The sequence below is a fragment of the Vicugna pacos genome, chromosome 13 (genome assembly GCF_048564905.1).
Source record: "Vicugna pacos chromosome 13, VicPac4, whole genome shotgun sequence".
NCBI classification, from domain to species: Eukaryota; Metazoa; Chordata; class Mammalia; order Artiodactyla; family Camelidae; genus Vicugna; species Vicugna pacos.
In genome coordinates, this window is record NC_132999.1 from 41826601 (window position 1) to 41949580 (window position 122980).

Below are 122980 nucleotides of genomic sequence, written 5' to 3' on the forward strand. Positions count from 1 at the left end.
TCAGGGTAAACACAGAAGACCAAACCTGTTATCCACACCCCTTGACCTCTGCCCCACCACTATGGAAGCCAAAGTCCTTGCTTATGACACCAGAATGAAAAAATCTGGTTCTCCTAGGGTGTCCAAGGTACAGAATATAAAGCAAAACCACTGGAATGCTAGCCAGCACAGGGGTGGCTGAGGCCCCTCCAAGAACTACTGAGAATGGGGTGTAGAGGATGGGGCTGATTAACACTCTGGGCCCAGCCTCCAGACATTTTTGTCTTCGATGTTCCCTGAAGCTGCTATGGGAGACATCCACCCTACCCCCAACACACACACACACTCAAGGTGACAATGATCAGAGCCCATAATACATCTGCCACTTCATTTATTTTATTTGCAGGAGGAGTCGAAACAAATTTTAAGGGTATTTTCATTTTTTTCCCCCTAAACATGAATCATTCAAGTAAAACCAACTTAACTATAGAAATGTAGCAAAGTAAGGGGAAAGTAGCACAACAACCCAAGAGGCAAAGGTTAGGGGGGAAGAGGTGGGTGCAGTCCGCATATAACATATGCATAAATGCCATATGATTCACCTGCTCAGGACCGCCTCCCCAGAAGGCAAGCACAAGGACCCATTTTAAGAGGGTGTTTTCCCCCCCAAACATCTGAGAATGTTTCAACTTAAAGCTTAAGGTTAAAAAAAAAGGAAAAAAAAAAACAAACCCCCACAAACCACCCAGCCATAACCACCTTCCTTAATCGATCATAGGAGTTTCTTTTCATTTTTATAAAAAGATTAATAAAAAATATTGAAAAAATTATTTTCTCATCTTATATTTGTAAAGATAATAGAAGTCAGAAGTTTCTTAGAAAACAGACCAGAAACTGCCATCCAGTTTCCACCCCTGTTGCTGAGAGGATCAGCAGGACTAGAAAGTTTGGGATACTGGAGCTGCTGGTAGAGAAGGGGGTGCCCAGCCCAGAAGAAATCAGAAAATACTCTGGGGGGGAGGGGGACCACACATGGGGTGTGGTTAGGAGTAACACCACGTGATACATGGCTGCGCAGAAAAGGGGACACAAGGTGGTCAGAAAAGCCTTGAACTCCTCCTCGACATACAAAACCGATTTTTACAAAGATCCAAGCAGTTTGGTCCCAAACTGAGGTGAACACTTCAATGTTTATTCACATGCTTTGTTTTCTCTTTTAAGAATCAAAGTTGCTCAAATTAAATCTTTCTGCTAATATTACTATATATGCCTAAAAAAAAAAAAGAAGGGCTTTTAAAATCAGGGTAAGGGAAAAGAGATTGAAAATCATCAAGTTAGTCCACTTAGCTCCAAATGAAATGAAATGAAGAATAAAACTGTTGGTTTCTAACAGGGAACAAACCAAAATCCAAGAATCGCTCTGCCCTCCCTACCCCAGCCCCCACCCCACACACCAACAACAAAAGAGAAACACACAGCTAAAGCCCAATGTGGTGTGTTCTGATCAAGAGCTGGGCCTGACCCCAGGCCCCACGGCCAGTGGCCTCTGTCCAGTGGGACACAGCGCCAGGGACGCTTTCGGCTGTAGTAGGATTTTGCATGGCTGGTGGGGTGCAGGGGTGGGATTTTCAGAATCTTCTTGAGGCTCCTCTAGCTCCTCACCAGCCATCTTCCCAGCACCTCTCTCCCTTGGTAGGGGCTCCCGTCAAGAGTGCCCGCTACTCAGTTGTGGGCTGTAAATTGTCCTTCTCTTCTCGGTTCTCTGTCCCACTCTCGTCGTCTTCAATCTCCCCTTCCTCCCCACTGAACTTGTCGTGGGCCCATTTGGGGCTGGTGCTGGATTTCCGAAACATGAACCGGCCCCGGCCCCGGGGAAAGGCTCCTCGGCCGCGGCCCCGGCTCACCCACTTCTCATTGCCTTCGCCTTCTCGGTCATCGTGCTGAGGGGAAGAAAACTGCCATCAATGCCAGGGTGCACAAACAAGAGCAGCTAGAACCCTCTCCTTGGCACCCACCCAAATATGACTTTCTCAGATGAACCTATGCCCTTCTCCTCCTCCCAGTCCCTGACCAAAAATACTGATTCAGATCTGAGAACAGTCAGCTGGGTTCCTTGAATTCTAAGTTGCTTAGGCATTATGATGATGATAAAATCTTCACGGAGCACTCAAAGACCTTTTCTTGCATTATCTCATGTAATCCTCACATCTACCCTATCATTATCACCCTCCACTATGCGGATGAGGAAACAGCCTGAGGAACTTTAACTCCGTATTATTTAGTACACCACCTTTCAAAGGGCGAGTTTGAGAATGTCAATCACCCCAAAACATGAAACTATGTCTGATCTGGGTTGTCAGGCAGCTAACAAAGGAAGCAACACAGAATAAACAGCTGGGACTCCGGCTCTCCCCAACCCTCCCCACCTCAGCCAAGAACAGGCAGTGAGACCAAGGACAAATGATGTGCTCATGGTCACAGGCCAGTTAGTGGCAAAGGCAGGACCAGAACCCAGCCTCCTATCTTGTCATCTCCCCTCTTTAGTTTTACACAAGGAGGCAATGTGGCAGAAAAAGAACAGCCCGCAACTCAAACAATCCCTGCTCTGATGATCTCATGAGAGAGAAGGAGGGATCCTATGAGTGAATGAGAAAGCATTTTCAAAGTCACTGTTACCTCATCATACTCAAGGCTTCAAAGAGTCTAAACCATCCACCCACATAAGTAGTGCCTTAGGCTCCTAAGGAGTTGGCTCAGCTAAGAGCCAGCTGCTTCTTCACTAGCCTAAATGAATCAGGCTGGCAATGCTCCTTCAGGTGGCAGACAGGGGCAAGGGAAAGGGCTTTGTACGGCCTTTCCCCTGCCAGTACCTACGCAGCCCAAGGCCAGTACCTATGCTAGGCCCAGCCAACATTTCTCCTGGAAATGGCCTCAGGTTCAAGGGTCCTCTAGGAATCTCAAAGTAGCTCCCCGCAACCCTAGAAAAGCGAAGTTGGCTATGCACAGTGATTTTTTTAGAACACTTTTTTATTGAGTTATAGCCATTTTATAATGTTGTGTATATATATAATGTATAATGCACAGTGATTTACACAACAACCTGTTTCCATGCCAATCGTTCTCATGGGTGATGAGAGACTCAGCAATTTTACCTTGGTTATAACACTCAGTTACATCTGCTTGGATCTGAACAAGCTGTTGACCTAACAAGGCCAAGAGAGTTCACTCACTGGACAGGTAATTCAGTGCAGAAGAGCCCTACCCTAGGAGAGGGAGAGAGGCCCAGAAGGGGCCTGGTATCTGACAATGACCAACAGCTTGGAAGAGAGAAGCCCCAGTGGCATTTCATTTTGAAGACAGATCCCCAGTTTTCAGAAAGAGATCCTGAGCTGTCTTTCCTGTCAATCTTGTGCTGCAGAGCAACAGTGATTGCGGCCTCAGGGGAACATTATGGCTCTATCCCTTGGGTAAAGGCTAGAGGGAGGCTGAGGTTAGGGAGGGTGAGCAGTAAAATAATTTCAGACTAAAAAGGTAAGAGTAATCTTCCCTGCTTACCCTGGGATCCATAAAAATCTTAAGAGAACTCTTTCAAGGTCAGGACTGCCTCTCTAGAGAACACTAACCTTGCCAGCACTATACTATCCCACAAGTACACATGTACCCAGTGCAATGCCTGCACACACATTTAATCAGTTTTGGAGAGACCAGTTAAGGCCTGGGTATCAGTTACTGTGTGTGCCAAAGGCCCTCTGGCCCTCCCTGGCTATTCCCAGACACATACCAGGTAATACTTCTTGCTTTTGGGCGTGTACTCGGGATCCCACTCCTCCTCCCTGTTTCTCTTCTGAAAATCATTGCTGCTGCTGCTGTTGTTGTTACCAGAGTAGCTGCCTCTGCCCCAGCCTCTCCCTCTGGCTCGGAACTGCTGCGGCAATAAATGAGGGGAAAGGAACAAAGGAACCGTGTAAGGAATGGAGGAAAACAACTCCCCGTCTTCATTCAAACATCTTTTTGGCACGAAACAGACAGCTGTCCTCCAGTCAACATACTGGTCAACTGGTTTCCAGCCATTCCCTTTCTGTTCATTTCAAGTCTATAGACTAGACAGAGGCCAACATGGTGCAAGGACCTCCCTACACACAGCAGGAGTCAAGGTAAGTGGGGAAGTTCAGACCAGAAGCCCTAAATGGCTTTCTGGCTAAGTGACTACGAATGGGGGTGGGCAATAAAAACTAAAAATGGAAAGCCCAGGGAATGGGAATCCAGATTCTAGGATCTCTAGGCTGGATTATGGGCATCAAAGGCAACAGAACTAGTATTCTGATAAGCACGTAATTAGAATTGGTGCGAGTATGGGGCTTAGAGAAAGGGAAAAGGGGCGGGGTCTTACAAAAGTCCCTCGAGCTCTGCCTCCTCTCTCACTTGGACCCACAAAGTCTTTGGTCCCCAGTCTTGATTTGTCAAAGCCTGTGGTACTCTCCTCTCTCTCCTCTGTCTCTTCAGTGTACTCTTCCGCTTTGTAGGAGTGGGATGACTGGGAGGAAGATGATGATGACCTGGACCGGTCTCGTGCTCTCCGGTGCTTCCTATAAAACAACAGAAGAGCCATGGAAATCGATAAGCCTCTAAGGTACAGCCCTCAGCTAGGGGCTCATGGATAAGAAGCACAGGGCAATTAGGAATGTGTCTGTGACGAAGACACTGAAGACAAGTAACCTGAAAAGCAACTCATCCCCAACACACCCACTCAGGGAACCTGAAGAGCTTCCTCCCAATTCTGTCAGTCATGTTCAGGACACATCTGTGCCTGAACCTGTGATGAACATGGGACATACACAGGGGGAAGAACAAAACACAGTCCATGGCCCCTGGTAGCTCAGTGTAATATACACGCATGGATTAGAAAGGCAGAAGGAAACTAACACCGCATTACTAGCCACAGCATATCTGGTACTGGGAAAGGCTTTATATATTGCCACCTGTTTCCGCTTTATATTAGCTTTCTTTCTTATAAGAACACGTCCTCCATGCAGTCGCTCTAAAGATTTAAAAAAAGGTGCCTAAACACTTTACACTGACATAGCAGGCATGCAGTAAATGGCAATTATGATTATTCAGTATTATTTTCCCCATTTTTTAGCTAAGAAGTTCAGGTGACACAAGAGTTGAGGAGACCTGGATTCAAACCTAGCTCTGACTAATTAATTATATCACTACTTTACAAACCACATTCCCTGAGCTCAAACAGGTTGTGTCATTAAGCACAGGATGTGGGGAAACTCTTCCCAGTTATTTCCCTTCCTTCCCTTCATCTGGAGGAAATTACAGACTAGGGCAAATTAGACTAACACAAGAAGTCACCGTCTACGTACTAGAGGTCTAGGCCAGCCCTGCCACGTGCTGGTAGAGGAGGGTACCAGCTGCCTCTACGGTGGCAAAAAGGCCAGGCTCCCAGGAGCAGAGGAGGACTTACAGGGAGAAGCCAGCCAGGTGTCAGTAATCTTTCATTACCCTCCTCCATTATGAAAAGCATCTTGCTTCCCTCTCCGGGAACTCCCAAACATCTGAGAAGACCTAAATATTTGAATCCTACTGGCTCTTTCTAGCATTTACTCATAAAGAGGGGATACTGCAACAGAACTTCTTGTAACTCAAATGTCTGACTCCTAGAAATCAGTGCTACTTCAAGAGATTTTCAAAATTATGAATCCAAAAGGCCACAGATCTGAGTCCCAACACTGCCTTTTACTAGTTACGTGACCTTGGGCGAGCCATTCTTATGACAGTTCTTGTAAACTCAAGGGTGATAAACAATGAGAATAGTGACACACTATCATTTTTCTTCCTGCCCAAATCACAAAATACTAGGGTTGCAAGAGATTTGTTCAAGGTCACACAGCAAGTCAGAGGTAGAGGCTTATGTCCCAGGGAAAGGAACTGGGTGGGATCAGTAATTCTAGCCCAGTCCTGAAATGCTTGAGGGGTTCTGCTCCCTTTCTACCAGTGGCAGCACTGAAGACTACTGTACCCTCATTTCCATTCCCTATTGAGGATGATCAGATCCTTTATCTGTGGGCAGCCCTGAAAGCTGCTAGGGCTTGTAATGCATAAGTAACAGAGCAGAGGGGGAGACAAAGTGGAACAGAAGATCTGAGTCTGGATGTCAGCTGATACTGTGTGATCTTAGACAAATCATTCTGAGCTTACTTCTTTATCTTTCAAAGTGGGCAAAATGGGTAGCCAGCCTACTGTCTAACTTATCTCAAAGGGCTGTTATCAGAAAATGGATATGGAAGTGCCTGCCAGCTGAAGTTCAGAAACAGCATAAGTTGTGTTGCTTCTTATAGGAAGGTGTGGGGCTTCAACTCTGCTACCTTTAATGAGATATGACTGAAAAATCATGGAACATTCAAAAACATAAAATAGAAACAACAGGATTGACATAAATGCTGTCCTATAAGTTCAACAATGCTACCTTTGTTTCAAGAATATTTGGAACACCTCTCTTGGAAGTGTCTGTGAAACTAGTTTGAAAGGCATTTAAGATCAACAATCTTGTCCTATTTAGTTCCACCCTGTTTCTTTGACCAGTGTTATTATTACCCTAACAACTTTGAGCCATTTCTAAAACATAACCTTCTCGAGATTTGTGATGAGAAAGAGTATGTCAAAGAACATGTCTAAAACAAAAGCAAAAGGAATTCCCACATGATTCTCCACAATGCCCCTATAACCAAATTAACTGTTGATCTCCCAGGAGGCCTTCTCTGGACAAGGATCATAGCCACTTTCATGCAAAAGTTCTGTTTTCAAACCAGGGATCTTACTTGACAGTTAGAAGAAACTGCGTAAGTTGCTATCGTTCCTAACCTCGCGTTCTCCGGCTTGGAGGGTCTGTTCTACAGCCCAGTGGGGGCAGACAAAAGAATCCACTCAGGAGTCTGAATGAGGTAACAGACAGGGCTTACGTACTTCTGCTTCTTTGATCCTTTATGGGTTTTCTCTGTTTTCTCAGCTGACCTTTCCCGCGAGTGGCTTGAGTCTCGGGAATCCACTGATTCTCTTGATTTACCTCGTTTAAGATCTCTCTCCTTATGTTTTTTACGACGTTCAATATCAAGGCGGAGATCAACAGGATCATCTTTGTATTTTCCTTCACTCTGCCAAAGGAGAAATCAAAATTAAGGTTTTTGGGATTCAAGGCTACCAACTCAACCACCCACAAACTGTGGATCTATTCCAGTGGAGTGGTGCAGAGAAAGCCCTGGGAATGTGAGGCACCTCACCGGTGCTTGGGAGGAGTACAGGCTGTTCCACAGATGTCACTTCCTAAGGATCCCTACAGAGCTCGAATCAGTTCTCTAAAATGATGATGATGATAGTCTTCTGCAAATACCTCCCCCTCCACACACATATGTTGATCTTGCTCTGCTTTTTCTTTCCGTGGCCCAGTAATGACTCTGGCTAGCCACATGTGAGAAGCCCAAAATCAGCTCTGGAGGGTGTTGGTTAGGCTGGCTCGGTCTTAGTCACCACTGAGAGTAGAAACACTATTATCTTTCCCCCACCTACACCGTGGCAGCCACCTGGGCCTATCCTCTACTTGGAATTATCTCTGAGTACTGAGTCCAAAGACAGACAATGGAAGACTTAAGCAGCCTTCCAAAATGTTTAGTTATACTGAGAAATTTCTCAAGAGAGATTATCGAAATAATGGAGAATTCATAAAGTGGCAATACCAGATCAAAGTTTATGAAAGAAAGAGAGGGAGAGAGAAAGAGGAAAGAAGGAAAGAGAAGAGAAGAAAAAAGAAAATCTTTTTTGCTAACTTCCTAGGAAGTTTAACCTATCAGGGTATGTATACTGCAGACACAGCAGGAGGTCAGCAACGGCAGTGGTAGCGGCCTTTCACCCTAAACTATCATGCCAAGGGCTTTCAACAGCTCTTAGGAAACTCAGTAAAAGCAGAGATACAAGGTGGTTTCAGGGACATTACACACTAAGACTTGTCTCATGGAAGTAAAAGCTCCCTAAAAAGAGGAAGGAAGGAGCAAGCAGTTCATTCTGTATTAACATTTTACTTACACAAACAACTAAGCTTTCTGTTGAAGTAAAATTTAACTTTAACTAAACCAGAGTAAGCAGGTTTATCACTTGGTTTGTTTTGAGAGGGCATGGGGCCTCTGTACCCTCCAAAGACAAAAAGAAAAAAAAAAACAGCCTCAGCTCCCTTAGTGCACACAGCACTTCTAACGAGCAGACTCTGCGAGGCAGAGAGGACAGGATCTCTTCTGATGCTTCAAAACCTGGTGTTTCACATGGTTAGTGCCAAGCTCGTGGGTACTGGGAGGAAAAGGAAAGGGGGAAGGGAGAGAAGAGAGATTGTGCAAGAATGCCTCTCATCACATTCAACAACAAGACAAATTTGTTTGGAAAACTTGAAAATCAATATTTTTTAGAAAAGGTTTCAGCAGCATCGTAAGAGCCATCTCTAATTTTGAATTTCAACTGTATATGGGAATGATGGTCAATAAATACTAAGATTTTTAAAAACCCAAATCTAGTACTTCATAGTAAAAGACTGTATACAAGCTTTAACCTCTTAACAACAGTGTTTACGTGCACATCATTACAAATGCAGCTGGGCTATCAAAACAATGTTTAGCTTTAAAGTAACAGTAACTGACAGATGATAGATATGGTACAATGTTAGAAAAAAATCTGGACGAGCTGCTTAAAACAGTCTATTAAGTTAAGATATAAATATTTCACTCTCCTCTGACATGCATGTCTTTTGAAATCATGGTTGGAAATAGCGCATGTATATAGTTGATTTGATAATACTTACAAGCAGAAAAATATCACAAAAAGTTTCTTCTCTCATCATGGGCACTTGTTCCAAAACTCCTCTCTTTTTTTTCTCAAGCTCACCTCAATAGACTTTGGGGTCATTTACCATATTCTAACCACTTCACAAAGGTTGTTGATACATTTAATAAAAATTAACCCTTTGTAGTTCATTTTTAGAATTATGCCCATCCTTAAAAGAAAAACACAAACTTAAGTAGAGAGTAATTTAAACAAACACATTTCTGTCAAGTTCATGCCCAACGCACTCATTTTGTTGGAATTACTGATCAAAGCAACAGTTCACCTTGTAGCCAGGTTCCCGGGGACTTTTCATTTCATCATGAGCCAAACCATGTTTTCTGAATGTACTGGGGGAAATGTCTATCCTCCTAAAATTAAGAACACACAAATTGTTCAACATTCCATAGTGTGAATACAGCACTGGTAGTTCCTAAGTTGAGTAATGGACTTGCAGGCATTCCTTTTTATTATGTTTCATAACTTACTTACATATACTTGTATTGTTTGCTTATATACTCATACTGTCCCATAAGAGTACGCACACACAGAAGCCCAACTTCCCAAACTCAAACAGAGGAAATTTCTTATTCCCGCCCAGTACTGTTACAGCCAGGAAGACAAACTCAGCTACAGCCATTCCTATAATCTCAAATTCACATCACATTATATACTGTCTATGTATATGCCCTGCTACCTTCAAAAAGCAGCTTTCATCTTGGAAATTAAAATGGCCCATTATTCACCCATGAGATGAGGTCTTGGTGAGGAACAACTGCCTGGCACACATCCCAAAAGACCCTAAATCCCAGACTGTTACACAAACATGGTCCTCCTACCTACTGCAACAGGTTCAAGAGTTGACTGTTAAATAATCAAAGACAAGGCCAACTCTGTTTCTAGATAAAAATCCCTATTTGCTGAATAGAGTCCCACAACTGAAACCTGCTGGGCTTTTAAACCCTTTGACATAATCCTACAAGCTCTGCCACCTCCTCCCCGCCCTGCTGCAAATTCTTCCAAAGGAAGAACTGATAAATGAAATACACAGGCTGTTTGAAGAAACAACATTTACTCTACCATAAAAAGCTCATAGTGACCTCAGGTTACCATTTGCCAGCTCCCAAGAATACAAAGGTTCATTTATATCAAAAGGGCTGCTTTCCTCAGGCCCCAAGTAAGAAACTTAATGGTCATTAAAGTATGCCTTTTCCACTTACAACTACAAACCACCAAGAGTCTGGAGGGCATTACACTAAATTCTGTTGCTAATGTTCCTAACAAGTGGCAAAACCAAGTTTATTATATGATGAGCAGTCTTCTATGATCACCTCTAGTGTAAAACTGAGGTCCTCACCTGTGTATCTCTGGGCTTTTCTTGTTTTTAGCTGCCTCCTGCTCAGTTCCTCTCTTTAGGTATTTAGTAAAGCGTTCATGCAATGTCATTCCCGAGGACCCAAAGTGATGCTCTGTGGGGAGTCAAAAACAAAACAAGTCAGGTTATCAAAGGCAGAACCAACATTCAACTCCTCTGCACCGACCTGCAGCCACAGAGATACAACTAGAGTCATCAAATCCATATGACAAACATACTAGGAAGAGGAAGGAAAAATGGCTGGTTCAGACACATTCCACAGTTGAGCACTGGATTTCCACTATAGGACATGGATACAAAGAGAGGAAATTGGAGCTTGCTATCCCTTGAATCAGAGCACCAACTCCTGGCCTGAGTTCCAATTTCAGATGGAACTGTAACTGGCCCAAACCTAGCTTCTACATCACATGCCCCAGTCCACCCACCTCCATTTGCCTGGGATATGGCAGAAAAATGTGGGGAAGAAATCCATACCACAAGATCTACAGAACACCTCCAGAGTGTGCCTTCTACCTACTAAACACCTTCTACCTACTAAACAGGAAAAGACAGAGGTGCTAGAAAAGCTCCTTTCCATACCTCCTTTTTCAAGCATTTTAAATCTTCGCATGAAGGACTTAACCTATTCTCGTGATCACAGGTTACCACTAGCATTTCATAATGTTCAGCTCTCTAATTAAAAAATAGAAACACCTCCCTGGAAGAAATTTCCTTCAAACCAGTCCCCAGCTTTAAAGGCTGTATCGATGAGATAAAGGTCCCCAAAGACTCTCTCATTCACCCACTTACCTTTCTGCTTATTAAAGCAGCAGCCAAACATGCGGAAAGGGGGCCTGAGCAGGCTGGGCCTGGACTCACCTTTAACATGGTGAACAATGGTCACGATGTGCTGGGCAAACAGTTCTGAGGGGCTCCGCTGAGACTGAGCCGACTGTATGTGTTGGAAAATGGATCGAAATTCCTGTTCCTTTTTGTTGCTATGAACTAGATCCCGACAAAGCTTGCGCTCCTGAGCCAGTAAGCCACTGGGTCTGAAAAAAAAACATGGGAAGGCCCAATGCAACAAGATATACAGAAAGTCAGAACATTTAAATCCTAAAAATGCAAAGCTTGCTTTAAAAGAGTTTTAAATTTATCCAGAGTTCCTTTTTTCCCTTCCTACCAAAATTCTAAGTAACCCCAATGCACCACAGCTATGAAGAAAGGCACCCAAACCCTATCTCTTCCTTTCCCCCAACTCAGAATCTTTTATAGGAACAAATGGGCAAGAAGCAGCATTAAACCTCAGTCACTTTCCTTTGGAGGGTGTTACACATGACAGATGGGAAGACATTTTAAAAGATCAACTAACTTGGCCAGCCAGGGCCACAGTGAAGTGACAATGAAGCAGGAGTGGCAGACTTCCAACTGGCTGTACAGTTTTTACAGTTTTATACCAGGTGAGAAGCACTCTTTCCTGAAGTTCTTCTTTCCTGAAGTGCTCATGCCCCCAGTCCCAACTTTAAAACTGTCATATTATTTGATGGAGGCCTGTTAGTAACAGACACTGCGACTTAGCTAAGAATGGAGAAACGGATCCTGCATGGATCCAAAAGTAAGCACTTGAAGAGAAAACAGGACGTGTGTGTGTGTGTGTGTGTGTGTGTGTGTGTGTGTGTGGTGTGTGGTGTGTGTTGGGGGTGATGAATAGAGGGCAAGAGAGAAGCAGAGGGTGTGTGTGTGTGTGTGTGTGTGTGTGTGTGTGTGTGTGTGTGTGGTGTGTGTGGTGTGTGTGGTGTGTGTTGGGGGTGATGAATAGAGGGCAAGAGAGAAGCAGAGGGGATCCGGTACCAAGAAAGCCAGTCACTAAAGCCTAAAAAGACACTTCACCACCACTGTGATACTGCCCCCAACACATAATCGCTCAGTGACACACACACTTCTCCATTGATAACACTGATAACAGCAAGGGAAGTACAGGAGGGGCCTGTTCTAGTTCCAGAATGACTTCAGGGAGAGAGAGGTTAGGAGACAACACTTTAGATACTAATACCTGAGGGTCAAGACAGACTACATCTCACCTTGCAAGGTCCTCATCAAAAGAGTCCATCCGGACATTGACCTGGGCCTCTCGAGTAATGGAAAAGGAGGACTTTCCTGTGGAAAAGTCTCCTTTGGCTCCTAGCTTCTCTCGGCTCTCAGAAGTCTTTCTCGGTGGAGGCGATGAGCTTTTCTCCTGGACTGCTTTGTAAGCAGTCACTCGGAAATTTTTTTCAGGCACAAATCCTCTGTGGCCACTTTCCGTTCTCTTGGGCCCTCGATCCTCCTTTTTGGATCTCTCTGAGAAAGACTCCTCATCCAACTCCTCTGTTTTTCTCTGCTTTTCTTTCCCTGGAGGTGCGTACACCAGGCCCTCCCATTTGCCTGACTTCTCCTCCTCCTGGTTTTTGTTTGCACCTGCTATGACTTTCGACATAAATTTTGGTTCATCATCAAACTCAGATTCCTTCCTTCCCTTAGCCTTGTCTTTATCTTGATCATCCATCTCCTCCTTATGGAAGTCAGCCATCTTCTTCTCAAAGTCATCTCGGAGCTTATACCTTTTGGGAGACTGGCTCCCCCGAAAAGGCTTCTCAGTATCAGTTTTGGGAGCAAACGGATCAGATTTCATTTTTGTATCACCCAAGCCCGTATCAGAGAAGCTCCCTTTCTCTTTCATTTTCTCTTTATCAGTATTTGTTTGTTTCTGTTCCTTATCTTTTCCATTCTCAGTCTTCTGCTCATCCAGATATCTAGTTACGAAAAAACACAAGGGAGACACACAAGAGTCTTAAGCAACCTGGTCTAAAACAGAATAGCAACATATGGTCTTAGGTTTTTGATTCTTTAACAAGCATGTCTTCTGGATTCCAGTGTTACCAAAGGAGTTTCTACCTGGTTACTTCCTACTGATTTCTGAAAAATTGCTCTTCACAGATCTATGAACTTGGCATTTAAGAGAAAAATACATGGTCCGTGGAGTTGTGTATTACAAAAACAATCAAAAGGAAAATAGCAAAGGGAATTTTTAGGATACTAAAAAACAAAAACCTACTTACCTGTAAGTGGTCTAGGAAAAAAAAAATTAAGGTCTTATCCAACCTTCACTCAGTCACTTAAAATCTGCTTTCAGCAAAGTTAACATAGAATGTTCAACCTTGGACTGTTTTGCTTTTATACACTCACATTTGGAAATGTAAGTCTCAAAAGAGACTTCAAATTTGCTTCAAGTCACCTAGAAGATCTAAATATGAAATATACTGCAAACACAAATAAAAACAAAATACATGTTAATTGAGGGGAGAGGGCAAAAATCATCCTACTCATTCTTATGGAAAAGCAGATCTCATGCCTAAGTGTTCTAATTAGATTCGCAATCCTGGCAAGGAACAACATTTGTATTTTAAAGTAGACTTATGGAAGGCTGAAAGTACAGATTCTGAATGTCTCATTTGTACCATTAATGGAGAAAGTCTAATCAAGTTATAGTTGCATTAATACAGCAAAGTAGAATCAAAGGACAGCAGGGCATCAAAGAACACGCTAACAGGAGAAAAGGAAAAAAAATGGGCGGGGAAACACCTGCTCCTTAAGTCCCTCTTGACAACCTAGTCCCAATGCAGTTTCCCTGTTATATCTCTCTGCCATCCCAATCTATTCAACCACACAAAGATTCAGGTTCCAACTCACCATGTCCCCCAGAGTAGAAAGACAGAAGCACTGTTATGTCCTCTCCTAACATGTAGCCTGGTTGGCTTCTACTAGGACATACACCCACCTTGTGATTTTAAAACAAGGTCTTCCTGGACTAATCTTTGGACTTTCCCATTCTGCCCAGTCTCAACTGGAGGGTGTGAGGGTGCAGCTCTTCACCATGATGGGCTGATGCAGATCGATCACAATAGATGGTGGGTCCTAGAGGGTCTAACAGCTCCAATAGTCATTCATTTTGGTAAGACTACATTTCTTTGATAGCGGACCCACAAATCTCTACTGTTCTCTGGCTTACGCTGGCAGACTCCAAGGCAAATTTTAAATGTGAAAACATCACTGCAGAGTAGTCTAAAGAAACTTCATGCTGCAATACAAATTCAGGAAGGTAGCAAAGCCAGAGTTAAGCTAAAGGTTTCCTTGGGTGATGCTTTAAAGTTCGTTAAATGAAAAGTTTAGGAAATGGGGAATTACCTTATTACCATTGATGAGAGCTCTAAGGTCACATTACAACTGAACTGCCAGCTGGTAAGATAAAAACACAACAAGACAGGGGAAACAAGATACTTGCCTCTTTGTATAGGCTGCTCCTCCTGGAGCAGCACCCTCCTCTTTCTGAGATGAGCCGTATGTGGAGCCAGTGGATGGTGGACTCTTACCCACGGGGCTCTTTTTGGATGGACTCAAGGACCCCGAGCTGTGGTCGTACTGACCTTGGTGTGTCCCAGCCTGGTACCCAGCACCACTCTGCAGAGTTGAGCCCATCTGGGATGTGCTGGAAAGCGGAGGGCTAGGTTTTGGCACAGGGCTAGGACGGGGTGACCGTCGCCTCACCACCACAGACTGAAGGGGGCTTTTGAGAGCAGGGCTTCGCTCCCGGGGACTCAGCTCGGAAACTGCTGAGGACCGTGATGCAGAACCAGCACTGTATGTGGTGGCATCTGGCCATGGCTTTGAGCTCTCGGAAGCTTTTGTGTCTTGAGAGGTGCCTCCAGAGAACGCCTGCTCCTTGGCCTCATCTCCCTGGTTATCCCCAGCAGCCTGAGACGGCCGGCTATCCTTGGAAGAGGACTTTTTCTCCTTTGCAGACTTGCGCTTAGAAGATTCAACTCGGCTGTGGTTGGAGGAAGAACGAGAGGATGACGAGCGCCTTGACCTATCAGAGGAAGACTTATCGGAGTTTCTAGAATGGCTCCTGGACCTTGGTGAAGGGGACCTTCTCTTTGGGGACCGGGACCGGGAACGGCCGCGACGAGGACTGTATGCTTGACGGTAATTCTGCCAATTCGAGCGGTAGTTTCCATAGCCGCCTCGGTTATACTGGCCCCAAGGATAAAAGCCTCTGTTGCGCCCACGGAAATAATAGGGCCTTCTATAGCCTCTGTTGTGACCTCGGAAATCCCGATTCTGATATACTCTTGGATGATTTCTCTCTCTGTTATGAGCTGGAGAATATGATCTGGAGCGAGACCTAGAACTGAAAGGGGGATGGAGGAGGGAAGAAATGTTTGAATTTCTTTAATTATTTTATTATTATTTTTTAATGAAGGTATTGGGGATTGAACCCATGACCTCATGCATGCTAAGCATGCACTCTACCACTGAGGTACACCCTCCTTCCGAGATGTTTGAAATTTTGACACAAGCATTTTTATTCAAGAAAAACCCACCAACAAAGAGGTAAATCCCTGCTTTTAAGTATCATTTGTTTTCAAACAAAGGGTACAAATACTTAATCCTACTCTAATGGCCGCATTAAGTACAAAAATACAGACAAGAATCACTTTAAGAATGAGACACTGAAATTGCTTCATTAATATTGTAGCACATTCTAAATGGAGATGTATTTCTATAGTGACTGAAAGGATATCAAAACGTTCTTAATGTAGTTCTAAACAAACACCACTTTAATAATAAAGCATGCTAACTGCTTAGTTTCACAGGCTCAGGGGATTGTATAGGTAGGTCCCTAGGCCACTGGAAGGAAGGAAGAACCGCAGGCTGTGATACCCAGACAGGTAACTACTCAGGTCCTCTGGCCCCTACATTGCTATAACACTTTACTCCCCAACCTATCCACCTCTTTCTGTGTGGGCAGGGCTAATTTCTTAGATTTCACTAAGACCTGGGTTTATAAAGAACAGTTACAACAGGGCTAAACCAAAGAACACTTAAAAAGGGACTTAAAGAAGGCATCTGTTTAAAGTTGAAAAGAATTTTAACCAAAATTATATTAGCAAAGTGTACATTTTTTTTTTAAACTCTGAATCTGGAAATGGTCTCCCTATTTATATATTTTTAGAAGGTCAAGTTTCTGTGGCTGAACTACAAGACCTTACCAGGTGCCACAAGAGGGCACCATCTGACCATAAGACATCCAAGCATACAATAGGGTAGCAAAGACAAACTACAAAAAAAAAACCCCACACTTACACATCATTCAGGTCAATCTAAACCCTACGGTTGTATTCTTCATTTAACAATACAGAACTCTAATTTAGCAAAGGTACATTTCCACAACTTTGGAGATTCGACAGTACCTAACTCTGTAAAAATTACACGCTCACAAATGCCAGGCTTGTCAATAACAGGGACCTCTGTTTCCATTAAAAAGCCAAAAACTGTGTTTGTTGGTATAAAAATCCACTGGCATTCTTCAATACCACCTGACCTGTTAATTATGATATAGAGCATTAACATTAATCACTACTCTTAAGTAGTCAGCTAGGAGTATGTACAATTACTAGAAAACTCCAAAAGTATTTCTTTTATATATAGAAATAAAAACCCTTCTCATACCAGACCTGACTGGAAAGAGATGCCCACCTGTTAGTTTTATAAATAACTCCATTTAGCAGAAATGACAGGTTTTAACAACTAAATAAAATGTTATTTTAAAAAAAAACTTAATCTAAAGAAAATAAAGTGGGACTGGTCTTCCACTCCATACGACCCACGGTGCTCAGTTCTTTATCTACCCCAAGAACAAGAGGAACTGGCAAAGATGCATCATACTGCTGGCTGTTAATGGTTGCTTTAAGTACAATTAAAACAAACTTACCTTTTATACTTTTCATTCGAAAACAGTAACAATATAAGAAAAGAAGGAGAGGCAGATGCAGGCTATAAAACTGAGTATGACCCAATTAAATGGCTATACTTGAGAGAGGTGATGCACCACCAGCACTAAGGAGGGTTTAATTCATGTTCCCATCCTCAGAGGCTACTGCTGCTTCTGTCACCAATTACTAGTGAGGGCCCTGCGGCATACTGCATCCAAAACCAGCAGTCACTGCACAGATGCAGGAACATGAGTCTCTGCAGATTGCAAATGAGGTTATTTATGAGAAGTCACTTAAAAGGATACAGTCTGTGAAATACAAGGAAACAATCAATGTTCTCCAGTTCTGTAGAACTCAGCAGTTAAGTTAATTTAAAGGTATGGTTTCTCAAACTCTCTGGATAGTATACTTTCCTTGTAGGAGAAGGAAAACAAAAGAAAAAAATTATGAAACAGATAAGCCAGAAATAAAAACTAAATAGCCAGTGGCAAATTTATCTGTTTCTAAAAGACAGAGAAGTCAGACCAGAATCAAGTGTAAAAACATGTTTTCTAGTGGAGATTATCCTCCAAAATAACAATCTTCTAGGTATAGGAAAGACAGCACATAAAGTGGCTCTAAACCTACCCCAGCACATATTGCCTGCCTAAGACGTTTGCCCCTCATTTGCCAAGTTGATGACCATGCCCAATGATTTGTAGAACATAGGAGAAGCGATCTGTCCACAACTCTAGTTATCACAAATACTTGAGTTGGTTAATATTTTTCAATCTGGTTTATGTCAGTTCAATTTTCTCTCTGTTTCGATTGTACAGCCTCTTGTTTTGAACCAATTTAATTTCCATTTGCTAGATTAAGTTTTAAAAGGTTATCTTTAGAACCCTCTTCTTTTGGGAGGAGATAGGGGTGAGAAGATGGGGTGGAATTTTACTTACAAAGACTGACACAACTGGGCAACAACTAGACTCTATTTAGCACAGGGCTTGAACAAAGCCTGGTATAAAAATGTGTGCCCAAGAAACATGTGAGAGAAAATAAAGCTAGGACTCGTTACCCTGAAGATGTAATGTTATCTTAAACAAAAAAACAAACTTGTACTTCTTTTGAGGGAGAGACTCAAAGTTTGTAACTTCCTGTCCTACATTACATGGGAGTCATCAATAGTCATGCACACCTACTTTCTGTTCAATCTCTGCTCTGAAATTAATTTTCAGACAGGCTTCTCCAAGATTCCATTTAAGAATTAACTTGTTTTTGTTGGGGGGTAAAGGGGAATCCTACCAACCATTTGTTTATAAACTCTTAAAAAACCATCAACTAGTCCTGAGGTTTATTTTAAATTTCATAATGAATTCATTTAAGAGAAGGATTCAAGATACTCATCTGAAATAACCAGGAGGGGTTCCAAGTGGCAAAACTGAGAAATTGTGTCCTTGCCTACTGCAACTCTGACAAAAAGAATGAAACTGTGCAAAGAGTCCCCCTTTGGTATTTAAATACATCAATATTTCTCTAATGCACATACAGAAACTTACATTAACTAAAAGGTTCTTATCTACTCACAAAAGAAAAAGTTAAATGAAAAACTGAACTCACAACACATCAAAAGAGGAAAAGACGCTGAAGGTTTGGTACCCTGTTCCAAGACATAACTGAAAAAGGGAAATAATCCAACCAAAGGTGTAGAAACTGAATTAAAGAATATTGACAATAAATTGAAAAGAATTATTTGCATATTTAGTAATGTCTACAATAGTGATTTTCAGGTAGCCTAAGATGTGTTTTTACTTAACAGATGCAGCTTGTTAGTAACTTGCAAATTGGATGTACACAAATGATTCCTGGTAAGTTTATTTTATTGTTATTTATTATTAAGATTATTTTAGTGGGGTAAGGCTTCTTTTCCTGGCAGTGTTGATCATACTATTAGTCCTCTTAATTTCTCTGCTGATGATGCAAATAAACTTTGGTCCAAGCCTCCAAAAAATACTTCACTGAAAAATAATCAGGTGTAGAAATTTGAAGCAAGCAGCTTAAGTAAAAATTAAATCCCTTTCTTCCAAAGTGGATGAAAAATAGTATATGTTCTGGCAGAAGAGAAAAGGAATTAGGCAAACAGCATGGCAGTCAAAACTGATTTGGATTTGTAGCAGTTGAAAAGACCTGGAATATTCCTACAGCTAACACCCCACCCTCTACTTGACACCCACAGAGTCTAACAAAAGATCTGTAAAGACCCATATTGACAGATCAATGATCTCAATATATAATCACACCTCCTTACCTCAGCCTGCGCTTCCTGGAACGAGAGACAGATCGACTTCGGGACCGAGACTTCGAAAATGAACGAGAACGAGATCTTGATGCAGATCTTGATCGAGAAGAGCGAGATCCAGACTTCGATTTGTTTGTTTTTGACATCTCTGAAGAGACAGTCACTTTTCAATTACTAATGTAAGAAAACAGATTTAAACAAGTAAGTTATTAGTCCCTTCGCAAACTTATTTGGACACTTAGAAACAAACAAAAAAAATGAAATGACTGCTCTAAAAAAAAAAAAACTCTTTGCCCATTTATCAGGGGGCGGGGGGGTGGGCTTCTCAGCAGTACAATTCCAAACACACCAACAGCAGCAAATGGAAAACCTGACCTGTACCTCTTAACTGGGGTACACCATTAAACACTGACAAAAATGAGGGGAGCAATGGATAATCTGGTACACACAGTCTTTTCTCAATAAATAGACAAGTTTTGCAAACTAAGTTTGGATAATCTGGTACACACAGTCTTTTCTCAATAAACAGACAAGTTTTGCAAACTAAGTTAGCTGTTCATCAAAGTACTGATATGACCTGAGACAGGTTTCTCAGTTCTAATACAAGAAACTCTACACAATGATATCCTGGTTATAGAGTACATGGTACCTCTGACCATTTCCCTACTCCCTGGACCCTCAAGCCATGAAGTATATATCCTTCATATTTCCAAAGAAAAGATTTAAAATGTAAGAGAATATTCTCAAATATTCTGACGCTGCAACAGTATGTACTACATCCTATAAAATACAAGATATTAATCATAAACACAGGACCACAGTAATTTAAAAAGAGAAGAACCATCATTAGCTTCGACTCAACCGTCTTCCCATGAAAAAACAAAACTGTCTTCTTCCTTTTTTTCAAAGATCACAAAGCTAGTTAACAGCTAAAACAGACCCAAACTCCACGGCTTATTCTATCACACCCTGCTGCCTGACAGCTTCACAAAAAATTCTTTTAAGTGATGTTGCTACTGGCTTGTGAAGGGAAAATAATAATCAACGAACATTTTACCATCCCCTACCTCTCAGACTTTCTTGTTCTTCAGATCTCAATTCAAAAGCTATCTCCTCCAGGGCCAGGTTCGCCTTGACCACCCAAACAAAAGTAGCCACCCAATCAAAAGTAGCCACCCAGTCATTCTCTAAGGTCTAGTCCAGTATCTTGTTTTCTTCTTCAGAACACTCAACTTAGCACTCGAAACTATCTCTTTACTTTTTTATTTTTCCATCTTAACCCAGGTAGAATGTAAGCTCTCCACCAGCAGAAATCTCTTCTTTCTTATTTACTGCTATATCCTCAATGACCAGAACAGCAAATGCTTAAACGATGTTTTTATTAACTTACCCTCAAGGTGGGTATTATTATACCCCCTTTTACAGATGTGGATACTGAGACATAAAGAAGGTAACTAACAGGCCGAAGGGCACACAGCTTTAAGTGGCAGGGCTGAGATTTGAATCCAGGTGACCTGGCTCCAAACCAGTGTTCTTAACTACCATTATATACAGCCTTGCCAGAGCAGATCTGGCACACAGAAGGTACACAGATTTGTGCGATGAATGAATGAATGCAAGTCTCCACTCCTACTGAGTTTAGGATTTAGTAAAGAAGTAAGACAGAAACAGACTGGAAGGTGGTATTTGTTTCTAATTATTATACTCAAGTTTTAGGTTTGAATTTTAATTTTGGAAAGGCAGAGAAGTCCAGGAAGCTGCTATAGTTCCAGCTCATAGGGGAAATAACCATAATCTCAGAGATATAACTTAGAGGACTGAGAAACTGCTAGGAAGCCAGAGACAGACGGTAACAAGTAAGAGACTGCTAAATGAAGATACTGAAGACCTATAATCTAGATCCTGCCAAAAGGACCAAACTGTTGCACACTCTAGCAAGGTCAAAGACGTTTCAGTTTGGAGCCGACTTTTGGCAGTAGTATCACTGTACAAAGCCAGGGTAGAGGAATAAGTTATTTGGGGATAGGAGGCAGAGATGTAAATAAGCAATTTACTGAAACTGAATATTGAAAATACATTTTGTTTTTCTGGTTGGCCTTCAGCGTATTTTGGGATTCTCTGGGCTCATTCTTGCTGAATGGCTTTTTTCTGTTACAAGTCTAGGACTACCTCTGTCTGCCTAGCAACTACTCTGTCCAATCTTCAATTTTAGCTTGGGCCAGAAATAAAAATCCTTTTAGGTCACTTACACAACAGGTGGAAAATATCAGATTTTTAAAGAAAAAAAAGGATAAGTTAGTTGAAAAGGAGATACTCATTTCAACTCCCAGAAATTGGAAAATTAAGAAGCTGATTTTCATTAAAAAACACAAAAAGTTGTCATCTAATTATAGACGCAGCCAAACAACACTTCTACATACACTATACTAGAATTGACAAGTATACTTAAGAGTCACAATACTGTGACATCACTGCCACTCCTGGGACTTCTTTAATATGAACTGAAATTAATTTTTAAAGTATCACTTCACTGTTAGAATCAAGAAGAGTAACTGTGGATGATACAAAACCACAGCTGGCAATAAATCAGTGAATATCTTAACTCATTCAAGGGGACTCTAGAGAGTGGATAAACAATGGTAAACTAAAGTCGACTTGGTCCTTGCCTTCATGGAGCTTATAATCTAGAAGTGGAGACAAATAAGCAAGCAAGTAGGAGGGTATAGCTCAGTGGTAGACTGCATGTTTAACATGCATGACGTCCTGGGTTCAATCCCTAGTACCTCTATTTCAAAAAAAAAAAGTGGAAAAAAATAAGCAAGCAAGCAAAAATCTAATTACAAATTCTGGTAGGTACTAAGAAAGCAAAGAACACATAATGTTGGCAAACTTATGCAGTGTGTAGTGACTTAATTAGACAGAATGGTTAAGAGGTTGCATTTAAGCTATCACCTGAAGACTATGAAAGAGCAAGTCAGACAAAACGGGAAAAGGTCCAAAAGACCATGAAGTACCTTTTCTCTATATACATACATAGATACAAAACACATGCATTTTAGTAGAAGGTAGAGACAATCATAACTAAAGCTATCTGATCAAATTACCAAAATTCATTCAAAACAACTCTCAGTTCTATTATGAAGACCTTTAAACTTCATTGTGATTACACACAGCTTTTCCCATTTCCAACATTTCTTTTGTGTAGATGCTCTAAAAATAAAGGGAAGTGAGAAAGAACAAATATCACTTTGGAAATCAACTGAGCACCTTTTACATATTATGAGTACCTAAACTTCGGTTTCTGTTCAAATTAAAATTTCCTCCAAAGGAAGTCTGTTTCTTCAGCAATGCCGATTCTTCCTGGACATGCTGTTTCATTTAGAATAAGGTAGCCATGGCCCTACACCACCAAAGAATCCAGCTATTGAACAAGCAGTAATCAATACTTACCATCTATTATGTGCTTGGCATGTTAGGAGACAGTAATGTAGAACCTAGTTCCTAAACTCCTACTTAAGGGCCTGGTATGATCCGCGTATCTTGAACTTTCCAACATTCTTCAGATGATGGGGTTTCATATTCAACATAATTACCCTGTTTGCCACTGAATCAATTCGTTTGTCCGCCTTCACTGGGATACTCAGAACTAAATGTAATTCTCCAAATTTGGCCTAACATAAAGCTTATTTAGACACTATTAATGCATCCTAAGATTTCTGTTTCTGGCAGCCACACCACGTGTTGATTCAGAGTGAGATTAGTCACTAGGCCCTCAAAAGTCCTTTTTCATAAAACCTTCAGCTCAAGATGTCCTCCTCCTCCATCTATAACTACTGCTGTTTTATCCCCCTCACCCTTTTATTTAAAACCCAAGGGTAGAATTTCAAACAGCCTTTTGAAATCATTTCAGGTACAATTCTGTCACTTGAAGCAAGGGTTTATTTTCAAACTTGTGCAGAGCCACTGAGAGGAGTTTCCAGACCCACTACCCTTTTCAAAGCCTTAGCCTTCTCCACCAAACCACTTGTCTAATTACCAAGCAGATCGATGGCCCATGGAAGAACACAGCTCTTGGAAGAACAGATTCACTTTACTTAAAACAAAGGTCTTAAGATACATAATTACATGGTTTTTATACCACTAAAAATACAGACCTCATTTTTTACCTCCAAGAAAAAAAGAATAATATTGGTAACGAGGGCCAAAGCAAGCTTCTTGAAATTAAAGACTCTAAAGAAAGGAAAGAATTAAATTACTCCTTTCCCCTTCTCACTCCGGATTGTTAAGTTTCTTCTTAGTGTCCCTAGTCAGTATGCCAGCCTTGTGTTCGGCACATGGTAGATGTCTGCTGAATTCACCAGAAGGAACATTTTAGGGGTATTAAATACTGTTTGTCCCACATTTGGAACCCTGTGGGGACAGGTTATATTTGACAGAAGACTGCGTTCCTAAAACTAAGTCGCACCAAATACAGCCTCTCACTAGGCTGCCCTGGGGTTTCACCCTTGGCAGCCCTAATTGGTCAAGCTACATATAAACCATGCAGCTATCCTTCAATCCATAAATACTAGGCTCATACTCAAAAAGATCTTCTCAGAAAAGACTTAACTGTTTATCCTCTTTGAAAGAGGATTTACTACTAATCAAGTAAATAATAACGTAAGGCAAGTATACTATAACCCAAAAACAAAACAGAAGGACAGACCAACAGCCTTCCTAATATGTAAAACCAGTTCAAAACTAAGTCCTTTAAAACTCTCTGAACCCATGTCAGGGCACAGAAATTCAACTGGGCCAGGGAACTAATAATGCCTGTGGTGAACAGTCTGATCTCTGGATATCTATACCAAACTGTTTTGAATGACTCCACTGCTGTAATTTAATGTCTGCACAGGGCTTTGCTGGGCAAACCACTTTTTTTCCTTTTATCATTTCCATTAGTATCAAACTATCTCACAGGATATTCAATTTATTCAGGAATCTCATGTACCTTAAAGAGCATATTCACAGCTTTCCTTATGAGTTTAAATTCTCACTTCAATGTCAACATTACAACCAATTTAATACTAAAGTACTAGATATTCTGATAAACATCAACCTCTTTTTCTCCCACCAGGTACTTCCCTTGCAGCAATTATGCATATAGAATTGCCTTTATCTTATTTTCGTATGTTATTAGATTTTATTAACATCATGAAACTTTCATTACTAATTCTGACTACAAGGACTAATGACTTAATTCAAAGAAGCAGATGTGTTACAAAAAAAAGACATTTGTTTTAATCTGTTTAATTTGGGTTAGAGGACCCAAATAAGATCTAAGCCTACAGAATTTCAGGACAGGATCAATAAACAGTACCCTCTGAAAGAAAACAATGGGTAAGAACAATTGCCTATGGAACTTTCCCCATGAAATAACCTTCCGAAAAGAAATGCAAAAATCTTAGCATAAAACTTAGAATCCTTTTAGGTTAAGTCCCTAATTTAAGATGTAAATTCCATAAGGCACACTGACATAGTGAAATGTATAACATCCACGACATGAGTTAACAAACACACAAGTTTTAGTAATGAATGAATACTGACGGGGGAAACTGAAGCATGAGAATTTTTATCTTCTTGTAGTTCAGAGAAAGAGAAAGCTATGATTTAATGACCCACAACAACTATCTAAAGAAAAACATCCACCTAGAAGTAGGTGGGCCACAGAGTTCAAACCTCAAAGTTAACGTATAGTCTACAGGCCAGTAAAATTTTTTTGCCCTGCTCTGGCTGAGACAGGCTGGGGTTGGGGGTGTGACATTTGTATCTAGCAATACAAAAGGTTTTCAGGATATTCGTGTTAACAATGCGTAAAAGAATTTTACATTGGGACTATCCTGAAAGACCAGGACTCATCATTTCCTCAACTACCTTGACTTAATGGACACTATTTAAGAATGCCTAGCTCCTCTTGTCCTATACTTAGAATATGTTCATCAAATACCCTTCTAACTTGAAGTTTGGTTTCTGCATGAGCCTGTCTACCAGAAAAGACTACTCTAGGCAAATACTGGCTTTCCTAATAGATATATATCCAGTGGAAATTGACTCCCTGGCACTTTATTAATAACACCTGCACCAAATAAGGAACTATGAACCTTCAGCATTTTCTCACTTTATACACACAAACCTCATAAAGCACTACGTTCTATACCTGTTTTACAGAAGAGGAAATCAGGATTTATGCAGTTAGGTAACCTGACCCCCAAGGTTCCACTGCTAGTTAAGTCTAGAATTCAAACATTCATCTTCTCAATATTATGCCAGTGATTCACCATTACTGTATGGGCTACCCCCATGTAACACCCCATCCCTCAGTCTCTTGTGAGTCTGATCAGCTTAAAAAGATCAATCTCTGAAAAAAATTTGGTTTGTAAACCAGCAAAACTAAAATGCTCAACGAAAGCAGCCAACAATTCTCTTCCCTCACCCCCATCTTTAACTCATAATGTATGCAAAAAATGGAAACAAGCTCTGCCTGAAACCTGTCTCAGAACTTTCAGTGCAAAAAGAAGCCCCCTGCCAAAGACAGCAGGAATGTTTCTGCTGTGGGTGATTTTAGAGCCTAAACTAGGAAAGCTACGGCCAGCTGTAGAGAACAAAGAACTTCATGTAATATGAGACTAATAACAAAAAGATGAACAGAACAACCAAAGATTGAAAAAAAAAACTGGTCCATGCTTGGAAAGGTATCTCCCAGAGGGGCAGCTCAAACACCAGCTTCCTTCTGGGGGATTCTCTAACTATAGTCTCTGCTTTTCAGCGCAGCTTAACCAGAACAGGGCAGAAAATTACACAGTGAAAAATTAAATAGGCAGTAAGACTGGTTTCCATCCTTTGCTACTAAGTGCTGGAAATAACAAAAAGCAAAATCTGCTTTTTCTCTACAAGTGGCAATCACCCCCCGAGCTGCAGCAATCAATTTCTAGAAACCATATTTGAGGAGGACAGCTTTATCTCTAGAGGCTGGGATCACCTGGTTGTTTTGGTAAGCTGACAAACAATAGTTCTGTAAATATGTCAGGTGCTTAACAAAAAAAAAAAAAAAAGCCTTGATAAAAGTTGGAATGCTGCTGCATTTTATTTACCTTCAAAACTAGAGCTAACAGTGCTAGGAGATCCCAACTGAAATTACAAATTAAGAAAATGAGTGACTCTGCCGCCCCAATCATGATCTATTTCTTTTTTATTTAATTTTTTTTTTGGTTCTGGCTTGCTTTTTTTTTTTAAACATTTTTTTTATTGAGTTATAGTCACTTTACAATGTTGTGTCAAATTCCAGTGTACAGTACAATTTTTCAGTTGTACATGAACATATATATTCATTGTCATTTTTTTTCTCTGTGAGCTACCGCAAGATCTTGTATATATTTCCCTGTGCTATACAGTATAATCTTGTTTATCTATTCTACGTATGCCTGTCAGTATCTACGAATTTTGAACTCCCAGTCTGTCCCTTCCCACCCCATCTACTTCTTTTTTAAAAAGCAACCCTGAGATACAGTTCACATACCATACAATTCACCTATTTAAAGCATGTAAATTCAATGGTTTCTAGTATATTCAGAGTTGTGCAACCATCACAATTTTAGAGCATTTTCATCACTCCAAAGACACCCCCAGAACAAGAAAATCCATGCCCATTAGGAATCACTCCCCATTTTCCCCTATCCTCCGCCCCACCCCAATCCTAGACAACCACATACCCACTTCCTCTACGGATTTGCCTATGCTGGATACTTCACATACATGGAAGCATACAATATGCCAGGTTTTGTGTCTGGCTTCTTTCACTTAACATAGTGTTTTCAAGGTTCACCCACGGTGTAGCATTTTCTCAGGTTCTTTCTCTCTCTCTTCTCTTTCTGGGACCCCTAGAACAGTCTTTTCAACAAATAGTACTAGGACATCTGGATATTCCCATACCAAAGAATGAAGCTCAACTCTTACCTCCCACCATAACACAAAAATTAGATCTGAATGGATCACAGACCTAAATGTAAGGGTTAAAACTGTAAAATCCCTAGAAGAAAACCTGGGAGTGAATCTTCGTGACCTTGGGTAGACCCTTAGATGTGACACCAAAAGCACAAGGAACAAAAGAAAAAATTAGGTAAATTGGACTGCATTAAAAAACAAACCAAATCCCTTATTCTTCAAAGGCCAGCATCAAGAAAATGAAAGGACAGTCTATAAAATGGGAGAAACTTTTTACAAAGTATGTATCTAATAAGGGACCTGTATCCATATTTTATAAAGAAGTCTTAACAACTCAATAAAAGAGACAATAATTAAACTTATAAAAAAGACAGACAAAAAAAAATAAGTGTTGGAGATGTAATGAAATTGGAACCCTCATACCCTGCTGGTGGGAATGTAAAATGATGTAACTGCTTTGGAATATAGTCTGGCGGTATCTCACAAAATTAATCATAGAGTTACCATGTGACTGAGCAGTACCATTTCTAGGTATGTGCCCAAGAGAAGTAAGATTATCTCCACACAAAAACGTGTACACAACTGTTTATAGCAACATTATGCACAGCAGCCAAAAGGTGGAAACAACCCTTATGTCCATCAACTAATTAATGAATAAATAAAATGAAATATATCCATACAATAGATATATATTGTTGTTTATCTCCTTCCACCTTAAAGTATGATGATACCTGTAGGTTTTTCAGATGTCTATTATAAGACTGAAGTTTCCTTCCATTCCCAGTTTGTTGAATATTTTTGTTATAGAAGTGTGTCGGATTCTTTTTCCAAGTGTTTTTACTATATCTATTAAGATGATTAAGTGGCTTTGGTCCTTTCTTCTACTGTATTAATTGAGTTTCAACTGCTATACCTAACACTTGCTTTTAAAATAGTTTTAAAATTAGTTTCCCCTGTTTATGGATCTCTAACATAAGCTGAATAGAATGGGAAAAGTCCCACGGAAGCCTGTATTCCCTGTCCTCTGCCCAGCCCCTAAGGCTGTTGCCTCTGCTCTGCCAAGACAGCACACTTTTCCAGATCAAACAGCACTACATTTAGTAACTGTTAGATAACACAAGACTGCTAACCAAGTAAGTTTAACAATTCAGGATACCAAACCCAGGAGGTTACAAAATTAACTGGTCAGAGATCAGTTCTGATTTGTTCTCCATTTTATGCACAGCGCTTAACCAAGTAGTGATTTGGTATTTGCTAAATGAACAGGCTCTTTCAAACTCCCTCTTCATTCTCCATTCACTACATCACACAAGCAGGAATAATAAAAGATCAGTCCATCAAGTATTAACAACACAGTCCAAGAACAAAATTAAGTATATATCACAATCCTAATCACTATGGCTGACTGAACCAGAAGCTGAGCTCACTCTTATCCCTTCTCTATCTTGCTCAAAGGGCACAGAAGGCCAAACTGATGTCAATGTTAGGGAGATACACTTTATTTAGCAGTGCCAGGTTAGAGTGATTCTCCAATAGCCAGCAAGTCCAGTCAAGACAACCCTGCTCTCAACAGTCACTAAAAGCAAGAGGTAGAAAATTCTTGGTGAACAAGACACAAAATGACTGAAAAAAAAAAAAAAGATCCAAAAATTAGCCAAGAAAGAAATGCACCATTCACAAAGGGTTGCAGACAAAGCAGGGGGCCTGACAGTGTGCTCTGTGTGCCTCTGGATAGTTAGGGGCAGGAAAGCAGAGCTCAGGTGAAGTATTAAACATGTTTACTATTTTATGCTTTCCTCTGGAGATTACCCTCTCCTGAGCAAAAGAGGGAGGGAAAAAGGAAAACAGAATCAAGAGCAGCTGTGGGTATCTCTAGGGTAATATTTTGCCAAAGCTTCAAAACCCTTCCCCACCTCACATCCCCAAAGAAGTCAAATCAGAGACCCGTTCCTGACATTTAATCTGGTGTTAAGCAGCTCTCTTAAATTATTAAATAAATCAGTATATATAATACTAATTTCAATTCTGAGTTCAATTCAAAATTAATAGAGGCTTTGTGCACCCTTCTAAAAGGAAAGGAGGGTCCTTTGGGGAGAATGGCAATTTTTTTGTTTAAACAATTTAAAAATATAATAAAAGGCTTGCCCTTGCCTAATATTATAAAATCAAAATTACTCTGGAGCACAGTACTAAAATACTTAAAACTTTAATTAATGAAGTCTATGGAATTCGGCAGAATTTGTTTTTAAAAAGTAGTATGAAGATATAGATGTACATATAACATATGCATATAAGCACATGCAGCAAACTAGTAACAGCGGTTCCCTCTGTGGAAGATATAAGTAGGAAGAGGGCAGGAGAAGGGAAAGACAAAACAGGGCAGACAGGATAAGAGCACATGCTTCTCACTTTACATATACATTTTTTTAGCCAGTTGAGTTTACATATGACTTCTCCTTGCTAGTCTTTAAAAAAAAATTGGTGACACTCAAGAGTTAGTGGTGTTGATTCTTTTATCTTTAATGTGGAATCAAACATCGACCTACTTTCCTGGGATATTTTAAAAAATCTAGACTAGTAATTTTCACATCTCCCTAAATAAATAAAACTGAACTTTGATTATTCGAAGTCCATTTTGGGAAAACTTACTACAATGGAGTTGTTTTCCTCTTTTATGACTCTTAAAGGTTAAGAAAGGCCAGCCTTAGAGCCAATTGGAGTCTATTTTTTTTAATGTTTTTATTATGTAAGCGTTGATTCAAACATACACAAAAGTAGAAACGAATAGTGTAAGGAACCCAAGTGTATCCTTCATCCAGCTTAAAAAATTATCAGCTCTTTGCAGGTGGGCTCAATTCATGCTCAAAATCCTAAGTTTGGGTGGACATAGCCAGTCTCTGCAGCTATTTTCACATACCTTTTCCCTAAAAAAAATAATTAGAAAATCCTTACATTAAAAATCCAAACATGCAATGAAGGGACCCAAAAGGCTGACCTCTACATGCTTCACCATGTGTGCCGGCAAGTAAGTCTAAAAGGAGAATCATTTATCAGCAAATAATGACTCCTGATTTCAGTTCAGACACATTTAAATTAAATTTCAAAGTGCAACCTTAAACTATCTCCTAATTACAGGACATAAGGAGCTCAAAATATCATTCTCATTGTGGGCTATTTCATCAACTTGCTTTTAGAAGTGTGAATACTTCACAACAGCTGAGAAATTATTATGAGAGGGGAGAAAAATACACATTAATAAACTACATTTTTGGATTAGCAAGCCATAAAAAGCTAACGCTTCTAACTCTACAGAGTCCAAAATCCACCGTAAAAATTTTGAGCTAACTAGAATTGTTTATTTGGCACCTAGGGAAATTTCTGACACTGTAATGTATTTTTATCCTAGATTTACTATCAGCTTCTCTGAATATAACCCTTTCATTAATGAAAGCATATATTTTAGTTTACTTATGCTAACAATGGACCTGTTTATAAAACAAATTCTCCACTGTTCTTCCTAATAGGCACTGTCAGGCTGGAAAGAATTCAAAGGAGAAACTAGCTGCGTGAACTCCACAGAAACAATTCAACACAGGGACTTCTACACCTCTATGTTCAGGAACTGGAGGGTTAAGGGACAGTCAGTAAAGCCCACACCCTCAGAGAAACAGTATCTGGCCCAGGGTTCTTGTGCCAGGGTAACTGCAGAAACAAAAGGCTCAACTCTGTGTACTGTTCTCACTATATTAAAAGAAACTAACTCATGTTAGTTATCCATGGATAATTTTTTTAAGTAAGCATTAAGAGGCTTCCCTCAGGATAAACTCTGAAGTATAAAAGTACATCAATTAAGGAATGGCAAGCTTGACATAGAAGTACACATGGCTTAGTTAAAACAATAAAAGTTTTCCCCCAGGTCAAGGATGCTGCCAATAAGGGAAGTACTGGCAAGGTGGACAAACCAGCTCCTATTCACAAAGATTCGATTCCAAGTCCTCCAAAAGTCAGTCTCTGTCCTTCCTTTTCCAGCCCTAATTTCTTCGGACAGCAAACAGGAGCACAGCATTATTTATCTCTTAGAAAATTCATACTAAACCACACAGCAAAAACAGGGAAAAAAAGGCCGTGATGACTTTCTGCCATCACTTCAAATTGAGGAAAATGAGTAATTCCTTTCTAACTCTACTGCTACTTACTTTGGATGCTTCCAGCGCCCAAACGAAAAACAGACCTGTTCTGACAGAGTTCTTTTCCAAAAGCCACCAGATCCCTGTATTCTGTGGGTGGGTGTGGGGACTGTGGGGACTTGTCTAACCAGCAAGGAGCCTGTCCTACCTCAGAGAGAAAGTCTTCTTGACTTTCCTCCTTTCAAGCCCAAGCACCAGCCATCAACTAATAAACAACAGATTTTGTTCTAGCCTTCTGTTTGGTTACTGCAAACTGTTTTCTTCCCTCTCTTCCAACCCAAAATACCAGGACCCCTGGGGGAGGGCAGAACTGATCTTTTTCACTGCCGCTAGTGAGCAATGAAAAGCTGAAAACACACACACACACAGCAAGTGTTCAGCCAACTTAAAATGAGAGAAATTTACCAAAACTAAACTAATGCTCCTAATAAATGCAAAACCGCTTATTTGAAGCAGGTGTTTTTAACTTCTCTGTGCCAATTTTTTTCATCAATAAAGTAAGCTTTGGAACAGCTCTACCACTGACAAAAAACTTAATAGTTTGCATAAACTGAGCAGGACATCCTCATTCTTACTTCACAGCCATGTCCTAAAAATGGAATTAACTGGTGAGGGTTAAACTTTTTGCTTTTAAAAAAAAATCATCCCTCCACTCCCATTCCATCAACTCTGAAATTTACTGTAGAAGAAATCATTTAAGAATTTACATCATATTCTACAGCTTTATAAAAACTAGCCCATCTACCTGAAAGTAGCTGACCAGGGACTTAGCCACTTACCTTCTGGCTGTACTTTAACTATGACTTGCTTAGGGTAATCCACCTACACCAAACTCAGGCAGCACCAACCTCACTTGGGAAAGATGAGTTTCCAGAGGGAGTCAGGGCTCTGCTACAGAATCCTATCAGGGTGAGGGAAACTGCTGCTAGCTTCTTTCCATCACACAGCCAGCAAGAGGTCACATTTCCTTCCTGCTCTTGAGTGAGTGAATTCGTTTCTCTGTCCTAGTAATGTGGCAAACTATCTCTTCCATTTTTCACTTTTTAAAGGAACAAGACCACGTTACTTCTCAGTAACTCGGAAAGGTAGGAAAAATACAGTGAGATAGGTGTCTTCTATGTGGCACAGAAGATCACATGCCACTAATTATTTTAGGCCTGATTTCCAAGCCTAAGGAATAAGAGTTTCATGTATCTTTTTATTTGTTATTGTTGTTGTTTTTTTAACACTAGAGAAAATACTGAATAATTTAAGATCATAATGACAAACCTTTGCTGGGAAACCCCATTATTCATTCTTTCAAACTGCTGTTTCTCCCCCAATCAAAAATTAAAACATATGAAAATCTTAAGACAGCTGGGATAAATGCAATATTCACAGAAAGCAACACAATTTAATCAATCAATGCTTGAAAATTCTAAAAGATATACATAAGTAATGAATTCAGGGCTCAAATCACCAGTATGAAAAAAAACGAGGTAAAATAAAACATGCAAAGAAATTTACACACCAATTTCTTCTATTATTAAGTACGCCTCCTAGAAAAAATAACAAGTATGTAAGTGGTGAATTCAACTTTATCTACTGGCCCTCTGCGTTTTAAGTATATGGTTTATCTAATAATGTCATAGCAAAAGGAAGTGACTTGTAGTAAGAGCAGTTCTGGGGGACTTTAGATGTCAGTTTATGCATTTATTAAATGTGCATAATACTGGACATACAACTTAACTTCTAAGGTTTCAGGATAAGGTTAGTAGGTTGGGATTTACGAACAAATAGGACATCGCACCAAGTGGTGGCTCCTGGAAAGGTAAATACACAATCGTTTCACAATTTTTAAAATAGCTTTGTTTTCTCATTGAAGCGGGCTTCACAATCTCTGTACTTTATAGTTACTTTGGCAAGATTAGTGAGAGTATAATCTCTAAAAATACCATGGTCCAAAAAGTACCAAGAACATTTTTCTGTTCATTCTATCAGAATTTACTGAACAGGGGAAGGGTATAACTCAGTGGTACAGCACATGCCTAGGACACACAAGGTCCAGGGTTCAATTCCCAGCACCTCCATTAAAATAAATAAACCAATAAACAAATAAATATCTAATTGCCTCCCCCCTCAAAAAAATTAAAAATAAAATAAATTTTAAAAAAAATTTACTGAACACTTACTCCGTGCCATGCACTGTGTTGGATGCAGAGAACAAGAAAGTCCTATTATAATTATAGGTAGAAAATACCTTTTCAGGCTCATAATGTGACTGGAAGTTTTCTTTTGCTGTGCCAAAGTCAGAAGGGAGGTCACTAGTTGTGAGATCTTTTCTGAGTCATATCCCCTCTTTAAACTGAAGTTTTCTTGTATGTTAAAACAGGGCTTACACTTTAGTTAACAATAGTATATCAATATTGGTTCATTAATTGTGACAAACATACCATAATAATGTATGATGCTAATAATAGAAGAAAATGGATATAGAGAACATGAGGACTGTCATGGGTTAAATTTAAAGTGGGTCTCCCTGACCCTAAAATTTATATGTTGAAGTCCTAACAACAAGTACCTCAGAATGTGACCGCATCAGACACAGAATCTTAAGAGATATGACTGGTGTCCTTATAAAAGGGGGCAATCTGGACCTAGAAATATGTGGAAAGCAGACAATATGAAGAAACACAGGGAGAAAATGGCCATCTACAAGCCGACAGGAGAGGCCTGGAAGAGATCCTTCCCTCACAAGGTCTCAGAAGGAATCAATCCTGCCAACACCCTGATTTCTGAACTTCTAGCCTCCAGACCTGTGGGACAATAAATTACTGTTGTTTAAGCCACCCAGTTTGTGGTACTTTCTTACAGCAGCCCTACCAAACCAATACAGGAATCCTGTACCACTCTTGCAATTTTCTGTATCTTACACTATTCTCAAACAAAAAATTAAAAATAAAAAGGGACAGTAGTTATGGTGTCCACATCACAGTTATGAGGACCAAAGTAAACAGAAATTGGGAAATTCCTGCTCAATGGAAAGGGAATGCATAAATTCCCAACATGTAGTAAGCAACCAAACTAGACTAGAATCCAGTTTCATTCACTGTTTTCCGTAATATAATGTTACTTCAAGATGGGCATACAAATGTAGGTATAAGTAAGGGAATATGCCGAAGCAAATTATCAACCTAGAATGCCTTGTCCCAAATGAACAGAACCCTAGAGTGTCACTTAATAATACTGGGCTGGGTTCTGCAGTGAGTAGTGGCTTTGGCAACAAAAAAGAACTAGGTTCAAACCTTGGCTCCTCCACCCATTAGCTGGACAAGATGCTTAATCTCTCAATCTTCCAAACATGACCTACCTCACAAGACTGCTACGCGAATTAAATAAGTGTACGTAAACTGCCTGGCATTCAGGAAGTTGAGTTCACACCTTAAGCTATGTTTAGCTACAACCCTAGAGCGGTGAAAGGGTGATATTTAGGAACTTCTCTGAGAACAAATAGATTTCACCACTAATTTTATTTTCCTGCTTTTAGTACATAATCAGGTATCTTCCTACCAGAACAATAAAGTGTTTTATAACTTTATTGGCAAAATTGTCATGTGTTGCACTGAAGAGATACCCGGAAGCAAGAAAAGGTCAAATTCTAAGGTCATGACCTATGGAGAATACATCCCTTTGTTGCTGTATGGTAGCAGGGAAAATCAACACCAAGCTGAGGGGCCATTCATTTAGAACTTGTTTATCCCAGTCTCCCCAGTGTAGGCAACTTGTGGTATCTTCTGAAAATTTGCTCAATGGGTGTCTCTTAGACTCAGGATCATCTATGGAATTAACCCTTCATTATTAGTGAAACAGAATGAACAGCACAGTCAGCAACTTAAACAATCTTTGATTCACTCTGGAGGTTCGTCTCCTATAACCCTAGGGGAAAGTAACAGCAATTTTAGTTCCTGTTTTATATGTGTTACCACTGGTGAATTCATCCTTCTCATTTTTCAGAGGCACTCTCAGTTTTTCTAACTTAATAAAGACATTATAGGCTATGTTAACTAATGGCCTCCTTCCAGCTCTCACTATGATAAACCATTTTAAAAACTAAGTTAAACAGCCACATGACACTTAACATATTTAAATGAAATTATTATTACTAAGACCTTGGGCTGAACCAATGATACATATTGCAGTCACCTACAGAATTTTTTTTTTAAAGTCCATCTATCAAGATTCTTACTCAGGAAACCTGGAAAGGAATTCAGAACCAGTGGTTTGCAAACGTTCTTTACAGATCCCAAGGACTAGGACTGTGGTCGCTCTCCACCAAGTAATCATCCTACCATTGATACACAGATAGCCACTGTTTACATTAAGTTCTACATGAAGCTTGTTTACAACTCTCTTAGGAGATAAGTTGTTTGACATCTTTTATACATTATTAGTCTTTTTAGGATCAAATCATCTTCCCCAAACACGTCTATCACACAGAGGTTTAAAAGGGTAAAGATATGTGTTTATTTCCTTATGTGTTCATCCATCACTGCTTTGAATTGTTTGGAATGTGTCAGGGTATCAGTCAATAACTAAATCATATCATCATATCCATTCCTTCAGAAGTATGAGCCCTTAGAACTGCACTGTCCCATACACATGTGGCTACCATATACTTGAAATGTGCCTGGTCTGAACCAGAATGAACTGTATAAAACACAGGATTTCAAAGACTTAGTACAAAACCCAGAATGTAAAATAGTTCACTATTTTTTGTATTAATTACATGTTGAAATGAGAATGTGTTGGATACAGTATTTAAAATGTACCATTAATAGCCAAGGGAACCATATTCAGTACCTTGTAGTAAATTATGGTGAAAAATGTGAAAATGAATATATGTATGTTCCTATATGGACTGAAGTATTGTGCTGTACAGCAGAAATTGACACACTGTGAATGAGAATTATACATCAATAAAAAATATATATAAATTAAAATAAAAAATAAAATGTATCATTAAAATTAATTTCATCTGCTTCTTTTTATTTTCTTAATGTGGCTGCTAGAACATTTGAAATTACATGTGGCTCACAACGGAGTTCTTTTGGATAGACTTGTCATCAAGGACAAGATTATAAAAATTGTCTTCAAATGCTCAAATTGTGAACCAGATCCAATATTAGTCACTTTTAAATTCATCATTTATGTTTGCAATTTCTAGTCTTCATCTACTAAGACTTTACTATTGAGCTAACTACCTGATGTCTTTCCATTTATACCTGTACTTCACCAGATAAGCTAAAGAAGGAAGAGATGTCTTAAATAAACACACAACTCCACAAAAGAAACCAAAAATAATTTCAAGATTTGCTATCATTCTGGATCTTACCAGTCACCTGAGTCTACAAAAGAAATCAAGACCCCAACCTGCTGCTTCCATTTAAAGTAAATTAATTAAGGCACTATTCAGAGCTATTTAAATTTAGAGACCACTCAACTACCCCAGTCCCAGGTAGATCCAAACGCTCAACCAGAACTTAGTTTAGATACATGTGATCAGTGCCAACTCCCCTCTCTGGGTTTAAGGAACAGTATATTAAATACATATAGGAATAGGTCTAATTATTTCCTAGAACATCTTGTATTTTTTTTTAAAAAAGAAAATTGAATTCATCAGATTTATATATGAAAGCTCTCGCTTGCCATAACTTCAAGATTCTAAGTGATCTGGCCCCTGCCTACTTCTCCAACATCAACTCAAACCACTCTCTCCCCAATCACTCCACTCTACTGGAGCCACAAAGGCCTTCTTTCTATTCCTTGAACATTTACAGTCTCAGTATTTGCAACACTTGCCATTCTCTCTACATGAACACTTTTCTGCAGTCTCAAATATGGCTGGCTCTTTAAGCATCCTTCAGATCTCAGCCTGTTACTTAACTGGAAAATGTGTTCCTAAGCATCCTATCTAGTGACACCTCACTATTATCTTGTAGTCCTATTTCTTTCCAAGCATTTAGGAAAATCTGAAATTATCTTATCTGCCTTTCCAAACTAGAACGTAAGCTCCTCAAGAACTGGAGTCCTCTCTGTCTTGCTCACTGCTGGTACCCCCAGCACAGAGAACAGGCAAAGTGACAAGCCCTGAAATGTCTACCGACTGAATCAAAAAAATCAAAAGCAGCTTTAAAACACAAAGAATCTTTGAGATGAAAATTCAGTATGCTTATTTTTAAAAACACGGAACTGGCTTCCTACGTACGTATCTTTCTAGTCTTTATTTTCTAGTTTCCAGTATTTAAAGGTCTCTTGAAGAACTGCCAAAGTTCCATATGGAGACAACCAAGAAGTATGGAAGTATCAATTGTATTTTGTTTGCTGAGTCTGGAGAGAGAAGAATGGCCTGCATTACTAAGTATTTAAGGATGGAAAAAAAGGCAAAGATAATAAAAAGACTGAGTATTAGTACAAGATTAGACAGATATATGGAACAAAACACAAAGTTTAGAAATATACCCTATTAATACAGTCTCATGAAGGCAACTTTTCAAAACACTAGAAAAAAGAGTTGGGGAAAAAGAAAAAAAGCTGGGACAACTGATTAATGACAAAATAAAAAAGCAAACCACTAAAAAAGAAAATACTAGTGTCTACTTCGTAGGCCTATCTAAGCCTATTTAAAAGATTACCATTAACTTTCTCAAAGATAAAAGACATTATATCTGTCATGTATGGACAGGAATGTAGTAATAATAATAAAAAATTATAGCCAGGCACTTCTCTAAATGCTTTACATATATTAATTCATTTAACTTACAATACTGTTATGGGTTAGATACTATTTATTACCCCTATTTTACATATGAGGAAACTATACACAATCTTAAACACCATGCTATTTCATCTCTGCTTCATTCAGAGAAAAAAAGGATCTCTTGAAAATTAAAAATACAAGAACACATATGCATCAATTCCACTTCTGAGTATTTATCCAAAAGAACTGAAATCAGGATCTCAAAGAAATGTTAGCATTCCCATGTTCACCACAGCATTATCACAATAGCCAAGATGTGGGAAAAACCTAAATGTCCATCAATAGGTGAATGGATAAAGAAAATGTGATATATGCACACAATGGAATACTATTCAGCCTTTAAAAAGAATTCTTGCATATGTGACAATATAGATGAACCTTGAAGACATTATACTAAGTGATATAAGCCAGTCACTGAAGATAAAAACTACATAATTCCACTTATATGAAGTACCTAAAATAGACAAATTCATAAATTCAAAGAGTAGAACAGTCATGGGGCTGGAGAAGGGGAAAATGGGCAGTTACTGATCAATATGTATAAAGTTTCAGTTAAGAAAGATGAGTAAGCTTTAGAGATCTGTTGTACAACACTATCTATAGTCAAAATAAGGTACTGTATACTTAAAAATTTGCTAAGAGGGTAGATTTCATCTTAGGTGTTCTTACCACAATAAAATAAAATTTAAAAAATAAATCTTATCCTGTCAGCCAATAAAAAAGTCTTCATCAGAGGTAAGGAGAAAGCTGTCTGTAATTTATTGTAAATGGAATCCCTGACCCACATGATAAAATTTAAAGAACCAACCTTTGCCAGTTTCTCCTGACAGCTGTAGAAGGCAAAAGCTTCTGTAAATGTATGATGGACATAATGATATTCTTATAGGGAGTGAGGTTGTTTAGAGTTGTATGAAGGAGTTAGACTGACTAAACAAAAATCTTGCTAACATGAAAAAATACATATATAAATAAAATATATGAACACAAGTGGGGAAGAAAATACAGCAAAGGTTAAAAAACATAGCCAAGGAAATCTCCCAAAAAGTAGAACAAAAGCAGAGACGGAAACAGCAGAAAAAGATAAAATTAGAGCATCAGTCCAAAAAATCCAACATCCAAACAGTATTAATTCCAGAAAAAGAACAGAGAAAATAAAGGGGAGAAAAATCGACACAATTCTAGAAAATTTCCCTGAACCGAGGGACATTAATTTCAGTCTACTGGATAAAAACAACTACCAAGAACATCATTATGAAATTTCAGAACACTGGGAAAAAGAGGAGCAGCATCTTCAAAATTCTAAAGGAAAATGATTTACAAACTAGAATTCTGTACCCAGCCAAACTAACAATAAATATGAGTGCAATATAAAGGCATTTTCAGACAGGCACATCCAAAAAAAATCCACCTCTTGTATACCCTTTCCTCAGGAAGCTAACAGAGAAAAGTGCTCCACCAAAGTAAGATTAAATCAAAAGGGAAAAGGCTATGGGAAAAGATTAACAGGATCCAATACAACAGAGGCAGAAAAAATCATTAGGATGAGGTGTTGGAATACACATATGACAGCTGGGCAGCTGCCTAGAGCAGATGTCCAGAATAAAACAGATTTACAAATATCCCTAAGAAAATAAAATTTATAATGTAACTAAAATTCTTAAAGTACTGAGGAAGATTTACACTTCTAGGTAAGTTTAGAAAGAAAATACTTATAAGAACACAGAAACTAAACAAAACAGATCAGAAAAAAAGGTTATTATTAACAAGAGACAATGAGCAGTCAGGCAAAAAAAGGAAAATTAACCATAGCATGCAACATGATCTGGCTGTGAATAAGCTATACATAACCATAATATTAACAATGAATACTGCACTAACCAAAATTACACTACATGTAACCAGAGTGACAATAAATGTGGGTATGTGAGGTGGTGAGACTTCTACAAGAATCAACCACTAATCCAAGGTGAGAAGATGGCAACAACCAAAAACTGAAAAATCTGTTAAGTAACAAAGTAAGTTTATTAGAGATAATGACAAAATAAACAGTAAAGAGTTGGAAATTACTGCTTCTGGGGACTAGGAAGCAGGCAGGCAGGAGGGGCTGTTTTTCATAAAAAGCCCCATGGAGCTGATGGCCTGATATGTCTATGTATAGGGTTTCTGTACATACATTAATAAAAAGGAAAACAAAAAAGGGTATAAGTAAATATATAAAATGCTTTTTAAGATTAAGAGAAGAAAATGTACTATGGTGGGAAATCAACTGCATGTATAAACTTATTCATATTCATCACATAGTTATCTAAGACAGGGAAAAATGAGAAAAGCCTACACGTTTACCAAAAAGAAACTAGTTAAGTAAATTATATGGCACATTCAGTGTTGAAATGCCATTAGTCATTTAAAACTGCAAACAGAAAAAAAACTTGACAAGAACCAGGTGACAAAAAAAGCACAATTCCAATTCTAATTAAACACACACACACATACTCAAGTAACATAATCATGAAAAGAGTCTGTTCACCAAAATATTAACAATGATTATATATGTCAAGTTTATGGCTGATTTTTTTCAGTATTCCAAGTGAATAAAGTTGTGTTACTAAAAAACTCAAAAGTTAGTTAAAATCAAAAAGTAACTGTTGATTCTATAACTTCAGATTGAATCAGAGAGGAGAGCAAAACTACTTTATCATCTTGTTTCAGTTGGTTAAACTGAAAAATAAACATTGCTTAATGAGAACCCAGAACTTCCTTCCATTAAAGGATCTTCTGGATAAACAACTCTTAACATAAGACAGGTGAGTGAAGTTATAGCAAGTGAAGTTATTATTAGTTCCTTTTATCACCATGCATTTACCTTATTTGAACAATGATTCGACGTGAACCAGATCCCAAAGAGACACTACCTCAAAGAACACTGGCAGTGCTGCTAGCTTCTCCAATTTACAAAGTCAGGGTACAATTCTGGAATGAGAAGAAATAAGCAGTGATAAAACAGATATCCAAATCTTGTAGATTCCATCTTGAAATATAGATGCTTGAAACCTATAAGCAGAAACTCTCCGTTAGTCCTCAACTTCACTTCAAGTGGACACAGGGTTCTCTCTCAAAGTACACCGGCCTGAGGGTCTCTGCCCGCCTGTAAGGCTGCAGCATGGAAGGCTAAAACCTTCCTCTTGGAGCATGACACTTCCACTGGCAGGATTTCAGGGGCTATAGTTTGCATTATGCAAGACTAATTTGCAAACTCCATAATTCAACCTGGAGAAGTACTTCAGAAGAATTAAGTGCTTGAAACAAAATCAATAACAACAATTAATTAAAGTATGCTTAACTAAATTTAACAAATAATTTCAAGTTAAAGTACCCCCACCTTAATCCCTCAAAGCACCAAAAACCCTTCGGATCCAGTTGTTTAAATATTCCCAGATTTAAACATTACTAACATGGTCATATATCAAAGCTATGTCGTATTATCCAAAACAAATATGAAAACTAACTTGCAAGATCAGCAAGCTCAGTATGTAGTTAATGTCCCCGCTCCTAGCTTATTAGTTTTATCTTTCATTAATAATACTGTAAAGTACCCAAGATTCAAATAATCTGAAAATGCCGTCTTGACATTAATCTTTTCTTTTCTGACTCAGCATTCACTTAATCAAGAACACCCCACCTTAGCTGTCACTGAAATTTGTGGTTTACGCACAGCTGAATCCTTGCCTATTTCGCCAGGAAAGAAAGGATCCCATCTCCTTAAGCTTAGTACATATGGAGCCCTCAGCCAAGAAAGCCTCCTCCCCTCTCACCAAACTCCTACTCATTCTTATGAGGGTCTCCTTTCCCAGCAAGCTGTCCCGGGCTCACCCAGGCCGAGTTAGGTACTGCTTCTCTGTTATCCTAGACATGTCTCTCCTTTCACTCATCTCACTGTGTCTGTTAATATGTCAACTCACCGCACGGGGCTGCAAACTCTATATACCTAACACTGTTAGGTGTTTGCTGAGTAAACTGAATACCCACGCAATAAACTCCTGACCTTTACCAAAGGTAATCAGATAATTAACATTGCAAAGAGGAAACAAAAACCTACTTTTAAACCTAATAGGATGACTTTCATCCAGATGAAATTAGTACTCAATTTATCAATTTAATGACAGTGTTGACATGTATTTACTTAGCTGATAGACAGCAAAAATATAGCACTTCCAAAAAAATTCTTTCAAAACATTTTTGCATACTTCTTGCAGGTTATTCTCAGAATTCATCCTAGATTATATGAGCCAAAACTTCTTTCCCTATTTCTAACTGCAGAGGCACAGGGGCGCACATCAGTCAGCTTAAGGGAAATCCTGATGACTGCTACAAGACTGGAAACTGCTTACTCTACAACGCACTAACTAAAGAAAAGAACTATTTCAATACATCCATCCTTAAAATTCTGATCACTTAATACACACCCACACACCCCTTTTATTTTCACTACCCCACCATTTTCCTTCCTATTAATTACCCTCTTTCTCAGACACTGGCAAGAATTTTATCATTCCACAAACCTTCAATTTTCCATTGCTGCAATGGGTGGAGAAAGCAAACCTGAGGCTCTGGCCCTTAGTTATTCTATGACAGTAAGGAGACACCTGAAGTCCTAAGTCAACCCTGCCACTACAGTTTTTATGCACCCTCAAACTTGCCCTGCCTGTGCCATCTGGACAGTGAGAAGAAACTTAACAGCCTCATTCTCCTGAACCTCCCTTTGACAGATACCAGTGTATTAGCAAGGACATTGCCGACAATATACCTTTTCTCCTTCCGCACAATTTCCCCTCTAACTGTCCACTTATTCAACAAAAAAAAATATTAAGTACCTACTACATTGCCAGGCACTATTCTAGCAATGAAGACTCATTCTTAAGGGCAGATGGAGGGGCACACAGGGAATAAGAGTTACTATTTCATGCAAAGTGGTCAAGGCAGGTAGAAGACTTGAAGAGTAAGCTGTGCCTTATGTGAAGGCAAAGTGGACCAGAGAGGAAAAAGTGAGTGCAAAGACACTGTGGAGGGAACATGCTTGGCATACCTGAGCAAGAGAGAAAAACTGAGTGGCTGCAATGCAAACAGTTGCCAGGAAGCAGTTGGAAGATCAGGTCACAGACATGGGGGAATGGAAAGGGCCTTCTTGCAAGCTGTCGTAAGGACTTTGGTTTCCCTAGAGGGAATGTAGGCAGCTACGCAGTGTTTTCAGCATAGTAGTAATGACCAGAATTATGTTTTGAAATGCCTATTTTGGCTGCTGGGTGTAGAATAGACTTTAACAGGGCAAGAGCAGAAGAAATTGTATTATCCAGGTAAAGGACAGCAGTGGCTTAGACCAGAATGTAGCTTAGAATGCTCCCACATTTCACACATCACTACACCTTAAGTAACAACACAGTTCCAAAATCCAAACAAAGAGTGGGTCATAGCATTTTTACCTTCTATAGTTAAAGAAGACTTCAAGTTTTTTTCTTATCTCATCTCAGGCGCCCCTGGCAATCATTTGTTGAGAGATTTAGAGCGTGAGGAAGGACAAGGATGACCTTGCCTGCTCCTATGAACCTGAGGCCAAAGACAGTCCTTTAAACCACCAGGCACAAATTGTTTCTATATTACTTAAGAACTAATGTGCTCTAGTTTTAAAAGCAAGTTGATACCAATAAAAGTGAAAAAAAGAGGACAGTGTCTTCTATTCACGTTAATCCAAAGTATCCAATAAATGATAAAATTTAAGATTGAGTCATTCCTCATTAAAAAAAATACTAGAAATTGTTAAAATTATGACAGCTGGACAAATAAACCTTTATAGTATTTTCCTGCAGAAAACTGCAATATCTTGCTCCAAGTAGCTTCCCTGGTATCAGCAGGAACAAAGATTGAATCCAAAACTGGTCAAATTACTATGAATGGCTTTGGAGAGAAAGGCAGATATTTCCAAATGTGTCGTGTATACAGGGCCTCCTACACTGGCTGGGGGTGGGGGTGAGCAAATAATGGCACAATGGCCAAATCTAGCCCAACCTATTTTTCTATCACCTATGAGCTAAGAACAGTTTCTACACTTTTTAACAGTAGAAAAATATCCAGTGCTTCATAACATATGACAATTCTATGAAATTCCAATTTCAGTAACCATGAACAGTTTTACTGGAACACAGCCATGTTCATTCAGATAAACTGCTTCCACCCTAAAACTGCACAGCTGAGTAGCTGCAAAAGTGACTGCAAGCAGTGGTCTCATCACTTTGCACTGCAACAAATTATGGTGAACCACTTATAACTCAAGCATTTCATTACTTTTTTAAAATAACCAGCACATATCCATTATGTCAAAACAAGATGAGAAAATGGACTCTGAATGTTACCATTTAAGGCACAGTGTGGAGTGTGGATGATTCTTTTATCCGATTAGATGGCAATGGCACTGTGTTTATTATGAAATGGCACCACAGCTGTGCCATGAATACAATGTGTCGACATAACCAAACTAAGCACTCATCACAATATTCCCAACTCACAGGAAACCAACTGTCAGAAAAATTAAAAAATTTAAAACAAAGTATTGCATAGCATAAGCAGCAAAACCATTTATTAACAGTGAGTTAATTAAATCATGTTTGACTGCGGCAGCCTAAGAAATGTGTCTGGAGAATATGAACTTGTTTAAGACTTTTAGCCTCTTTTGAGTGAAAAGCCAAGGACAATGCAACAATGTAAGTAGTCAATTAAAAAATAAGGCAGGTGGAACAAAAAGGTGCTGACCTAAGTAACTTCGGATATGAGTGAAACAGAGCATAAAAAAAAAAAAAGGAATTGTACATAACCACCCGTATTTGTTAAAGTTGTTCTAGTTGTAAAGTTGTTAAAGGGTATAGGTTAACAATTCTGAAACCACTACATTACATGTATACTGGAACTAGTAAGTAAATGGATGGAAGATGGTGAGAACCAAGTTTCTCACTTGTTAAGAGTAAGAGATTACAGACAAAAAAGAGGGAAAGGAAAAATGATCAATGAGGTACTGGATTAGAGTTGGAGTTATCAGTATGAATTCATGTTTAGCTTAACATAGATACAACTGGATATATATAGAAATATCAAATATTTAGAGATATTTCTATAGGTATATGGTATATATTAGTATACAGATATACTTCTGTTTTGTCAGCTGAGAAGACCTAGGAGCAATAACCCTCCAGTAGCAATGAGCACACCTAGCACCCAGATTTGATTTCTAATACCATTCTCCAATAAAAGAAAAGAGGGCTCCTTGGAGAAATAGCTGAATCTAGGGCTGGAGCAGGGACTAAACTGGATGAGCTTGGAAATATCTTATAGTGACAGAAAGTGAGGAAGTGCTAAACAAACAAAACCACTACACACAATAAAGGGGGTATCTCAAAAGGATACTCCTCCTGTCCAACTGAAAGAGCTCTCAATGGTAAAAAATCAGAAAAATTAAAACAAAATACAGTACTGGATTATAAATCAAAGTATAAAAATCCATGAGTCCATACTGATAAAAATAAATGACTGAATACTTACATGGGTAAGAGACCAATCTCCCATGCAGAAGAATTACAAGAAAATTATGTATATACTCCACCGTCAAGGAGGTAGAATATAACTCTCCACTCCTTAAGCGGAGGTGAGTGTGCCTAGCGATTTTCTTCCAAAGAGAACATTATGGTGGGGAGGGGAGGCATAATTTACATTGGAGAAACCTAGCTAGGTGGTCAAGGTTAACAAGAAGTCATACTGATAGCATGTACTCCTTGATATCATGTCATGAAAATGGCACACTTTATCTGTGTGGTCTTTCCCCTAAAATCCAGAACACAAGTCTAATCATGAGAAAAATATTAGACAAATCCCAACTGAGGGACATTCTACTTCTAACCAGTACTCCTCAACTGTCAAGGTTACCCAAAGAAGAAAAGTCTGAGAAACTGTCACAGCCAAGAGAAGCCTAAGGAGACATGACAACTTAATGTATATCCTAGATGGGATCCTGGAACAGAAGAATGACATCAGGTAAAAACTAACAAAATCTGAATAAAGCATGGATTTTAGTTAATAAGAATGTACCAATATTGGTTCATAAGTTGTGACCAATGTACCATACTAATGTAAGCTATTAACAGGAGAAATGGGTATGGAGTGTATATATGGAAACCCTCTGTACTATTTTCCCAAACTGTCTGTAAATCTGAAACTGTTCAAAAAACATTTGTCTAAAAAAAAGGCAAATGATTGTGGGTGGTGTTCTATGGCTCTTGATTCAAAAGATATTACTGATTCTGCTCAGTTGTTTACTGGGGAAGTCAATGCTGAGTTTGAAGCGACTGAACACTATGAACAGTCTGTGTGGAAAACCACCGGGAGGATCTTTTCAAAAAAGTTGAGAACATAAATTCAATACAACATGAACTTGAATCCACTAAGATGTGTCACAAATTATGGTAGTAAAAATACATGTGGAGAAGGGCTTAGCCATACACATTTACAAAACTTGTGAAAATGTGAAGTATTTAAAGCATATGGTTTAACCACTGTACTGTTCAACACCAGGTACTCTAAAAAAATTTTTAAATCTATCACCTTATTGTTAAGAGTGACCTTTATCTGCTCTCAACCCACTTTTGTAGACTTAACCATCATCAGTTCTATGCATTTTTGTCAGAAACAGGTGAATACTTACTTGCCCTACCAAACAGCAGTTAAATGGCTTAGCAGCAGTAAAATTTTATTGCGATTTTTTTTCTAGCTCAACGCTGAATTTAAAAACTTTCTAAACAAGAACAATCATTCTTAAACACTATTACTGAATATTAAATGGCTTTGGAAATTAGCTTTTGCTGCACACTTGATAATGTTTCTTAACAAATCCACTTGAAAATTAACAAGACAAAACAACCCTTCAATGGGAAACATACCACAGCAAATTAATTTGAACAAACATTGTCTGAATCGCAAGTAATGTTACTTCTTTCATTTCCTGTACTGGAAAAGGTAAAACACGGAATGAGATCTCCATTCCTACATAAATTTGAAGCAATCATATTTTCTTAGCTCAAACTACAATTTCAGCGTATTTCCTCAATGCAAGCACAAAGGAAATCTCCAAATTTCAAAATTCATCTTAACTGCAACTGAGGAGCTTCCACCTAATCTCCAGTTGGAAATAATTCATCTGCAGTGTTAACAGCAGGCTAAAAAGCAAATATCAAGAAAAGAATCTAGCAGAATTCTACAAATGCCTTCCAGGTGATGAATATGCTCAAGATAGATCATATGCTCATGGGTTAATATTAGCATTTGGCAGGACCTATCTGTGCAAAAAGATACTTTCAAAGATGACATATGTAAAATCTCACTACAGATTTCATCATTAACAGATGAACATTTGCCATAAATTGTAGGTTAACTTTGGACCCCAATAAGTGAAGTGTTATCCCCAAAAGAATTCCATTCTTCTAACAGACCTGTGTTACAGTAATTTTATTCAATTATTATGTATTTGAATTCTGCCAATAAAATGTTTTTCTCTCTTATTAAAGTACTACAATTCTGAAGTATCATCCAGACCTTTACAGAAAAAGCTTGCTAACTCGGATTCCACATTATTTGCCTAACAAAAGCATTTAGTGCAAACAGCCAAACAAGAATAAACCCTTAAGGAGTAGTAACTCTCAAAACTGTAGTCTCAAATGGTGGAAAATGTCATTTTTTAATACTTAAGCCCAGCCACTTAAAGTAAGGCAAATAAAATTAGTAATCAATCATTCCAAAGCTATGAGCAAAGAACTAACCCAATAAACAGTAAAAGAGCATGTGCTCTAAAGCCAGACTGCCTAAGTTTGATTGATTCCCACTCCATCAACTAATTTTGAGACTTGAGCTAAATTACTTAATTGAATCTCACTATCTCTGCTTCCTTATCTGTAAAACTGGTTCCTACTACAAAGATTTATGAAAGTTGAATAAATTAATTTACAAAGTTATTGAAACAGTGCTTAGCACACAGTAAGTACTCCATAGTAAGTATTATTAATCAGGCCAATGTCAAAATGACAGAGCTAAAAGACTTCAACTAGCTGGTATGGGTAACCATGTGCTCATTAAACAGCCACCTTCCCTCTCTTCATAATTCAGAATTTGGATTGACGGCAGACTCAGAATATGACACCACGTCTTCAAAATCTCTTTTAAAAAGCAGAACACTCTAGGCAACAAACCCAAACTTAAACTTGATTCCAGGCTGAATGAGTCTGCCCCCAAATGACACCATTATTCTGTGCCCCGGGTTCTCAATTTACGAGAGAGAGGGGGGATCAACAGGCCATCTGTGCACTTGACAGTCTACCTAGACAGGTGGTTTTTAAAATCTTGCTCTCAGGCTACGCAGAGATGCATCAGGACAAAACAGTAACGTTTTCATCTGAATCCTCTGGCCCATCCAGCATATAAGACTGTCAGGAAATTAAAAGCTACTTTTCCAAATTTTACAACTCAACAAAAATAAAACATAAAAAAAAAGAAAGAAAAAAGCTGCTTTTCTAGAATTTATCTTTTTACCACATTACAAAACTTTTATAAGCTATCACCATTTCCTTACAACTTAAGTCTCTATTTCCTTGAAAACTACTAGTCAAGCAATATTACTAGACTATTTTGCTCCTTGAGGGCAAGTACCAGATCAAATTCCTTTTTGTATCCCCAGTGTCTAGGTACATATTTATTGAATGGCAAACAAATGAATGAATATTAGCTATACAGTGTTTTTTTTAAACTATGGTAAAATATACATAATACAAAATTTACCGTTTTAACCATTTTTAAGCATACAGTTCAATTCAGTGGTGTTTAGCACATTCACATTGTTATACAACTATCACCACCATCAATCTCCAGAACTTTACCATCTTCCAAAACTCAAACTGTGTACCCATTAATAGTAACACCCCACCACCAGAACCACCATTCTACTTTATCTCTGAATTTCACTACTCTAGGAACCTCATACAGGACTCATACAGTATTTGTCCTTTTATATCTATCTAACTTATGTCATCTAGCATAATGCCTTCAAGGTTCATCCATATTACAGCACACAGACACAGTTTTGTAAAAGGATAAAGCATGTACAGAATCATAGAACTTGAGATATTAACTTAAACTTTTACCTGCCTGAGCAAACTAAAACATTTAATTCTTCTTTTTACCTAGTTTTTCCAGTTTAGTAATAATATGCACAGTAAAACTTTGTACAAGAGTATATAATGAAAAGGTCTCCTCCCTGATGTCTACCCTCCCTATCCTCAACTTCTAGTTCCTCTCTCTGGTTTAATTTTTCACTTTGGAACACAACTGCCAAACACGTTACCTTGCCTTAAGTATGTCCAATGAGTAAGATACTCAGTTGGCCTATTAGAACCAGCAAGTCCTCTGTTCTAAAAATACTACTAACATAAAGATCCAAAACAATGAACATAAAATGTCTCACAAGTATTTCACTGAGTTAACATTACAGCACCCAATGGATAATAGCTTTGCTAGGCAGCATACCGAGGAGAGTGCAGGCTCTGGCGTCACATAAAGACTAATGCAAACATTTTGACTCTTTTAAGCCTCGGTTTCCTGATCTATAAAATAGGGACAACACTATCTTATTAGCTACTGTAATGATCAAATGAGAAAAACAACTAAATCATAATACAGTGCCCAGTAATATAGCAAGCACTCAAATAATAGTAAAATTGTTTATTTCCTTCAATGGGCACTGTGAAAAGCACAAAGATGAATCAGAAAATCTGTGCCCTTCCAGGTGGTTATAATACAAAAGGCAGTTTATCTCTGCTCAATGTTATCATTATTCTGCCGAGAACGTGGTATTAATGTAACTTCCAGCCTATACTTAACAACTTTTATGACTATTTCTAAATCTCACTGAAATAGTTATTTGTAAAAAAAAAAAAAAAAAAGCTGTGATGTGAGTACTAAGAGAATAAAGAGAAAGTTCATTATTAGACCTCATACAGGGCATACCGCCCTGAAACAGTCTACAGCTGGCTTTAATCAAAGAGCGGAGTCTTGTGATTAAAAGACAGTGATCTACTTCAATCTAGATGCAAAAACTGACCCAGGAGAATCTCAGGATTCTGGACAAACCTCACTAGAGTCAGTCACAGTGCATTAAGGACTGGAAGCACTCCTAGAAATCATTACCTAGAACAACCCTAGTTATAGGGAAATAGCCCAGAGAAAGGAAGGGATTTGCCCAAGGTGAGGTAAACTAGAGCTACAGGCCCTTGGCTCTCAGTGTGCCCCAGTTCTTTCCACATCATCATGCTACCTTTTACCTGATAAAGAACTTTAAGTCACAAACTTCATCCAGTCTGCTCTGATTTCTCACTTTTCTTCCCAGTTACTAATAGAAAAAATTTTTAATATGTCTTATGAAATGTCTTAGAAAACATTCCTAAAGAATCCTATATTATTTGGCTAAAATGTACTCTACTGGAAGCTACAGGGGATGCTGAATAAGAATAAATCTAATTCATTAAAGGCCTATTGGAAAGGCAATTTCAGTTAACAACAAAAAATTAGAGCTGGAAAAGTGAATGGTGCAGAGTATATCTTCCACAACTGTTCAGTTTTACTAAAAAATTTATACAAATCGGTAATTTGATTAACAAACCATTTAACAAAGAGCATCAGACCAGGTTAACCAACTTCTAGATAAATCACATTTGCTTTCATCTGTAAATAAGCAACAGGAAAGAGACTGAATTTGATGCCAGAATAATGTTACAAATACTTAGTGACAGGTTATTATGGCATCAAATTCAGATATGATTATGTCACGCTGGAGAATCTACTAAAGCACATTCATCTTTGGAGATTTTTTTCTTTTTAAATTACAGATTGAAAGAAAAATAGATCTGACACAAACATCAAAACTACTTCCCTGAGTACTGCCAAATTAAACTTATTTTCAAACAAACTTTCTATTAGAAATAATCTTATCAACAATCTTGGAAATCTCGCCAAAATGTCCATATATATTCTGGTTCTGCTAATTCTAGAAATAAATTTGCAACTGCTTTGGAACTGATTTTAACCCAATATCAATTTACAAACACCATTAGGGAAAGACAAGCCTTCTCTTTCCACAAAATACCAAACATCAAGACCACCCAGACACACCTAAGCAGAGGGTTCCTCACAAAACGCATCTTATTTCCAAAGCATTTATAAGCAACGTTAACAGCTCATCAGAATCAGCCCTATATTCACAAGTTTAACCAAGAAAATAGATTGCTATAAACACCAGTATAACTATGAACCTTACTAAGAGAACTATATGTCCTCTAAGTGATTCTTGTAAATCAAGTTTTCCGTCCGAAAAGACTTAATTCAGCTGTTTAATTCATGCCATCCCTGATTTAACAATCCTGCTATTTCCTGGAAATCTAGGTTTAGATTACATCGACATTTTTCCAATTTCTCATACATAAAGTTAAGAAAGTTTTAAGCCTAGCAAAAAGGAATTAAGACTACTACACAAAGTATAAAGGTCACTATACAAAGCCCCAAAACAAGTCAGGACTTGAGACTCAGAATATTAATGAATATTAAAACCAATCATGGAAAAAGTAAAATCAGACTCCTACCTCACAACAGACAAAAATTAACTCCAAGTGGACTAAAAAACACATAAGCATATAAATAAACATTAAGTGTGAAAAACTTTAAAATGCTTTTAAGAAAAGTTTAAGAAGAAAATACAGGATAGTATCTAGGAATTCAGGGTAGAGGATTTGAAATAAGATACTTTAAGTATAAACCATAAAGGTAAAGACTGATAAACCCTACAGAAATCCTACCGGATCAGTAGAAAATATACACAAGAATATTCCTGGAAACACACTGAGTATAAAAAGGAAAATGGATAAACAAAAGGTGGTACATCCACACGATAAATACTATACAACAGTGAAAATGAAGAACACATGCCATGAATGAATCCCAGAAACATAAGGCTGAGCAGATAAAGAAGTTACAAAATAAATCGGTATCAATTTACATGAAGCTTTAAAAACACATAAAAACAATACTATACGTTGCTTAGGAAAGCACACATTTTTAATAGAAGTCTAGAAAAATGCATAGGTATCATAAACACCAAGTCAGAAGAGAGGTTGGGGGAGAAGGGGAAAAAAATCCTTCAAGGCTTAGCTATGGTGGTAGAGCTTTATTTCTTAAATTTATTAAACTGATCTCTTAAATACATGGGTACTAGTGGTATTATTCTCTGTACTTTTTGCAAGTCTATAGATTACACACTTTAAAAGCATGAAAAAGAAAATGTTTGAACACTGTGGTTGTGCTAACTTTAGACTTCCTTTCCCAGTCCTCCATAGGAAAAAAGATTAATATAATTCTCTGTAAGTGACAGAAGAAGAGTACAAGCATTCTCACTTACCTCACAAGCTTCTTAGCCACACACATTTAGATTTTTGCAAGCAACTTCCAAAGATTGAAATAGGACTCATCAAGCAATGCTCTTAAGGTCAAATCAAAGAAAATAACTCCACACTGAAGGATAAGCATACAAAGGTATAAATGGAATATATGCAGAGTGGTTAAGAGTAAAAATTTTGCAAATAGATGAGCAACCTGGATTAGAAACCTGACTCCACTACTGCGCAGGCTTGAACAAGGTGTACAATCCTACTAAGTTTCTCATCTCAAGAAAATAGATGCACTGATCTTATAAAATCATCACAGGATTAAATAATTAACATGTAAAGCACATAGCACATATTCTAAAAGGGCAGTTTGAAAAACAAAAACAAGAAAGTTGGAAGAGAGAGGATAACACGGGATAGACTCAACAATGAGCATTTTATTTTCCAAAATTGTTTCGGTAGTGAATCAAGATTTATTTATTTTACACTTCATTAAGGCTTTTTCCCTCAGTAACATGCTTACATAACACCAAACAACAAATTAAATCCTTAAAGATATTTCTGTTTACAGAATCACCTTCAAAAAAACTAAGCTGATACACAAATATCTGTACAATGCAAAGCAGAGATCAGGCTAAATCCCTAGGATTTTGTTTAACTGCACATTAGGTCCAATTCAGGTGCTGACTATTCAGGGAGAAAAAAAAATGCTATATAACCTGTATCAAGAAACACAGTTAAGAAAAAGTAAGTTGTGAATATTTTCTACAGGAAACTAGAATATTCAAGACTTACTATATGAAAAGCTGAGTTTTGTACACATAATGCATCAAAAAAGTGTATCCATGACTTACAATTTAGATATGAACAATGGTTTCCTACACACCAGAAGGAGTAAAGGCAGAAGGATGAATAATACAGAAAGCAAAGCCTGTATCCCTAAAGCTTTGCAGTGATATTTAATACCTAAAAAGGAAACTAAAGATTCTCTCCTCAGAAAGTACCTCCTATTTCTTGTTGGCAGCTCAAGATTAGTTGCCAGAATAAGATCAGGTGAGAAGGGCAGGTCAAAATTCCAGATGGAATAGCACACTGTTATATTATACATGTAATGTAAGTTACAGCTTATGTACACTTTTGATCAACACATAAGATCTTAGTTTCCTACCAACCACAGCAACAATTCAGTTGGCAATTTCAAAATTTCAATAGTCTATCTTTCACTTACATTCATTGCTCATGTATGAAAATACCTCAATACATTAATGGTCAGAGCAGGTACCTGGTTTTGTTAGGAAACTATACTTTGGGATAACCATGTTAAAATTTTTTTCTTTAAGCTTCCTTCTCTCAAAGAGAAGATGCTTCATAAATAAAAAGAAATGATCACAAAAATGACAAAGCATTTGAAGTAGTTAAATGACACTCTAAGTATCATTCTTTCAATAAATTTCAGATCCATTGCTTCTGAACCAAGAGTTCAACAACAATTTGTTGCAGACTGTTCACTGCAACAGCTAAACTCAAATGGAGTTCAAAACAATTACCTTTGAGAATTTCTAGTGTGCTCAACTAACACTTGTTCACTCAAATGTCAAAACAGCACTAGATTAGAGATCTTTAGTTCCACCTGTGCCTAAACTCCTATGAGACATCACTGTATCCTATTCAAACCATTTAATAACCATCTAGCCATAAAAGAAATTATAGTAGGTGACTATGTTAAACTGCCTAAGATACTGAACTATATTGTTTATGTATTCTTTTGGGGGGTTTTTTGTTTATGTATTCTTTATACTAGTGTCAAAATATGTATACTGTAATTTTCTGGAAAGAAGGTAGGAAAATGGTGTATTTTCATTTTAAAGATGGAAAGATATAAAAGGCTAGGAATACATTACCAATTTTGAAATGCATCTTCTGTCATTCTGTTTCCATCAAAATGAATCAAAAAGCCTCTGTGTTTGTGTCAGCTGGTGGATTCAAGTCCATTATTCCCGAAGAGAAAGTGCAAACATTGTAAATTGACTATACTTCAATTAAAAAAAAAAGTTAATTTAACATTGGATCTAATAAACATGACAATGACAAAATGAAGATGTTTTGTAAGTGAGGACTCTCTGAATTTACTGGTCAATCTATTCTCTAGACCCTTATTCTGAGCAATGTGGCTAAGAGTGGAGGTTTAGAGAGTCAGACCTAGGTTCAAATCCTATCTCATCCTAAATTAACCTCTCGTGCCTCAACTCCATCATTTGTAAAACAAGAAACTCTTCACTTACCTTGTAAAGTATATGATTAAGTGAGATAATGCATGCAAGGTGCTTAAAAAAGCATTTATTTGGGGGGGCAAAACTCCACCTATAAAAGTGCATCTTTAATATTCAGGTTAACCTCCCACCCAGGTTTGCTCAAGACAGTTTACAATTGTTGCCCCAGTGGATTAACAGCATCCCCTCTCTCAATAGTGTCCTGGTTCAAAAACATAAATTATATGGTCACAATATTAACTGGACAAAAATAAATCTAACTTAAGCATCATTAAGTCAAAGGAAAGTGAACTATTTCAGCTAAGAACTGGCACCCAAAACCTCTCTTCCTATCCAAGCAAATATAAATTAAAGAAATGATGGTCACGTTTCAGTGTGTAAATTTACTTCCCTCTCCTCTCCCAAAAAGGAAATCATAAGCTAATGATCATCATATCACTATTATATCACAGCCAGCGCTAGTGATACACATGTTGAAGTGTTTAAATGTGAAATGTACTGATATCTGCAACTTACTTTAAAATACCTCAAAATAAATAAGAAAATGGGCAAAGGACCTGAATAAACATTTCCCTAAAGAAGATATACAAATGGTCCATAAGCACATGAAAAGATGCTCAAGATGCTCAACATCACCAATCAACAGGGAAATACTAACCAAAGCTACCTCACACCCATTAGAATGGCTAGTACTTAAAAGGAAGGAAGGAAGGAAGAAATGTTGGTGAGGATATGGAAAAATTGGAACCCTCTGTGCACTGTAGCTGGGAATATAAATGGTGCAGCCACTGTGGAAAACAGCAGAGTATAGCAGTTTCTCAAAAAATTAAACAGAATTACCACATGATCCAGCAATTCCACTTCTGAGTATAACACCCAAAAGGACTGAAAGCAAGGTCTTTCTTTTTTTTGATTGGGGGAGGTAATCGGGTTGGTTTGTTTGTTTATTAATGGCAGTACTAGGGATGGAACCTAGGACCTCTTACACACTAGGCATGCACTCTACCACTGAGCTACGTACACCCTCCCTGTGAGAGCAAGGTCTTGAAGAGGTATTTGTACACCTATGTTCACAGCAACATTATTCATGATAGCTAAAATGTGGAAGCAACCCAAGTGTCTGACTGATGGATAAATGGATAAGCAAAATGTAGTATATACATGTATATGATGGAATATTATGAAGAGAAATTCTGACATGCTACAAAATGGATGGACATTGAGGACATTATGCTAAGCAAAATAAGCTTGCCACGAAAAGACAAACACTATGATCCCACTTATACTTACTTAGAGCAGGAGACAAAGTAGAATGATGGGTGTCAGAGGTTGGGGGAGTGGGGAGAATAGGGACTCACTATTGTAGAGTATCAGTTTTGGAAGATGAAGTGCTCTGGAGATGGACAGTGACAATGGCTGCACAACAGTGAATGTACTTAATGCCACTCAACTGTACACTTAAAAATTAACATGGCAAATTTTATGTTACCTGTGTTTTGCTACAATATAAAAAAACTGGAAAAAATAAGGTACAGTGAGTATAAAGATGTGATAAAGCAAATATAGTAAAATGCTTACAAATGTCAAATCTAGGTAGTGGGCACATGGGTACTTACTGCATGATTCTTTCAACTTTTCTGCACGCTGGAAATCTGTCATAATAAAACATCGGAGGGCAAAAAAATAAAAAAATAAAAAAAAATTGTCATCCCTGCTAACATACACCTGATGCAGAGTAACTAACCTACGGGTAGGAGAGAACCACGAGCCTTAGAGGATGACAGAATATAAAAGCCAATTTAAACTAAATCTTCTAAAAGTTCATTTTAGCCACATTCAATGAGATCATAACAACTGTACTACTACTGTAACACAGTGGGTGACAGATATGCCTACCCTAGCCCCAAAATGACAAATTAAGCTTTAGCTCCTCCAACATAAATATCCAATATTCTTAAGACATTATTTGAAGCCCTAATTTAAGCAACAAATCATCCACTTCTAAAAAATAACTAATTTGGATAGAAATTAAATCCTAAAAGCGTATCAGTCCATAAAATCTGTATACCACATTATTTTCATTCCAGTAAATGACCAGCACTTAATAGGCATACAATGCCTAATTTCCCCCCAAAAGAAAAGCCAAACATCAAAAACAGTCCATGCATCAATCTCAATTTCAGTTCCTGCTCAGTTGTTTTTAAAGTGAAGAACAGAAACTCTAATAGGTTAAAAAAAATTCTAATCCAAAAATAAGAGGTTTAGCAAAATTGTCCCCATTTTTCACTATGCCCACAAAGACAGCATTCTCTCTGCATTCTTATTTGTTTTTCTGTGGTTGATTTCTAGTTTCATGCCATTGTGGTCAGAGAAGATGCCTGAAATAATTTCTATCCTCTTAAATTTGTTGAGCTCTCTGCATTCTGAACAAAGTCACTGTGGGCTAAGAGGTAAAGAGAGTTTAAATGTTATGAAAATGGTGATACATAAAAGATAGACAAAGAAAAGTCCAAAATTCTTTTGTGAAATCTAAGGGGAGAAAACTGCAACTACTTGTAGGTCCCACCTATCACAGGCAGAAGTAATGCTGACAAAAACATGAAAAGACAATCTAGACCAGCACTGTCCAACTTCCTGAGATAAGGAAAATGTTCCACACCTACATTACTCAAAATGGCAGCCACCAGTCACAAGTTGCTGCTACTGACCACCTGAAATATTGCTAGCATGAGAATTATACTAAAATTATATTTAATTTTAATTAACTCAAAGTTAGCTAGGCCAAATATGGTTAGTGGGTACTGAAATAAAGTGTGCAGATCTAGACCACAGACCACATTATCAAGGTTAACTTTTCTCCAACAGAATCTAAAGCTCAGTACACACTTAATAAATACTAAGGAAGAAATGAAGAGTCACAAAGGTTTTTGAACAGAACAAAAGCATCAGTTCTGGGCATTTTTCTACGCATTGTATTATGTCAACAAATATAGTTCTCCAATCCACAACATCTCTCTTCTACCCAGCATTCCACCGTATAAACATACTTACTATAAGCAGTCCCCTAGTATTGTAAGTCTAGGTTGCTTTCAATCTTTCACTTACTATAAATAACACTTCAATGATTATCTTATCTTTAAGGACCTGTCCAATTACTCCCTTAAGGTATATTCCTAAAAGCACAGGTTACCTTCCATTCATCTCCAGAAAAGCTACAGCAATTTATATTGCTACCAGCAGTATTTGAGAAGTCCATTTCCCCACATCCTCACCAACAATAATTGTCATATTTTTATCACGATGGAGATCTGAGGGGAAAAAATGCTAACTCATCGTTGATTTAACCTGTATCTAATTTTCATGTGTGACTTGTCATGATAATGTAATTTTCAAAATGGTTAGCCTATTTGTTTCTGAACTGTTTACTGAATAATTAAGTCATCTTTCCCTCACAACTTTGAAATACAATACCACCTTTATCACATACTCAGCACTTTCCATCTGCTATTGAGGGTTCTGAGTGTTTCCCACTGTCCTTTCAAATTTAGTGCCACATGACTTCTTTCCTTTTCCAAATAGCTAACAAGCAATCCATCTCCCATATTCAATAATAAAATTAATTTGTTGAATTCCTACTATGTACCCAGACACTGGGCTAGTCAACTGTCACAATAACCCTTGTTGGAGGTAGAGATTTCCATCGCTATTTGAAACTGAACAGATACACCGCAGAGTTAAGCAACTTTCCCCAAAGTCACAGTTCGGGGAGAAAAAAAAAAAGCTTCTGATGAGAAGGAGTCCCATTTCTCACCACATTCATCTGATAAAGCCAAGGTCTTTAGTGGGGAGGGGTATAGGTCAAGTGGTAGAGCACATGCTTAGCATACACAAGGTCCTAGGGTTCAATCCCCAGTACCTCCATTAAAAATTAACTAAATAAAACTAATTACCTCCCCTCCAAAAAACACCTAAACAAAAAGACTTAAAAAAAAAAGGTCTCTAGGTAATGTGTCATAAACCCCCATGAGCATGTCCTATTAACTGAACACTGCAGCTGCAAACATTTTGCTAAAAGTGGAATAGAAAATATCCCTACCAACTACTTTCATCATACATGTATGCATACTTCAACACAAAACAGCCTCCATAGCAAAAAAAGAAGATAATAAACCAGCAATCAATTAAATACATTCACCTTCTCACTCTATACTGTCATTCAATATGGCACTACATTCAAGGCTATTTGAATCATCCTGGCTGGCTGAATGATGAAACAATTCACACTTGCTTAAGGTAAAATGTCCAGCAAAAACATGACAAACAAGCATGGAACAGAAATAAAGGAAGAGAACAGTCAAACTAAGTTCTATGCTACAAAGACAAAGCATTCACCATCAACCCAAGAATCAACATATCTTCTCAATTTTTCAGGAACATGAGGAATAACACAAATGATTCGCTTTTGCAATTTAAGTTCTTTTGAAGAGAGGTTTTAAGTATTAAGCTTTCATAATAAACCGAAGAGGTTTATCTCTACTTCCTCCATGATTCCTTACTGTCTACCCTTACTATTCAGAAATATACCCAAACTGTTACCACTGACCTAAAGAGATGGCGTTATAGGAAATTTTCACTTTCTACATTACATATTCTGCAATGTCAATTTTTCAACAAGCCATCTATCTGTGGTGAGCAGGGAAAACAAAACTGAAGACAACTACCTGCCCCACCAAGGGTTTGCAAGCTGTGTCTTGCTTAACTAACCCTGGTGTAGGGGTGGGAGGACCTTAGGGAACTCAGCTGTTTTATCTTTTTAACAATGAAATGTTAAGCAGAACCCCAAAGTATAAAATATCAATGCAGCACCGCTCTGACTGAAATGGAAGTGGGCTGCTCAGAGCCCGGCAGCTCAGCCTCTTTCCCTCACCCCAGAGTATTTTAAAACCTCCTGTCCAACCTATACTTGACTAAATCTACTATAAATTCAAGGACAACAATCATTACCACAACCTACTGATAGTTACCTCAGTTTTACAGAATAGCCTTTAGAGAATGAGTTTTGAATAGAAAATTTTATAAATCAACTTTATAATTCACATAAAATGGATGTACACATTTTAAGGATACAGTTTAGTGAGTTTTGACAAAATATACTGTGTAAACACCACCCCACCCAAACAACAGACTACTTTCATCACTCTAGTAAGTACCCTCTCACACCTGTGCAATCTCCTCACCCACCACCAAATTATTTTCAACAGGTAGCATAACAGAATCTGAGTAAACTAGGACTTGATAGTGGGAGCACTTCCAGAGACTGCCACCCAGTCAGCCATCGATTTATTCCTGTATCAACTCATCTTTTCTCTCAATATTTACTAAGCCTCTTCTATGTAACAAAGAACATCCTAGATGTGGGGATTCAGCAGTGACTCAAACAATCCCTGCTTTACTCCCTAAAGAGTTGAAGACACAACAGATGAAAAATAAATTATAATGTTCCACAGTAATAATGCACGGGTGGGGGAGGTATTTCGTTGATGAGTGGAGCACTATTATAGATGCAGCAGTCAAGGAAAGAGCCTCAAAACAGATGTGATACATGCATTAAAAAGGGACATCAAAACTGCCAAAGCCAAAGTGACAAAGCAACTCCTTGACAGCTAAGCAGTAAGACCTTCAGAGAATGCAAAGTATGGCTCTGTAAAGAATTAATTTATTACAGCTGAAACAAGAATTTCTTATATTAAAAAATTTACCCAATTATTTTTTTCTACTGAGCAACCCCAGTCTGGCACCTGACCAAACCTCCTTCATTTTTAAAGTTTTTTTCCTGACAGTCCATAGTCTGGTAGCCAAAGATTTTAGTCAAGACTCTTGGACACATCCTTCAGACACACTGGGACCATCTTCTGGGAAGCCATGAAGTAATGGAGAGTCCTGGAGTGAAGAAATCTCTAAGTTAACTTTACAAAGTAGGCTCACCTCTATGACTTTCTCTATCAATCCTTTATGTATCCTGCCCTCTTAGTTAAAAGAGAAAAAGAAAATTGAGTTATTTACCCCTAAAAGAACCACACAAGATTACTGAAAGCAAAGCAATGGACTTCACAGAAGCAGACCATATACTGGGGGGAGCCTCAGGACAGCAGCCAAAAGTCTTCTAATTAGATATTCAGCAACTTCTCTTTGCTTGGCCTTCTATCTTCTGAAACAAGCCAAGTTGTGCAGTTACTGCATTCCTGATGCTAAAAAGCAAATCACGCAGAACAAAAATGAGGACACTGCACATGTGCCAACTAAAAGGCATGGGCAAGGGTCAGATCAAACCTTTTACTTTCTAAAAGCCCTTGAGTTTCTTCAGTTTGGAAACAAAATAATTCAATGTTTTGCATTCCTGCCCTGGCACTGCTCCACCTCCCTTTTCTAAAATTTCTTTCCTTCTTTTTTTTTTTAAAGAAGAAACAAAAGGAAATAAAGCACCAAGACAGAAAAAAAAATTTTAATGGTGATATAAGGATATGCCCCAACCACAAAAGATGGCTGCAGCAAGCAAAAACAGAGGGCCAAGGCTGCCAATCTGAATTTTCAAAGCAGCCTGAATCTACATTTTTACATGAAATCTCCATTTTTTAATGTTGACAACTCATTCAAATTTACAACACTGTGTGAGCCAAACAAAACACATCTGTCAACTGGATTTAGTCCATGAGTCTTCAGTTTTCAACCCCTACCATAAAAAGAAAAATGCACAGTTCTTTCAGTGGTAGAGCTCTAACTTTCTGGTAGAAAGCACATTCTATGCTTCCAATAACACACTAACACCTAAAAATACACTACAAAATATATGAACATACATCTGAAACCCCTAACTGTTGGAAGGAAAGCAAGAAGAAAATTAACTCACTCTTCACACACTAAGGTGCTACAATTCTACCACTAAAATAGGAACTGCAAACAAAACCCAATGGAAGAAAACATTAGGAAATGGATATGGATTTTTGTGAAACAGAGCTTACAAATGTTCAGCCTCTTCAATGCGTATATCAGCCCATAACTCCTAGACTAAAAGACACTAAAAGCTGATTTTTCTATCGCACATTTAACTTTGAAAAAAAAAAGTTTCCTTGAAACACTAAGAAAGTCAGTCTTTCAGAAAGGGTACCCATGACTCAACTGTCCTGGTAAGCAATGGGCAACTACTCTTTTATGGGTTATAAAACCTGCATTACAGACTCTAGAGTACTGGTTCTTAAACTGAGACTAATGAATATGATGGAAGGTAATACAACCCTTTGAGAAAAGGTACTCCCTCTCAAAAATTTTAGAGTTCTTAAGCTCCTGTAGTCCATGGACCACAGACTGATGTCTTGCTCTAGAGAATATTAAAACTATGTAATCTCCAAATCCTCCGCTTCTTCCCACTAATGCATCTCTACTTCACCTCTCTACTTCGCCAACTACCATCTCCAGGCTGGAGTTGCACAGTCTCTTAATTGATAACACCCACAATCCAATTTCCACACCCCTGCATAACAGATTTTTAAATGTAAATCAGAGGGCTTCAATCAATTCCCTAAACAACCTTACCTCTCCATCTCACCTTTAAGCACTCTCCTCATTATGTGTCAGCCACACTTGGCCTCTTTTCAGTTCGGAAAGCACACTAAGTTCCCCATCTTCTAGTTTTGGCACTTGCTGTTCCCTCTACCTAAAATGCCCGCCCTACAAAATTGTCTCCTCACTCTCACCAAAAAGAACCTCTCTGACTACCCTTAGGTCTCTCCCTTTTTAGGGTCTATCAAGTGCCCTGCTTGATACCTCCACGTCAATTTCCTCAATTGGTAATTTATTTGCTTATCTGTTGTGTACTCCCCCACTATACTGCAGGCTCTCAAAAAGTCTCATCAGGGACTAAGAACTAAATCATTCAAATAATGAGTCAGTTTTAGATGTTTACAGAATGAGTGTGTGAAGCAATCTACCAAAAAATCTAGTATTTGAGAGGACAGCATTCCACCACACTTCCTTCAACTCAGGATGTCACTATGCCCAAAAGAAACAGTCTAACACCTTAAAGTCTATTAGTGGTTAATTCTATCCATTCTAAAAAAATTAATAAATCGTATGTCTTATGCTCTCCCTTAGTCAGCCTCATCCCTCCCCATCTCGGTGCTAATTTCGGAAATACTTCAAGTTTCCTCCCTCCAGTTTTCCAGTACAAAACAGAACACTCTTTGTAATTCATCATTTCACTGGCTAAACCAAATTCAGAAAGTACCTGTACTAGCTACTCTAAAAAAGAAATATGCTAAAGAACTGCTGACTACTGTTGCTGCTGCTACTATTACCACTACTGCCGCTAAAGCTGGACTCTACCTAATCCGCAGTCTAAAAACATTGTCTCCAAAACCGGAGATCTTTCACTGGTGCTGAGATTCAAAAAAAAAAACACCACCACCACCAACAAAGCAAAGAGATGGAAGTGTACTGGACATAAGAGCTTTTAGTTAAACAGTTCTTTACAAAAACTTCAACTCATCTCTTTTACAAAATACAATCAAGCCTACATGGGTACAGAAAAAGGTTTGTTTTCATATTGCTGAAGTGTGTACACTAGTTCACAAAACCAATTTCCCAACTGTTCCACAAACTAAGCCCAATTTGTTCCACAAGTTGTTCATAGCAGCAGACGTTTTTGGCTCTTTAACAGGCTTCTGCATAATGATACACACATCAGGCCCTCCAGATAACAGGACAGACTACAACAGACAGGATTTCCATAAAAGAAAAGGGAGGGCCATCTGAAAGGGGAAAAAACGATGGCGTGTTACATGTCTTTTCACTCTGGCCTACAATCTATAAATTCTAAAAGTGATGATAATAGTGCTTAACGCACGTCAGGTAATGAGTTAAGCGGTTTTCAATTTATCTCATTTAATCTTCACAATAACCCTATCAAGTCGCCCCTGTTACTCGCCTCTACTTTACAGATAAGGAAACGAAGGCACCTGGAAGGGATGCCCCTTGATCTGAAACCAAAAGCTAGCAGAGCCAAAACCTGAACAAGCAGCGAGCTCCAGGAGCCTTCTGTTATGCAGCCACCAGAAGCTTCATCGGCTCTCCCCCGCCAGGTTCTACCACACTCTCAGAGGCTTTTTCCTCAATTCTATTAACAACCTCCCCGTAAACACTGAACTATCACTGACGGCTTCCAACTTCTGGTGCTACTCGCCAGCTTCCGCCGCCATGCTCCACCCCTAAGATTTAGAAAGGCAAAGAGTATAGCTGATGAAAGTTGCTAAGGGAGGAGAAGGAAATTACCTCATGCCAGCAGAACACACGCCGATTACCACCGGAACGCAAGTCGGCCTCACGTCCAACCCAAGAGACTGAAACCAAAGTGAGCGCACAAACGTTCCCGTGGCTGGTAAATTTGGACTATGCCTCCCCGACCACAAGGCAGAAAAGAACAGAAGAGTTACTAACATTTACTGAGTGCCAGCCACATGCGCCCTAGAAGACAGAACCAGGCCAATGGAGACTAGGTTGGGGGAGGGAAGGGCACTCAAGAGTTCCGGGAAAAGGAGAAAATAAGATAATGGGGTTCACACGATTTAAGGGGAGAAATGAAGGAGGTAGAGGCCTCTCCCCGGCAGCTTGAAAGAAGAAAAAAGGGTAGGAGCAGCTCCGGAGAAAAGGCAGCCCTCAGCGTCGAGAGCTAGGCCAGAGCGAGGGGAAGCCCTGAAGGGCGGGGAGGGGGAGGAGCCGGAGCGAGCGGGGCCCGCTCAGAAGAGGCCGAGGGTAGGCTTGGGGAAGCGGCTCCGCGCCGAGCCTGCCGGGGACGAGGAGCCAGCGGCCGCGGAGGAAAGATAAAAGGCGAAACGACTGGAGCCGGTTGGGATGCCCTAATTCCCATTAGGGGCCCTCACTCACCTGGGCCTACCACAGCGATCGCAGCTGCAGCCTCGCAACGGCACAACCGGCCCGAACCTCGCCCCCGCCCGACAGCGCGCCCCGCGTCCCCGCTCTGCGACGCAAGTAGCGGCGGCGTCGCCCGAGGCCTCCTGGGAAATGTAGTCCTAGGCCCGGACCTCCTAGCCAACTTGACGGTCTAAGAAACTACGTTTCCCACAAGGCAAGGCGAGCGTTAGGCCCGCCGCCTTGCGTCACGCGCCAGGTTGTCGGCAGTCACGTGGGCTGCTCTGTTCCATCCCCTCCCCCTGCCTGGGTGGCCTGGGGAAGAAGGAGGGAGGTGGACGGAAGGGGCGGGGGCGTTGCTGACGCCGTCGCCCCCACCATTTTGGAACCAGCCTGGAGGGAGGGCCTGAGCCCCACCCACTCGCGGCCTGCCTTCGTTGTTGAGAAGTCTCCGAGGTTGGGAATCCGCTTCCGTGGCTTTGGGTCTCTGCCCTGCTGCCTCTCGCTTTGTGACCTTGAGCCAATCTTCTTCCCTCTCTGAGCCTCAGTTTCCTCCGCTATGAAATGAGACTCGTCATTTCTACCTCTGCGGAGTTGTTGCGAGGCTCTGACAAAGTAAGGCACATAGAAAGCGTCTAGTACCTTGAAAGAGCAACCCAAAATGAGGTTGTTTATATTGTGCTAGTGTGACCTATGGCGACCCAGAAGCCCAGGTGGGTACAGCTCTCTGTAGCCTCATCTCCGGCCGCCGCTGTCCCCCATTCTCGTGAGAATGAGCGCACATAAAGAGGTTTTCAGAAAGTGTGGTCATGTGAAGCTTATTAGAGTGGGTGCCCTCTCCTGTAGAACCAGAAGTTTCCTGGGGAAGTATAGCCTTGGAATCTGCATTATAAACAAACCTCTCCAGTGTTTCTTATGCACATGCAAGTTTGAGGGCCAGGGTGTTTTACACAGGCTGGTTTCTGCTGGAATTTCTGCCCTACTGAACTAGAATTCTTAAGACTGAGCTCAAATGTCACCTCTTCTGTGAAGACTTCCAAGTTTACTAGCGCCTCATTTCTGTACTCCCACAGTACTTTTGCACCTTATTTTACAATTATCAAGGATTGTGTTTGTCTTCCCCACCGGACTGTGAGCTGAGAACAGAGATCAATTTTGACGGATTTCTGCATCCGCAGGGCAAAGTAAACAAAGTAAACGTGAAAAAATTTTGAAAGCATCTGTTCTTCCTGGGAGAAAAGCTCACCAGGTTCAACTTAAATCTCAAACGGTGCCACATCAGCCCTCACCCTTACTGACCTCAACAGCATTCCTTCCACACTGCTTACTCTTTTTTCCTTCTTTGAGTACTTCCTGTGGGCTGCATGATATGTAGTGCTCCTTGAAAGGTTCTGATTCAACTTAATTTTCAATTCACAGATTTTCTGAGTGTCTACTATAGGCTATGCCCAGTGCGAAATACTAGGAACACAGTGGTAAACCAGATAGACACAGAAGTACCTAGTCATTCCTCTTGGCCTGTGAAACACTCTGCTGGACCTCTTCTTAACCTCCCTCCTACCTTTGTACCTTCCCTGGCCCAGAAACTTACCACACGGTTCCAGCCTCTTCCCTCTCCTCATTCAAACTTTCTCCCTGAGTGACCTTTCTCCTTAAGTGATCTGGCATGCTCAGGTAGTTTTTACATCTCTCCTATGTATTTTACTCCCATATCTACAGCTCAGCATCAACTCAGGTAGGTCTAGATGTTTGAGACTCACCATACCTTGATTGCCCGATGGTATCTCAAACTTAACCTGCCAAAAACTGAGCTCTTTTCTCCAATAAAGCATTATCTAGTTAATTGTGCAGTGAATTGTTTACACATCTGTGTTCTCCACTAAGCTTAGAGCTCCTCTTAAGGAAAAGAACACCTCATTACTCTGTTCATTTACTGAGCTCCTACTATGAGCCAGACCCTATGCCAGAAGCTCAGGAGGAAATGCTTACAAAAGAAGTGTGGTCCCTGCCTTCGCAAAGCTTATTTCTAAGGAGTCTATGACATGCGTAATTAATTACGAACTGTGACAAGGGCAACACGGAAAAGTATATGATATACATATATATATGTATATTTGGACTATGCCTCCCCTTTATATATATATATATATATAACAACACAGAATAGGGGTTGGCAAACTATGGCCCACAGGCCAGTTCTAGCCCACCTCCTGTTTTTTTTTTATGGCCAGAAACTAGGAATTTTTTTTTACCTTTCTAGTTGAAAAAAAATCAACATCAAAATAGTGAAAAGTAGAATGACTGAAAAATTGTGCTGAACACTGGAATTTGACACAACATTGTAAAATGATTATAAATCAATAAAAAATGTTAAAAAAATAGTGAAAAGTATATATGAAATTCAAAGTTTAACATCCATAAATTCATTTATGTATTTTCGATGGCTGCTATGACCCTGAGTTGAGTGGTTGTAACACAGACCTGAAAAGCCTAAAATATTTACTATCCGCCCCTTACAGAGAAAGTTTACTGATTCTTAACATAGAATCTGGAGGTCCTGATCTAAGCTTGAAGGTCAGAGGAGGCTTCCCTGAAGAACTGACCCATAAACTTGCAGTTAACCAGGTTGAGAAATGGGGAACCGCCGTCCGGGTAGAAGGAACAACACATGGGAAAGCCCTGTGGCCTGAAGGAGCTTGGCACATCCTAAATATTATTAGGTCTGTCATTGACTCTGGAGTGTAACAGGAAATAAAACACAGTGAGCCTAGTGAGGTCATGAGGAGTCAGATCCTGCTGGGTCTAATAGTCCAGGTTGAGGATATTGGATTTTACTCTGAGAACAATGGAAAGCCATTGAAAGGTGTATAAGCAGAGGAGGGATTCAGAATTCCTTTTTTAAATGATTAAATCAATTTCCTGAAGGATTAAGTACAATTCCTATTTTAAAGGATTATTCAGTGTGAGAGTGGGTTAGAGCAAACCAGAATGAAAATGGAAAGACCAATTAGGAGGCTATATCACAGTAGTACAAATGAGAAGACACATGACTTAATCTAGTGTGTTTTCAACGGGCATGAAAAAAAGGGAAGTTAAAAAGATTCTTAGGAGATCACATCTACTCGTCCTGGTGATTGGATGAAAGAGAGAGAGAGGGAGTCAATGTTGATCCCTAGGTTTCTGGCTTAAGCAGCTATGTGGATGAACATGCTATTACTGCCTCCCTACCCTGCTCTGCTTGTACAAGTCTCCCCACACTCATCACAGTGTACTGAAATCATCCATTACATACTTGTGTCTCCCACAGAGAGCCATCTCCTGGAAGGCAACAATGAGCTTGTTCTTTGTCTTCCTAGGGTCTGGCAGTGAGCTACGCATAGAATTGGCAGCAGTAAATGTGTATGAACTTTTCTTAGTTCTTCTTTCTCTGTTGTTTAGAGGTGCTCTCTATCCTTCTGATTGCTCAGGTTCTAAATCTCAGGGGAATCCTGGCTTCCTCTTTCTACCTCATCCACCATATGGTATCAGTCACAAAGTCCAATGTATTCTGCCCCCAGAACATCTGGTGAATCTTCTATTACCCTATTTCAGGCCCTCACATGTTTTAACACGCGTAAAGTGATTAGAACAGTGCCTAGACCAGAGTAAGGAGTAAGGCCTCTTTCCCAGCCTCCCTGCCTCCTGCCTCTTTCCATCCTGGCCATCCTCCAGGAGGTAGTCAGAGTGGTGTCTCTCAATTACAACACTGATCGTGTCATTCCCTTACTACAGTGCCCTCAAGACCAAAGATCAAATCCTAAATCCTCAGTGTGGTCTATAAGGCCCCATTGGTCTAACCTCTGACCATCTCTCCAGCCTCATCTTCACCTGCAAAAGCTTTTCATTGCATTGGGATGAAGGGCAAGTACAAGGCCTTCCACCTTCTTATCTTCACGTCCTCACCAGCCTCAGCTCTTTCATACAAAATGCTCCAGTCATGTGTGTTCATCCTGACCATACTCTGGGCTTCCTGCCTTCTCATGCCAGCTCATGTCCTTCCTCCCCTGTGGCCCCATCTATCAAGGGCTTGTTTCATCAGTTCAGGGTCCCCCTTCATCAGGAGTACCCCAATATTCTCTCTGCATTTGTTAGATCCTACCTCACAATTTGTTGTGGTTTCTGCACGTTTCATACTTCCACTGCCTGGAAGCAAAAAGAATGGCCATCCGTTGTTGTGCCTGTTCAGCATCCTTCTACTCTTCCTGCCCCGGTAACAGTACTCTGACAATCGTATGAGGAGCCTTTACTCCCCTTCTCTGGCCCCAGAGTGAGCAGGTGACTTTGGCTAATCAGCACATTTCATTCCTTTGGTCACAGTGACTGGCAGGTGGCTCAAACCAGGTCAGCAGGGAGAATGAACGTCAGCTGGAGATCTATGCTGGATCACTGAGGAAAGGGCCCTCTCTTTCTTCTGGGTTTACTAAACCAGAAAAGCAGCAGCCTGGACTTATTAATGGTCATCTTTGCCATGATTTGGACAGAGCCTTCTAGAGAATGAAGCCAACGCAGTTGGAAAACATATTCCTGGCTGTACCAGTTGAACCCTTGGATTCAGCGATGCCTGAAAGTAGTAGCGTCTTGACTTTTTCACGCATGAGCCAGTAAATGAGTTTGTTTGAGATGGGTTTTTTTCACCTCTAAGCTAGAGTCATGACTAGCAGACTGAAGCTGTCTTTTGAGTACAAGAGGGCAGGAAGGAAGGTGGAAAGGAAAATCAGAAGAGACTGGGACCAGCACCAGTGTCCCCCGTGGAAAAGAGGAGGAGTTACCTTTACATTGCTCAGACCAACCAAAGTGTCTTCACCTCCGTCTCTGCTTTGCAAGAGAATCAAACCAAACATTCTGGTCAAGATAACAGTTGCTTGTTTTACTGTTGATCATTGGCAAAAAGAGGCCCTTCACAGCTGAGTTTAAGCAGGAGATGGTTACTCCTTAGTCAGCTGGCTGGCATCTACCATCGGGGAATAGGCTAGTCCAGGGGTTCCCAAGCTTGTCTGCAAATTGGAATGATTTTGGGATATTTAAAAAGTTCCTTGTAAACTGACTATGACTCAATTAAAAAAAGAAAAAAAAAATTCCAGCCCCCAGACTACATCCCAGACCAAGTAAATCTCAATCTCTAGGGGTGAGACCCAGGCACCACTTTTATTGAAGTTTCCACAGATGGTTCTAACATGCAGACAAGTTTGAGAACCACTTCCCAAAGCTCCCACTCTCCTGTTTCCAAGGCTTATACTCCTATAAAGCAGAGCTTCTCCACCTAGTTGACATTAGATCAACTAGGATTTTTCTTTTTTAATGTTCATGTCTGGGTCCCATCTCCCAGAAATTCTGATGCAGTTGGTTTGGAGTAGGGCCCCAATATGGGTTGCTATAGACTGAATTTTGTATCCCCTTGCCCCAAATGCATTTGTTGAAACCTAACTCCAAGAGTGCTGGTATGTAGAGCTGGGGCCTTTGGGAGGTGATTAGGTCATGAAGGTGGAGCCCTCATGAATGAGATTAGTGCCCTTATAAAAGAGACCTCAGAGAGTTCCTACCCCCACCCCCATACCCATTCCCTTTCTCATCCACTTGCTTATCCTCTGAGGAGAAGGAATGTTTTGTGGGATGGACAAGGCTGAGAGAAGGTACAACAGGCAAGTAAGACTCAGGCTCCCCCTCCCTTTTCAGATCCTCCTGCCCTTCACATGGTGAATACATGACCAGGGTGCCATCAGATTTCTAGAGGCAAGTCTGGAGTGCCACCTCGCTGATCCCCCTTTCAGGGCTGGCCCAAGGACTGGGTAAGTGTGTCTCTCCCGTCTTCCCAAGGTCTAGACATGGGAGGGGAAAGGTTTTGATCTTAGGTCCAAATATAAGCAACTAGCAATTAAGCTGATTTGGCTCTCCATCCTACTGTCTTGACTGGTCTGGTTGAACTCAGGGTGTGTGTGTTAAAGTATCACTCTCACACCCCAGCACTAGCATTTATACCAGCTTCCGTTCATTGGTTCTCTCACTGCATGGGACTGCACTGTGTCCCGAGTCCTCTATTCTCCTAGCACAGAGACTGCCACAGAAGTTCTCAGTATATATAAAATAAATTGACTCAGGTCTTGACTTAATTCCTGCCCCATTTATGAGATAGGAAGGGATATAAAATATAAAAATGGGACATATGATCCCTGCTCTCAGGGGTCTCCAGTGACCAACAGCCTTGGAGGGGCAGGAAAGTCTTCCCAAAGGGGAGGCATTTCAGCTGGTACTTGAAGGATGGAGAGGTGCCGCAGGAAAAGTATGAAGGTGCAGAGATTTGAAAGGTTCACTTAAGGGAATATTGTGCTCCCTCAAGGGCACTTGGAAGGCTGTTCTGGATGGCAGAGCACACACACACCTGTGGGTAAACCAGAGGGCAGACTTCACTTCAGTTCTCTTCAACCCACCTGTGTGGGCAGATCAAGAGACTGAGCACACTAAACTCAAACTGGAATATTTTTATTCAATATATTTAATTCCTTATACTTCAGAAGAGACCTTTACGGCAGAGAGTGAAAAACAGTATGTGTGTTCCTGGAATGTATTCTTGCAATATATTTGATTCCTGTTCATATTGAGTAAATTATTCAACTAGAATTTGACCCTAACTATGTCTTGGGCTTTTCATTAAAAACAAGTCAACGAAGGGAAGAGAAGGTAAATGGGAAATAAAGTAAAAATCAAATCCACTCTTTGCTGGAAAACATTAAAGAAAATACTTTTATATGATATGGACTCAATATTTGCCTCCTTTCTTACAATATATGGTTCAATAAAGTGTATTTCATTATTAATTAAAGGTCAGAAAGAGAAAGAAAAATACTATATGATATCACTCATATGTGGAATCTAAAAAATAAGACACAAATGAACTTATCTGCAAAACAGAAACAAACTCACAGACATAGAAAACAAACTTATGGTTTCCGGGGAGAAAGGGGCTGGGAAGGGATAAATCGGAAGTTCGAGATTTACAGATACTAGCTACTATATATAAATAGATAAACAAGTTTCTACTGTATAGTACAGGGAACTATATTCAATATCTTGTAGTAACCTATAATGAAAAAGAATATGAGAAGGAATATATGCTTATATGTATGACTGAAACATTATACCGTACACCAGAAATTGACACAACACTGTAAACTGACTATACTTCAGTTAAAAAAATTTTTTAAATGTCATTACAATAAAAAAAAAAAAGAGGGGGATGGAGAGAGACTGAGCACCCAGTCCTAGAAACTTATGGAAGGAAAAGAGGCCCCTAGAATAGGTCCTGTGGACAAGCGGGATGTGGCACCAACCACCAGCTGCTGCTCTTTTCTCACTCTTAGCTCTGAGCAAGTTCCTCTTGCATTTGGGGGTCACCCGTAAATATAACATCACTGACCCCTCTTGGACTCTGATTTGACAGAGCTGGGTGCCAGCAAAGCCAGTTATTCCCAGGAAAGTCAGAGTCAGGATCATCGCAGGCCCAGCTCCCAGCTGGGACTGCAGCCTTGGAAGCTGCCTCCCCGGCCCCCTCTTGCATCAGAAGCAGTGATCTATCTCCCCCAAGCTGCTTGGGAAGAGGGGATTTACTCCTCCCCAGCACATTTTGTTTATTCCCAAGCTGCTGTTTTATCTTTGGCCTAACTCAGTGACTCTCAGCTGGGGTGAATCATGGCTCCCAGTGAACATTTGGCAATGACCGGAGGCATTTTGGGTTGTTACCACCTGGGCAGCGGGGTCAGGGAGTGAGTGTGGAATGGTACTACTGACATCTACAATGGTAGAGGCCAGGGATGCTGCTAATATGGTGTAATGTACAGGGCAGGCCCTGACCACAATTATCCTGCTCAAAATATCAACAGTGCTGAGGTTGAGAAACTCTATCTTGCTTAGGGAGAAAAAATTTCATTAACACTAGCTTTAAAATATTCTCACGATCTGGTCAGCAATAACTGACACAAGACTGTTGTCTTGCAATTCATCAATAGACTCATGCTGGCTCTTCTTTCCCCAGCTCCTGTATGGGAAGGGGTGGAGGTTGTAGGAGTCGGGGAGTGGCTGGATACTGCAGAAGTAGATTAGGGTCAGGTGGGGAGTGAGAGAGGGGGGTTACATAGTGCAAAGAGCATGGGCTTTAGAATCAGATCTGAGTTCACATTCCAGCCTTGACTACTTCTTTAGCTGTGTGACTTCAGGCAAGTGACTTTCCCTCTCTGGGCCTCAGTTTTCTCCTCTGTAAAATCGGACAACTCCTACATTACAAGGTCCAGGCACTCAGCTATTACTATGACTTCATCCTAAGGCAATAGAGAGCCATCAGAGCTTGGGGGAGGCAAATCAGCTTTGAGTGGTCACTGGGGCAGCCTGGAGGGGAGATTACTTACCCTCACAGTGTGTGTGTTTAGTTCCCTCTAGGCAGGTCCAGAAGTCTCAGTCTAGCTGGAATCTCTCCTTTCTTGGCCTGTACTCTTCCTTTTCTTTAGTTCTGTGCCTCAGCAGGTTGCTGCCACCAAAGTGGAATGACTATGCGGCAGAGAAATACATAGAGATTGTAATTTGCTCCATTCTTGCTGTGGGTAACTTCCCTCCTTTTTGCCTGGAGGTGGGGACTGAGGCTGTTAAAGGCTTTGAGGTTGCCAGGCACCAAAAGAGATCCCCCAGCCAGGGCTTTTGTTTACCAAGGCCCAGCTCTAGGAGACAGGAAGCTAAATTATTCCAGAGTGCAGGACTCCCAGGCGCGGGAGGGGAGGAAGTGGGCCCATTAGAGAAGGTTTGATGGTTTTCCCAAGCCTGAGAAAGTGAACAGGGGTCTGAGTGGCTTTGCTGAGCCTGTTGTCTTTCCTTGAGTAAAAGTGACTTTGACCACTCCCACTCTGATCTCCCAGGACCTCTGTCCGGCCTGCAGAGCTGCTGTCTGTGGGGGAGGGGATGGTGTGTGAGTCGTAAGAGTAGTGGCTTGGGAGTCACAGCAAAAGATGAGTGTGGCTAAGCCAAGCAGGTCCATGAGGATAAATCGAAGTCGACTGAAGATCAAACAGTCCTCCCCTGAATGTTGTAGACTGGATAAACACAGGAATTAAACATAGTGCCTCAGAGGGGTGGGAGCATTATAAAAAATTAAATTATGTAAATTTACAGTTAAACGAAGTGTATTCCAAGGTAATAACATTGAAAGTGTGTCACTTCCTATTATTTTACTACACTTTGCTATGACATATGCTCTTGGGGTTATTCCTATTGACATGGTAGAAGCACTACATAATAGGGCAGACCTCTTTCCAGCAGCACCTTCAGTGACATCAGGTTGGCAGCTTGAAGCTGCCCGTGGTGGGAGTATTTACACCATGGAAATTGGCAAATGCTACAAATCAGGTTTCTTCCTAACACCACCCCCTCCCTACAAGCCGTTTGAAAACATTTTACCAGCACAACACTGAGTAGAGGATTCCTCAAACATGACTGTGATTGAATTTCCACCAGCTTGGCTGGCAGAGGGTTTGGAGCAGATAATGTGATTCAGAGAAGTAAACAAATACGACTTGTCTTACATCCGAGTATTGTGGGTAAAATGCATACTTGCTACGAACATCAAGTCCAGACTTACTTGGAGACTCATCTCTGCCTCCTCCCTTAGAGACAAGAGCGTGCACCCACTTACAAAATACCCTCTAGGGCACCTCAAAACACTCTCTGGTGCCTTCTGGGTGGAACAAGACCAGAAATGCCATGAGGGCAGGGACTTTGTTCACAACTGCCGCAGCAGACCCGCAGACCCCCTCTCAGTGTTAGCAGCTCTCCCAGTTTCCCTGGCTTCTGAGTTGAGGCAGTCGAAGTCATGCTGGGGGCAAAGGGGTGCACAAGGGCTGGTTCTAGATGGGAAAACAAGAACGAGCCAGAAACCAGGAATTGCCTCTCAAGCACGTGGATCTACTTGGGAGCAGGGAAGGTTGTCAGTCAGCGGCAGTTCCTCCCCAGGGAACATTCGGCACTGTCTAGAGACATTTTTTGTTGTCATACCTGGGGAAGAGTGCTACTGGCAGCTGGTGGGCAGAGGCCAGGGATGCTGCTAAACATCCTATGATGTGCAGGACAGGCGCCCCTAATCTCACATTCAGAGAATTATCCTGCCCCAAACATTGAGAAACCCTGGGATAGGAGACACAGTGGGGAGAAATTCAGACAGGGGAGGGTCTAGGAAGAGATAGGGAAAAGGTCTACTGGCCCAGGAGCTGTTGAGCCCTCCCTCCCCCACAACACACATTTCTGTGTGGCCAGTCAGTCCCTTATTCTGTGCCTTGTCCTGTTTCTCTAGTCTGTCTCTGGTAATGTCCTTGTTTATCTCTGTTTATCTCTTGGTCTCGTATTCTCACTCTCAGTGGTGCCATCTGCTCTGGCTGGATACTTGTGTTCTGAGACCTGAGACAAGCCTCTGGCATTCGTACTCCCTCAGCCCACGCTAATCACTCCAGCTGCCTCAGCCTGGGAGTTGGGCCAGGAGGTTGACGAAGGGGGAGGGTGTAAAGACAGGGGGCCTAAAGGTCCCCACTCTTCCCACCGCCTATCCTGCCTTTGCCCCAAGGGCCCTGCTGCCTGTCTCCATGAGGCCAGGAGCTCCAGCCTGCTGTCACCCCCAGGGCCTGGGAGCTGAGTCAGCCTGTCCAAGTGGCCTTGCTCTGCCCACTGACCCCTTCCTCCCCACCCCACCCCCAGCTCCTTAAATTTCTCCTCTAGCTTAGTCCAGCAGCTGTTACAAAACAACTGGGAGCTCGGCAGTTCCTCCCTCCCAGTCCTGCCCTGGGCAGTAAGTGACACCAGGCCCATGACTGCCACTAAGCCCAGTAACTTCTGCCAAGTGACCAGGCACTTTTGGCCTCTGCCCTGGTCCTGGTTTCCAGGACCCAGAGTCCAGAGATCAGAGCCAGGACATGGTACCCTGTACTTGGAACCCAGTGCTCGGCATCCAGGCACAATTACCAGTGCCCATCAGCAGGACCCAGCCCTCAGTGCCTGGTGTCAGGGCTGCCTACCCTGCACCTTGCACTCACCTCCTCTGGCAGACCCTGGGGGCCTGTGTACTGGGCCAGCAGGGCCCAGGATGGGCACTGTGTAAAGCCAGAGATGCTGCAGAAGAGTCTAGTGGCAAGTTTTAAAACTAACTGGAAATCACTCAAATGAAGATTTAAAATAAAAATTGTGGGGGGAGGGTATAGCTCAGTGGTAGAGTGCACGCTTAGCATGCACAAGGTCCTGAGTTCAATCCTGTACCTCTGTCAATATAAATAAAGAAACCTAATTACCACTACCCCCAAAAAATAAATGAATAAAAATAATTAAGATAAAAATTGGGGAAAGGACCAGCAGTATGGACAGAGGGAGGGGAAAGGCCAGGGTATATAGGGCTGCCAGATAAAATAGAGGATGCCCAGTTACATTTGAATTCAGGTAACAACAAAGACTTTTTCAATATAAGATGTCTCATGTCATATTTGGAACATACTTCTAGAAAAAAAGTATTCCTATTTATTTGAAACAGGGGTCTTGTATTTTGATTTCTTAAATCCAGTAACTCCACGGGGTGAGGTTGAGGGGGTAAGCCTCTCCTCCCAGCCTTCACCTGGCTTATATTCCAGCAGTCTCAGGTGGGGAAACAGGATGTGTTCCTTATCTTTTCAGTAGAGGGAACTTCATGGGATTCTATTTTTTATTGTTTTGACTTTTATATATCTTCTAATTTTCTTTAAGAAGTCAGCATGAATTTACAGTTAAAAACCATGTTAAGGGGAAACGGGGATGAAAGATAAATTAGGAGTTTGGGATTAGCAGACACAAACTACTATGTATAAAATAGATAAACAACAAGGCTTCACTGTATAGCACAGGGAACTGTGTTCAATATTGTGTAACAAACTATAATGAAAAAGAATATGAAAAAGAATATATAAGTGTATAACTGAATAACTTTGCTGTACACTGTGTTGCTAACACATTGTGAATTAACTATACTTCAAAACTAAAATGTCATGGACACTATGTCTTGTCTAGATTATTGCAATATACCCCTTTCACTCCCTCTCTAAAATGAGTTTTTTGACCAATACAGTCACATGCTTTAAAATTCCACAGGGACAACAGAATAGGCAATGCAATGTCATCTCCACCCCTGCCTCTCGGCCACCCTGTTCTTCCCCCACTTCTCTGTTTCCTTCCAGAGACACCTTATTGCCACAGCCTTGTACCTGTCTTCCTGCCTCCATTCTGGCCCACCTGTCTCCATATTATGGCCAGCTGGTGTTTCACCTCCAATCATGTTACCTGCCGACTTAAAACTGTGCTGTGGTTTTCCATGCCATGGGACAGAGAGTAAACTTCCCAGCTAATTGGAATAGAAGGTGCTCAGTGCCTGAGTCCTGTCCAGGTTCTGGGACACTTGGCCACATCCCCGCTGGTCTCACACACCACCAGAGAAACACCACCCGCTCGTTAGTTAGTGTCCTTCACTCCCCCAACAGTTCTGGCTTCCACATTCTTGCTCATCTTTATCTCTGTCAGAATTTTATTGCACATAGACAGCATCCACGGTGTGCCAGGCACGGGGGACTACAAAGGACATGGTAGACAACAAAACTGAAATGTCCCTGCTCTTGTGAATCAGGTTCTGGCAGAAGAGCATTTAATAGACAAAGCCCTTGCCATGCTAGGGTATGTCCAGAGTCCTGGGGTCAAAGAAGGCTTCCTGGAAGAAGTGATATTTAACATCTGGACAGTCATCAGCCAACAAGGAGGGGGGTGGGGCTGGCGGGGGAGAGTGTCCCAGGCTGAGGAAACCGTTTATGCAAAGGCCCTGAGACATCGGGAAGAGTCTCAAACCAAGGCTGGGGGAACACAGAGAAGAGAGGAAGAGAATAAGAGCCACAGGGTGAGCAGCCCCCAGCAAGCCACTCTACAGGGCATGCCTTTAATCCAGGGCAGTGAGAGGGCCTGGAACAGATTTATGCCAGGGAGCATGTGGGCAGATCTGTGCCTATTCTGGAGAGACTAGATTGAAGGAGATGACCTTGCTGCTCTCTCTTGGATGACAGAAATGACAGCAGCCTGGGCCAGCATGGGGACAGAGTCAGAGATATTGCAGAAGGAGTGACTTTCCAGGGGTCTGGCTTGAGAGACTGGTGGATCCTGCTGATGTTCTCTGAGGCCAGTTTTGGACTTTTGGAACTGGTGGTGCTGGCAAGACGTCCAAGCCAAGATGTCCAAGCCGAGATGTCCAGAAGACACATATACAGGTTGTCAATCTCAGGAAAGAGATCTGGACCAGAGAGTCCTGTTTGGGAGTCAACAGTGTAAACTTAACAATGAAAATGTTATCTAGCCCTTGATGAGAACTTACCAGGCGTTGGATGCTTTTCTAAGTTGTTTACATACCTTAACTTATTGATTCCTCACAACCACCCTGTGAGGTATGTGCCTTTGCTCTTGCCATTTTACACATGGGGGAAAAAAGTTAAGTGCCGTAACCAAGGTTACACAACTACTAAGTGATGGAGCCAAGGTTCCAACCCCAGATGTCCATCCCCAGGACCCGTGCTCTTAACTGCACCATAGTTTCTCACCTAGACAGTAGTTTAAGCCCCAGAAGTAGATGAAATCAGCTTCAGAACTGTGAGAATCCTGCTCTTAAATAAGTGTTCTCTAAAGTGCTAGTGTTTAATTAATTAGTGTTTTCAAATTAATTTCCATACAAGAACTAACTTGAAATGAATCACAGACCTAAACATAAGGGCTAAAACTATCAACTCTTTGAAGAAAACATACAGGAAAATCTTTATGACAGTGGATTTGGCAATGATTTGTTGGATGTGACACTAAAAGCCTGGGCAGTAAAAGAAAAAATAGATCAACTGGGCTTCGTCAAAATCAAAACCTTTTGTGCATCGGATACTATCAGCAGACTGAAAAGGCAGCCCACAGGATGGGAGAGAATAGTTGTATATCACATATCTTATAACTAATCGATATCCAGACTATGTAAAGAATTCCTAAAACTCAACAACAGTAAAACAAACAACCCAGTTAATAAATGGACAAAAGACTTGAAGATATACAAATAGCCAGAAAGAGAAAGAAAACCACATGGTATCACTCATATGTAGAATCTAAAAAAAAGAAAAAGAAAAAAAAGGACACCGAGAATTCATCCACAAAACAGAAACAGATTCACAGACATAGTAAACAATCTTATGGTTACTAGGGAAAAGGGGTGGGAAGGGATAAATGTGGGAGTTTAAGATTTGCAAATGTTAGCCACTATATATAAAAGCAGATTTTAAAAAACCAAGTTTCTTCTGTATAGCACAAGGAACTATATTCAAAATCTTGTAATAACCTTTAATGAAAAAGAATATGGAAACAAATATATGTGTGTGTGTACATGTGTGTGTACGTGTGTGTGTGTATATATATATATTTACATACCCATCTCTAAGTCATATATATATATATGACTGAGACATTATGCTATATACCAGAAATTGATACATTGTAACTGACTGTACTTCAATTTTAAAAATATCATCTTTGGGCGGAGGGTATATAGCTCAAGTGGTAGAGCACATGCTTAACATGCATGAGGTCCTGGGTTCAATCCCCCATACCTCCTCTAAAATTAAATAAATAAATAGACCTAATTACCTCCCACTACACAAAAAAATACCATCCTCCATAAAAAAAAGATACAAATAGCCCATAAGCACATAAAATGATGCTCAATATCATTAGAGAAATGCAAATCAAAGCTACAATTAAATACCTTTAATTCCCAGTACCTCCATTAAAAAAAAGAAATAAAACTAATTGCCTCTCCCCCAAAACAAACAAACAAAAACCTACAATGAGATACCACTGCACATACCATGAGGATGACTAACATTAAAAAATAATAACAAGTGCTGGGGAGGATGTGGAGAATTTGGCACCCTTGTGTATTGCTGGCAGGACTTTAAAATGGTACAACCACTATGGAAAATTAAACATAGAATTGCCATGTAACCCAGCAATTCCATGATTCTGGAATAGAAAGCAGGGACTTAGACATTTGTATACCCATGTTCATAGAGCCATTATTCATAGTTGCCAAAGGTGGCAATAATCCAAATGTTCATCAACAGATGAATAGATGTGGTAAACACATACAATGGATTATTATTCAGCTTTAAGAAGGAATGGAATTCTGACACATGTTATAACATGGGTGAACCTTAGAGACATTATGCTAAGTGAAATAAGCCAGTTACAAAGGGAGAAATATATGATTCCACTTGTTTGAGGTACCTAGAGTAGTCAAATTCATGGAGACAGAAAGTAGAATGGTGGTTGCCAGTGTCTGGGTAGAGGAGAGAATGAGGAATTTGTGTTTAATAAGTACAAAATTTCAGTTTGGGAAGACGGAGAAGTTTCAGAAATGGGTAGTGGTGATGGTTGCACAACAATTTGAATGCACGTAATGCCACAAAACTATTCACTTAAAAATGGCTAAAATCTGGGGGAAAGGGGGTGGGAAGTGATAAATTTGGGAGTTTGAGATTTGCAAATGTTAACCACTATTTATAAGAAATAGAAAAAAAACAAATTTCTTCTGTATAGCACAGTGAACTATATTTAATATCTTGTAATAACTTTCAATGGAAAGGAATATGAAAACAAAAATATGTATATGTATGCCTGACCAGGACATTGTGTTGTGCATCAGAGGTTGACACATTGTAACTGATTATACTTCAATTTTAAAAAAAGAAAGTAAAAAATGGCTAAAATGGTAAATTTTATGTTATGTATATTTTATGACAATAAAATGTCAGAATTCTACCTAATAAAACTGAAAAAGGAGGAAAAAAATCAGAAAGAAATGAAGATAAAATGGATAACTTTAACTTTGAAAGATATTTAAATTTGTAAAAACATTTCATGTTTGAATTAAAATTTGCACTTCACAAACAAAAATTTTACAACTTACAGTTCCCCAGTGTTTGAAATTTTAAACACTAAATTCTGGTTACTGTTCAGTTTTAACAATGGATAAGTAAGTTTTATTAGCACAAGTGGTCACACAGAATGATAGAATTGAAGTACCTTAAGTTCTGTTTCTTTATCACTGTCATCGTTTATTCTGAAACTACTGTTTACACTCAGGAATATGTAGTGTCACAGAGTTGGAGACACCAACTGAGCCCAAAGCAAGCTTTAATTCTTAAGAAATTACTTTCATTCTTTCAGCCATCTTGGAGACTATGGAGGCCTGCGGGGAACAGGACTTCTAAAATGATAAATATGTCTGGAAGGCTGTGGTCCAAGGCCATTTTTGCTGGCTGTAAGTGGGGTCTCCAGAATCAAAGGGAGCACACAGCTCTTCTTAAAACTGAAGGTGCTGGGGAAGGGTATAGCTCACTGGTAGAGTGCTTGCCTAGCATGCACAAGGTCCTGGGTTCAATCCTCAGTACCTCTATTAAAATAAATAAATAAATAAACCTAATTACCTCCCCCCAAAATTAAAAAAAAAAATTGAAGGTGTTTGTGCTCGAGATGAAACTGAATTCTATCTAGGCAAAAGATGTGCTTATGTGTACAAAGAACAACACGAGTAACTCCTGGTGGAAAACTGAACAAAACCAGAATAATCTGGGTAAAGGTAACTTGTGCTCATGGAAACAGTGGCATGATTCGTGCCAAATTCCAAAGCAACCTTCCTGCTAAGGCCATTGGACACAGAATCCATGTGATGCTGTACCCCTCAAGGATTTAAACTTATTGAAAAGTAAATAAATGGAAGTGTAGATTTGAAAAAAAAAAGAAATTACTTTCAAAATGAATGTGTATATCTGAGTCTGGGTCTCAAGAGGTGGACTATTTAAGTGTGATCTCTCCTAATTAATTCACATGCAGAACACAATATTTATTAAAAAGTAATAAATTTGCAGGGGGTAGGGTATAGCTCAGTGGTAGAGCACATGCTTAGTACACATGAGGTCCTGGGTTCAATCCTCAGTACCTCCATTTAAAAAGAAATAAATAAACCTAATTACCTCCCCCGACCAAAAAAAGTAATAAACTTGTGTTAATTTGAATCTTGCATATATATCATTAAAACTCAACAGTAACTGTGGTAACTACTTAAAACTTAGACAAATAAACTTTTTTTCAGGAAGAAGGATTTTTTTAGCTGATGTTTAAAATTGTCAATGGATGGTGATATTTAAAAGCAGGCCAACTCTCAGTCATTTTTATTAGGGTTCTTAAATTCTTTACTTTTATTGTCCACAACTGGGGCAGACCTCCCTTCAACCATCGTTCCACCTTTGTTGGCTATTGCCAGCAATTCTGGGATCCAATTCCTCCTGGCAACTCTGGACCAGAGCTGAGTGTTAGGGGCTGTCTTTTGGAGGTGTAAAGGATATTTCCTTAATTTAAAGGAGCTTCTCAGATGTTATCTCCCACGGCCCGCTGCCGCTGCCCCTGAGATCTGGATCAAATATTTCTCCTTGGTATTCCCAAAGCACCCTGTGCCTGGTTCTGTCACTGACTTCTTCAATGTCTCCTTCCACTTGGAGACTGAGGATCTGGCCCCATGGATCACATTTTCTGGCCACATCGGATATGTCTAATATGGCTGTTCCCAAGTGGTTTGGGGAGGGGGCCAGTAGTACGGAGGAGGTGTCGTCAAGCTGCCCCAGGATGTCAAGTCCCCTCAAGGTAGGGAGGGGGTCTTGGAACTAATAAAACTCTCATTCGATGTGTTAGTTTAAGGAATGCCTCACCCAGATCACTAGCCTCAGTTTGCAGGCGAGGAAATCGAAGCTCACAGAGGTCAGGGGAATAGTCCCGCAGTTAGAGAGTGAGTCACTGGTAAGGCCTGGACACACACTTCCTTACCTCTCAGCCAGGGCCCCGGCCACCGCCCTGCCCTGAGTCTGGTCCTGGCAGCTACTTCTCCTGTTGCGCCAATGTGCTGATTTAACCACGAGGGGGCGCCAGATGCCCGTTCATGGGGTAGCCGGGCCCAGGCTGGGGAGTGGAGGGACTGCTCCACTGAGGGAGGCCCACCGGGACTGATGCCCTTGGAGCTGATAAAGAAGGGGTATTTGGGGGAGAAAGGGGTGTAAAAGAGCAGCAGTTCAGGAGCGGTGGCGGCTGGGACAGAGGGAGTTGGAAGGAAGGGCATGTGGTGCTTCCTCTGGCTCTGCCCTGTCTGGCCCTGTTGGGGAAAGGGTAGAGCTGGCGAAAGGGAGGACTCTCCATTGCACAGGCTTCTGCCCCCGCCTCCACTCTGCTCAGTCTCGCTCAGGAACAGACCGGACATTCCTAAAGCTCCGGCAGGAAACCAGGAAATAGACCAGGAGGCCAGCCTCTCTGCAGCCTGGCCAGTTCTCCCAAAGCAACCCCTCCTGCTGCTCCAGAGGACCCAGGTCCCAGGCTCCTGAACACTGCATGGTCCTGCTGTCTTGCCTTCTGCCCTCCCTCCCAGCCTGTGGGATCAGACGCATTCCCAGCCCCAGCCCTGTATAAGAAATGGCTATCCATAGTCCATCACTGACTTCCAGATCAAATTCAGAATCCATCCCCCTAAACGTAGCTCTCCTCCAGAGTTCCTTCTCTCAGTGAAGGATACAACTATCCATCTGGTTATTTGACCCAGAAAGCTTAGAGTCATCCTTGACATCTTCCTTTTCATTCCTCACTTTTTTCACCTCTTCTGTCTACCTGTCAGTTTCCACCACTCACTGGACCGAATGCCATCATCTCTCACCATAATTGGTGCTCTTGTCTGAACTCCCTACTGTCACTCCCCCCGCTTCTTTTCTCAATCCCTTCTCCAGTGGTAGCTTTGACCATCTTATCAGATCATCAATCTGATCATGTCACCCACCTGCTGAAATCTCTCAACAGCTTCCCAGTGCTCTTTCAATAAAGACCAAGTTCTTAGCATGGCCCACCAGGTCCTGCATGATCTGGTCCTTCCTATCTCTCTGGCCCCCTCCTCCTCTTTCTGTGTTCCCACTACAGTGGCCATGCTCACCACTGGACCTTTGCACATGCTGTTTTCTCTGCCTGGACTCCTGCCCTTCTGCCTTCTTAATTTTTACTTCCTCAGATCTCGGCTCCAGCATTGCTTTCTCAGGGACACCCTCCTTGACCTCTCTGACTAGATCAGATTCCTCATTATTCACTCTCCTAGTACCACACACTTCTTCACATATGCCAGAGTTGTAATTGTCTATTTGCTTATAGTATTATTTAATTAAGATCTGTTTCTTTCACTAGACTGTAAGCTCCATGAGGGTAAAGACATGCCAATTTTTGCTCACTTGAAAATCTCCAGCACTTCTGTGCCTGGCATATAGTAGGTGCTCAATGTTTCTTGAAAAAAAAGTTAATTAATCTTGCACATTTCCCTCCATCTCTATTTCCTGATCCTAAGCCTCTATCATCTCCTCTCTGGACCTTGGCAATCACTTTTTAACTAGTCTCCCAGTTTACAATCAAGTACCTACTCATTTCCTACCCAACAGCCAGAGTGATTTAATAAAAATGCCAATCTGACCATGTCACCCTTCCCTTTAATAGCCTTCAGTGGCTTCTCATAGCCCTTGGAATAAAATCCAGACTCCTGACACAGCCTTACCAGGCTTTCCTTGCATGGTCTGGCTCACCTTGTGCCAAGCTCCACCTCCTTCTTGGTGGATCTTTCTTTTTTTAAATTGAAGTATAGTTGATTTACAATGTTGTGTTAGTTTCTGGTGTACACATAGTAATTCAGTTATATATATATTATTTTTCATATTCTTTTTCATTATAGGTTATCACAAGTTATTGAATATAGTTCCCCATGCTATACAGTAGGACATTGTTGTTTATCTATTCTGTATATAGTAGTTTGTATCTGCTAATCTCAAACTCCCAATTTATTCCTCCCCCCTGGACTTTTCTTATTTCAGCAAATACTGAGTGCCTGTTGTACCAGACACTGAGGACTCAGAGATGTAAAAACAGACTCCTTCAGATCTGTTCACAATCCTCCAGATACTCAAGTACACCTCCTTTCCATGCAGGGCCTTTGCACATGCTTCCCCCTTCCTATAGAAAACGCTTCTCTCTCCTTTCTGCATTCCTGACTTTGCCCTGTCAACACCTCCTACCCATCAGATCTCAGACTAAGCTCCATTTATTCAGGAAAATCTTATCTGACTCCAACCTAGCTCCCCCTGTTAGGTACTCGTGTTACTTAGCTGTTCCACCTTAAACTACATTTTCTATTTTTACATTTGTTTGTGTGGTTATTTGGTTAATACACATCTTTCCCACCAGGAAGCTTCAAGAGCTTCCTGGTCTGGTTTTGCTTAACAGAATAGCCCTCTGGCCTTAGCTGGGGCTCCACAATGTACTGAATGAATCAATGAATGAGTAAAAGATTGCAATCGAATGTGAGCTGGGGGCTGGGAGGGGTGTCAAAGGAGCATGCACTGAGGAGGAGGTCTGGAAGCTGTTAGGCTCTTCCTGCCCCTCAGCTCCAACACCTGAGACTTGGCCTCACCAACCACCCTCCCCCACAGTTCTCCCAGTTGTTCAGAGGCCCCAGCAGCACTGGTCCTGCTCCCAGGCCTCTGGGGCTTCTCCTACATTGACCCCTCCCACTGCAGCTTTTCTCCCTGCTCTTTTTTCACATGGCTGGCTCCTCCTGGTCCTTCAGGTCAAGTTTAAATGCTGTGTCTTTAGGGAATACCTTCTCTGGGTCAGTCTCCCTGCCCATACTTTCATCCATTTCATTTCCTTCATCATATTGCAAAGGGAAATGCATTTATGTAGTATGTCCCTAGATGAGCTAGGAGCTTTTGGCCACATTAACAGAAAACCCGACTCAACTGGCTTAAACATCAAGGAAAGCTGTCTAGCGGTAGGACTCGTTTGGAGGTTGGTTAATTCAGTGATGTTCTCAAGGACCCAGGTCTCCCCATCTCGCTGCTCTGCCTCCTTGATGCTGGGTGTGTCCTCAGGTCAACCGGATGGATGCAGCAATTCCAGGCACCACAGTTGGACTTCATTATCATAGGAGGAGGGTTTCTCCTCATTAACTATTGCTCTGAAACAAATTATCACAAATTATCACAAAACTTAGCAGTTTAAAACGGCATTTATTATCTCACAGTTTCCAAGGTTTAGAAACCTAGGAGTGGCTTAGCTGGCTGGTTCTAGCAGAAGGTCTCTCATGAGGTTGTTGACCAGGGTTGCAGTCATCTGAAGGCTTAACTGAGGTTAGAGGATCCACTTCCAAGTTTATTCACGTGGCTGTTGGCAGAAGGCTTCAATCCCTCCGTACCTGGGCCTCTCCATAAGGCTGTTCCCAACTTAGTGGTGTCTTCCTCCCAAGCGAGTGGTCCAAGAGCGAGAGAGCAACCAAGACAGAAGCTGCAGTGTCTATTAGGACCTAAGTTCAGACGTGGCACACCACCACTTCTGCTATATTCTGTCGTCACTTAGTCCAGCCCTGGTCCAACGTGTGGGAAAGGACTACACAGGATGTAAACGCCAGGAGGTGGGGGACACTTGGGAGGTGAGCTTAGCAGCTGGCTCCTACATGGTATTTTTGTTTCAAAAGTGAAGAAGCCTTTCCTAGAAACCTTGGGAGGCTTTTCTTTGCATATGCTGGCTGCAATTATGTCATGTGCCCAGGCCTAAATCAAACACTCATGAGGGGTGTGGGACCATCATTTTTGGCTCATTACAATTATGATTCACCTCTGGGCTTGGGATCCACCTCTGCTGAGGTACAGGATGGGATCCAGGAGGAAGACAGTCACCTGAACAAAATTAGGATTCTGTTTGGAATGAGGAAGGGGTGATGGGAGTGGATGTTGAATGGGTGACTCAGGGTCTCTGATGCTCACCGGATGTGCTGTCAACTCTGTAAGAACAGAGGCTATGCCTTTTCCTACTACTGCGTCCCCAGCAGAGAGCCCGCCTGATACAGAACAGTGGTAACCACTTTTGTTAAATGATAAATGAACGAATTCATGACAGAATGGAAGACCACAGGCAGGACATCTAGCACTGGTACCAGGTAGGGATGGATATCCCCAGGCCCTGGCTCCTCAAGTTCTTAGAACTCAGGAGGCCCCCTGCTCCCAACCCCACCGCCAGCCACAAGGATAGACAGGACTGGCAGAATTATTCTCACTTTATTTCTGGAGAAATTTGATCAGATGCAATAACACTGATTCCAGGCAAGGGAGGGGGCATGGGTCCCCCTAAAGCAACCAGTATCCTGTAGCCCAAGGTGCCCCTCATCCCCAGACCTGGGTTCCCCCTCAGTTACAGTTAAATAGAGGGAGAAAGGTCTCCCTGGGGAGTCTTGGGAGGGTCCGCCTCCTGCACCCACCCCCTCCACACAAAGGAGCCTGAGCACGAGCTATTTACAGTATTCACATCCACTGTACCCCACCAAACCAAGGCAAATACTACAGGTGGCCCTTCCCCAAGGGAGGAGGCCAGAGAGGCTGTGAGTGTATGTGTGTATGGGGGGTGTCCGTGCGTGTGAGCACACGAATGCACTGAGGGGCAGGGTCTGGCTCCAGCCAAAGAGACATCAGTCTATAAGGTGCAGATTAAAAATAACAGAGAGACCCCAATCCCCAGGGGCCCTGGCCACTTCCAGCTTCGTTCTGTCTCTTTCTCTTCCAGACATCCTGGTAGGTGATGCAGAGGAGCCTTCATAGCTGTGCCTGGATCCAAGGCAACCCCTTAAAGGACTTCTGGGAAAAAAGCAGGAGGGGACACAGTCAGGGCAAACCATGCCCCAAGCCCAGATGGCTGGGGGTCTTCAGGGTAGAGCACGAGAAGGCCTCTGGCAGAACTTGAAGAGAGGGCAGGGCTGGGGAGGCCCAGGGAAAGGCTGCTGGAAGGGACAGGTAAGGGTCCAGGAGACACGGATCCCCACCTGTGACCTGTGGGGGTTGCACCACAGCTTTCTTGAGGAAGGCTTCAGCCTCTGCGAAGGGCAGGAGCGCCTCTGGTGTTCGGCCCAGACTCTTGTCCCCAGAGGGTCCCTTCGGGGAAAAGCCATTCTCCTGGTGTGCTGGAAGAGGCTGCAGGCCATTCACCAGGGACCCGGGTGACTCCTTGTTTGACAAACTGTGGATGCAGAATCCACTGCTGAGGTCCGTCCCACTGCAGGACAGCCCAGGCACCCCACAGCTCCAGCTTGACCCTGCCTCCCTGCTCAGGGTCCCTGGGATTGGGAGCTGGTACCTCCACTGAGGCTCCTGGGGGGCCAGCTCCTCTTTCTGCACAGCCTCCTTCTGCAGCCCTGAGGGCCGAGCCTCCACAGCTTTTGCAGGGTCTATCACTGGGAAGCAATGGCCCTTAGTGAGGGGCTGGTGAGAGGGTGAGGCTGAGGATAGGGGCAAAGGGGTTGGATACGAGGGGAACAGGGCCTTTACCTGGGCTGGAACTGTTGGCCTTTGCCTCCTTTCTGTCCTGCTTCTGCTTTCAAGAAGAAGAGGTGTCAGGCTCACAGGGATACCTGGCCCCGCCCCACTGAGATGCTGAATTCCTCTCGCCCCAGCCCGGACTCTGAGCACCTCTTTCTCCACCCTGGATGCCTTTCCCCAACCTCCTTTCCTCACCAGACCTCCACTCCCAACACGTCTCTTGGGGGAATCCTGACCTTGGTTTCAGCAGCTTCTGACTTCCGAGTCCTCTTCATGATCTCCTCCAGGCGCTGTTTGGAGGCCCCACACCAGTTAGGTCCAAGCCCCGCCCTGATCCTAAACCTCCCACCAGCCAGCCCCGGTCCTGGAGTCTCAGGGCCCTTTCAGCTCATACCAGCCTTTCCAGGTCAGGAACCAGATCTAGCCCCAGTTTCTGGTCCTGCCCTCTACAAGTCCAAGGCAAGGCCCACTCTCCGGCCCCGCTAGCCACTCCAGCCAGGAGCTGGCCCCGCCCACTCGCGCCAGGCCACGCCCACAAGACCCGGCCCGCTGCTGCGCATACCTTTTTGCGCTCTTGCCGCTCCTGCTCCTCCCTCTGGAAGTGCTTTTCCCGCTCCAGACGCTGCCGCTCCGCTTCTTCTCGGGACCGAGCTTCGGCCTCCTCTTTCTACCAAAGACCCCCGTGAGCTTTAGGCATTCGTCCTCCTGCCGTCCCTCCGGGCCAGCCCCCACCGCGGCCCGCCGCCAGGAGGCGCCCGCGCCCCGACCCACGGGGCACCTGCTTCTGCAACCGCTCCTGCTCCTCCTGCTCCGCCTGCGCCTTCTCTCGGGCCTCCTGCTCCTCCCGCCTCCGGGCCTCCGCCTCCCGCTCGGCCCGGGCCTCAGCCTCCCGAGCCAGCTGTTCTTCTCGCATTCGCCTGGGGGACAGAGGAAACTCAGGCTCATCCCCAGCTTCTTCTCCAGCCCCTATAAAGGCCCCCTCAGTCCCCGAGGGCGTGCTCACTTGTCCCTTTCTGCCTGCAGCCTCCGCTCCTGTTCCTCGCGCTCCCGCTGCTCCCGGGCCTGGCGCCGCTTCTCAGCCAGGAGTCGAGTGGCCTCTTCACGGTCTGTGGTGCCAGCCATGGGTTTGCTAGGGGTCACCGGAGGAGCGGGGGCTGGGGGTGAGGTCAAGACAGCAGTATCTGGAGTGGGATCCAGGGCCAGGAATCAGCACATCGGCACAGGCACCGCCATCTCCTTCACATGCCTCCGTGCTTCCTGGACCTCAGGGCGACCCAGGCAACCCACCCACCCAACTCCTGTCATCAACTAGTAGTGAGGTCTTTCTCTCTGGCCTGAGTTTTGGACCTGGACCTGCTGCAGGCAGAAGCCTCCCCTTCCTGTCTCCCAGCACCCAATCCCCAGGCATCTCTCGCGACCCACACCTCGGACCATCCTCCCACATACAGACAAAGCTGGCTTCTCTGCCCTGCCCACCTTTTGGCCTCCTCTCTCCGTTCCCACCTGCAGAGATCTCTGCTGTGGGCTGCTCCTTCTGGGGCTGGGCTGGGGTGGGTGAGGGCACAGGGGAGGGTGCTGGTGAGGCTGGGGCTGCAGGCTCCTTCTCATCGCTTGCTTTGCCCTTGCTCTGGTTCTTGTCCTCAGGCCCTGCCACATTAGGGCTCTCCTTTGCCTCATCCTTCCTCCGAACCCGCCCCTTTGGTGATGCAGTGGTGCCTCGGGGGGACGGTGGTTTGGGAGGCAGAGCATGACCTGGTCCTGGGCTGAGGCAGGGAGAGGCAGGCCTGTGCCAGGATGCAGAGGGAGAGGATGGCCGGGCCTTAGATTTGGGACTGAGAGAAAAGGGAAGAGTTAGACCTTGAGGGCACAGTGTCCACACACACACACACACACACACATACATACCCACTCTGAGCATGTCACTTCCTCAGGGAAGTGTCCTCCCCAGGCTAGGTCAGCATCCCCCTCCTTATATGCTCTCACAGAACCATATAATTCCCTCTTAGAGAATATATCCCAGTTTGTAATTACATATTCATTGGTGATTCTTTGATTAATGTCTACCTCCCCAATAGCCAGTAAGATTAATAAGAGCAAGAACTAGGCCTGGTTTGGCTCAGAGAAGTGCCCTCAGCATCCAGAACAGTACCTGGCAGGTCCAGCAGGTATCTGTTGAGTGCTTACAAATGCCAGGCACTGTTCTAGATGCTAGGATACTTCAGTGATCAAAACACTCCAAAAAAAAAAAAATCTGCCTTCAAGGATCTTTCATTCTAGAGGTGGGTGCCCGACACATTTATTTATGGATGGATGGATGGATGGATGGATGGATGGCCTGGCGATATGCAGGTCCCGCCCCACCTCCTGGCCCACCTGAGCTCAGCGTTGCCCGCGGAGACGCGTGGGCGCAGGGAGGCAGGCAGCGACTGGCGCTTCTTGAGGCTGCGCTCCCGGGCCAGGGCGCTCTTTTCCTTCTCATTTTCCCGTTCCTTGTCCTTCTTCTCCTTTTTCTGCACCTGGCGAGGAGGGGCAAGGAGAGCAGGGAGAAGGGGAGCAACAGTCAGCGGTGCCCGCGCTCCCCGGTCCCCCCACACGCGCGACCACTCACCGCGCGACCACTCACCGGCGAGGCCTCGGGCCGAAGGCGGGCCGGGGCGGGGCTACCCCCGGCGCTGGCCTTTCGGCGCTCCCCGCGCTCCCCGGTGGGGGCGCATCGGTGCCCGCTTCGGGGGGCGCTGCACGGAGTCAGGGGGCTGGCGGAGGCCGAGCGCGGGCACACCGGCACGGCTGCGGAGGGATGAGTGCGGTCGGGGCGCGGCACACTAGCGAGGCTGGCCCCTGCCCCGCCCCTCGTGAGGGCTCTCCCAGGGCCGCCGCCCCTACCCTGGTCCCGGCCGTTTCGGGGCAGGGTGACCGCACTGCGACTCCGCGCCAGGAAGGAGAGGGTGGGCGTCATCAGACGGTCCACGATGCTGCTCTCCCATGCGCTCAGCTGTAGGCTGCGATCTAGTGGGAGAATGCGAGGAGAAGCGGGTTACCCTGGAGCTGCAGCAGGCAGGCAGAGGCATCGGGACGTACCATTCCCATGCCAAGCCCAAGGACTCTTCCCCAATCACACTGGGGGCGCCACACTTGGTCCGCCCTGGGGTCGGACCTCCACTGCAGAACCAGGCAACAATACACTTCCCAGGGCAACGTTGTGCATGACTTGAGGGTCCCCGCCTAACACTCTCCACAGGTGAAAGGGTTCTGCACTGTGAGTTTAGAGAGGAACCACCCAGAGTTGGTGGCAGACTCAACTGCCCACTCCCTTGTCCCACTGTAGGACCCTGCTCCTCCTGCTCTCACAGGGTTGGCTTGGAGAGGCATGCCCCCATTGGATTTGGAGCAGAGAGGGTCCTTGTACTCTTTTGATTAGGGAGAGGCCCAGCTTTTGGGCATCCCATGCCAGGGAGAGACTGCTAGGGGGCCTGGCTGCCCTGGGCCACCCTACTCTGTCCCCTCAGCTGCTGGGTTATTTTTAAGTTTCAGTCAGGTGGGGTTGGTACAGCAGCTGATTTGGTTGCTAGGCAACAGAGCAACCAAATAAAAGCTGAAGAAACTTATAAATAACTCCTATCATGGCCCCTTCACATGAGAGCACTAGGGCAGGGTGGGAACACAAGGGCCATGCCACCCTGGTTGGCCACAACTCTGGAGCCAGCCAAGGCCCTGGCTGGGGCTCTGAAGGCAGAGAGGGCAGGACTGCATGGGTCCTCCAGCGTAGAGTCAGAATAAGAGGGCCCCTCTACATACAGCTCCCAGACTAGTCTGGTACTTGGGGGCAAGGCCACCTGCCTAAGGCTGGCCTAGGCCAGCTGGCTGTGGTTGGAGATGAGGCTGCCTGCCCATTCCCACCCTCCACCCCCACCCCCACCTGCTCTTGAGGCCCCAGCCAGGCTCTCTGCCTGCTGGGACACTGCCCTTTGTCTCTGCTCTCCCCTGCAGGGCACACCTCTGCCTGTTCTCAGGGCCCAGACCCAAATGCCGGCTCCCCCAAGGGGTGCAGAGCCCCAGGTGGGGTAGAGTGGGGAGGGAGACCTGGGGAATGTGAGGGCTCCTGAGACCTGGGGTTCTTGCTGAGCTCTGGAGGAGGCTTGGTGGGGGCTACAAGGAGCTCTGGAGGGAGGAGGGCTGGGCCTTCTCTTACTTCTACTGGGGGAGTTCCAGAGCGTGGCAGAGGACTTTGAGAGCCGCTTGTTGATTATAGAGTCCACGTGTTTGGGCAGGTTTACTGCCGACACGGAGCACCTGCTCCCACCTGGAGGGGAAAAGACACGGCATTAGGGCCGGGCCGGACGGGAGCAGTGGGGGCACTGAGGCCTTCCATGCAGGATGCTCCGCGGGCAGGGTGGGAGAGGGAGGAGTGGGCAGGCTAGGAAGGGGAGGAGGAGGCAGATGTAGCTCTGGGAGGGGATGGGTGGGTAGGTGACCAGAGAAAACCTGGACTGGGGGAGCCGACGGAAAGGGAACAGAGGGAGGAGATGGAGTAAAACTAGAGAAACTAAAGCCTTCTTGGCCAGGAAGTCATTCCCTAGGGCTGGGTGCTACAACCCCTCCTCCACAACCACCCGGTGTTGGCACTTGCTGACACTGCCCAGCCAAGGCACTAGGGCTACAACACCCACGCACTGCGACAAATGCAGAGATGTTCCTAAACGGAAGAAGCCACGGTCAAAGTCACTCACACAAATCCACGTTTTCACAGGGACACACAAAGACAAAGACATGCAGGCACGGGCATACAGTGAAAGGTACTTCCGCATGCTCACGAGTGTGCAGACATGCACAAATAACAGCAACAAAACCACTAACAGAAAAAGCATCAGACCCAGATGCACACAGGCACAAACACATCAAAGGAACTTAATTATGATATTTGCAACAGCTAACATTTGTTAGATGCTTACCATGTACCAGGCTCTGTGCTGGGCACCACACATATGTTACCTCACTTGATCCTCCCAAACATCTACCTACAACCCCGGAGGCAAGCAGTATTGTTATCCCCATTTTACAGATGAAGAAAGTGAGACAGTGAAAAGTCAGAAGTTACATCCATCACAAGTGCCAGAGCTGGATCCTGACCCAATTCTGTCTGACAGGCACCCTCACTGAGGTAAACACATCAAGGCAAATACATATCAAGACAAACACTGCGCAGATCCACGAGCACATACACCAAGATACACAATGAGAAATGCAGAATCTTGCCACTACATAAAGACATCCAAACACAGTGGTACATATATGCCAGCACAAAGTCAGACCAAAATCCGTGATGGCCCTACGTGAAGAAAACTTAGAGACAAAAATCTACCTTCCAAGACAGGTACATAAGAGGGTGATAGTTTCCTTTAAATATCCAGTGTCTGCAGGGCATGAAAGTGCTCGTTTATGTACTATCAACTAATAGTAACTGACAAGAGCTAAGAAAGCTAATCTGAAATAACAGAGGTTTGAAGAGCAAACCCAACGATGAGAATCCACATCTGACACGATTGTAGAAGTCCACGGGGAGGACTTGGTTTTACGGACTTGGGTTTACTCCAGAAGACACAAGTCACACAAAGCGAGGCATACCTGCTGCAGGGAGCTGCCAGCTCCTTGCGCTGAAGCTGCTCCCTTCCCCCACCTCTCAGGCCCCAGTCTCTCCCTCCCACCCAGCAGCACCTCTGGCCCACTCACTGGTCTTACGTCCTGGGGAGCTGTGGTGCAGGGCCCCTGCCCAGGACCAGCGCTGCTGCCGGATTTCAGCCCATGTCTTCTTTACTGACCGCTGGATGGCTGCTTCGTAGCGCTCCTGGCGGGGAGTGGGGAGAGGTAAGAGGTCTGGGCTCAGAATCATTCTTCTTACGTTGGAGAAAGGCCCCTCTCTCTCCTGTGACAATGCCTCCCTCACCCTAGAAGGTTTTCCTGACTCATGGCAGGTAACCAGGGTTATAAGTCCTTGCTATGATTACAGACAGTTTGCAACAAGTCCCTTTCAATTTGTCTTGGGGAGCTTTTCACTGTTCTTGACTCATTTCCTGATTGTATGAGCTGTTTCTCAGGATGGGGTGGGACTCTCCGTGCCTGGGACTACCAGGCGGGCTACTGGCACCAGGAAGGTCCTGACCCTGGGCCTGGGTTTGCTTTCAAGCTGAGGCCCGGGACAGGGACAGGCCCCCTTTTCCTTCATTTCTTCATGGTGCTCAAGCCTAGGCTCCCCTGGCTAGGTGCTCACTCACACAGACCTATCTCTGCACACACCCCTCAACACATACACATGGGGCACACACACCCATACGTGTACTGAGAGCACACGGTTACAGGTGCCCATGCTGGCATGTACAGAATCAAACATGTCTGCAGAGATGCTCAGATGTACTGCCCCAGGAACACAAGCGCAGACGGGACCAGAGGTGTGTGCAAACACTGAGCCAGTGGGCAGATGTGTGCACACGTATGCACACAGATCAGAAATCAGCACCAACACACCTTGTTTTTCTCGAGCTTCTGCCGCTGCCGCTCCTCCAGGGCTGCCCGGCGTTGCTCGGCTTTGAGCCGCTGCTCCTCCAGCCGCCGCCGGCGCTCCTGGAGCTGCTTCTCCCGCAGCGCCTTGGCCTTCTCCTCCTTCTCCAGCCACACTGCCTTCTTGGCCGCTGTGGGGAAAGGGGCCCCAGAGGGTGTGATAGGTCCGGCAGCACCGGGCCCAACAAGCATCTCCTCCAAGTGGCCTTGCCTGTTCCTCTGGCCCTGGGAAGGTCTTCTTCCTGCCTGCTTGGTGGGGAGATGCCCCTACTCTCAGACTCCCCCCTCAAACTGAAGGGCGTCCCAAAGACAGGCTCAGGCCCAAAAGGAGGCCTATTTCTCCCCCATTGGCCTCCTGGTCTCCGGGGGCTGAAGGAGAAATGGAGTCTTTAGTGCCAGATCCCTGTCTGATTTGGGGGCCTGCTGTAAAGATTTCCATGTACTGTGATTGAGAGCATGAAATGTGGGGTGAGGTGAGGCTTCTGGGTCTGGATCTCAGCTACTCCACTAGCTGTATGGCTAAGGCAAATGATTTTATCTTTCTGAGCCTCTGTTTCCCCATCTTCAAAGTGGGTAGAGGGTTAAGCAGGATAACGCAGTACTGCTCTCAGCACCGTGCACATGATGAATGTTCCAGAGGCGTTCAGGTTGTCAGTGGGATGTTGGTGTTGAAGATGCTGCTGCTTCCCAAACACTCACCCAGGTACTTGGCCCGCTCTTCCCGCCGCTCCTTTGCCAGCTTGTGTCTCTCTCCTGCCTTCTTTACATCTTAATAGAAGGAACGAGAACAGAGGGAGGTCAAGAGGCTTCCCCCAAAAGGGGAGCCTCCCCCAGGCCTCATCACCATGCCTTTATCCCATCTCCTCCAGGGCAAAGGAGACTCCTTCTGGTGGCATCATCCAGGGCCGGCTCTGAGCCCAGGACTAGGGACATCACACGTACCTTGCTTGGTGGGAGGGCTGTCGGAAGCTGGCACTGCTGTTGGGGATGGCTGACTGCTCCTCCGAGGAGGCCTGGCATCCCGTGGGCCTGTGGCTGGAGGGGTGGGTCCCCTGATCTTCACTTCTGAGAAAGGGGACTCCTCCTGCTGGGAGGCTGGCCTGGGTCCTACCAGCTCTGGGGGGCTCTCTGGTTCCAGTGGGAGCTGCTTAGGGCTAGTGGCATTCTTCATGGCAGGAGGGGTGTCTGGGGGAGTGTCGGGCACCAGGGCTGACATCGGTAGTGGTGGCGGTGGCGGGAAGGGGTCACCTTCTGGAGAAGGTCTTGGCTCTGGAGGGGTCCTGGCTGCCACAGCTGGAAGACCAACACAAGAGAGGAGAGAAAGTCAGACAGAACCCCTGTGCTGTCCGTTCTGCAGGTAGCTCTCTCCCTGGTCCAGCTGCCATTCATTCATTCATACGTGTTTATCGCGTTCCTTCTGTGTGTCAGGCCCTGTTCCAGATGCCCACAAGATAATGGTGAGAAAATGGCCACAGTCCCTGCCTCTGTGGAGCCCACACTCCAGCAGGGCAGACAAACAGATAGCTCGGTAATCACAGTACAGAATAAGCACCATGTCCACGGGAGCACAGCGGAGACGGTTAACCTGTATTTGGGGGGCTTCCTGCAGAAAGAAAGCCAAGCTGAGATCCAGCATGAGCTGGAGTTGGCAAACCAAGGAAGAGAAGGTTCTGGCTAAGAAAAGACTGTTTACAAAGGGGCAGAAGGGAGCAGGGTGTATCGGAAAAACTGAGAAGTCTGTAGTAGTTATTAGCGCACCAAATGGTAATGACTGGTTTCCATGTCTTCCTCCCTCACCTTTCCCTTTTACCTGGGGTCACAGTGCCCAACCCAAGGCCTGGTGCTCTGGGGGTGACCGTGCTGGGCACATGGGACTGGCCAGGAAGAAGGACATAGCATGCACACTGTGGAATGCCCACGTGGAATCCCCAACAGGGTGGGCAACCATCCACTTTGTCATCCTTCTTTCCCAAACACCCTCAGACTTCTTCTTTTAAGACATTAATATATCAGGGTCCCTGTAAAAGATACCAAAGTGCCAAGGAAAGGAGCCATGTGATTTGGTGTATACATGTCCATGCACACATGTGAGCACGAGGACACTATGGGGCACCTGCAAGGGAGGCTGAGGAGTCAGCCAGATGAGGGCCCGATTCTGACTTCACCACGCCAAGGCAGGAAGAGGGCGCCTGTTCCCCGGCAGGTAGCCTTGGGCAAGCCACTCACCCTCTCTAAGCCTCAGTTTTCACATCGGTACAAATGGGGACAATGAGCCTAAGCCAGTAAGAATGTCAATGAAGTGCCGGGAACAATGCATGTGCCAGCAAACAACACTTCCCTCTCTTCCTGTGGGTCTTAAGAAGCTGCCAAGAGAAGCCTCTGTGCGCTGAGCCCTGGTGCCATCTGCTGCCGCCCCCGAGGGGACCAGTGGGGACACAGCCGCTGACCTGGGCTTAGGGAGCAGGGCCAGAGTCCATGGAAAGGTCCATCTAAGGAAGCATTTTTCGCTCTCACCAGGTGCCTCCACCATAGTGGGTCCTCTGCTCTGGGAACCCTGACCCTGTCAGGAAGTGACAAGCTCCCCATCCCCGTGGGTGGCAATGCATGTGCAGGGAGAGGACGCCCCCAGTGAGTTGGCTTTGGGACTCTGGGGACCTTTTTCAGGGAGATGGTGTCCAGTGGTCAAGTGTGGGCTCTGAAGGCAGACTATTTGAATATTTGGTCTTCCCACTAACTCTGTGACCTTGGGCTAGTTACAGGCCCTCTCTGTGCCACAGCTCCTCTTCTATGAAATGCAGACAGTACTTACTTCTCAGGATTGTGATGAGAGTTAGTGATAACAATATCACTGACATTTATACATTTCTCGAGTGCTTATGTTGAAAGCATTTTACACATACTAGTTTTAATCCTTATGACAATACTTTAGAATGAGGCACTATAAATATCTCTCTCAGATAGAGGAGGAAGGTAAAACAACAAGAGGTTAAATAAAGTAATTTGAGGTCACTCAGCTGGTAAGTGAAAGAGCCTGGACTTGAACCCAGCATTGGTCACCAGAGCCCAAGTTCTTACCCCTCACACCCTCATGCCTCTGTGTAAGGCAGGATGAGGTAAAACACGTTATGCAATGAAATTATCTGAGGCTCACACTATTTCCCCCTCATCCCTTTCCTTCCAGCTTTCTGGGCTACAGGCAAGAGCCCCAGCGAAGGCCCTGTCTCTCCAGTGGTCCCTCCAACTCTGCCAGCCCCGAGGTTCAGGACAGTCCATCCAGCTCTCCCCAAACCAGCTCCAGAAGTCTGCCTGGTCACAGCGAGTCTACTTCCTAGCCACCTGCAAACTCCTTTCCAATTCCAGCTGGCAAGAAAACTAGTGGCAACCATTTAGTGAGTGCTTACTACATACCAGGACCTGAGCTGGGCCCTTTGTATCCCCATCCTGCAACTTCATGTGAGCTCTGAGAGGCAGAGATTCTTATCCTCATTTGACAGATGAGACAAAGTTTACTCCACTAAGTAATTTGCCCAGGGTCATAAAACTAGTACACGCAGAGGCAGGGTTTGAACCCAGAACTGTCTGGGGCCAAAAGGCCTGCATGTGTCAATACAAAGCTTGAAGGCTGAGGGTGAGGCCTGCTGATTGCCATTCTCCTAGCACCTGTGTGTGCTACAGGTGTTGCAAGGAAAACCAGTAGGCGGGTGTTTGTCTAGGCCTAGGCAAATGACACCCACCAGGCAACATGGTGAATTGCCAACCAGCTCCCGACTAGCCTGTGAAGGGAGCCTGGGAGGAAGCAGAGGGATGAGGCCTGGAAGGACCTGCACCCGGGCATCCGATGCAGAGGCGTAGAAAGGTCTTAGGCTTCAGAGTCAGGCACAGGCCTGAGTGGGGAACCCCGGCTCTGCTGTGGGGCCTTGGGCAGGCCCTGGACCTGTCTGAGCCCCAGTTTTCTCACTGAGTTGTCGGGACCTATGGTGAGTAGGTACATGCCCTCTGGCTCCTGGCAGCAGCTCAGGAAGCAGCAGCTGCCGGGAAGAATTGGTCCACTTCTCCCCGTCTCTGCCACAAAAGCCTACTTGGGTCAGGCCTTCACCCCCGCTGCTTCATGACACTGCTCTTCCCAAGGTCACCAATGACCTCCACGCTGCCAAAGCAGCAGCCATTTCCCAGTCCTTGTCCTGCTAACCCATCCGCCCCATGCGTTATGGTTGATCCCTCAGCGCTCCTTGAATATTTTTTTCACTTGGCTTTGACACACTCTCCCGGTTTTCCTTCAGCTTGCTGGCTGTGACTTCTCAGGCTTCTTAGCTGGTCCCTCCTTACTTCCCAGCCTCTCAGCCCTGGAGCGCTCCAGGGCTCAGTGGAAGACTTCATCTCTTTTCTGTCTACACATACTCCCTTGGTGATCTCATCCAGACTCATGGCTTTAAATACCATCGCCCTGCTGATGACAACCAAATTTGTATCTCCAGCCTAGACTCTCCCTTGAGTGCCAGTTTCGCTCACGCAACTCCCAACTTAACACCCCTGGATGTCTAACTGACGCCCCAAATTTAACATCCCAAACTGAGCCCCTGATCTCTTCCCCCACCCCAAACCCTGCTCCTCCTCCAGTTTTCCCCAGCTCAGTCAGTGAAAACCCAGTCCTTCCAGTTTCTCAGGCCAAAAATCTTGGAGTCATTTTAGAATATTTTCTTATCTCATTTTTCACATCTCATCTCTCAGTAAGTCTTTTTGGCTCTACATGCAAAATATATTCTGAATCCAATCACTTCTTACTATCTCCACTTCTATCATCTTGGTCCAGCCACTATGATCTCCCATAAAGGGCTCCCTACTGCCATTCTTTGTTCCCCTTTAGTCTTTTCTGAACACAGCAGCAGAATGATTCCGTGCAAGAATAAATCAGATCAAGTCACTCTTCTGACAAAATCTTCCAAAGACGCCCCACTTAATAAGGAGGAAAAACCAAAGGCATCACAATGGCCTCCGAGGCCCTTCAGGATCCTTGCTCTCCAGCCCTTTATCTCTTGGTCCTCCTCTCCTCCTCCTCTTCTACCCCTGCTCCATCTCTTGCGGCCCCTCTTCCTTATTTGTGCCAGGCACGCTCCTGCCTCAGGGCTGCCCTGGCTGAGAATTCTCTGTCCCAGATCCTGCATGTCTCACTCCCTCACCTCCTCCAGGTCTTTACCTGAATGTCACTTCTCAGTCGAGCCTTATCAGTGACCCCCCTGTTTAAAACTACAAATTGCAGCTGACGTTCCCCCCACCTTTCCAACCATGTATATTTTTTTCTTTCCAACTCTATCTTTCCCAGTAAGCATTAGCAGCATTTTAACAGTCTCCCACAGCCAGGAGCTAATTCTCCATGAGGGTACACGTTTTTGTCCACTTTGTTGGCTGTTCTCTCAGGCCGACAGAGCCTGGCACAGAGGTGTTCCACGACTATTTGTTGAATGAATACAAGCCATGAACTCCACCCTGGTAGATACCATCAGCATCTCTCTTCCCTGGATGACGGTAAAGTCCTCCCACTGCCCTCTCCGCACCCATTCTCACTCTGCTATTCATGGAGCAGCCAAAGTAATTGTTTCCAAATGCAAATCTGATCCTGATACTCTTCCCCACTTGACACTTCACAGTGACTTCTCATTGTTCTGAAGAGAAAGACAAAATTCCCGAACCCAAGCTGCAAGTCTGGTGTAGTCTGAAGTCCCTGACTCCCTCCCCTACACCTCTTGAAGTCCCTCCTCTGCTGCCCTGCTCCCCACTGGTTCTCTGTCCTCCAGCCACACTGACCTTTTAATTCTGACCACCATGCATGTGCCCTCTGCCATGAGGCCTTTGCACTGCTCTTTCCCCCCCTTCTTTTATTTAACTTTCATTTACCCTTCAGATCTTAGCTTAGCCATCACTTCCTCCGGGAAGCCTTCCCTGGCCTCTCTAATCAGGATAAATTCCTTCATTATATATAGTCATGGCTTCATGTGTCCCTTGTTTGGAGCACTGTGAGTGTTATAATTTTAAACTTACTTGAGTGGTTCTTTTGTGATTGTCAGCCTCCCCCAGACTGAAAAAGCCCTATAAGGGCCGGGCCATGCCTGCTCTGTTCACCGCTGCGTCACCAGCAGCTACCACGGTACCCAGTACCTGGGGACAGTGATGAAATGCTGCTGAATGAGAATAAAGGGCAGTACTGGGAAGCCACCCTAGCCTAAAGCAGGTGCACAGAGAAGGAGATTTTTACTCTAATAATGAGTAAATCCATGTGGCAATTTATTGCAAAGGGATGAACTCCTGAAGGGAAGCAAAACAACTCCATCTCAGCTGAGTTTGGGCAGCTTCCTGGACTCAGGTGGAAGTTAATAAAAGTAATAATGAGTGTTTACTCCAGCAGTTCAACAGGAAAAAGGCTTCTCAAGAGGCAAATAGCACGTTTGGAACTCTTCTTTTGGCCTTGTGGACTATTGACCCTGAATACAAATATTTTCCTCAGAATTATGCCAACCCTGATGAAATGCCATTGGGGCAGTGTTCTTTGGAACAAACTATGTACAGCCAAATTATTTCCTTGGTTAACTATCTACACGGTATGGTTAAATCCATATTTGATTACTCCCATTTTCGATCATCAAGTATGCTCCTTCAGCCACTTCATTTTATTTTTGTCTGTGTCAAATTGTAAGATTTTATTTTGCTATATTGGTATCTACCAGAAGTATTTGTTAAGAACTGGATAAGAGACAGATAGTTTGTATTCATTTCTTGGCGCAAAAAGCATGAGCAGGGCAGAGGTGCAGGAGCTGGCTGTAGGGGCAGTAAGTCCTCTTCCCAAGAGCTCCAAGAGGGACTGCAGGAAGACTAGGGCCAAGCCTCTGGGAGGGCCCGTCCCATGTCTCAGGGTGCTTACTCCCCATCTCCACCCTCTGGGAGCTGGCAGTCCTTCCCTCTCAGCCCTCCCTCCTCCCACATCGACAACTGGTCCTGGGCCAGAACTCATCTCACAGTACTGATAACTCAGTCTGCCTTTTCTGCCTGCCTGCTGCCCCTGCCCTTGGCAGTGTGAGAGCTGGTGGAGAAAAGGGACTGGGTCTTGATCCTTCTTGCAACCCAGAGCCTTATACAGGAGCTGCCCAGTACAGGGTAGGAGCTCTCTGTCTGTTTAATGGACACCTGAATGGATGGATGGATGGATGGATGGATGGCCTGTGGATAACATCATAAAATCCCAAGCTGCTCCAAAGCCTAGCCTTCTAACCGTAAATGTCTTCACCATATCAGAGCCTTGTGTGTGCCCTGCCAGCTCCTAAGCCCACGAAGGGAAACAAAACTAATTTATTGAAGCCCCATAGTACACCAGGCACTTTGCCCTTATCTTATCTAGTTCTTATACAGCCCCAAAAGGAAAATGCCATGGAGCGCCCATTCCTCAGGTGAAAACACTCACTCAGACAAGTTGAGTGAACTGCTTACATCAGCGTTAGAGGTAGGATTGGGCCCAAGGCCGTCTGATGACAAAGCCCTTACTTATGTCACACTGTTTCTGGTGGGTGTCACATCACCCCTCCCCAAGGCTCCTGCCTGTTCCCTGAAAAAGGAAGTGATTCAGTGGTTCCCACAGGGAGGTTTCCCCCATGAAGGTGAAGGGTACAGGTGGGGCGGGCAGGCACTGAGCTCAGAGGGCAGGAATGTGGGGAAGGCCGGCTCCTGCCCAGGCTGGCCACCGGGAGGCAAGAAGTGGGACATCTGAGCAGGGGTGGGGGCGAGCGGCCCTCCTCCAGGAGGCAGAGCAAGGGAGTGCCCAGAGGAGGGGGCGCCCAGACAGCAGCCCCGGGCGGGGAGCATGGGGAGGGAGAGGTCAGCACTTCTAGCCAGACAGCACTGGATCAGACAAATGAAGACAGGGAGGCTGACAGAGGGATGAAGACACACACACAGACACAGAGTACACACTGCAGAGAGACAAGCAGACGACATGGACAGAGTCCGCACAATGGCGAAAGACAAGACATTCTTTTCTCTCTCTTGTCTCCTGTCTGCGAGAAGCCAACTTACTGGGATTCAGAAATCTATACACACACACAGGGAGGCAGGCCCCCACTCCGAGACACAGACGAAACTTCAGAGATCCGTACAACACTCGGAGACATCATGTCCCAGGATATGTACACAGCCTCATCCAGGTCACTTGGGCCCTGCCTCTCTAGGCACTCCTTTACCCGGGGCCCAGGGAAAGCCCAGTTAACAGCAGCAACAGCTAATGCTGTGTCTGGCACAGCTAAACACCTCAACACTTCAGTCCTTTCCATCGTCACCACAATCCTGTGGGGTAGACATTATTAGTGCATTTGACAAATGAGAAAATAGATTAACACTTGCTGAACTCACACAGCCAGTGAATAGCAAAGCTGGGTCTGACAGTCTGTACCTTCACTCTGCCACCCAAAGAGGGCAGCCTCTTGGGTTTCCTCTCCTGTAGAGATCTGGGCTGGGAGATGCCTGATTGTTGGGCCAGGACAGAGGGGACCCTTAGGGGGCGGCATTACTCCCCGCCTGGACAGAGCTGAACTAGCTGTGAAAGGGAATGAGCTGGGAGAAGGGCAGCCCACTCCAGCGGTCCTCAGAAGCTGGGCCACAGGCCCTTCGCAGCAGGGGGCTGGAGCTGGGCCATGGGCCTCTGTGGGTGATAAAGCTGGGATCCCATCTGAGACTGCAGATCTGAGGAGCCCTCTGGCTGGGGTGGCGGCCATTGTTCCCAGCCTCCAATCAGGAGCACCCACTTCCTGTTATTTTAGGCGGCAGGAAATGACCCCATCCCGCAGCCGGGGCCCTCCCTCAGCCCCAGCACGGCTGCCCACGCTGGGGCCTAGACGCTGAGGGCAGAGGCCTAGCCTTAGGCCAAGGCCTGAGAATGGCCCACTGGCTGAACTATCACCACTGCCTCATTCTAAGGCCACTTTCTGGTCCTACTTTCTCAAATTCCAACCTGGCAGGAGGCACAGGGGACCCTGGACTCCGCTGCCTCTACCTCTGCTTGCCAGAGAAAAGATCACACGGTCCTTGAGACCAAGATGTCCACAGAAGACTTATCACACAAGGAAAGTGGACTAGACTCTGTCACCAGCTGGCTTGGCCATGGTAATTCAGCATAGAGGTTTGGTGCATAGGCTTTAGAGTCATATGGACCTGGGTTCAAATCCTGCCTCTGCCAATACCTAGCTGTGTGACTTTAGGCAAGTGACTTCCCTCTCTGAGCCTCATCTATAAAATAAGGATAACACTAGTTCCTACTCAGGATAGTTCTGAGAATCAAATGAAAGTGCACCTGACATGCTAAGCACTGTGCCTGGCACAGACATGGTACTTAATAAGTAGGAGTGGGAGATAAGTAGGCTCACTGGGAGGTCTATTCTTGACCCATACTTTCTCTTACATCTGGTGAGGAGCACCAGATACCAGGTTCTCTAACTCCTATGATGTTCTCTGCTCCCCTGGGGCAGAGCTGCAGCTGAGAAGTGATGGAGATGCTGAAGGCTGTGCCCCGGGGTACCAGGCAGAGCTGCCACCGCCAACAAAGCTGCATTATCTGGGCCTGGCAAGGCCCAGTGGGGACCCAAGGACATGGTTCCCAACTGCTTGTGGCCAGACTCCCAGCCTTGGTCAGATCTGAGACCTGGCCCGACCGCCCTCAAGTGCCGCCACCCCAGCCTGGGCCCTGCTTTCAGCTCCTTCCCTCTCCCTCTGCTCTGCACCACCACCAGCTGATGCCCATCCTGAAGGGGGTGGGGTGGTAAACTGGCCTAGTGCCCCTTCCTCCTCATTTGCATATGCGTGATTGCACATTAGGGGCTCATTAGAGGCCTCATTATTGGGCCCACCAGCCCTGGGAGGGACAGAAGCTGTCGATGGGAGCTGCTAGCCAGGCTGGCTGCTGAATGTAGAAACGCAGCCCATCTTCTCCTCATCCATTCCGGCCCAGATGCCTCCTCTGTGAAGCCGTCCTCAAGGAAAGCCCACCCACCCTGTATCACCATTACACCAGGGCTTCTGGGCAGTGAACAAATCTGCTTCCCTGACTAGGCCAGGAGCTTCCCGAGGGTAGTGACTCTGATTCATTCTCTGTTGTCCGCACAGCCAGCACTGAGCTGGCACACGGCAGGCATGGGTGTCGGTGCACTGGATGGCTGCACCCCACTCCAGGGACAGGGGCCCTCTGTCCCCTACACACATATACCCCAGCTTGTGTCTGTCTAGAACCCACCTTCCCCTTGCTCTCTGGCCTACATTCACCTCCTGAAGTTCTAATTAGTCACACCTCGTCCTCCGACCTCTGAAGGAATTAAAAATAACAACAAAAATAAAAGCATTTACAGAGCATTAACTATGTACCAGGGCCTCTCCTAAGTGTTTTATGTGTTCCTCTAATTTAATGATCCCAATGTATCTATAAGATAATTTCCAGCATTATTCTCATTTCATAGATGGGAAAATTTAAGACTTAAGCAACTTACCTAAGGCTAACGAGTAGTTAAGTTATGAAGGGGAGACTTAAACTGTTTGATTCCAGACTCTACACTCTTAAGCAAACTGACTCGCAATTCCTAACCCCGCCTCCCCCATATTTCATACCTCCCTGCTGGCACCAGTTCCGATGAGCAGAACCACAATAATGGTAATAACACTGTATTGCGGGCGTCTGTGTGCCAGGTTCCTTTAGGTCCAGCATCTCTAACCCTCACATTAACCCCACAAGGTTGAGAATACTACCTCCATTTTCCAGGGGCATAAACAGTGGCTGGAGGAGGTAAGTCACTTACTCCAGTCGACACTTGTCCCTACTCCATGTTGCCTCCTGTTAATGCTCAGTGTGCAAAAGGAACTCAGAGAGGACAAAGATCACATCATATGCACTCCGTGTCTCAGACCCATGCCTCAGACTCTCACAGGGCACAGGGAGTGGGCACCATCTTTACTGCCTGGAAGCCCTTGGCTCATAGGGGCCCTTGTCACCTTCAACCTTTCACTGTGTAGGGACCAGCCACCATCCTGACCCAGGTAATCATGTAACTCCATCTAGGCCCCTGTGTATAGAAGAGGCTTCCCAATCCAGGACCTTGTATGCTGGACCCACTCAGGCCCCTCAATACAGCCAAGCATTCCACCCATGCCCTCATGTTCAGTCCAGATATCTCAACCAAATGCCCTTCTTATAAGATAGCCATCCACTCTAGCCCTCCTCTATGGCCCAATAATCACTCCCATTCAGGCCCCAATGTACACACCAGCGCCAGGGACCCTCGATGCAGAGGGCCAGCAAGCAGATGGAAGGGACCCAGGCTAGGCTCCCCGGGTGTCCCCTCTCAGGCTCAGCAGACAGACCCAAGTGCCATTGTTCCAGCACAGTCTACAAACCTCCTGAACCACACCAGTCCGTAGCCTCCCCTCTGCATCCTTCAGCTCCCACAGGGTCCCCTCGAAGCACCCCCACTGGCATGGGGAGGAGCCCACTCACAGCCAAGCAGCTCCACCTTGTCCTTGTCCTGGGCTCTCCGCACCCACAGACACTGTTTCATCCTGGGCCCACGCCCCAGGGCGCAGGGAGGTGATTAGGATTAGGCTCGAGGACTCTATGGAGGTGTGGGGTTGGGGCCGCCTCCCCCTGAGTCAGTGAGAACAGAACCTGGGTCCTCAGTAATCATGCTGTTCCCTCCTTTTCCAGGAAGAAAGAGAAAGATAAATCCCTCCCTCCAACCCCAGGCCCAACCAGAAACCTGTCACCACCCCCTCATCAGCTGCTCCCGGATCCGAACGGGATTTGCAGAAGCCCTGGGCACTGGTGGTTGGTGGGGTGAGGGGAGGGGAGGGAAGATGGTCGGGGGCTCGGAGTGTGAGTGTGAGTGTGTGTGCGCGCGCGCAGCAGGAGTAGGTATCTAAAGCTGCAGGCTGAGGAATGATGTGGCAGGTCCCTGGAGTGCCGGCCTCGAGCCTTCACTTCATTCTCCAGGGAAAGATTCGGGCCCAAAGAGGCTGCGCTGGAGGGCGGCAGGATAGACAGATTTACTTCTGTCCCCTTCCTCCCCAAATCGGACTGGGTGGGCTCCAGAACAGGCCAGGCTGCAGGGGAATCGGCCCACTCCCCAGCTCCCGCCCTCGCCCCAAACAATGCCGCCTCCCCCTCCCCCTCGCCTTTATCCGGCGGGTTACTTGGCAGCCGCCGCTAGAGACCTCCCCCTCCCCTCCCCTCCCCTCCCCTCCCCTCCCCTCCCCTCCCGACCGGCCCGCAGCAGCAACAGGCCCTTTGCGCGGCAGCTGGAGGGATGGGGTGGGGGCGAGGTCTGGGCTAGGGCCTGGGCGTGGGGGCGCCAGGGCCTAGGCTTCGGTATGCAAGGCTTCAGGCCTAAGAATCTGGACCCCCAACACACATTCAGGCTGGAGTCACATGTGCCCACCAGGGATGGGAAGGGGGACAGACATCCCAGCTCAGTAGAAGAGGATGTTCAGGGCCTGGGATGGATCGGAAAGGAGGGTAGGGGCAGGGAAACCGAGGTGGCACTGGGCTGGGGCGGAAGGGTCACCAACAACTCCTCAGCGAGGTTCCCGGGGACCCCGCCGCCCAGGGCGTCCCAGAGCCTGGGGTGGGGGAGGGGGCAGCTGTCAGAAGATGCGTCGATGGCCCAGAGCCGCCGCAGCCTTTATTTTTAAACTTCCAAGTGGTCAGAGGGCGCCGCGGGGGAGGGGTCCCCGCCGAGCGGGCCGGCCTCATCCTCCGACTTTCCAACGCCCCTCGATCCCCCTCCCTCCCATCCCGCCTACGACATACCTGGGGGTGCGCCGGCACCCGGCTCCGAACGTGAGCCGCTCTCCATGGCTGCGGCGTCAGTGAGGGGTCTTAGGGTCTCAGCGGCGACGGCGGCGGCGGCCAGCGGCCAGGATAGGGGTCCCGCGGCGCATCACGCCCGGCCGGCCCGGCGGGCAACGATTCGGAGTCGGAGGGAGCTCCGGGGAAGGTCGAGGCTGGCTGGGCTGGTGGTCTGCGGGCTCGGAGTCGCCGGCCGCCCAGTGACTATCGGCTCCGGCCGCGATCCTGCTCCCTGCCCGGCGCCGGCCCAGTCCCGGTCGCGGCCCAACCCTATTGTACCGCCCGGGCTGGGCCTGGCCTCTCCGCTGGCGCGTACCAAGTGCGACGCGGGGAGGGCCGCCCCTGCAGCGCCCGGGACCCAGCCGCCGCGCGCCTCCCCCCGCCCGCCCTGCCCCCGCCCTGGGGCGCGAGCCTCGAGCCTGGGGACGCCTCTCCCGCGGCCTCAGCGGAGGGGACGTCACGAGTTCCGAAGGACGCCTGTCGAGCTGCCTCCCCCTGTGGCCGCGTTTTGGTACGCGCCGCAGCGCGAGGCGACTATGTAGGGAGCGCTCTGGTGACTCACCCGCCGCTAGAACTGGGGGCAGTAGGGGAGAGATGGGATGGGAGCCCCCTCAGTCCCACCCGAAAGCCTGGGAGCTCCGGCTCTGGGGCCTTGGCGGCAGCTTCAAATCTGTATTCCCTCCCAAACCCACCTCAAACAAAATCCACCCCAGGGGACATCGGGAGACCTGAAGGAAGGTCACAAGAGACCCCTAAAAGGGCTAGACTTTCTCTCCTCTGGTGATGGCTGGGATGGGGAGAGGCCCAGGAGCCTTGCTGCCGCCCTTCCTCCAGCATCCTGCAGTTGGTGTCTTCCCTGCTCCTCTAGGGTAATTACAGGCCTGCACCACCGATTTACCCAAGTCTCTAATCTGCTGGGCCTCTCCGGGCTCCAAACTGGGTGGTCCTGGCCCTGAACCTCCCCCAGCCCCATCAGAAAATCTCCCAGGAAGGATTTTCTCCCCTGTGTTCTACCCAAGGAGGGAGTGAGTTCTTCTGACTCCTCTCCCCCAGATAATCCTGCTTCCCAGCCCAGGGGAGAGGATCCCCCAAGCCCCTTGTTAGTGCCAGCTGAGGTGTGGCCTCAAGCCAAGTCAGGCCCAGCCTGGCCAGAGAGCGGGGCGCTTGCTGGGAAGGTGGATCGATGATGATGGTGGTGCTGCAGGGATTGACAGAGGGGAGGAAGGAGGAGGCGCAGCTGGGCCCTGCCTACCCCATCCCTGCCCTTTGTCCTGACCTCCAGAAGGTCACTTGTCTAGTTTTCCATTGCCCAGAGATTAGGCCCAGTGATATGCTGTCCTCTTGCCCCCCTTTCCCGCCAATGTCTTCTTCCTTTGAGCAGCTCCAGAGAGCAGCCATTTCAAGGGAGAGGGTGGGAAACAAAAGAGTCTGGGTCTCAGGCAACCTGGGAGCAGACTGTCCTGGGACGAGTGAGTGGCTAAGGGCCTGAACCCTCTTGCGAGGGCTAGGGAGAGAACAGTACTTTCTCCAGCCCAAAAACATTAGAAAAGGATGATGATAGACGGCCTGAAACTGGAGCTGGTAATCTTAAGCTACTGTCTTAACTTTTCTGAAACCTAGTTTGCTCACCAATAAAATTAGGAAAATAATAATACCATGGAGTGTCATGGGGTTGTTGTAAAGGTTAAATAAGCCATCCTAGGTGAAATGCTTAGCACAGAGCCTGGCATATAAGAAGTGCTTAATAAATAAGTAATGATGATGATGATGGGCCTTCAAAAGGAAAAGCAGGTTAGGATGAGGAGCAGATGCTCCATCTTTGTTGTTAGCCATCCCATCTGCAGGGCGAGAATGATGGAGTCCAGAACTGTCCTTTGTGAGGTCAGAGGCCTCAGGGCCTGCATCTTCCAGAGCTGAACAGGCCCACCCTTAGCCAGAGAGTGACAAGACTCAGTGTTGATGAAATGAACCCAACAGGGGAGAGCTGTCTGAGATAGTTCTTCCACACTCCCACCGGAGATCCTGGGGATACTGCAGGGAGAAAGACATACAGGAAGTGGGAGGAGGGTATAGCTCAACTGGGTAGAGCACATGTTTAGCACACACAAGATCCTGGGTTCAATCCCCAGTACCTCCTCTAAAAATAAATAAGTAAGTAAACCTAATGACCTCTCCCCTCCTTAAAAAAAAAAGACACATAGGTGGGAATAGTGAGGTACCCTCCTTGGCTAGAGCTCAGGGATAGTGGAGGGGGAAATGGTAGCTAAAGATGAAAAGATAGGCCAGGGATAGCCTATGTAGGAGGACTGGAATGCCAGTTGGCACCAAGATCTACATAATGTAGCTCTTGGGGAGCTGTTGAAGGTTTTTCAAAAGGGGAAGGGTGAGCAGTGCTTTAGAACTGGAAATCCTCCATTGTGTCTAATAATCTAAGATGGACTTTGGGAAGCTCCCTGCAAAGAGGCAGTGTATGGTGTTAGCCTGCTAGGTGGTTCTCAGCCAGAGGCAGTTTGACTCCCCAGGAACATTTGGCAATGTTTAGAGGCATTTGTGGTTGTCACAACCAGGGGCGTTATTGGCACCTAGTACTTAGAGACCAGGGATGTTGTTTAACATCTGCAATACACAAGAGCAGTCTTGCCCCCAGAACAGAAATCATCAACCCGAAATGTCAGTGGTGCCAAGGTTGAGGAACCTTTCCCTAGTCTGAGGGTAGAGGCTCCTGCACCTCCTCCCAAGATGCTAGAGGTGGGGACATCTGGGAGTTAGGCAACTTGACAGACAGTTCTGGCCAGCCTCAGAAGGCTTCCTGCACGCCTGATGGATCCACAGGGAGTCCTGGGAGGATGACTGAAGGGGAGCTAGGAGAGCACCAGTGTCCTGTGATTGATGCAGTCAGAGTGGACAGATGGAGTGGGATCCTCTTCATTTACCTCCTAACTGACCAGGATCCCTGGTGGATCCCAGACCTTGGCAACTGACAGCGTTTAGAGTTGGTGTCTCTGAGTTTAGGGCTGGGTGACAGTGCTTCATGTGGCCCCTTAAATATTAGACATCCCAGAGAAGGAGCAAGTGGGGCACTTGCAACATCGGGGGCTGAGGCCCCAAGAGGATGCCCTGCCCTCTTTGGTAAGGGGCTGGGAACGCTGTCGCCTCTCCTGTGCCTTCCCTAGTGCCCAGGGCAGTCCCCTCCCCCTCCACGGAAACAGGCTTGAATGAGCCGTTAGTCTCACCATGAGGCTGGGCTGGGGCTAGGAGGCAGGTCACTGAATGAGAATCAGAAATATGTCCCCTTCCTGATCCCCCTAGGGGGAGAGCAGGAGCGAGAGCATTTACAACCTCCTAGGTTTGGTGGGGCAGGGTCCAGGATGAACCTGACAGAGAGGTGAAGGAAATCACCAGGAGATTTGACAAAGAGATATGAATTTGGACCAAGGCCCTGGAGACTGTCTCCACACCCACAAAGTAGGAAGTGGGAGGGGCCTCATAGTGGGGGCAGCTGAGAGAACAGATACCAGATTCTCACTCCCACCCTACCCACAGGACGCCGCAGCAGGAAGGGGTCTCTAACCTAGACTGCTCTCCTGGGGAGCCATAGCCTCCAGGGCTGACTCCCTGTGGCTGGGAGTAGGGAATGCCCTCAAAAGTGGTGTTGACACCAGCTGAATTAAGGCCTCCCCCCTCCCAGCTCTTACAGAGAAATAACTGAGAGGGATTGGAAGGGAAGGAACTCAGATCCAGGGTCAACCCTTTGGGTTCTTGGGAGGGGGGGGTCCTTGTCTAGATCCCTGTTAGGGATGAGATTCTGTCCTTGCTGTGTTCTTTTCCAGGGAGGAGAAGAGGGTGCCTGGTGTTCTTAAGCATCCTGGCCTTGAGGGGTGGTGGAGAGGGACTGGGATTTGGGAATGAGAGCTCTTGGAGCAGTCATCTAAGTAGCCAGGAGGAAACCCTATAGATCAGCCTGAGATGGACCTCACCTCCACCCTTAATTCAGGACTGGTGACTCTGCAAGGAGGAGTTCCAAAGAAAAAGACGCCAAAAGGAGGAATCACAGAGAGAGGAAGAATCTCAGAGGTTGTGAGACCAGTAGGGAAAGGCTCCACCTCCTGTCTCTCCAGAACTGTCCTGCCTGACAGCAGGCTGGGTGGGGTCGGGCGGCTGGCCGTGACTGTGACTCAGGTTTCTGTGGGCAGCCAAGGGCAGCCGGCAGGGAGGGGCCCAGACCGACAGACAGGCCAGCCAACTGCAGCTTTCACCTCAGCTGTCCTTTCTCCGGGGAATGCAGGAGGTTCTTCTATAGCTTTGGCTAGCCCACCCCTGCCCCCAACCCGCCCTCATGTTCCTTCCCAGAACCCTCAGCCAAGGCACTGACACAGGAGGGAGAGCCAAAGGTCACCGCCTCTAGGGAGGCCCCAGAATGTCTATGCCATAGGGAGAAGAGTATAACGATCGGTCCTGCACCTCGAAGGAGAGACTGGGGGAATCTGGGGTACTGGCTTTCAGGCTGAGTAGCCTGGGCCCCCCAGCCTTCCCCATCCAGGCTGGCTCACGCCTGAGCAGGCTGGTTGTCATGGTGAAGGTGAGGGGCTAGAATGCAGCTGCTGCAGAGTCAGGCTACCAGGCCTAAGTGAGGAGAGGGTGCTCAGGGATTCCCATCCCAGCCCTCTCAGAACTGACCGGCCAGGAAGGGATGATTGGAGCTGAAACCAAAGAGCTATGATTGGGGACTATAAGACTTCCCCTTGGTGATGAGTGAGGGTGTGGCCAGCACATTCCCCTAGTGTTTCTGGGGCCTGTGTTTTTAGAGAGTGGCTGGAAGAAAGGGAATGCACATTTACTTTGTGCCAAGTGCTCTGCATACATGTCTCACCAATCTTCACAACAATTGAGAGAGATCCAGCAACTTGCCTAAAATGGCAAAGCTGGGACTAAACCCCAGGACTGGCTGCTACCAACGCCCAGGAGCTTTCTTTTCTGGGAACCAGGCTATGTAGTTGTTCTAGGAGAGAGATGGGGAGAAAGTGACCTGAACTTTATGTATCAGACTGGATTATTTCATCAGGAGGCCACAGTGGTAGGATGCAGCTGCTGGCTACGTTTGCGGTTTGGGGACAGATGGCAGTTTGAAGAGAAAGGCACTAGAGAAATGTTTGGCACATCGTAGGTTGTTGTTAAATATTTTTGTAAAAGAAGCTAGATCTGTGTATGAGCCATAGCAGGTTTTCAGGGACATCCTGGGAGCTTCTGGGTCTGAACTGCAAAAGCGGAAGAAGCTAGTTTAGTTTGAAAGAGGGACTTTCCAAGACCAACCCCAGCAAGAGAGGAATTTGCGGAGCATCTTGAGGCCGGGTTCGGTGTTGGGGGTAGTGAGAGGAAGGGGAAGTGTGTGGCTGACAGGATTACCGCAAGCTGCGGGCGCCACCCAGCGGCCAGAATGCAGCCCATCGGGGAGCCAGGCTCCACGAGTCCGGCACGCGCAGAGCACTCTGGGAATTGTAGTCCTGTTGCGCTAAGGGGCGGTGCTGTCAGTGGGGCTGTTGGGTGTTGTAGTCCGGCGTTTATTGGGCGGGAATTACCCTAGGCGGCCGGACCACGAGTCCCGTGGTGCCCCGCCGTAGGCCGCGCAGGCGCGGTGTGTCAGTGCCGGTCAATCCCGAACGCTGAGGGGCGGCTGAGACGCCGGTGTTAGAAGGTGGTCCCTGAGTGGGTCTCCGGCGAGACGCGGTAGGGCAGCCGGCACCATGTCGAGGCAGGCAAACCGTGGCACCGAGAGCAAGAAAATGGTAATTTGGAGCGTGTGACCTCGGCGGGCGAGGCGGAATGGAGGCGTTCTGGGGAAGGGGCCCGGCGCGGGCGCGGGCGCGAGGCGCAATTGGGAAAACGCCCTCTCTGAGCGCTGGGAGGGGGTGGTTCCGCTGGAAGGAAGGAGGAGGAGGCTGCTTGGTGGCTCTGGAGCGGAGACTCACTCCGGGCCCGAGGCAGGTTGGAGGGCCGCTGGAATAGCTCAGAGACCCTTCCCCCGAGGCCTCAGTACTGCTAGGTGCTAGACCAACGACAACGACGGTAATAACAATAACTCCCACTGTTCTCTTACTGTATGTGAGGCACTGGGCCAAGCACTTGACATCCATTATCTCATTTAATCCGCAGACTCTCTCAGGTGGATAATGTCTCCGTTTTAAAGCTCAGAGAGGTTGTATAACTTGCCTAAATTTACAACTAGAAAGAGTTAGGATTTGAACTCATGTCTCTCTGATCCCAAATGTGTCTCACACTATGCTGTGGACTTTGTAATAGATGCTCAGATACTGGTCTTCTCCTAAAGCAAGAGTAAGGGGTGGGCCAGGGTAGGCAGTAAGTAAATGGTGGCCGTCTGGTGAAAGGCTGGGCTCCCTTATTGTCCTGGGAATAGTGGGACACCTTATAGCTGCATAAAGTTTGGCTGCGGATGGGGCCTGGGTCTTGAAAGTAAGGTAAAATGACTTTTTTCTCCACACTAAGGGGATTTCTTGGCAGATGTTCCTTTTCTTTGGCATATTCTTACTTCTTCCATAATTGCCCATCTGTCTTTGTTTTCCGATTTACACACCGAGTTATCCGACTTTGCACGCAGGGCAAATCAGGGGCCATTTGTTGACATGCAGCTCTAGAGGGGATGACTGCACTTCCTTAAAACCTTTGCATCTTACACCAGGAAGAGCCACCAGAAGTGGGCAGCAGGAGGCCCTATTACTCCAGAGCAGTATTGCAGTTAACTTCTCTCGCAGACCCCTTTTGGGAAGTTGATGATTGCCATGGGTCTTCTGTCCAGAAATAGTAAATAGACAAACATACACAGACATCTGCTTACATTGGAGGAGGGGAGGCGTTGCAGGTCCCCTGAAGATACTCTGTGAATCACAAGTTAAGAATTCCTGTTTTGGAGGAAATACCAAGAGTTTAAATGATAAAAAGGTAAGACTATTTTGCTAGGAAACAATGTCATATAGGGGGAAAAGCATGGACATTGGTTGGAATTCTGTCTTACTTGTAAAATGGGGACAATAATGCCTGCCTGGGATTAGAGATAACAGTGTAAAATGCTTGCGTCCTCCTTTCCTTCTCCTTTTCCTATGATATGAGTAGATATGAGAAATCTTCCTGCTCTGTTTTGATATCTAGCCCTTTTTTTTTTTTGGTATCTTTTTTTTTTTAACCTGGAATCAATATTGAAATCTTTAACACCATTTTAGCAGGAACCTTCAGTCTCCACCCCCAGCCTTCAGTATTTACTCAGTTTTGGTGAAGTGAGGGAATTAGGAGGGGGCAGCAGTGCACTCCTGCGTCAGGGTTTTGCTACTGCTGTTGTCTCTGCTTGGAACTTCTCCCAGAGAGGACCTAGCTGCTCCTCACCTCATTCACACTTACTCAGATGTCACCTCCTCAGAGAGGCCTTCCTTGACCACCTGACTAATTCTCTATCCTTTTATTGTACTCTGTATTTTTTTCAAGCACTGTCTGTTTCATTTAAAGTATTTTATTATAAATTATATATTTACTTGTTTATTTTCAGTCTCCCCCATGAGAATGTAAACTCCATGAGAGCAGAGATTGGTTTGTTCACTGCTCCATTTTCAGCACCTAGGATTATGCTTGGCACTAGGCAGTCTATATTGAATGAATGACATGAGTGTTTGGTGCCTCATTCAGTTCTTGTTGGTACCTACTTGGGGCTTGTCACATGATCCTCTTTGTAGCCATCTGATTTTGACATGCTCCTCTTCTCTCCTCTCCAGTTGGAAAGTTTCCCCCTCAAGCAGCCCAATCTTCTGCTGATTGCTGTGTTCCCACTTAAACCTTCCAAGACTTAAACGGTTAATATGCCCAAGTAATTAGGTCTCTGCTTTTAGTGTGTGCAAGCAAACAGTCCGTTTTTCTACCAAACCTTTCCTGAGTCTCAGCTCTGTGCAAAACATTGTGCTTGGTGTTATGGGAGATGCACAGATGAAGTCCTGGTCCCTAACCTTAAGAAGCACATACTCTATGAAAAAAGCAAAGAAGTACACAAGACGGAAGTATTACACTGTCTGGGTTTGAGTCTTGGTTTCACTGCTTTCTCGTGTGACCTTGGGCAAGTGCTGTCATTGTTCTAAGCATCAGTTCCACCATCTTTAAGAAATAAATTTTAAAAGGTAATAATAGTGTCCGTATCATAGGGTTATCTGAGGATTAATTGAGGTATTGCATGTAAAGCTAGCAAAGTGATAGTGCACCCAAGAACACAGTTGACACTCAGTAAAGGTCAGCTAGCAAGCATCTTTTTTTTTTTTATTGAAGTATAGTTGATGTACAACACTATGTTAGTTCCAGGTGCACAACATAGTGATTTGATATTACTGTACATTAGAAAATGACCACCACGCAAAGATAATAGTCTTCGTGTGTTTGTATGGTGTTTGGTTCTTGAATCCCATGGACAGTCAGGCCTGCCCTTCTTTTGGGTTGTAGCTCTATTCTCCAGAGCTCAGGTGAGTTACTACTTGAGTGGCAGCCCTCAGAGTCTGTATGACAGGAGGCTGGAGAGTGAGAAAGAGGGATAGACTCAGTCCTGTTACTTACCTTCCTTCCCCAGCTGCTGGGGGGCAGTCACACTGGATTACTTGTGCTGACAAAAATAGTAAGTAGGACTCTTGGAGCATTAGCTCCAAAAATCAGCCCCCTTCAGGAGTTTTGATGTTCTGTTTGGGGCACTAACTAAAAATTGCCTGAAAACCATCAAGTGCGGCAGCTCAGCTGAGTGTAGGGCTTGGCTTAGTTCACCCGGCTCAGGTTGTGCCTGAAACAGTTGGAGATCATGTTGGCTGTGCCAGTATGAAACCACTCCTATGGTTTCTTGGTCTGCAAAGCATCTTTAAGTCCATTATCTCGTTTGACCCTCCCATCAACCCTGTGATTGACATGCCAGATTTCACTGTTACTGTTTTTGTTTGGGGAGGTAGAGGTTTAGCAAGTTCTTTCTAGTGATTTAAAATCTTCCTCTTTAAACCTAGCTCAGGGTGCTTTCAGGCACCACACCACAGAGACCGAAAATAACAGTATCTACTTCTAGAGTGTGTCCTGTGCAGCAGGAGCTCTACACACACATCATCTTCTTGGAATCTCACAGTAACCCTGAAGGGCAGATAATGTCACCATCGTACAGATGGGAAAAGCTGATGTGCCGGAAGATTAAGTACTGGCTTAGGATGACATAACTTTTTATAGGACAGTGCTCAACTATAAGAAGACTCTCAGTCTATAGGTGATTAAACTATCACCTGTAAAATGGGGATAAATAATGTTTGTTCTGCTAACCTCTCATGGTTGTTGTGAAGGTCAGTAAGTATCAGTGAAGACACTCTGCAAGTGTTACAGGTGTTAGTGATCATTATTATTAAACATCATTGAAGCAGTCTGAAAGTAGAAGTGTTGCAGAAGAGAGTCATGTTTCTGTTGGGAGGAAGAATGTGGTGCTTATGTTCAATGAAGAAATCGGACAGGTTAATTGGCTGACCTTTAAGTTCCCACGGGACCTTACGTTGTAAGGGTCTTCAGACTCTGCAGTGTCTTGTTACTTTTCTGACTTGTTCTGTTTGCTGTTGTGTTTAGTCCTCTCTAATTATACTGGTCTCACACGTGGCAGACATACTCCCACCTCAGAGCCTTCCACTTGCTGCCTAGAATTGTTTTATCTAGATATCTTTGTGACTTTCCCTTATTTCCATTAGGCCTTTGTACAGATATCATCTTGCACTTTTTTTAAAATTTTTTTTGGGGGGGTAGGTAATTAAGTTTACTTATTTATTTATTTTTTGAGGGGAAGCACAGGGGATTGAACCCAGGGCCTCCTGCATGCTAGCATGCACTCTACTACTTGAGCTATACCCTCCCCTCCAGACAAATACCATCTTAAGGAGGCCTTTTCTGACTGCCCTATTTAAAATTGGACCCCCCGCCCCCAACACACACACATACAGGTGAGCATAAATACTTCTAATCTTCTTTTATGCTTATTTTCCTCCTAGCACTTATCACCATCTGGCAAACCATTTATTTATTCAGTTTATTGTCTGTTTCCCTCTTGTTAGGTGGTCCCTGGTACATAGTAAACTTTGAATGAATGATTTTTTTCTATAACACAGCTCACTCCTATTTTTAAAGTCTGATGACCTTTAAGTTGTATATTTTTGTCACACGCTGTTCCAAATAGGCTTGGTTCACAGTTGAAGATGGAGACAGACTTGCAAATTAAGAGAGGGTTTGGAGAGCCTGTGTCAGGGATCTTATTCCCAGATTCCAGGCATATTGATTCTGTGACCACAGACAGTTCTATTTAGGACCTTGCTTTTTCTTATTGGTAAATTGGGGGCAGTTGCATGTATAAAGTGCTTGATAACATCGTGATGTGCATGTTACTTGGCATCATGATGGGCTGAGGCTCTTGGAGTCTCCATCCAAGGGCTCATTAATAATAGAAGGAAAGCTGTCCTGATTTAATGCAGTGGAGCCAACGCTATGACTGGTTACTGCTGGATCGTCTCCATCCATTCATGCCCAAGCCATCCTAGTGCCAAACCCTTAACTTCACTAAAAAAAAAGTCATTCTTCTCCTTAATAGCTTCCCCTTAATTGTCATATTTAGTAAACGGTCTCTTGGAGATATCCTGGTCTGACTGTTGTAGTTGAATTCAAAGAGCTTCCTAATTCTGAAACTGATTCTGACCCTGTAATGCAGCTAACTTGTTTGTTTTTTGAGGGGAGGGGGGTATTGATCCTGCAGTTGTGGGGAACAGTGGACAGAATGAACATTGGCTTAGAATCTCCTGGGTTTTGTTCCCCAAAATTACTTTTGTCAGTAATTAGCTGTCCTTGGGCAAATTACTTAACCATTCTGAGTCTCAGTTTCCTCTTCTCTAAAATGAGATTAGTTCCTGTCCTTTCTGCTTTATAGAGTTATTATGGGATGAAAAAATGAGATGATGACAAATAGAATGAAGTACGATGTAGGCAAAAGACATTCCCGTTACTGTTCTTGCAGTGACCTCGTGGGGGTGAGGTGAGAAGCACTGCGAGCCTGGACCTTAACGCCAGTGATACTTTCTTCTCCAGAAAACTTGCAGACAGAAAGGTGCTCTGCTCAAGTCTGACAAGCCTCCACTCAGAAAGGACTGATTGGGTGGCAGTCTTATTTCTGCATGAGTACATAAATCCAAATGTGCTGTTAATATGTTTGTCACTTTTTTTTTAAACTCTGATAATGCCTTTCCCCTAACCTGCTGCTTTATTCTGTGGTCTTGCTATTTGCCATTCCTTTCACCTTCCATATCTCTCAGTTTCTTGGTAGGCAGGAGACAGGATTCTTTGTCTGAGAAAGAGTTTCTGTGATTTTTAACTGTGGTTGTAATAGCAACCAGTCCAGGTCAGTATTGTGTTCCAGGTACTCACTCAAAAGATTGTATGCCTTTCAGAGTTACCTGGAAACACTTTAGCTATATGGCTAGAGGAATGTTATTTTTTTCCATGTTGGTACTTAGAGGGATTATTGGTTATCACTAGTGCAACGGACTTCATCTGCGACTTCCTTCCTTCCCCATGGACTGGGCCCTGGGCTCTCTGCTGCTCCCGGGAGGGGCCTTGGGAGTACAGTTTAATGTCCAGGACATTTGTAGGGAAGTGATGGCTCACACCTGGTAACACACAAAGGCTAATTTGTAAATGTCTGTCTCGGGTCTGTCTTTCACTGTATCTAGTGAATGACTGTTGCTCCCACACCAGATTTTAGTGGTCTGTGCTTAGGCTTGGTAGCTGCGGTGGGTTCCTGGGTCAGCAGAAGCCCACCTTGGTGTGTTGGAAGGGTGACTGCTTAGTGTGTGAGGTGCCTTTTATAGCCCATTTACAGTGGGTTTGGTTTCAATCCTGTCACGTCGACCCTAGGGAGCCAGAATCTTCAGCTACTCACAGAAGATGCTGGTCTTGCGCACCAGACACAGGTGACCTTCCTTTGAATTCTGACAGTTGTATTACGGCTGATCCAGACTCTCACCAGACCTTCCCTTTTGTGTGGCTTTTTGTGTGACTGCCTTTTGAATCTCTTTTAGAGCTCTGAGCTCTTCACCCTGACCTATGGGGCTTTAGTCACCCAGCTGTGCAAGGACTATGAAAATGATGAAGATGTGAATAAACAGCTGGACAAAATGTGAGTGAGCTTCCTTGTGGGAGAGCCAGGAATGGGGCCTCTAAGCGCACTGACTCTACACCGTCCCTTAGAGCCCAGAACAGGGTCCTCGTAACAACACTTTGGGTACAGTTTCCACTGCTCATTTATTGGGATGTTTTGGGGGTTGTCCTCATTTTCACTTTACCATCAACAGCTTTATGTTTAGACATAGGACATTCAGACCCCATAATCTAGTCTGTTCTCTCATTTCTTTCCCAGGGGCTATAACATTGGAGTCCGACTGATTGAAGATTTCTTGGCACGGTCAAATGTTGGGAGGTGCCATGACTTTCGAGAAACTGCAGATGTCATTGCCAAGGTCATTATCCTGAGCTGCCCAGCCATGCTGCGGAATTACCATTGGGAGGCACTGCTTACCACTCTCTCCGTGTCCCTTAGAGAGGCCCTTAGTTTCCAGAGGACTAGCTAGGCAGTAGTTTGGGCCACAGAAGCCTTCCTGGTGTTTTGGAAATAGCACAGACTGTGAAAAAGGAAAGAATGGTTGGGATCATCCCTGTGGATTAAGCCCCACTGAAATCAAAGCCAGGTCTCTTCAGCTGTGCAGAGGTAGCAGCGTAGCCTGGGGTTAAGAATATAGACAAGCCTGGCTTCAAGTTCTGGCTCCAGTACTTACTAGTTCTTAGGTAAGTTATTTTTAACCCCTTTAATTACCAGTTACCTCACCTTTAAAATGAAGAAAACCCTACCTCATAGGGTTATTGTTAAGGAGTAAGTGAAATAATGAACAAGAGCATTCAGGTAAAATGAATGCACTTATCACCATGTATGTATAGTAAGTGTTTGCTATTAATGTTAGTGTTACATATTGTAGGATTAATAATAAATGATAACACACCTATATCTTTGTGGTGTCAGTTAGAAGGGTTCAGATAGCAGAGAGAGTGGACAGGGAAGTGGATTGGGACCTCTCTGGGCTTAGATGCTGGTTCAGGGCAGTTACCTCCATTAGAAGATCAGTGCTTCCTTCCACTAAGAATGCAGGTAGTCAGCAAGTTGTTGCCTAATTGTATGATGCCTTGAAGTAGAAGGGTGCGGAATTGTGCACAGATGCTTTTCCCTTTTTGCCCTGAATACCTAAATGTTCAATGTCTTGCAGAGACCACAGTTTTTCCCCGAGTCACTTAATTCCCCTTGCCAGTTCCGTCACCTTCCCTATTGTACTGCTTTTCCCTGTGGTGCCATTGTGTGTCTCTTGACAGGTGGCCTTCAAGATGTACTTGGGCATCACTCCAAGCATCACCAATTGGAGCCCAGCTGGTGACGAATTCTCCCTCATTTTGGAAAATAATCCCTTGGTGGACTTTGTGGAACTTCCTGATAACCACTCATCCCTTATTTATTCCAATCTCTTGTGTGGGGTCTTGCGGGGAGCCTTGGAGATGGTGAGTGCAGCTCTTTACTTTCTGAGACACCTGCAATGTGGTAGAGGCTTAATAAATGTTTGAATGAATGAATGAGAAGGTGAGAAGAAGGGCCTTTAGCTCACCCCAGTGGTTTTCTGCCTGAGATGATGACACTGCCACTTACAGGATTCAAGTTGGATAGCCCTACATGGTAATGATCCTTCCCACTAGGCTGGGAGGTGGTGCTGTCAGCCCCCAAAGGCCAGGAACATCTGTTCCCAGATTGGCTCATTGGGTGGCAGTTATATCTGTGAGTGCTCTTCGCTAAGTCTCTCCTGTTGGGTTGTGGCCAGTGCCCTCTGCACAGGGACATTGGAACTGGCAATCTTGTCCTTGTGGGGAGCCAGCCCCCTTGTTTAGGATGCTGTGGATGAGTCAGCTACAGCTCCATCCCCAGTGGTTTCCCAGGGGCTATGGGTAGGCATCTGCCCCTTCATGTTCCCACTGTCCCCAGGTCCAGATGGCTGTGGAGGCCAAGTTTGTCCAGGACACCCTGAAAGGAGACGGTGTGACAGAAATCCGGATGAGGTTCATCAGGCGGATTGAGGACAACCTCCCAGCTGGAGAGGAATGACCATCCCCAGGAATTCAGGGTAGCGAGCAGGAGCACTTGGAAAGCTTCGTTGCTCCTTTGCCCTCTGGAATTCAGTGACTCTTTAACACGGATGTTATATATTCTTCTAACCTTGTTTCCAGTCTCTGTGCTAATAAAGAGCAGACTGTGATATAGTCCACTTACCCTACAAGTGTGCACATTCAGGAGGGAAATTCTTTGCTCCCTTTCCCTTCAGAGGGGCTGGATGTAATCATCTTTGGTTGGACTAGAAAGAGCTCAAAGCATTTTACATTTCTGTTTGAATTTTCCAAAGCAAAATTCACTTTGACCCCATTAAGAGGCAAGCCTAGCACATCTATCCCTGCGTCTTCAGAAAGCCATTGGCAAATGGCTGTAGGGAATCCAGGGTTCATGGGATGGGGAGGAGAAGCTGGGAGGGGTGGGTAGGAATCGCTAGCTGTAGTGTGACACACTCTAGTGCTTGCCAGGAAAGGGGAGCCAGTCATGCCAGAAACACTGACTTCTGGGAAGCCATCCAGGTCTCTCATTCCTCCCTGCTGTTTGGAGGCAACATCTCCTCTTTTTACAGAGGGTCCATCCTTTTTTCTTACCAATTCTTCAATAAAGACATTCTTGAGTGAAACCCCAATCATGTCCTGTTTTCTTTCTGCTTAGCCCTGGGAATTTTGGGCCAGTGGGGTAAGGAGACGTGCTAAGTTCCTGGGCCCTGCCTTGATTTTACCTGGACTAGGAATAGCTTCTCCCCACAGACCAGAGAGCCTGGGAAACCTGGGAGCATTGAGGCTCCTTCAGAGTCATTTTTGTCAACTGTCTGTAGCAAAATCTGGAAGCAGACCATTATCCCAGATGTACC

General features: G+C 43.9%; 3 protein-coding genes, 1 long non-coding RNA gene and 1 pseudogene across 22 annotated transcripts; 2 read left to right on the plus strand and 3 right to left on the minus strand.

Moving 5' to 3' along the window:
• Positions 1-353: 353 nt before the first annotated feature.
• Positions 354-65066, minus strand: THRAP3 (thyroid hormone receptor associated protein 3). 5 transcript variants are annotated; one of them, XM_072974764.1, is made up of 12 exons: positions 64971-65066; positions 41115-41221; positions 19298-19436; positions 14523-15428; positions 12283-12993; positions 11081-11253; positions 10205-10316; positions 9134-9218; positions 6952-7139; positions 4370-4565; positions 3761-3904; positions 354-1919 (listed from the first exon to the last, which is right to left on the minus strand). In XM_072974764.1, exons 3-12 carry the CDS (start codon positions 19432-19434, stop codon positions 1698-1700), a joined length of 2874 nt encoding a protein of 957 aa, XP_072830865.1. In that variant the 5' UTR covers positions 19435-19436; positions 41115-41221; positions 64971-65066; the 3' UTR covers positions 354-1697. The 5 variants fall into 5 exon arrangements, with proteins under 5 accessions (XP_072830865.1, XP_072830867.1, XP_006212746.1 ...); XM_072974766.1 differs by having other exon boundaries at positions 3761-3901; positions 19298-19462; XM_006212684.4 differs by having other exon boundaries at positions 19298-19462.
• LOC140701007 (uncharacterized) lies at positions 44719-54737 on the minus strand. Its single transcript, XR_012079785.1, has 3 exons — positions 54666-54737; positions 52779-52891; positions 44719-44818 (listed from the first exon to the last, which is right to left on the minus strand). It is a non-coding gene; the product is annotated as an uncharacterized lncRNA (long non-coding RNA).
• A 16260-nt stretch (positions 65067-81326) lies between the features above and the next one.
• Positions 81327-81798, plus strand: LOC102540418 (large ribosomal subunit protein eL33-like; annotated as a pseudogene).
• Positions 81799-87207: 5409 nt separating this feature from the next.
• On the minus strand, positions 87208-108249 carry MAP7D1 (MAP7 domain containing 1). 14 transcript variants are annotated; one of them, XM_072974784.1, is made up of 18 exons: positions 107853-108247; positions 95972-96322; positions 95729-95797; positions 94997-95160; positions 94205-94319; positions 92667-92777; positions 91361-91483; positions 91101-91264; positions 90851-90993; positions 89981-90309; positions 89481-89658; positions 89256-89394; positions 89040-89144; positions 88714-88767; positions 88487-88532; positions 88296-88392; positions 87985-88178; positions 87208-87799 (listed from the first exon to the last, which is right to left on the minus strand). In XM_072974784.1, exons 1-18 carry the CDS (start codon positions 107896-107898, stop codon positions 87789-87791), a joined length of 2439 nt encoding a protein of 812 aa, XP_072830885.1. In that variant the 5' UTR covers positions 107899-108247; the 3' UTR covers positions 87208-87788. The 14 variants fall into 14 exon arrangements, with proteins under 14 accessions (XP_072830885.1, XP_072830882.1, XP_072830886.1 ...); XM_072974781.1 differs by having other exon boundaries at positions 89954-90309; positions 107853-108246; XM_072974785.1 differs by having other exon boundaries at positions 88487-88529; positions 107853-108243.
• A 5246-nt stretch (positions 108250-113495) lies between these two features.
• Positions 113496-122755, plus strand: TRAPPC3 (trafficking protein particle complex subunit 3). Of its 2 annotated transcripts, XM_072974796.1 has the most exons (5): positions 113496-113674; positions 120008-120105; positions 120346-120445; positions 121347-121529; positions 122005-122755. In XM_072974796.1, exons 1-5 carry the CDS (start codon positions 113633-113635, stop codon positions 122122-122124), a joined length of 543 nt encoding a protein of 180 aa, XP_072830897.1. In that variant the 5' UTR covers positions 113496-113632; the 3' UTR covers positions 122125-122755. The 2 variants fall into 2 exon arrangements, with proteins under 2 accessions (XP_072830897.1, XP_072830898.1); XM_072974797.1 differs by lacking the exon at positions 120008-120105 and having other exon boundaries at positions 113521-113674.
• Positions 122756-122980: the final 225 nt, after the last annotated feature.

What these genes read in the sequence shown, in the direction of transcription:
- THRAP3 (XM_072974764.1), bottom strand. Translation starts at nt 19,434, where the DNA reads ATGTCAAAAACAAACAAATCGAAGTCTGGATCTCGCTCTTCTCGATCA. An exon ending in TTTGATGAGGACCTTGCAAG is followed by an intron (nt 11,254 to 12,282) that starts GTGAGATGTAGT and finishes TTTTTTTTTCAG; the next exon opens with ACCCAGTGGCTTACTGGCTC. An exon ending in CCCGGGAACCTGGCTACAAG is followed by an intron (nt 7,140 to 9,133) that starts GTGAACTGTTGC and finishes CTCCTTTGGCAG; the next exon opens with AGTGAAGGAAAATACAAAGA.
- MAP7D1 (XM_072974775.1), bottom strand. Translation starts at nt 107,898, where the DNA reads ATGGAGAGCGGCTCACGTTCGGAGCCGGGTGCCGGCGCACCCCCAG. An exon ending in CAGAAGCTGCTGAAACCAAG is followed by an intron (nt 88,533 to 88,713) that starts GTCAGGATTCCC and finishes TCTTCTTGAAAG; the next exon opens with CAGAAGCAGGACAGAAAGGA. An exon ending in GGCCAACAGTTCCAGCCCAG is followed by an intron (nt 88,393 to 88,486) that starts GTAAAGGCCCTG and finishes ATTGCTTCCCAG; the next exon opens with TGATAGACCCTGCAAAAGCT.
- TRAPPC3 (XM_072974796.1), top strand. Translation starts at nt 113,633, where the DNA reads ATGTCGAGGCAGGCAAACCGTGGCACCGAGAGCAAGAAAATG. An exon ending in GCACCGAGAGCAAGAAAATG is followed by an intron (nt 113,675 to 120,007) that starts GTAATTTGGAGC and finishes AATCTCTTTTAG; the next exon opens with AGCTCTGAGCTCTTCACCCT. An exon ending in CTGCAGATGTCATTGCCAAG is followed by an intron (nt 120,446 to 121,346) that starts GTCATTATCCTG and finishes GTCTCTTGACAG; the next exon opens with GTGGCCTTCAAGATGTACTT.